The 144,179-nt window shown below is 34.2% G+C and overlaps 7 protein-coding genes and 1 long non-coding RNA gene across 21 annotated transcripts; 5 read left to right on the top strand and 3 right to left on the bottom strand.

Annotated features, from left to right (window-relative positions):
• Positions 1-1,327: 1,327 nt before the first annotated feature.
• Positions 1,328-24,787, bottom strand: LOC105213825 (ras-interacting protein RIP3). 4 transcript variants are annotated; one of them, XM_054231501.1, is made up of 6 exons: positions 24,195-24,787; positions 23,050-23,294; positions 8,275-10,812; positions 7,755-8,007; positions 6,540-7,680; positions 1,328-5,771 (listed from the first exon to the last, which is right to left on the bottom strand). In XM_054231501.1, the coding sequence occupies exons 3-5, from the start codon at positions 10,243-10,245 to the stop codon at positions 7,259-7,261; spliced, it is 2,646 nt and encodes an 881-aa protein (XP_054087476.1). In that variant the 5' UTR covers positions 10,246-10,812; positions 23,050-23,294; positions 24,195-24,787; the 3' UTR covers positions 1,328-5,771; positions 6,540-7,258. The 4 variants fall into 4 exon arrangements, with proteins under 4 accessions (XP_054087476.1, XP_054087477.1, XP_028897192.1 ...); XM_054231502.1 differs by lacking the exons at positions 23,050-23,294; positions 24,195-24,787 and adding an exon at positions 14,856-15,825; XM_029041359.2 differs by lacking the exons at positions 23,050-23,294; positions 24,195-24,787 and adding an exon at positions 11,109-11,307.
• On the top strand, positions 13,587-16,526 carry LOC128922065 (uncharacterized). Its single transcript, XR_008471336.1, has 4 exons — positions 13,587-13,833; positions 15,819-16,075; positions 16,134-16,273; positions 16,386-16,526. It is a non-coding gene; the product is annotated as an uncharacterized LOC128922065 (long non-coding RNA).
• A 2,448-nt stretch (positions 24,788-27,235) lies between the features above and the next one.
• On the top strand, positions 27,236-29,860 carry LOC105213823 (GPI transamidase component PIG-T). The gene is made up of 2 exons (XM_011186908.3): positions 27,236-27,529; positions 27,612-29,860. Exons 1-2 carry the CDS (start codon positions 27,355-27,357, stop codon positions 29,228-29,230), a joined length of 1,794 nt encoding a protein of 597 aa, XP_011185210.2. The 5' UTR covers positions 27,236-27,354; the 3' UTR covers positions 29,231-29,860.
• On the bottom strand, positions 29,522-33,459 carry LOC105213822 (trithorax group protein osa). The gene is made up of 3 exons (XM_011186907.3): positions 32,552-33,459; positions 32,086-32,461; positions 29,522-32,008 (listed from the first exon to the last, which is right to left on the bottom strand). The coding sequence occupies exons 1-3, from the start codon at positions 33,074-33,076 to the stop codon at positions 30,582-30,584; spliced, it is 2,328 nt and encodes a 775-aa protein (XP_011185209.2). The 5' UTR covers positions 33,077-33,459; the 3' UTR covers positions 29,522-30,581.
• Positions 33,460-33,930: 471 nt separating this feature from the next.
• Positions 33,931-37,318, top strand: LOC105213821 (CTD nuclear envelope phosphatase 1 homolog). 5 transcript variants are annotated; one of them, XM_011186904.3, is made up of 6 exons: positions 33,931-34,234; positions 35,141-35,301; positions 35,416-35,673; positions 35,739-35,921; positions 35,990-36,184; positions 36,256-37,318. In XM_011186904.3, the coding sequence occupies exons 2-5, from the start codon at positions 35,203-35,205 to the stop codon at positions 36,179-36,181; spliced, it is 732 nt and encodes a 243-aa protein (XP_011185206.1). In that variant the 5' UTR covers positions 33,931-34,234; positions 35,141-35,202; the 3' UTR covers positions 36,182-36,184; positions 36,256-37,318. The 5 variants fall into 5 exon arrangements, with proteins under 5 accessions (XP_011185206.1, XP_011185205.1, XP_011185207.1 ...); XM_011186903.3 differs by having other exon boundaries at positions 33,932-34,138; XM_011186905.3 differs by lacking the exon at positions 33,931-34,234 and adding an exon at positions 34,516-34,665.
• A 735-nt stretch (positions 37,319-38,053) lies between these two features.
• Set2_0 (probable histone-lysine N-methyltransferase CG1716) lies at positions 38,054-49,771 on the top strand. Of its 2 annotated transcripts, none has more exons than XM_011186902.3 (8): positions 38,054-38,209; positions 38,278-39,531; positions 40,005-47,041; positions 47,108-47,567; positions 47,633-47,730; positions 47,797-48,275; positions 48,340-48,502; positions 49,051-49,771. In XM_011186902.3, the coding sequence occupies exons 2-8, from the start codon at positions 38,679-38,681 to the stop codon at positions 49,234-49,236; spliced, it is 9,276 nt and encodes a 3,091-aa protein (XP_011185204.2). In that variant the 5' UTR covers positions 38,054-38,209; positions 38,278-38,678; the 3' UTR covers positions 49,237-49,771. The 2 variants fall into 2 exon arrangements, with proteins under 2 accessions (XP_011185204.2, XP_028897242.2); XM_029041409.2 differs by having other exon boundaries at positions 38,068-38,209; positions 38,601-39,531.
• Positions 49,772-49,844: 73 nt separating this feature from the next.
• Positions 49,845-52,722, bottom strand: Kars_1 (lysine--tRNA ligase). Of its 2 annotated transcripts, none has more exons than XM_011186900.3 (6): positions 52,562-52,722; positions 51,657-51,968; positions 51,354-51,579; positions 51,143-51,283; positions 50,132-51,079; positions 49,845-50,066 (listed from the first exon to the last, which is right to left on the bottom strand). In XM_011186900.3, exons 1-6 carry the CDS (start codon positions 52,591-52,593, stop codon positions 49,962-49,964), a joined length of 1,764 nt encoding a protein of 587 aa, XP_011185202.2. In that variant the 5' UTR covers positions 52,594-52,722; the 3' UTR covers positions 49,845-49,961. The 2 variants fall into 2 exon arrangements, with proteins under 2 accessions (XP_011185202.2, XP_011185201.2); XM_011186899.3 differs by lacking the exon at positions 52,562-52,722 and adding an exon at positions 52,147-52,465.
• A 261-nt stretch (positions 52,723-52,983) lies between these two features.
• LOC105213818 (E3 ubiquitin-protein ligase HECW2) lies at positions 52,984-85,764 on the top strand. Of its 5 annotated transcripts, XM_011186893.3 has the most exons (8): positions 52,984-54,086; positions 54,149-55,405; positions 55,468-55,953; positions 56,020-56,840; positions 56,903-57,069; positions 82,836-83,024; positions 83,089-83,226; positions 83,301-85,764. In XM_011186893.3, the coding sequence occupies exons 1-8, from the start codon at positions 53,627-53,629 to the stop codon at positions 84,235-84,237; spliced, it is 4,455 nt and encodes a 1,484-aa protein (XP_011185195.1). In that variant the 5' UTR covers positions 52,984-53,626; the 3' UTR covers positions 84,238-85,764. The 5 variants fall into 5 exon arrangements, with proteins under 5 accessions (XP_011185195.1, XP_011185197.1, XP_011185198.1 ...); XM_011186895.3 differs by lacking the exons at positions 52,984-54,086; positions 54,149-55,405; positions 55,468-55,953; positions 56,020-56,840; positions 56,903-57,069 and adding exons at positions 66,593-66,979; positions 70,599-71,204; XM_011186896.3 differs by lacking the exons at positions 52,984-54,086; positions 54,149-55,405; positions 55,468-55,953; positions 56,020-56,840; positions 56,903-57,069 and adding exons at positions 66,593-66,979; positions 70,630-71,204.
• The last annotated feature ends 58,415 nt before the right edge of the window (positions 85,765-144,179 follow it).

Consider the following 144,179-nt stretch of genomic DNA (forward strand, 5'->3'; position numbering starts at 1 on the left):
GCTGAATACTAGACTCTATGAAACAATTGACAATTAAGAAATTTTTAGAAATTTTACCATTAAATTTAGTACACTAATAGTCTGCCGGCTACTCGATTAACGACTGTCGGTTAATTGATCAATTAACTCCTGTACAAAAATGATATAACGCCCATTAATTTAATACTAAAAAATATATATTTTAATATTATAATTTCGTCCGTCTCCCAAAAAGGTCTTCGAGTTCATATTTTTTATAATGATAATCAATTTTTGTGATTTTTTTGAAAAAATAAAATCAATAAAATTTAGAAAAATATATATTTTAAGTTAAATTTTTCTTAATTTCAATCACAAAACAATATTCACAAACAAAATGGTAGTAAATTAGTGAATGTAAAATGTTTATAATAAATTGAGTCTGTATGAACAGCAAATTAATTATTCAATTAACGCTCATCCTCAGCATAGTCCAGTCTGCGTAACTGAAAAGCTCCGAAATTCGTATCTAATAACGCACCACAAAGCTATAAGAATCAACAACCAAACAGCTACAACAACAAAAACTCTCCTCAAACGACTAATTGTCTCAGCTAATTGACCAGTTTGCATTAATGTGAAGCTGTGAGTAGAGATAGTTTAATGAAACATTTGTGTCTGTGTGCCGTTAGTTGTTCATAAAAAGAGAGCGAGCGTGTGTATGAAGAGAACCGAAAAAAAACGCAAAAAGCAAAAATAAAACAACAAATAATTTATTGTAATTTTCGACAATCGTATTTATTGCCCTCAGAAAGTTCACTTTTTATTTATACATTATATACTACTTGAATGTAAGTATGTATGTTTATATGTTATGTATTTATGTATATGCAAGTGTATTACTCTTTATATATGTATATATATATATATATATATATATATATATATTTGTTTTATTATTGCTAATATGTTAGTAGTTTTCGGTATTTTTTACATAAAATTTAAGTTTGTATATATAGATAATAGTGCGAGAACTCCAATTATAATAGTCATACAAACAAATAATAATAATAAATTTATTTATTTGGCGCTAACTTTTAATAAAGTATATATTTTTAATTTAAGGACAAAGCAAAAAAGTGCATATCTCAAAATTGAAATTTTGAATTTAAATTTCACTTTTAGAAAAATTAAGTTCTAAATAATTTTTGAAGAAATCTTAAATCTTATTATGAGCGTTTTTGTTGTGTTGACTCATTTACAATGCACTCCCTTTTCATTTTAATTTCCCCGCTTATCTTGTATTGTATGCCCCAAAAAAATTCTAAATGTATGTATGTGTGTTTGTGTAAACTTTCATTTTCAAGAATTCTTCTTTGCAAATGTTTTTGTATTCATTTTTATTTTTAACTTTTCTTTTCATTCAAATATACTCAAATGTTTAAGGCTTTTCCTTTATTGCTAGAACTTGCTGTAATTTGTTGTTTTGTAATTTGGCTTATCAACTAGTTTCCTTCTCACTTTGACTTTCACTTGATTTTGTTTTTGTTCACTTTTTTTTCTTATTTATTTATGCATTTAATTACATTTAGGTGAGTTCTTGTGTGAATTCACTTGTTACACATTTACGTATGTAATATGTAAATAGTATTTTTTGTTTGTTTTAATTTTCTTATTTTCATTTGTATATTTATATTTCGCTTATTTATTAAAAAATAATTATTTGTTTCATTCATTCTTGGTTGGTATAACGCAGTCTTTACGGCAAAAAAGAAAAGCAAAACTATTTGTTGTATTCCCTTTTCAATTATTTTCTATTATGATTAAACTACTACTATAGTATTGTTGTTGTAAAAATAAACAATTAACTTTACAAAACGAATAAAAATAAATAAAGCTCGATTTTTTTTTTATTTTGAGTGAAAAGAAAGAAGAAACTAAAATTAATTACACTGCAAACAAACAAAAATTTTGTAAATCTTCGCAAAAAAATTTAATTGTATTATACATTTTTACCCAAGAGTGCCAAAATGTATGTATTTGTGTATTACAAATTTTGTAATAATAATTAAAATTTTTCTTTTAATTTTCTCCTCTGTTATAGCTACGTTGTTTTTATTGTTATTTTATTTTTTGTTTGTTCATTTTTTCATTTGTATTTCTATAATATTTTATTCTTTTACATTTTAAGGCAGTTATTTCATTCCTTAATAATCGTTAATTTGATTATGCATACAGTAATTAAATTTGTTTTAATTAATTCATTTACAAATCACTTGGAAAATACGAAATTCCCTCAAAAGTGTGTAAGTGTGTTGAAACCAAGCGCGTGTGAAAGTCGTTAAGGGTTTCAGCCATAGCGAAAATCTAATTTTAGTCAATGATTTGCAATTTGCCATTTTCAAATATTCAATTTCTAAAAGAAGAGTATAAAAAACATAGTACTGTGTGCTGCATTGGCCTTTAATTGATTTATGCCCATTTGTTGCTGTTTTTTTTTCTTTTTTGTTTTTGTTTGCATAACTTTTACTTTACATATTACAAAATAGCTTTTTTTATAATTTTATCACCTTATATATTATTAATTATTTTTATTTTATTTTAATTTTTTGGCATTCTGCTAAAGTTAATTCGGCTTTCGTTTAGGTGGTTGTGTCTAAAATGCCGTTCCACGTTTGTAAGTGTAAAGTCTACTACTGATTGAAATTTTACAGACAGCTTTTTCTCAGCAATTTGTTGCTGTTATAATAATGCCGCTAATGTGCAGGTTTTTTATGCTTATATTCAAGAAATAATGAGCAAAAAATTAAAAATATTTCTTAACAATTTGTTGTTGTTATTTTGCATTTTTAGCAATTTTTTTCTTTTTATTTTATAGAAATAGTGAGCACAAAAATTATTTTTAGGTTATTATCTCATTGCTTTTGCTTGCTTGTTATGCTCAACCAAATTCGATTTTCATAAATAACTGTATTGTTATATATACTCAAATCGTTAAGTTCAGCATTTCAATTTTAGCGCTTTAGATTTTGAACCAATTTTTTGCGTTCTTCTTTATTTTATTGCATTGTACATAATTTTTAGCAAATATTTAATATGAGTTCAATTATTTGCATTATTTATTAGCACTCAAATAGGCTTTGTGTAGAATATATGCTTTGCTGGCAGACTTTCTCATTTTGTTTTGTTCTGTACTCTCCTTTTTTAGTTTTTTTCTTTTGTTGTTGTTGTGATTTACAAATTATGATTGACTTATGCTTTCGCGTTTGCTGCTCTCAACTTACTCGCTACACAATCCGTTTACAATTTTACAAGTCTTTTTGTGTTTAATTTTTAATTATTTAATTTTCTTTTTGTTTTTGCATTTTAATAAATTGTTGCCACTCAAATAATTGCATGTACAAACTAGTCATCATTACATTTATGAATAATTCGAGTAAATTTTTCTTCTTTTTCGTTACATTTTGTTTAAACATTTTCTTTATTTGCTCTAAGGAATTTGGTTTTCATATATATATAATATTTTGTTTGTTTTTTGTATTTATATGTTCATCATTTGTGTTTACAAACTAAATTTTTTAAATATTCATATGTATTTTTAGTATATGTATGTATGTACTTGTTTTTGTTTTTGTTTTTATCTATAATAGTATGTGTCATTCTCATATGTATAAGTTGTTAGTATGTGTATGTATGTGTAAGCGTGTATATGTGTGTGTTTTTTGTATATGATTGTGATAGTTGTATTTTGTTGTTTTACATTAATATGTATACATATATTAGTTTACACATATTGCAATTATTATTAAATTTCTTTGTATTTTGCTTTTTTGTTTTTGCTTTCTAATTTAACGAATACTCAAAATGCTTAAACCGAAAATAGTTCATTGCTCTTCATATTATGTCTAAATAATAAATGTTAGTTAATTCAAAATACATAATGTTGTATGTGTGATATTGGTTTTGGTCGTTTTTTTGCGTTTAATAAACATAATACATACATATCCAATATATATATAGTTGGAAAAAACAAAAAAAAAGATTGCTTTTAATTCCTGCTAATACATTACTCAATTAACTAATTATTTCTTCATTACATTATGCAAGGCATAAACACTTAATTAAATGAAGAGGAACAAAAAAAAATAAAATTAATTTGTTTATGCGCACATAATTGTTTAATTGTTTATTAGTATTTGTTTAGTTACAAGGCATAAATAGCTAGCTAGCATGTGCTGCGACGAGTATTTTGCAAACAGTTTATTTATTATATATACTCAAACTATATACTATATAAGTATGTCGCAAACGCTTGTATTTACTGGCTTCAAAAAAAAAATACATTTTATGCGCAAATAATTGCTTGTAATTTTACAGTTTTGGCTTTATTTATGTGTTAAATGAAACTCGAAATTCGGTGCGACGAAATTACACAGCAATTTCAAAACCCACGCCTAACAGTTTCTAACCTCACTTTGTTGGTATTAATTCAAAACTTGCTTGCATGTCAAACTCATACCAGTACAACAAGTACTAACCGTTTGCGTTTCATTTGCATAGAATTTTTACATTATTTGAAAATTAATTTACTTACTTAACTTAAGTTTAATTTGTTTAGTGATTATGTATGTGTGCTTAGTATATAAATATAACAAATACAATATATGCTTTTAGTTTGTCTATTATATTTTGTTTGTTTGTTTGTAGGTAATTGGTTTGAGTGTGACCAGATAAGTGAAGATATACTCGATTTTTACACATATACATATACCATATTTATGTAAATTAGTGTACCATCTACAAGTACACTTAATTAATTAATTAATTAATTACGTTCTTTTGCAAACAATATGTTAGCATTTTGATTTTTTTAGTTTTTTCTTTCTTTAGTTTATATATAAATTACATGTCTTATTTAAATAGTTTTTTTCGTTTTTCTTGCTATTGTTAGTTATGCCTATGCGGCTATTGGCTGTTAGCATAACAGTGTGTACTGTCTTTGATTGCCATGCTATGAAAGTAATAATGGTTGGTTGGTATATATAAATGATATGATTAAATTAAATACATATACTGTTATATATATAATGACATATATATATATATACTACACATCCAAGCATTCTTTCATTTTAATTGATGCTTCAAAATAATTGAATTAATTAATATAATTAAGAGCAACTCAAATCGATTCGAATAAATAAAATGCTTGTTACTATTACATTGTTCATTCATTAAATAAATCAATTGCAATCAATATTTCTACGCAATACATAATTGTAACATGTAAAAACTCAATGTATGCTGTATGCATGCTAACCCATTAGTTAATAAAGTGTTTTAATAAATTATGCTAGAATTTAATATGCTTCAGTGTGTTTTAAATAAATTGTTTAATTAGTTTTGCGGTGGTTTTTCTTTCACTTATGAACGCAATATATGTATACATACATACATACATACATGCTTATGCATGTAATTGAATACGTGCTAATAGTCCTTGCTTATCTTGTTTAAACTTAACTTAGCTAATCAGTAATAAACTTAAAACTAAATTTTCGACCAAGGATAAGTTGATTAGTATATGCATACTATATACTATATAGTAAAATTCTACAAATATTTTTGTTTTTGTAAACTAACAAATATTGGTTGAATCGTGTTGTTTTTATTTAGTTGTATTCGCCGCATACTCTCGAGCGAAATCATTTAATTTAAATGTTGCTCCGTCTTTTTGTCACAGCTGTTGCAATTACAATCAACGCTGCTAATAACGACGTAACTAAGCAAAGCACACTGGAAGTTAAAAATACCTGTGGAGAGTAAGAAAATACACATATTAATATACATAAAAAAGGGAAAATTGTATTAAAAGAAAATAAATGTTTTATAAAAATATATCATAAAAAAAAATTTATAAAAAAAATAAATGTTTTATAAAAAAATATCAAAAAAAAAATTATAAAAAAAAAATTAATAAAAAAAAATAATATTTAATAAAAAAAATAATATTTAATAAAAAAAAATAAATTTTTATAAACAAAATTATAAAAAATTTAAATTTTTATTAACAAAATGTATCAAAAAAATTAAATTTTATTAAAAAGAAATAAATTTTTATAAAAAATGTGTCAAAAGAATTAAATTTTTATAAAAAAAAAGTTATCAAAAATTTAAATTTAAATTTTTAAATTTTAACAAAATGTATCAAAAAAATTTCATTTTATTAAAAACAAAATTTATCAAAAAATATAAATTTTTATAAAAAATGTATGTAAAGAATTTTAAATTTTTATAAAAAAAAATTATCAAAAAATTTAATTTTTTTATATATTTTTTTTTTAATTTTTATAAAAATTGTATTTATTTTTTTCTAATCTTTTATTTTATTTTTTTTTTTTTAATTTTCATAAAAAAATTAAATTTTTATAATTTTTTATATTTTTATAAAATTTAATTTTTTTTTATAAAATAAAAATTTGTATAAGAAAGCATCCAACTTTCCACACACATACTTTCGCAATGCTTTGCAAATGTCTGCTGCTCATTAGTTGTGCAGCACATAGTAGCTGGGGGCTTACCTTATAAATAGTTGTAGTTATTTGGCTCACAATTCCCATAGTAGAGTAGATCGCAGTTCGCAGACTTCTCAAAACTGTTTCATTGCTTGTGTTGTTCTCATTAAACGTATTTGAACTCGAAACCTTAGCACCATACATTTGGAGTGCACAAATTTACAAATACAAATGTATCTATACATGCTGCTGTTGGTATTGATAATACACGAGTTCTTAAAATATACGCGCGCACACACACACACACACAGAAATATATGTAGTATATATGTAGTTTATGTGCGCGTTCACAAAAAAATTAAAAAGAAATTATGCTTTTATATATTTTTGTTTAACGACAAACTTCAGTTGTTTGATTAGAACTAAGTTGATTTGTTTTGGTTGCTGATGTGTTGGAATATTTGTTTTTTTCTTCTTGTTTTGTATATGTAATTTGTGTGTCGTCAATTAAATTGCTTTCAACTGTCATTATAATTTATATACTATATATATATATATTTTATTTTTGTTCTATACACCATTGCTTCAAAATTTCCTTTGCATTACATTGGCAATTTGTAATAAACTCCGTTTTTCTCTCATTCTTTGTTTATTAATATCTGTATTTGTATAGAAATTTGTTGTTGTGAAACCATAATACGTAATCAAACGACATGAATGTGCTGCCCGAAATCCGCTCTCTCACTCAATAATGCACTAATGCACAAATCTCACACATTTGTTATTTAAAGATCATCCTCATCATCGGGTCCTTCAATTAAATCATCCGGATCGTACATCACAATATTATCATCGGTCACCTTTGCTGTGGGATCATCGATTTCCTCAGCGGCCAACAGCGAACCATCCTCACCGCCGTCAAATTCAATATCACTGCCCATTCTTCGGCGCTTTTGTTTAAAATTATTAAGTGCGCTATTGCTTATACGTCGGCGCTGTACTGTTGTTGGCACTGACGTGTCCGTTTTTGTTTCGACGACAATATCGGTGTTTAGCACCTCCTCGAGTTCGGTAACATCTACTGAAGCGGCACGTTGTTGCTTAATGCGTAACTGTTCCAGCTCCTCGGGTGAACGCTTCTTACGAAACTCATAGACCAGCGGGAATATATGTTCAATGGCAGCCTGTACATTAGCAACACTGGCAGCTATATAGTAGCGTTAGAAGAAAGAAGACCATTAATAAATATGATAACATTGAAAAGAAAGTAATATATCTCACCAGTCACAGTAATACTGCCGGTGGAGAATATTTTCAAGGTGGCCTTGGGATAGCGCAGCTTATATGTGACACCGGGATGCAATTCGGGCTCGTAACTGGCTTCTTTCTTGTACCGTTCTGAGAAATTTAAAATCTTAATAGCCCATGGCATGCTGCAAGTGCCGAGCACATTAACAACACGGAAATTTTGAAAACGCACACGAAAGCCGAGCTTTTCCAGACAACGTGAATAACGACGTGCAGCAATTTTTGCCTGGAAAATGACAATTTTAATTAGTAAAATACATTCTAAATATATTCAACACTATTTCAATGCTTTAGTACTACAAATTTCCTTAAAGAAGCATAACAAACTGTGAAAAATTATTACAATGTGCTTATGAAACAAAAAAAAGTGAGGTTAAGTGAAAGTCTAACTCATAAACATTTAAATTTATCTAATCGCAAAATATACTAAAAGACGTAAAAGGAGTTACTAAAACTAAAAAGATTGCATTTTGAAAATGCTACGCGGCCTCACCTGTTCCTCGGATGTAGCACCCGTACATGTAATACGACCCGATGACCAGATGGACGCAGTCGTATAAGGTCGCCGCAGTTTCATGGTCACCATACCGTTTTCACGACGATACTCCACATTGTAACCCTTAAGTGCGATATCACGCAAATTCAAATGGCAACGTACACTGAACGAACAAACAACATTATTGATGACGATGTCGATTTCGGGCTCGACCTCGGGTTCAGCATTTGCGGCGTCTGTACCAGCAGTGGCTTCTTGAGTTACTGGAGCTGCTGGAGCTGCAGCAACTGAATTTGCAGTTTTGTTAGTTGCGACAGGTGTGGAAGTGTGTGGTTGGGCGGGTATGGTGCGTGAGTGGGCAACTATTTGTTTATGCTCTTGCGCTTGTACAAGTTGTTGCTGAGATTGTAGCTGTTGACTTTGGTTTTGGCTTTGTTGTTTATGTTGTTGTTGTTGTTGCTGTTGTTGCTGATGATTTTGTAACTGCAAGTGTTGTTGATGGTGCTGCTGCAGCTGAATTTGTTGATGTTGTTGTTGTTGTGGAAATACAGCTGCCATGGGCAACGCTTTGGTAACTGTTGCTGGCGTTGTGGCACTTGCAACATTTACATTCTTATTACTATTGTTGCTGGCTATACTATTGTTGTTAGGAACTAAATTTATGCCACCATTGACCATTGTCCCACTCGATGCTGCATTGCGCGTGGCTGCCGCGGTGTTGGCTACCGTTGTTGTTTTTGTAGCAATTGTTGTCACCGAACTGCTACTGTGTACTATTGGCTTGACGAGTTGTATTTTTTGTTGTTGCTGCTGTTGCAGCAATTGTTGTTGTTTGATTTGTTGTAAGGCCGTAATATGATGTCGTTGCGGTTGTTGTTGCAACTTCACAGCTTGAATGGCAGGAATTTGAGAATTATGATTAATTTGTGACTTATTAGCGAGCACAGCATTCGTTATGACCGAAGCCTGTGTCACAGCAATATTCGTCGGTGGTTTATTCAATATTTTGGCATGTTGCAAACGTTGTGTTGTATTGCCAGCAATTATAGTATTATTGGAGCGATTAATAATGATGGTACGATTGCCAGCAGTTTTAGCGGCGACAAGTGTTGACGTTGTAGTTCCAGCTGTAATACTAGATGTCGGCTGTTGTTGATTACTAAATTGCGAAAAGTAACGTGTTGTAGGCACTGTTTGTACTACGCCTGTAGTAGTTGGTTGCTGTGTGTAAACCGTAGTGGTACGGTTATTCGTAGCCGATGATACTACATTATTTGTAGTTGAATGCTGTGCGGCGATTTGCTGTTGAAATTGCTGCTGAAAGCTACTAATATTAGCGTTTGTCGAGCCCATTGTAGTTGTTTGTATGGGTTGCACCGTAGGACTTGCTGTGGCCGCTACCAAAAAGTGTCCTTGTGTGGCCGTGGCACCGTGGCTTCCACCACCTGTATTTGCACTGGTTATCAGGGCTAAACCGCCCCCACTAGTTGTTACAATACTACTAATAGGAAGCGTCACCATTTCGTGAGGCATTAATACTCGTGTACCGGATGCTGCTGCAGTTGTGGTAGCAACCGAGTTTATATGTTGTTGTTGTTGCTGCTGCTGCTGTTGATGCTGCTGTTGCTGCAACAACTGTTGATATTGTTGATAGTTGATTATACTACTAGCACCGGTTGCTCCATTTGTTAGAACAATAGCCTGTCCAGGGGACAGTACCAAATTACCACCTAAACCGCCACTGCCCAGACCACCAATATTTGCAACAGTCGCAACCGTACCGCCGACTTGTGATGTGCCCGCACCAACACCACTCACAATATTACCAACAACTATTCCAGAGTTGTTTCCGTTATTGCCATTGCTGCTGCCATTGCCACCGCCATTGATAAGGGTCTTCATACAAGTAGCCTTGTTCTGTTGCAACAACGTGGCCATACCAATGTTGCTGCTGTTAGTGATATACATTTGCCCAGTCAAACTAGTGAATAGGTTTTTCGTTTTTTTTTTTTGTGTTTTGTTTTTGGTGTAAGTGTATTGTTTTTTCTTCTCTTCTTGTTTATATAACTGCTTATTGTTTCAACACGTATAGGCTAGACTAGGTCACTTAAATGATTCCTTTTGCTCAAATCAAATTATGTACGGTATACAGCGTTTGTTGGATTGATATGCTTGAAGGCTGAATTTCAGCTTGCTGGTCTTATCAATTTATATATGTACATATATGTCAGTGTTATTTTAAGTCTGTAACAGTTTTCGAAACTTTATTATGTCTTTATTCTATGCGAAAACAAAAAAGTTGCTCTGAAGTATTTAATGCTTGCTTTGTTTACTCGCCACTTGCTCAAGTGTGTGCAACGAAAAAGTTGTTGTGGCGTTTCCTGTGATCACTTCTTTTGTTTTCGTAGTAAATCTTACACTTCAATGTAATTTGTTCCAAATACTAGAAAATTTAAGTCTTCCTTTCTTTCTCCTTTTTTGTTGTTGATGTCTCAAATGTTAGTATTTTCTATATTTGTTGTTCCTTTTTGCAGTCTGCAATAAAAAAACACAACAACAGATTTTTAGGTTAGAAACTTATTTATATTTAATTCATGAATATTAATTTCACATTTGATTTATAATTTATAATTAAAATTATATTTTAAAAGCTTTTATACCATAACTAAATCTCAATCTCTTTTATACGTGTATAAACATTAATATAATACTGAAATTAAATGAAAAGGAGAAGAAGCACAACCGCAGCTGATCCCTACCCAACACAAATAAATACTAGACAGGTAAGAAGGATCGAAGAAACTTCGATTTCTAAACAATGTTATCGTTACCTCGATCCTTCTTTGAGCGTTGCCACCTTATTATCATGCTCATTCGTTTTGTTTTTTTAATAATTTTCACGTAAAGAGTGTATCACACAAAAGTAAACATTTTTTATCTGGAAAACTGTTTTCACTACAAAATATAATAAACAAAATGATGCTGGAAAATATGATGTTCTAGTAAATAGCATCGCTAAATTTAAAAATAATTTGACAACAAATATAATATTTTATTTTTGACCATTTATGTATGTGCTGTACAAGTTGTTAATAAAAATTAATTTGTAAACAAAGTTTTCAAAAAGAGAATATGTTTATTTATACATATTTTATCTGTCAAAATTTTTTGTAGGCAACATAAAAATCATCTGAAAAGTAAATACTTTCCAACATTTGAAAAAATTTTTATTTAAAAAACCGTTTAATTTTTAAAGATTTATCTAATTAATTTCAACTGGTTTATCGATTATTTCTTTCAGTGTTGATAAGTTATGGCAAACTTAACGAAGACAATATCGAAATAAATATTTCAGGTATATAAACCTAAAACAGCTGATAAAGATTATCGCTTTAAATAAACAATATAATTAACGAATTAAAATATATTTTAAAATAATTTTTAACAATTTTATCTGCAAGTTTCCTAGAAATTATTAAATTACACATACAATTTATTTACTATAAACAACAAAATATATTATATGTTTTATTATGTACATATATACATACATATTTATACTACATATATATAAATTAAATAAATGTATTTTTGCACGCGTATTGTTCAGCTAACTTTCGTTTAATACACTGCTTCTACAAATCTACAAACTACTGCTATCTCTAACTTAAAGGGCTAAATGTTGAATGAAGCAGCAGTGAAATTTGGTACCCAGGCCGAAAAAAAAAACAAAAGCAAAATAAAATTTTATGTGAAGCAACAGCATCTAAACTGCTTTTCATTAAAAGTACCTATCTAGCTGTATACACATGCGTGTGTGTGTGTGCTACGAAACCAAAAATCATTACAAAATGTGGAAATGTAGTAAAACAAAGCAAGGGAGATCGGAAGTGAGCTATCGTCGTACAAATTAAGAGAGCGCCTTTATGGTGAGAGTTAGAAGAGTGAGAACAACAAAAATAAGAGTTCAATGTAGAAAGAGCGACTTAAACAGCTGCGAAAAGCAAATCTTCACATGCACGTGTTTTCGTGCGATTGCCTCACCACCAAAGCGCTGTCCTCATTTCATAGTTCTCTGGAAAAATGCGCGTCACAACGCCGCCGTTTAACGATCTATCAAGCGTTCGGCATGGAATGAAATAAATAATATTCCTCAAATGCTCTAATAAAGTCACATTTCTATATACATTTGTACATATGCTTCAATTACAATGTGGAATTGTGATATACATAGGTGTGTATGTATGTATCTATGTACATAACAGAGGTTAATAGTAGCTTACATGAATGATAGGCTATGTAGAACACGTGGAGCAATAATTGAGTGGAAATCGTAACTCGATAAATAATCATAACTCTAGGCACACGTGTAGATAATACTTATATGTAGAGATATACAAACATGCAAATAAATACTTATTTACATTAACATTATTTACATTTTACAGAAAAATAAGAATTGTGCAATTGAACCGTATTTCATATTTTGAACTGAATAAATTTTATGCATATTTTATGATCTATTTAATATTTTTTTTTATGTTTTTCAAATGAATTTCAAATTGCCGCAAATTTGCGGACTGCGCAAAATGCTTGCAACTGCTCTGTGTACGCTATTAATTGACTCCGTTTATATATAAATAATTACATATGTACATATGTACATATATACACTCACAAGCATATATTTATTTGTGTGTAACGACTATGATGCATTTATTGCGTCAGCGATTGCAACCGGTCGCATGAAAAGTGTCATTGCAGCTTAGTGCTAGTCAGATGCGCCACACACACACACACACATACAGATTTGCACACTGACATAGCCGACAACTGCGACGCCAACACTGTTCCACTTTATGTTAGCAATGTCGCCCTTGACCCAAAATCGTACACGCGTATATACAAACATAGAAATAAGCTAAATTACATACATATGTAAATTGTATATAAGCATAAATAAATCTATTTCCACGTAGAATTTATTTGAGGAAAAAAATTTGCGAAAAAATTAATGTAAAATGCAATTTTATAAATATGTATGAAGATTTGTATGTACATATATACACATAAGCTACGTAACGATCAAATTGCTGATAAATGGATCGCACAACTTATGTGCATAGCATAGCTTATATTTTTAGATTTCAAGTAGAGATGCATAGTTCTATTTTAAAACAAACGCGCTTGTAGCTTCCTCACCCGACAACAGCATACAAAATACCAGCCCACTTGAAAAATCCTATAATGTACAAATACATAAATAAATAATTATAAAGCGTATTACACAGATAGTAGATAGGGTTCAATTTTACTAAATACACGCCGCATAGCATTAATTTTAGTTCAAATCGGTTTATACTGGTATACAGCTAAATATTTTAGTAGAGTTGAATGCGGCAGTTAATGAGCCATAAGTCACTCATGATTATTTTTAAATATTTTGTTTCAAATTTATAAGAGCTTTTTTTTTTTTAATTTATACATGCTTCATGAATACGCATAATCGTGGTTTGAATGTTGCCTCCACCAAACCAATTAATTACATAGACAAAAGTAAGTACATAAGCATTGTAATTAAAAGTGTAATTGGCTAGCTGCGGAATCGTCGCAATAAGGGCAAGGCAAATGTTAGAACAAAAAATTAAAAAACGAAATAAAAAAACGTATTGTAAATAAGCATACGAAAAAGAGAAGAGTAAATATGCTCACAAAGCACACGGAAATGAGCGCAAGCAACGAGCACTCAGCGAAAAAAAAAAACACTCAAAAAGCTACAAAATATGATTTGTACTAGTAATTATCGGTAGCAACGCACACACACACACAGAGTATTTACAATTACAAAATTGTGTACAAATTGAAGAATCTACAACGGCATATGAATTATGAATTTATTTCAAATACTGCGATATTTGTTATGGAAATGAGGCAATAACTTACACTGCTATATTTAAATAGATGCAGATATTTGTAAGCAATTCAGTACTTTTTCGAGAACAAAAAAAAATTAAATTTCTATTGCATTATAGCGCTGCTTCATTTCGTCATTGTTACCATTTTCAGCTGTTTTGCGTAGTCTTGTGTATTTTGAGTTTCGTTGCTCTCTGTTGTGTGCTATTTTTAAACATCTCTACCTCTAACTCAATGACATTTCGCTGCGCACAACAATTGGAAATAAAATAAAAATGTGGTTTAATCGAAATTTCTGAAATTGTTTACCAGCGTTTGGGAAAAAATGTACGAGTACACTTGTTTATGAATTATCTTACTTGCGCGTCAAGCAACGAATTAATGATGAGCTGCGCGGCTCCCCTGCAAAATATGAACAAATGTGCTGCGACGAAGAAATGCCAAATGCCAAAAAAGGAAACCATATGCTATTCTTAAGCGAAAATACTAAGGCACGTGTTGAGATTCATCATTTAGTTACTACTTAATTTCTTTTATTGCAAGGCACTGAGTTATTGACTTGTTTTCAGCAACGTCAAGCAATGCTGCTCGTAAACATTTATCTATAAGCAGCAACTGCAATATCAGTTGTCTATCAACGAATATGCAAGCAACAACACACTTACGGCAGAGTTAATTGTCAATCTAAGCGATCCAAAGCAGGTTCAAGGTTAAAAGCTACCAAAATTGTTGCAAAGTCGCGCTTTCATTGTGAGCTTTTTGTTATTAAATTAAATATATAGACAGCTGTTTAAAGTCTAGATTTGAGAGCGCCCAATGTGTATGAAATGTTTATTAAGAATTTTTGTAAAATTAATATGCACAAGTCAATGGCGTCTCGGCAGAGTTGACGCCATAAATAAATACATACAGATGTACATATGTAACAGATTATGTACACACCACTTTTATTCATATCTAGCAATGACATGTGTTTCTTAATTTGTCCACAAGTGTGTATGTATGTATGCATGTATGTGTGCGTGCTTATTTGTTTATGTGAGCGCAGAATGCGTCAGATATCGAGACTTTTGCGAGCAACTGAATTGTGATATTTTCTCAATTTTTCGAAAGAGTTCAATAACATTGTCGCACTTGTGCTCTCGCTGTTTTATGTTGATTAGTTAATACATTTTAAAATACAGAATAGCTCTTTAATGGTGCATGCTGTAGAATGGACGGACGGACAGTTTTTGATAAGCGCCTAATGTTTTTTTGAACTAAATATTCTCACTAAATTGATAAATTTAATCTAAATTGTGGAATATGTAGATTACTGGTGAGCACACACAGACGCAAAAGTTAGTGGCACGCGTTTCAATTTTGTCTACTTCAAAGGCGGCAGAATAGTTTATGAATATTAGCGGTTGACATGTGCTTTTTTCCATAAAAAATCAGATTGGCAACCCATTTTAGTGACAGCCACAAACCGTATAACTGTAGAGTGAATATTTTCGGTTTATTTTGATTTAATTTTACATTTATTGAATTTTATTTATTTAATTGTATGCTTAATAAATTTTGTTTATGTATTTTTAGTAGCCGAAGAAGCATTAATAAAATCTCTACTATGAAAAATTTTTTTATAGAAATCGAGCCAGTCTCGAACATGAACTGACTATCATATACTGCAACGCACCCCTAACTAACCAGCGAATGATATTTGTAACTACAACACTAACAATGAAATGTCTAGCTATCAATAACTAAATATCATCAACTGATTCTCACACCAATATGCCAAAAATAACATAAGAAGTCAGTGATTGAAATGCATACACAACAGCTGACTCGTGTCTCATTACCACCACCGAACTTAAAGACACCTTCGAAAACGAAATCCTGCGTACTTTCATTTACACTTAGCGCAGCCAGAACATTCACTTATCTTTTTTCTTACGTAGGAGACAATGGCCAATGACTATCCAGAGGTGCATGGCCCATAAAATGAAAAAAATGGCGTAAAACGAAAAATTGAGTATCTTCAAAAAGTCAAAAGTCGTTGAACTCGTTATTCACTTATTCCCAAACATATATATTATGTGTAAGTATGTGCGCAATATATTTAATTATATGGATATACATATACATACAAACTTATTTATTTATTGTTCATGCATATGCATTCGAACCACTGCGGCAAGCAACTTAAACAGATGTCAACGCCACCTTTGTTGTCCTAGCAGACAGACATTCCCGTAATGAAGAATCACAATTTTTTTCGTATATACAGTAATCTCCGGTCGTGTGTGGCAATGTCAAAAATATTTTATGTTCATGAAATTTAATTTTACAATATTAATTGCACCAAAAATTTGAATGAAAATAGCTGACATCCCCAATAATAATATTATTTTTCCGAAGAATTTGTTAAACACTAACTACACTTTTAAGTGGATTAATTATTTATAATTATGCAAAATGTTCAATCCCATTTAACCAAGGACAACTGTACCCTTAAATACCTACAAACTGGAGCCTGTCTGCACAGGATGTGGACGCATGCATACATATCTACACCGAACGCGTCTACAACGCAATATAAAAGATTTCGAGGTGTGTGCGTAGAAAGTTCATACTTAAGCGAACAACGAATACTTATTAGATATTTTCCAACCGCTCTTTCAAATGAAATAATAAATGGAAGATGATTTGAAACTTCTACACGTCTAATGTATTTGTCTGGCTGGTACGAATAGCTTGAGTGCTGACAGTCGCACAGCGAACGACCTTGAGAAGTGTAAATGTACACACAAAATTCAAGGGGCAATGGCAAATGTTTGTACGACACATGATTTTCAGAAATGTTCCATTATATACGGACATACAAATGAACATATGAATTTGCATAAATTCTATTAATAAATCACGAGTAGGGTAGTATTTAGCAGCAAATTAAGCTACTGCTTGACCAGCGTTTGTTGAAGTTGATAAAAAAAATTTTAAGATGAATGTATTTAAGTATATAAATGTATTATATAAAAAATGTCTGTATGTATGTATCAATTTAGTATGTAATCGCTAAAAAAGCATACTGCACACAGTTTCAACACTTATCGCCAATTATAATGTGCAAATTCTGAGCGAGTTTTAAAATGTAGAGCATCAGTTTTACATGCTTACAACACTTACATAAACATACATAAGTAATATTTACATAATTCGTATTAATTGACATTTGTATGCTAATTGTTGATTATTATTTTCATTAACGATCCTTGAAGATGTTGTAAAACAGAGTGAAACAAATGAAATAAAATTAATTCCCAATTTCTTTGGAATTGGAATCAACGTACATACATACATAAGTGATCAATAGCAAAAATAACAAATTTTTTTTAGAATGTTGCCTGTATAACGGGCTTTTTCTGTAAACTTAACTTAAAATTTTTAATTTTTGAGTTATGTCATACTTTTAGTAAACAACTGGTGACTCTTTTTTGTTAGATTTATTTACTAACTTAATTTGTATATTATTTAGATTTATTAAAAATAAATATTAAATCTTTGTAGAATATCTGAAAAAATCCAGAAATAAGTGCTAATCAGTGTAATTTATGCCATTTTAACTGATTTTTTACGTAATGAGATCGCATCTACCGAAGATACTGCATTCATTGAAAGGCACACAAAACGAAATCGCGTTTGTCAATTAACATATTTACATTGTGCGTATGTATATAATTATGTATCTATGTATGTATGTTTGTATGTATGTAAATCAGTATGTATTGCCTACATACATTCGTGTTGTGCAATAAAGCGTATACTTTTACTTTCAAGTCTTTCTTGTTATTTACCTTCTATTTCTTTCACTGTTCGGACTTCTTTCACCACACACACAACAAAAAAAAAACATAAGCCAACTGCTTTATGGAGGTTAAGTTTTCTATTTTCTTTTTTATCGTCAGTCTAATCTTTATAAACTAAAAATATGCATACAATTTGCCATTCGTGAGTTTCTACGTTGTTAGTGCGCGCTCTTCAAACTTCTTTATATTACGCTTTGCTATCGCTCATTCTTTTATTGCTGATTTTTTGGCTTCTTAATTGGTGATTATCTATGCATGTTTGTATGTATATTGGAGTATATCCAAAAGTGTCTACTAAGTATGTGTTGATGTATGAGTGTGGGCCAATCCGTTATGTGCTCTAGCCAATAACGGTTTTTGTTTATAACTGGCACCTAGAAATGTGGAAGATTACACATACAAGCATAGAGAATAATGTGAATAATTTCTTGTTGTAGACATCTAAAAGTTATAAAAAATATTAGCGATAACTCAAATTTGCTCCTGTTGGCCAATTATAATACAATTATTTGATTAACAATGAGTTGCTGAACATACATACATACATACATACACAGGTGAGAATTAGATTACTTTTCACCATACGTCGTCGGAGTGGTTAGAAAAGGTTGCAATGAACCTTAGAAAATATTTTCAATGGTGTTCTTTTATGAATTGCATAATTTTTCAATTAACGGAACTGACGAACAGATCTTACTGCGAAGCGTTGGTTTGAGACATAAGGGATGTACAAAATCAGGATATCTGCATTTTACATAAATTTTCGAGGGATTTTTTATTTTTGAAATACATATTTATTTACTATTACGTAGCACATGCATAGATATACATATATATAAATATGTGTGAATAAGGTGCATATACACCTAAATCCCTTTCCCTCACTTGCACACATTTATGTATTTGCATCTCCGACCAGATTCACATCATCCAGTGCACAATTTCACCAGCATTAAGAAACCCATTTAAGAAAAGAAAACAGATGCAGTAAAGCAAAGTAGAGGGTAGCAAACTAATACATACATACGCACATATATGCTTGTAATAGTGTGAATTAACACCTGCCCCGAGAACAGCTGTTTTGGTACCTTTCTGACGCTGCTGACGAAAAAAGTGAGCACATTAAGCGTAGCGAAAAATTCATACGTAGGCGCTTGTGTTGCTACGGCGGGTGATATGTCTGAATTTCGTCGATTTGGCTACCGTCGTACCGGAATCGTGTTTGTATACAACAACACACAAAAGATCACCACAACGGATGACCGATTGTATTGTGACGTTGTTGGGTGGTGGTATATTAACGCAAACAGTGCGCTATATTTACATACATACAAACATACATACGCACATTTAAATGAATGTATGTATGTATGTATGTGTATAGATCGCCATATGATCGTGGCCGTAACATTTAATGTTTGCGCTTTGAGTTTTAATACAAATTGCCGCTGAACGCGTTCGCTTTTGACGCGTTATTTACACAGCATTGTCCAATTAATACATTTTGATAAATTCGTACATAATATTGACTTAAATACCGTTGCAGTTTGTAGATTTTGTAGTTTTCAGACTTTTCCATTAAATCAAGTGTAAATAAATTATTTGGCGCTGTCGAGATAATGGACATGTGCGCTCTCAAAATGAGAACGGAAACGATTTAGAGGAATTACAATAAAATGTATCGATCAAATTTTTGGATTCGATATGTAAGCTTAAGAACATTTGATGTATGACTGTGTTGAAATAAATACATATGTACATATAATGAGCCTTGAGACACAAGAAGATAACATGGATTTATTGAAAGAAGTTTTCATAAAATTCCATTTGAAAATAAATTTCAAATCTAAAAATATATGTAGCTTAAAACTCAATTTTGGTTCACTGACTACATCTCACTGTGCATATAAAACTATTTGAATGTTTACATACATACATACATACATATTTACTTAGCTCAAAGTGTGAGTTATTTGTTTATTTCATTCAAAAAAAAAAAATATCAAACTAAAATATTATTTTGATTTTTTTGACGTAAATGTAAATATTTATGTTTTTATAAAAGATGCATGCATTTATCAGTTCTTGAGTATAAATATGTAAATATAAATAAGCTAAATACATACATACATTCGAACTTGGTGAAGTTGAACAGCTGACTGCCTAAGAAAATAAAGTGCAAAGGTACGAAACAGCGTGGAAAACGAAACATTTTTAAAATAACAACAATAAACAAGATGATAATTTAAATTTTAATAATACTTGTCCAAAAGCTACACATTTTTTTTTTTTACTGTAAGCTTGGCGAACACGTGCGTTTGTTAATCCACGTGATAATGAATTGGCTCTTATTGATAAAAATATACACAGCGTGAGTATGTACATACGTATAACTGTATATAAGATAAAATAAAATACATTAGATAAACAAATGTTTACCGAGTATACGAACTTTGATTAGAATATTTACATGTAATTCTTCTTGTAATTCTTTGATTTTTCTACTAAATCGAAAATTTAATTGCATATTTCTTATCTTCCATTTAAATTGCATATAAAATGCACACGCCCTCATAAACTACAATAAAATCGGTATGTGAACTACTTCCTTTTGTAGATAATTACATCACTAGGTTGAATTGGAAATGTCGCTCTTACGCGACACTACTCTTCAGCAGCGCACATTGTAGCAGAAAGAGAGCGAAGCAACTTGCTACTCAATGCAAAAGTACTTTGTAGTAATAAAAAACTAGTTAACTGTAATTTTAATTGGCACAAAATTTAGCGTTAAATCAAGTACAAAAATAAAATAATATAAGTCAAAAATTAAATAAATATGTTATGGCTACGCTACATACAAGTGAGATGACCCTCTGAAAGCCCACAACGTTAAAGTCATATACACACATATATATATATATACAAATTGGTATACATAGCTTATGCTCCCACCACCAGGTAAGCATGCTCTTTGCATTGCAGAAAATGTGGTGCTCTTTAAAAGTTATTGTCGCGCGCTCTCTCGCGTCAACGCAAGCTTTCTAATCGTAATGATTAACCTGAAATAAATGCTATTGTTGTCGAGTTCGTTGCCGAGCCGAAACATTTGCTAGTGCCGATTCATACTCATGGCTGAGTTTCTATTTGAACGTTACGTTTAGTCGTCCGCGGCGTGTGTACACGCAGCGAACAGAGCGCCAAAATCGTTGGAGGGGATGTATTGCGCTTCTTGGTAACACCAAAACGGTGTGGTTGACGTAAAAATTCTTCGTCGTCCTCTCCTACCGAACGCCCTCCCGACCGTGCACAAGCTACAATTGACTGTAGTCGCGTCGCGTCGCTTTAATTATTCCGTTGTATTTTAATGGTGGAAGTGTGCGAATGTTCGAAATGTTCCTTCTGCTATTCGTAAGATACATATATAACATATTTGTTGTTGTTTTTGTTATTCATCTTTATCTTTTTCGGCCTTTGTATATTTACAACACATACCGATTATAGGCAAGAGCATGAAACAATAAGCCAACACAAATATGCGCAGGGGACTTGACTTATGTACATATGTATGTATGTCTACAGTTAATTTTAGAAAAATAAAGAGGAGTATGCTTATGTATTGCGATAACACCGATCAGTGTCAATACAACAATTATTAGAAGCACCAAAATTTTATAATTTAATAAATATGTATTTCCGAAATTCAACCGTATCAGTGGAATCGCTGATAAGACAATGCCTTTGTTTAGCCTATCCACACAAGTCCAAAAAGATACAAAATTTGTTAGATAGTACAAGTGTACTTAGGCAGTTAATGGCATTTGTGATTGATTTACATATAAGTAGACAAAGTAATTGCCTTGTCAAAAGCAATGATAGCGCTTCCTGGGGAAACAAAGAAGTCAAGAATTTATGAGCTTGCTGCTTATGTTTCGCATTTCAGCACTGACATGGTTTTCAGTTTATTTAATTCAATAACATTTTCCGTTTTTGTATTTAATGCATTTTTCTATGTACTACACATCTGCATTTATAAAAATACATGGGAATATGACGAAATCGTCGGTCGTAAATAACCTTAACTAATGTGAAATGCTCTCACATTTTTTCGTGAAAAATCCATCGTAATATTTTCGCCTCATTTCTATACATACTACATAGTATTTATGTTTATGCTCTCTTGTGCTTAAACTCATTTTCTCAAAAGTATGCATGCCAATAAACAGTTAGTGAAAGCGACAAAGCAACAAATCAGCCGATAAGCGACAAACTACTTGCGCAGGGAGAGTATCTGGCGACTGACTACAAGTACAAAGGTATTGTTAAAAAAAAAATACACGCACACACACACACACACCTGTGAAATGTTTCAAAATCGTTAATAGAATATATGAAATTCACTCTTTAGCCATTCGTATTCTGGCTGTATTGCTGTTGGCCAAAAGCGACACAATTTACTACAATTTCATTTTCATTCAGTCGGCGAGTGAGATCTGCTGAGTTTCATACGAAACGACGAGAAGCAAAACAAATTTCTGCCTTTTTTGTGCATCTCACAATTCGTTTATTTTGCGTATTTATATTCTCTAAATGTCAAATTGATAAAAGTCTTGTCCCATTTCCGTTCTTTTTTTTCGTTTACTCAATGCAATGCATATGCATGTTTGTGTGCATGTATGTATGTACGTATGTGGCCTATTGTAAAATGTTAAATAAAAGAATGCAAATTACATTTATTGTTTTTTTTTCTCTGCAATTTTTTGCCTTCAGTAGCAAAACGCAACAAAGAATTTTATTCAGCAACTTTTTCCGATTTTCTGCAATGAATCATCGAGCAATCAACTTACTTTACTAGGTTATACAAAGACAATAATTTCAACTCCAAGCTACGCATATACGTTTAATTTACATGTGTATGTATGTATATAAACAATTTTACGATAGGATATTTATACTTAAATTCAAATTCAAATAAAGTAATAGTTATTTGTAAAAATGAGATTCACTTCACCTCTTTTTAAATCTTTTATTTAACAAATTATGGTAAGGTTGCTTATATTCGCTTGGTCATCGCTTTCAGCTTTCCCTGTGGTTGTTGCGCTGCCACAATGAAACGTTGGGTGTGGGACTTTTCGTTGATTTGTATGCCAGACTCCAACGATACACACCTATTTGCTATTTATTCTTTTTGTATTTTATTTAATTTCGCAGAACCATGGAAATTTCAATATTCATATTTTGTCAAACAACACCTTACTAAACGATAACGAATAACCGTATTTTTAATATATTCTTTTTTTGTTTTTAAACAATAGCGTTTAATATGTAGTGATAATAAAATATTAGTTAACCCGACGTCGCTGTGTCAGCGTCAACAACGAACGTGATGCTTCTTCTTTTACAAAGTATTAACTTTCCGCACATAAACTCATACACGCGCACATTTCATTTTCTCTCGCGCACTATTTCAATTTCATTTCGGAGAAACAAATTTTTTACTCTCTGCAACTCGTAGATCTAGTCTCGTTTGCAGTGTCGCGCTATTGAATCTTTCGATTTTGATTTGTTGCCGTGACTTTTGCACGCCGTGAATGCGGTTACCGCTTGACACTGAGCGCAGTTCGTCGCCGCGCCGCGTCTCGCGGAGCGAACAATTCGAACGCGACTTGAGGAACAGTTGATTTTTGGCTCAGCGACGAGCACGAGAAACCGTCGTCGTCGTTTCACTGCGTAGACCTTCCGTCTTACGAGTAGAAAATTTCTTGTCGTCGCCGTCTTCCGTGAATTTTCTTCAATTTTTTGTGACTTGTACTGTGCCTTATATTTTGTTTTACAAGTTCCTAATTGCGATTTATACAAATTTTAACGACTCACAATACTAAAGTTTAGTGCAATATAACGGAAAATGTTATATATTTGTGTTTAATTATTGTTATAGATATAAAAATGTGGAACTAAATCTCACTTTGATTAGTCATATATAAGTATACATATATGTGTATTCATATATTTTATACGTAATTAGGAAAAACGGTTCAACCGTCCTATTTTTCCGTGGTTTGGTGCAGTGTCTTTGCTTTGGTGAAAATCTGAAAATCGTATTCCCGCTGGAATCGCATAAAATTGTCGAAAAAAATGAAAGCGAAATGTATTTACATAAAAGTATTTTTGTAACTCCGATTATGCATTTGCTGTGTTGTTGTTGTTGTTTAATAACAGTTGACCTTTTAAAATGAACGTGTCTTTAACACTTTCTTATTTTTCTTTTTGTTTTGTTTTGTTTTATTAGAATTAGAGTCTCTTGTTCAATTAATTAAAATATATTGTTAAATATTAATTAAAGTGAAGAGCGAGCGAGCGCACGTACGACACACAACGAGCAACGAACGACGAACGACACAGCCATCGCCGGAGTGTTGTGGCCATTTTGTACTATGCTACAACTCAGCTAACCAGGCTGGCGATTCACATTCGGTCTGTCGTTCGTTTCATTTCTGTCGCGTAGCGTAGCAGGAAAATGGAGCGAACCTTTGGTATCATAGCTGTCATAATTGACAGTCAACCTAATCGGCAACACTGCAACAAAAAATATATATACATATATAAATATATGTGTGACTTCACATGTAACAAACTGATTTCGGTACAAACTAAAAATGTGTTTCATGAAAAGAGAAAACATTCTGAAAACAAGAACTAAAAATATGCATCATCAAGTCAGTGTATTTAAAATAAATAAAAAGTTATCCTGCTTAACGTGGACTTCTTTCATCAACTCTAATTTTTTTCTTATTTGGAGAAAAATACAACTCTGTTTCTCATTATCATTTGTGCAGCAAAGGGAGTGAAAAATTTTTGTTTTGACAGCTCAATAAGCGGATACTGCCAGAAACAGCTGAAAGGAACAGGCGTCAGAAAACGAAACAAAGATGCATTTGAAAATGTGATTGTGATTAATTTCATCACGTGCGATTGATATTTTGACCTACCATTTAATAGATCATTGCGAATTTTTATTGTATTTTTTAAATATTTTATTTAAAAGTAAAACACCAGAAACATTCATTTGCAATATAACTATAACGTTTAATATAAAGAAATTAGTAAGAAGCATTCTTCGTCTCCATACAACACACATATGCAGTCATGTGTGTGCATTTGTATACATATCTGTCATTTAATATGTGCTCATAAAACTTTTTTTATGAAAAGCCATAACTAATAAGTTATGATTTTTTTTTTAATTAAGTAAGCAGAAAGTCAATTGAACGCTAATTTTTTAATTCATAAGAATCTCGTTAAATAATCGATATAAATACAGTACTTTTGGGGAATTCTTCAAGTATGAATCGCTAAATGCACCCACATATGCACATGTATGTAAACATATAAATATGTATGAATATCATTGCTCCTACCGCACGGATTTTATCTTTGCGTTGTGACTCAAGTTAAGCTTATGTGATGATTCCGAGTTCATACGCGTTTTGATGAAATAAACGCATTTGTCAACATACTCATGTATATATACATAAATACTGTTGCTATATAAAGGGATGAAGCGATTTTGCATAGCCATTTAAATAGAACTAGTACAAACTTATTTGTTTAATTTTATTGTTTATATACATACTATACATATTTAAATCTATATTAATAAATAAAATTACTAAACGCTAATTATGTGATTTTATTCTACTTATTTTTAGTACATTACAGGTGGTCAGATTTACAAAGGACAACAAGCCAAAAGGACACGTCACTCTTATTGAAAAATATTTCTAATGCGATTGGTCATGATCAAAGTGCAAAGGATGACGATATCAGCATTTAGTGGACAGAAGAAATAGTAATTTGTGTAACACCGGTTCATATTATTAGTGGATCACGAATGCATTTAAGACTTCCTCGCAAGACCAGAGTGAAACTCGCGAAACTTCATTGAGGATATATAATATTTATCCAGAATAGACCCCGAAATATTAAACATAAAACAAAGTGTCCTGCCTGACAGATAACAATTTCTCCCCCACTGAGGCTGACTGATTCTCTGAATTCCTCTTATATTCAGTCAACTAACAGTCCATTCCTCAACATCACTTTTTCGGGATCCTACGTAGATGAATTCAACTAAATGGAAATTTTGTAAACAAAGCTCAATTAATGACGTATTTTCTGCCAAATGCACTCCGAAACATATAGCGGATGATACTGCAGATTCCTATATTTCCATCCATATATTGCTACGTTTTCGGAAAATCGCGTAATGCATTAAATAGGAAAACAAAAAGGTAACGTATAAATTATTGTAGTTCAAAAAAGTGTTTGTTTACATAAGTATATATGTATATTTATAATTGCTCTTAAGATATGAAAAGCTCATACATTTTCTTATCTATAACAACTATGAAGAATAAATAAATAAATACGATAAAGGAACTTTAAATTGGTGTTATTATTATTAACGGAATGCATCGGAGTTTACAGTTCTTGATCGGATATATATCCGGATCCGTTTCAATTACATAAACCCATAGAGGGAACGGAATATTCTTCAAATGCTGAGGTTTTGTTATTCGATTAAATCATACGATTTTTAAGCTTTCAAGAGTGCGAAGTTGGTTAATGCATTAATTAATGTATAATTGGGTAATATATGTATCTATATTGGCTATACAATATTAACTAATTGTAAACATGGTAAAACAAGGAAATTACAGAAATTATCGATGCATGGAATTTTAACTATGTTAAGCAGATGAGACCGTTATTTAAGAAGTGTTTAAGTATTGTGGTATTATCATAGGCTATTTATAAATAAATTTAAATAGGATGAACGTGAAGATTGGCCACAGTTGGCTATTAATGACACATTACATCCGATTCGCGTTGAAGAAGAAGAGAAGTATATAAATTCTACTACACTTTACAATGTTCTTATTTCATCTATTCCCTATTTGAAACCCAGTGTTGTATTTTTTGTCAACAGACTTTAAAAAAATAAAACATATATATTATTAAAATAATTTTTTAACTATATTCGGTATTCGGTAAAATAATTATTTATTATTTTATGCAAACACAAATTTTTATTTTCTCTTTGTAAAAATTTATTTTAAATGTTCTCGTAATGTCTCATAATAATTACATATAGATTTGATGTGACTCGTAAGCCCTGTTAGCAAGTTTTCAAACCTTTATTTGACATTTGGTTATTGATCAGCCGGCAGTAGTATTAATAAAATTTGTTGGTTGTTCTGCAATGTTTATTGTTGTCATAAACTTTTGTGAATTAATATATTAACATTCTGTGAAAATGGAGCTCGGAATCAGTATTATATTCCTTATTCTGTTATGTGTATCATCTATTGTTGCGGTAAAAGAGTCTAGTGAATTTCACGAGGAACTATACGTACGCCCTTTGACTAATGGGCTAGTCAATACATTTTTTCAGTTCACCACTCGTTGGCATTATGGCGATAGAGAAAATTGTAAGAACAAACACTATTTATGATTTAAAAAAAAATTTTAATTTTTAATTTAAAAATTTTAATAGTGGCATTTACATTTCAGTACACAACACTCAGCTTATTCCTCGTCCAATTGCCGAAACATTATTGCTTTACGATGTTAAGGAATTGCATATCGGGTTAACACAAGGGCTTTGGCGATATGAAACTTATGGTTATCCAGTAATGGACAACGCCCCAGGCGCAGAGGTAAGAGCATGGTTTGCTGGAGAAAATTTAACTTCCACTGACGTCGATGATCAGTGGGTGAAGCTAGCTGGCACATTTTCCGGAATTTTGTGTGCCTCACTGAATTTTATTGACAAAACAAATAGCGTTGAACCAAAGTATAGTTTTCGACCACAATTTGTCTCGGGTAGCAAGTCAAATATACCACAATTTGTACGGTACGCAAGTTTGCCGCGGGAAATTGTTTGCACGGAAAATTTAACACCATGGAAGAAGTTGTTACCCTGCGATAGTAAACAAGGATTTGCTTCATTACTCAACTCTGGCTACGTACACAATACCAATTATCACTCACTGGGCATGAAAATGCGTACAATATGTGAATCATACAATACAAATTGCATTTTGGAATTCACCGAAACTGCAAATATGGTATATGACCCGAAGTTGCTGGGAACCAATGGCGATTTCTCGTTGCGTCGTCTATTCGGGCAGGGCCTCAATGGGCATTGTACATTGGCGAAGAGTAGTAAAATTTATGTTAGTCTGGATGATCAACCATATGATTTAACACCAACACCCTTGTACAACGTTACCTCGAAGCGTGGTGGAAGCACAACAACTTTGGGTGTATATGATATACAACGATTGGAAGAAGATAAACTATTCAATATCGCTTGGATAAACAAGAAGACGAAATCGAACATATTAATTACTCCAACACCACCGCTGTATGCGCATCGTTACATATTAGGGCACGGTCAGGAGAGGGGACAAATACTTACACAAATTACAAACAAACATTATTCTGCACTACCGATCGTTATGCAAGAAAACATACCCTGGTTCGTGCCTTCCTACATGCATACACTGAAGTTAACTGTACAATCGGAAAACGGCGCAGAGTACATTATAAAACCACGCGTCATGCATTACATACCAGGCGTGCAGCGATTACGTCCCTATCATTTAGAATTACTCTTTGAAATACCCGCTTTGAGTACCGTACAAATATCATTCGACTTTGATTATATTTTCCTAAAGTGGCTCGAATACCCGCCTGATGCAAATCATGGCCATTACCTGGGATCTGCCATAATCACAACACAGTTACCAGTTGGACGCAATTACACAGCCATACCAGTTGATAAACACCTTTTTGCCGATTCATTCAATGCCTCGCGTCCCTCATATTTCCTAGAAATTCGTACAGAATCACTAATATTATCGTTGCCAACGCCTGATTTTAGCATGCCGTACAATGTCATTTGTCTCGCTTGTACCGTCGTAGCGTTGGCCTTCGGACCCATACACAGCGTAGCTACCAAACGTATAGTGGTCGAGCAAAAAGACGCACAACCGCAATCGCTTAAGGGTAGATTGATGCAGAAATTGTTCAGACGCAAGCAAAATAAAACCGATACCAACACTGACAAACCAGAAGCGCTTAATGACGATGCTGTAATTGGACATTCACTTGCTGGCATCAAATAATAATAATAATAAAATTTTGCAGTAATAAAATGATAATTTTATAAATTTAAAATTAAGTTTTTCTACTTCATATGTTGCTAGTAAAATTGTAATTATTTGTGTAATACTGTCAGCTGTTTTTTTTTTTTATTTTACCTATACTCTCCCTTAATAAATGAAAATACTTTAATTATTCTATTTTGTATAAATGTGACGAATACACATAGACATATTTATTAGGATAGTAGCGATATCATATCAGCTGTTTTTTTTTTTATTTTACCTATACTCTCCCTTAATAAATGAAAATACTTTAATTATTCTATTTTGTATAAATGTGACGAATACACATAGACATATTTATTAGGATAGTAGCGATATCATATGTGAATAAAAAATTATTTCGCCTGATGGCTTGTCAATCAAACGTAAACTACTTGTTGTATTATATAGTATTGATTAAGTCTAATGTTACATATTTGAATTCATCGCAATAATTTTATGTTGCCGTAATTTGCATTCCGTTCAATATGTTTGCCGTAATCAATATTATATAAAAGGGGAATGCGTACATTGCCATTGATAGGTTACTATTAGTATTAAATATTACATATGTATATTGTTTATTTACTTTGACCTACGCTTTTGTAACATCTTTATACTTATTTTTTATTTTAACAATTTTTAAGTAAATTTGTATAGTTTCCATGAAATTTCTCGATAACGGCGACAAACAGAAGCTAGCAACTTAGTACATATTTTTTTTAATTTCTTTAAATAATAAAAGTCAATTGCATTGTTGTCGGCATATTCAATAACGAAAATTTCTATAAATTGCATGCGTTCACTAATTCACTTTGTGTAGTCCTTCTTTACTTGCGAACTACAATAATACATTTCATCTTCCAAGGCTCTATATTAACACATCGGAAGCATGAAGAATTCAAATAAATGTAAGAATTTTAGTCCAGATATAAAAGTTTCTTTCATTTTCAGTGTCACAAATAACTGGATTCGTTAATACAAACTAGTTGAGTTTGACGAAATATTTTTAGCGAGTTGCATGCATGTTAATATTTGTTCAGCAGAGCCATTTGTGTAGACTTCTATTTGTTTTCGGTTCATTGTGGATGTCAAAATTTTCTATTTTGAGGTCAAGATACCCCCAATGCATGCATGTAAATGTCTCTAAGGATTCCGTTAACTCTCCAATTTGTCCGTTTTTTTTATAAATTTCCAATTAATTGCGATTTGTTTTCTTATTTAACTAGGAATATATATATATCATATATATATTGAAATGAATTTCGCAATAGTATTAAACAGTTGACGTCTGTCTACCTCGTTTTCAATCTTCTTGTCGGGCAAACACTTATTGTGGCGGTTGATTACCGTAGTATGAATATGCATTTGTGGGCGGCCCTTGTGGTGCGCCTGGCGGTGGCATCTGTCCACCAGTGGGTCTATATCCTTGATATCCCTGTGAGGGGGGATATTGTCCTTGTGGCATACCACCGTAGCCGCCCTGCGGTTGATGATAGCCATGGCCCGGATAACCACCACTGGGTGGTGGTGGACCGTAGGCCTGTGGTGGAGGCGCACCGTACGGTTGACCGGCCGGTGGTGGTTGATACTGCTGATTGGGCATCTGGGGAGTACCATTCGGCGGTGCCGTTGTGTTTGGTGGCACCGTAGGCGGTCCATTTGATCCCGGCGGTTGTTGTTGCTGCTGCTGTGTTGGCGCTCCATATGGAGCGGGGCCACCAGTGGGTGCACCTGCTGATGAATATACTGGTTGTTGTTGCTGTGGTGCTGATCCATGTGGTTGTGGCGGTCCACTAGAAACTGGAGGTTGTTGGCTACCATATTGTTGTTGTTGTTGTTGTTGTTGTTGCTGCTGCTGTTGTTGTTGCTGAGTTGATTGTGTTTGTTGGTTTGGTGGACCGCTGTTGACGCCGATATTCCCAGAAGCAGTTGATGGAGAAGTGGATTGCACACTTGCTGGCGGAGCATTAGGCCCATTTGGGTTGGCCGAATTGGGGGTTTGTTGATTTGTTGGAGGTGGCGGTGTTTGACCGGGACTTGGCGAGGAACTATAGCCACCGCTGTTACCCTGTGATGTTTGTTGCTGTTGCGGCGTCTGACCCGGATAGCCACCGGGCGCACCACCCTGCTGGTATGGTGACTGTGGCGGATAGGGCGATTGTGTTGGATTTTGTGGAGGTGGGCCATAACCTCCGGGCAATGCATTCGACGCTTGTCCATAACTACTTGGTGGAGGGCCACCATAACCACCGTATGCCATTGGTGGTGGGGCGTTGTTACCACCTTGCGGTGGACCATATTGATTTGGCGGTGGTGGTGGTCCTTGCCCAGTTGTGGGTGGACCATACATTTGAGAAGGAGGTGGTTGCTGACCTGGTGGAACTTGCTGGTTAGGCGGAGGTGGTGGATAAGCGCCTGGAGGACCTTGCTGGCCACTGGCATTGGCGTAGCCATGTTGCCCTGGTGGACCACCACCTGCTGATGATGTCGGAGGCATACCTGCATGGTGATAACCACCTTGTGCATTTGGCGGCGGTGGACCGTAACCTTGAGCGGGCGGACCATAGGGATAACCGCCTTGAGGTTGGTATGATGGTTGGCTTTGTGGTGGATAGCCAGGATAATGACTGTGTTGTTGTTGATAATTGCCGCGATATTGCGGTTGTGGAGGTGGACCTTGTTGGGGATTGGGGGCCTGTTGTTGTGGCCCTTGACCCGGCTGTTGGCCAGCTTGAACACTTGGTCGTTGTTGATCTAATAAGATCATAAATATTATTATTAATTAATAGTTTTAAAATAATATCTTTATTTATCATAGACTTTACACTTACTCGTTCCAGCATTTGACACAGTTGGTGGTTGTTGATTGCCTGATTGAGGTGTAGTATTCACGCGATAAACACCGCCTTGTTGTGGTTGTTGTTGGCCAGCTTGTTGAGAATTAATTGCTTGTTGGGGAGGACCTTGTTGAGGTTGAGAGTTTGGTGTCATTCCTTGATGCGATTGTGGTGGTTGACCACCATACGGCATTTGAGCTCCTGCTGAAGGTTGCACATTTCCATCTGCATGCGACATTGGTGGCATACCTGCTATTTGTGGTTGGTTTGCACCAGTCGGTGGTCCACCCTGTTGTGGTGGCTGTGGTGCACCCATCATACCATGTGGACCCTGCTGTTGTGCTGCCTGCTGTTGAAGAACATGTGGATGCTAAACGAATCATAAACACACAAACACGAATACATAAATATTTTTAATGCGTACTGCAACCGTCACCGCTTATTAACTAGCAAAACTCACCGGCAATATCTGAGCAATGTTCATAGTTGGATCGGCTAGTTGAGCCAAATAAACGAGATTTCTGTGTAGTGCCATATGATATGTCATGCACTCCTGGGCTTTGCCCATGGTTTGAAAGTCTTGAATTGTTTGTATAAGACCACAATTATCGTCAAGTATTTTTTGTATTTGTGCTGGGCTCGGCGATGGCGGCATACCACCGCGTTGAGATGACGGCGGTGGTGCAACACCGCCCATCATTCCCCCACTACCAACTGAAGATGGAGGCCCTACCGGTCCGCCGCCACTGCCAACCATTGCAGGACCTCGTTGTATTGGACCACCGGAACCCATTGGCACTCCTTGGGGACCACCCATCCCCACTCCTCCAACGCCAACGCCGGCGCCAACACCAACACCCGGTGGTTGCTGCTGCTGTTGTTGTTGTTGTTGCATCGACGTCGGCGTTGGTGGCTGAGGCGGTTGCAGTACAGCACCTGGGGGCGCAGACTGCTGCGGTTGTTGCGGCGAATAAACTGCAGACATTTTACTGGCTGCAGCCTTCTTCTTCCGCTTCGGAGTTTTCTCCTGTTTTTCCACAATTTTAGCGGTTATTATTTAACGGGGGAAGAAAAAATTAAATAGTTTGCTTTTCAAAGTAGTCCAAACTTTTACGATTTTTTTTCTCTCTCTAAATCTTTGGCTTTGTATTTTAACACTTTTTTATAAGTCAATTTGTGCCTAGATTCTTAGGACTTAAACTATTTTAGTTATATAGCGCACTAAATATAAAAAAATTTACATAACTTTAGTAAAACTTAATTTACAATTAAAAAACTAAATTCCACATTTTTCGCGAACAAATGACGCTAGGGATAACTACAAACTCGGTTGACGTTGACTGCACGATTAATTCGCCCAAATGCTTAGAGTTGCTTTTTATGGGCTTTTTTGCAATAAATTTACTCAACACTTTTAAAACAAAAAGTTTTTATGTAGCATGTTTATTAAGATTGAAAAAGATAAATAAATAAATAAATTTTAGTTGCACTTTCTAGTTAGCAATTTAATAACAGAAGTTTATAGCAAAAATGCAAATTAAGTCATGTTTGAGTATACTTGATTTTTCCAATCAGCACAATAAAACGCAACACTTCACGAATCGGAGCTAACTTCGCAATGATATTTTTTCGCCGTGAAATTTGTAAACGGTAGTTGCTAAATGTAAATTTTTTATTATTTTCTTTACAGCTTATCTATTTATGAAATCAGATTTAAATTTGAAAAAGATTTACTAATTTCTTTTAAGTATTTTGTTTTATGAAAATATTTTTAGAGAAAAAATTCAAACGAGCAATTTAGGGTCGGAAAGCAAGGCAGAGTAGTTTAATATTAAATTGATATGGCAACAATTGCGAATGAAAAATTCGCAGATATTTATTCAACAGTGTTTGTGGAGAAGATAGTCGGAGTTAAAGCGGTTGATGAGAAATTGAATCGGGTTTAATTAAAATTTATGTGCAAAGGACTATTTTTCTAAATGTTTGCAAACACTTAACAAAATCTAAGTAAATAGACGGAAAGTTGGTGTTGTAATTGGATAGATAGGTAAAAACCCAGTGATCAAATTGGAAAACGAAGTGGATAACAAAGTATAATAGAAAAATAGAAACCAGTACAAGGCAGAGAGGAAATAAATAATATGTAAGAGCGAAGAAATGAGCCGAGTTGTTGTAAATTGTGAGCAAATATGCGGAAAATGTGCGAAAATATGTTAGAGTTGCCATTTCTTAGAATATTTGTAAAACTTACAACAAATGTAAAAAATATACTGCTCGGCAAAGATTTTTCGCAATTCTGATAATAAATTCCTGTTTCTGAAATATTTTGAGGTGTCTAAAAGTACAATAAATTATATTATATATAGTAGGACCATAAATTTGCTGATATACTTCCGTTGTGGAACTGTAATATTTTTGGCCAAAGGCCAAGGGCGCATTTTCTTTCAATACTTCTTTTACTTTCATTTACATAATATGACGTTCGTAAAAGATATTTAGAATTAGACAAGTTTATTTACTCCTGGCTGATATTCGTATTATGATAGCAGTATTCATATAATTTTTTTTTTAAATGTAAGTTTTAATTCTCGCAACACGGTATTGAAAAATTAATATGTGTTTGTACCCTATATGCTGGTTGTCCACAGTTCGAATCGTTTTCGCATTTATATACCTACATTTAGAGAATTGTGCAAAAGAGAATTGGAAAAAACAAAGCGAAAATTTGTAAAAATCACATAAACAGCGCTGTGTAAATAAAATTATATTTTGTGGTATTATTCTGAGGTACTAGACTATCAAAATCAGGCATCGAAGGTGGAAATTATTTTATTTTACCAAAATTTCAACTACTTGATAAAATAATATAATTATCTGTGTATTCGTTTATTGATTTTGTTGTTGCACATCTTGATGTATCGTTGCCGCGCTTTTCCCCAATCCGATGTTGAAAATACAGGCTCTATTTGATTTGCTATAAAGATAATAATTTTAATCAATTCGTATACAAATATTTTGAAATAGTTAACTTTTGTTCTGAACTTTGTAGCTGCTTCTAAACTTCCTGAGATTGTGTAAAAATTGGTAAGACGCTATCGACGTCGCTTACCAATGTTTTCTTTCGTACAAATGAACTTCAGCGCTTTATCAGTACTACTGTCAAGAGTGTGGACATGCATCTGTTTTATGTTCAACAGACAAGTTCGCTCGGTAAGCACTAAATACTTTTACTTTAGGTTTAAAAAAATAATATATTTTTTTTCCAATTGGAAATCGCCTTTCAAATAGCTCAAATCACTTTTAACTTGTTATAAACTCTTTCAGATTGTACAATATCAACCAGTCAAATATGAACTCTTCCCATTATCGCCGGTGTCAAGACATCGCCTTAGTATAGTGCAACGGAAAACACTTGTTTTAGATCTGGATGAAACGCTCATACATTCACACCACAGCGCAATGTCACGAAATACCGTGAAGCCTGGCACCCCGCATGACTTTACGGTCAAAGTAATTATTGACCATCATCCAGTTCGTTTTTTTGTTCATAAACGACCTCATGTAGACTATTTTTTGGATGTGGTAAGTGGGATTGAAATTAAAAATTGAGCATTCTAAATAGTTGACTAATTTGTTTACGGCTTTAGGTTTCACAATGGTATGACCTAGTTGTATTTACAGCGAGTATGGAGATTTATGGCGCTGCAGTAGCTGATAAACTGGACAACGGACGTAATATTTTGCGTCGGCGTTATTATCGTCAGCATTGCACACCTGATTTCAGTTCTTACACCAAAGATTTATCTGCTATCTGCAGTGACTTGAATAGAGTAATTGAAGAAAATTAAATTTTATATTGCTTTGTTGTATAATTAAATTATAAATATTTCCTTACTAGATATTTATTATTGACAATTCACCTGGCGCATATCGTTGCTTTCCTAACAACGCGATACCCATAAAGAGTTGGTTCTCCGACCCAATGGATGTTGCGCTGCTTTCACTTCTTCCAATGCTGGACGCTTTGAGGTTTACGAAAGACGTGCGTTCAGTTTTGTCAAGAAATTTACATTTGCATCGTTTATGGTAGCAGGTGTGTGTGTGTGCATAAAACAATGATTTAAGGTAAAATGTATTATTCATAATTTTGTTTTTTGTTTACAGTTTTACAGATTAAAAATTTGGTGCTGTGACGCTTAAACGAGTTTTTAGTTTGTTTTATATAATAAGCATTATTAATGAGAAAGGAATCCAATTCAATACACCAACACTAGTTTTGACATACCTACATACAAAAGCATACATAAAGACCTAAAACATATTATCCAACTTTTCCTCTTCTTGATATCTTCCACCCCAGCCTGACTTTCCATATTCGCATTTTAAGCGAAGTTAGGAAAACTGTTTACCACTTGATAAATTCGCTTAATATATATTTAATAAACAAAATATAATTCGTAAATTGTATCTACATATATAATTTGCTAAAGAATTATTTATATTTATGTCTATTGTAATAAATATGTGTTTTGACTAAAAAATTATTTATTGGAAACAAAAAACAAAAAAAAACAAAAATGAATTATTTTAAGTACTAACAAAGTGTTAATTCATAGAACATAGAACATATGGCAGAACGTATTGAAATGAATTGTTTGCTTTGTGTATTATATATGAGCATGAAAATTATATTGTATAATTTGAAGTAGCATTTAATGGCAGCGCAAGCCAATCTATTTAAATTACTGAATATGTTATTCAATTAATTATAAAAAATGAAATATCAAAAGGATCAACAACCACAAACAATACCGATGGCCATGTACCAGTACAATAAACGCATAAAAGTAACATCCACTTAACCATATTGAGAAAAGGTTTGAACGATTTCTCTTGCTTGTTTCCTCTTGATATTATGTTTTCATTGAACAGAATAAAAATGCAAAAAAAAAAAACAACAGCAATGTCTGAAAATTAAAGAAATCTATGATTAAGAACAAACTGACTCAGTTATCATTTAGAATTAACTTTATGTCAACAAAGAAATTAAGAATAGCTTGTAAGTTTGTAGTAAGTTTGAAGTATATATTGAACAGAATAATGGAGCGTTCAACTATCAAGGATAGTCTGTCACCTATGGAAATGTTTTATTTTTATTTTCAATAATGATGTTGTAAATTAAAGTATTTTTGGCCAATTTGCTTTTTTGTGAAATGGTGAAAATTTGCGTTTTGTTATTAATTTCTGTTCACTTTTTGTTCAAAAACGTTAACTTGCCATGGTAAAAACTACATTAAATTGTAACAACCAAACTTCCTCTCTTTCAACGATGGAGTGCTCATTTTTCATACCTTCGATTTCGTTGTTAAAACTTTTGAAACATAGGTTGAGGCTAATACATTAATAATTGTATGTAATTGTAGTTATTCAACCACAAATCCTATGTATTTGTATGAAATGAAAGGTATATTTTTATATAATTTTTTGTATTATTTGTTTAAATTTAAATAAAAATAATTTAAGAGAGGTGTGCTAACTCGTAAAAAGCATTGGCTATATACATATATATATATATTTTTTTATTTTTTTGCAAAATCATTTGACTGAAAAGCAGTTGTCCGTACGTAGAGAATTGTATCATGCTCAAATATTAATATTGGTTTATTAAAGACACCCAAATAAACAAAAATAAAATGAAATTTTCACAAAATTTAAAATAAAATGAAAATAAACAAAATACTTGTGTTTTCTTACTTGTTAAAGATATCAAAATACTTAATATCATTAATTATGTCAGTTAGACACTAAATAAAAATTAAAGTTTTAAAGTTACGAATAAACTTTGCAAAATAAGATTTGCAGTTATCAGTTACTTTTAATATTATAAGTAGTGGTTACCCGGTTGAGTTAGAATTCACAAAAACAAAAAGAATATTCTCGTTTCTCTTTCGTCTCTTCATTCGTAGCGAGAACCACGAAATCAAAATGTGGCAACTCCGCCACGGTTTGTTTTTTCAATTTCTTAACAAATTCAGAAGATTTTTACTGTGGCCGCATGTATATTTAATAGAGCTCAGCATTTGCATGTTATAAATAAGAGATTTTACGGAAAGCAGTGGTAATTATTTGTATTTATATATACGTGCTTTTTATTTTATTACGAATTCGTTATAAAATTTTTGCTAGCTCTTTGCAGTTGAGAAGTGAGTCGGTCAAGGGAGTATCAGTGGGAGGGTGGATAGTGATTGTTTATATAAATCATACATTGTTTTAATGAACGATTATGGAAAAGTTATTGGTGCAGTATGCTGAATAAATTGAAAAAACAAAACTTCGGAGTGTAACATTAAAAACATGTTCATTGAACAACACATATGTTCGGTGGACATTGTTGCAAGGAATTCATATAAACTGAATTTGTGCGTTTGTAGTAAGCACTTCCATATATAGCGCAAACATATAGTGAAGTCGAAACAAAGTGCGAATATAATATATTTACATATATGTAGGTAGCCTGGAATCGCTAGCTACGAAACTGATAAATGTGTATATTTTCAAAAGGTTAGTGTTCATTTAGAGACTTAACAATGAATACCGCCCCATCAACGTCAGAAATGACGCCACAACGAAAGCGTGTTGGAAGGCCACCTAAAGCAGCGCAATTAAAACAAACGACTGACGTTGCCGTGCCATCACAAGCGGAGAGTACCTTAACAACGGATCAAACGATTGATGCAGAAAAGTCTATGGGTCGTGTAGAAAATGACAATATTATGGAAGTTGATGGCGGTATCGTGGCTATATCCCCACCACCGTCCATTGCACAAACAGATACTATAAATCCTCGTATGACTGCTACAGCAACAAACAGCAACGAGTGCAGGCGAAGTTCACGTAAAAAGATCATAAAATTTGACGTAAGAGATTTACTAAATAAACATCGAAAGCCACACAAAATACAAATAGAAGCTCGTATAGATTCAAACGCTCCACAAACAATAAAACCTACAACATCGCCACAAATTACCGCTGGTAGCAGCACAATCAGCACATCTCCAGCTGCAACCGCTGATTTGAGCAGTAAACAAAAAGCATTTATGGAGAAATCGGCAATATTTCGCCGTATGTCAATATCAGAGCAACAGCATAAGATAAACGCGCCAATACTTCCACCACCCTTATCGTCAGTACCTAAAATTGGTGTTCTGGGCAAAAATACAATAAATTTGAAAAGTAATACGGATACAACAATTGATCCAGCGAAAATAGCACAAGCCAGGCGCCTAAGTCGTACTCAGGAAATATTCAATGCCAGCCTGATAAAATCAAAACAGAATTCCAGCTTGATAGTAGCGCAAATTGAAAGTAATAATGCTAGTTCCAGCAGTGGGTTCATGTCGCCAGCAGTTGTGGCCATTCAGCAACAGAAAAAGTCAACAAGTAAGTAAAATACAAATAAACAATATTAAAAAAAAATCGATAAATGTATAAAATCAATATATGAGATCACGTACAGACATACACACATACGTATGAACCAAATATGAGAACCTTCATAACTGTTTGTATAAGTGTATAAATAATGTTTACCACTGTAATAGCCCCAAAAATATTCAGATTATAAATTTAATGGAAAATTATGTACATAAAATACCGTTATTTACAGTTTTTAAGCACACACATGTATATGTGTTTGCCATGGAAAGTGAATGCAATGTGACATTCATTCATACAGTATAGATAAGTGGAGATATCTATGTAAATTATGCTTATCAAAAATAAGCAACTACTCAATATATGAGATATTTGGTGTAATAGACAGAACAAGAGGTCTATACATATTGTACTTATCTTAAAAATTGTTCTTGTTATTGTGTTATTGTTACTATAATAAATTTTTTTGCATTCCACAGATGTATCCAACAAACGAAAGAATGTTTCTAATTCATTCGCTTCGCCATCTACAGTAGCTGATACAAAAAGTTCTCCCAACGAATCAGGTGTACAAAAGCGACGCGGTCGTCCACCGAAAAATAAAATTGCTATAACTCAAAGCACTTTACCGAAATCAAACCTGAAACTGGACTTTCATATTACTGCCGAAGATAAAGAAGAGGAGGACGCGCAGCAGCATCAACTTGTCGAAGGGAAAAGTGAAGCACATAGTGATAACCTTACTTCTCAAAGTGCTACAAACTGGACGGAGTACAAAGCTAATTTAAAATGTGAAACCCCTAATGAAGTGCAAAAGCCAATACCAACCGAGCAGAGCTATGTACAAAGTGAAGATGTCATCTTAGAAATATCATCTACTTCTTCTATATCTGAACATGAATATCAGACTCAGACTCAGACTAAAACAGTACAGGCTACAAAGGATGTACATGAGTCACAACAACGAAATTTCGCCTCCGTCTGCTTTTGGCAAGATAGTCAAAATGTTTGTGAAGCTACATCTGCGCCCGAATTCATTGTTGCCGCTGTTGAGGAGATAACATCGGAAAATGTGCCAGCTGATAAATCGTTACCCGCTGAAACTGTAGGTTCCGTTGAAATATTGTCCGATTGTGATCAAATTATTGCAATTGAGCTGGACGGTAATAAAGAAGTTGTAGGCGAATCGGATTCTCTCTCAGAAATGACATTGGAAATGCCCAGTACCAGTCGCAAATCGAGCGGTTCGGAATCGGAGAGCAGCTCAGATCGCAGTAACAAAAGTTATAAGAAGGGTGATAAGTTGCGTGTTTCTTTGAAACGCTTAACGTTGCCTCAGAACGCTGTTACGTCGGCGATTTCGTTATCATCATCAGCATCTAGCAGTTGTAGTGACGTTATAGCTGGCACCGACAATAATAGCAACAACAACAACAACAACAGCGGCGCAAGTAGCGGTACCACTATAAGCGCTACTGAATTAAATTCCGTAACAGCAAGTAAAAGCCTACCCACAAGGCGATCTCATCGTTTTCCTAAAAAAGTACTTGACACTGAAGTTACAGTGGGAGATCCTAAACCTCTAGCAAAAATAGCTGGCGTGGATGAGGTTGTACTGCCAATGGAGGGCGTTATCACAACGGCACCAAAAACGGATATTTGCTTGGAACACACGAAAGAAGAAAGTGAAAACATCGCAGCAACAACAACAACTGAAAACGTTACTGTGGATTCAATAACACCGCAGCAAGTTGAGACTGCAACCGTTACTGTTGCTACAGTGGAGCCCGCTTCCGAGCAAACAACCGAGATACCGCAATCAACAAGCAACATTGTACCAGAAGCCGCAGCTGAGATGACCATTGAGCAAACAAACAAAATTTATAAAGGAAAAGAGCATAAAGACATTAGCGAAGACTCGCCAACTGTATCGCGCGACACGAAAAAACAAAAACAAATTACTTTACCACTTAAGAAACAGGTGAGCAAGTTTAAAATGTACGAAGCGGCCGTACATAATGTGGTGGCAAATGTCCAGACAAGTACTCTGTTGGATATATTAAATACAGTTAAGCAGAACGACTTAACAATGGGAACGAAATCAACGCAGCAACGGGTTGAGTTGGTGCCCACTGAGATTATAGCACCTAAAGTAAGAGGCGATAATATGCCAACCACTGCAACGGTCGAGAGTAGATTTGAAGCTCTAACTGAAGGTGGTGATCTGTCAGATAAAAGTGTCACGACACTTGATTCGGCAGACAAATTACAAGAAACCGAGCAGGATAGTTCTACCGAGACGAACAAAGAGCCATCGAAATGTGTTCATATCGTTAAAAGTGGAGATGAAGGAGAAAACATTTCACAAGATGAGTCCAACAATCGCATAGACCTACCCACTGAAATATGTGAAATATCAGAAACGGTAACGGAGTGCGATTATACAACACTGCCAGTAGAAGAGATCGTAATACAAACTACTTTCTCTGCTCAATCTTTAGAAGGTATGCAAACTTCGACGAATGAAGAAACTAATATTGTAGAAACAGTGACAGACGGAAGTAAAATTATTTTGTCAACAGAATCCCAAGCACTATCCCCCAGTGTTACAGAGCAAACGGCAGTTAATGTGTTGGATGAAAGTAGTTCGGAGGAGATAATTTCGACAACGGACTCGCAATCTTCACGCGACGAAGTGAATAGAAGTAGTGCTACGAAGACCCCATCCCCGACACTTTCGGAAACTTCCAATGGAAAGTCTGCAAAGAAACCAACTCGCCGCAATGAGAGACGCTCAAAGCGTGGTGATAATTCGGGCCATAAAACATTAGAAGAGACCTTCGCAGAAATAGCTGCAGAGAGTTCAAAGGCTGTCTTGAAGTTAAAGGCGCAGAAAGTCGACGTAGATAATGGAGGCATAACAGAAAGGGTGACTGAACAGGATTTAGCTGAGTCACACATTTCCTCGCAACAAGATGATATTACCAAATCTGTTGAACCAATTAAATTTACAGTCAATGCAACGGAGGATTCTACGAGCGTTGAGTCAAGCCATGTTCCTGTTGGTACAACTGAGCCAAAAAATTTTGACGAAGATGAAGTGCCAAATGTACAAAACACCGTAGAAATTACAACAGAGGAAATAGCAATAGAAGCAAGCAAGGATTCGTCTGCTAAAGGCGATGGCGCTGTGCCAAAAGTAGTATTGCTTCAAGATGATACGGATAATAATTCCAATCATTCATCACCTTCACGACGTGGTCGCAAGGCGAGAAACAAAAAAGCGAGTAATAAACCAGCTACGAACACGCCTCATATTACTGCGGATTCTTTGAGTGGAAATAAATTGGAAGCCACAGGAGAGAATGCGTCTAATGAGCCACTAACTGCCGTTACAAATACGACCGCCGAATGTAATATAGAAATATCACAACCAAATTTGCAGTCAACAATAATGGAAAAGGTCGTTAAAGAACCCGATAATGTTGATCTTATCACTGAAACATTACAAGAAGAGAAGACCAAAGAATTAATCCATGATAAAGTACTGGCACCTGAAGAGAGAGATTCTACAATACTAACGGTAGAACATTCATCTGAGAGTCATCTAGTCGTAAGTACTGCATACGTCGAAAACGTCGAAACAGCAAATATATCCAATGCCACACATTATTTGAGTAGTGATAATATAGAAGAAATTAAAGACAAATCTGAACCATCTACATCAAAAACTCGAAAACCCAAAAAACCTACGAATTTGCCTATACGACAAGCCGAGGACGTCGATCTGGGAGTAGATACTGAAGAGAGGCAAAGAGAGTGTGAGCAAATCGACGCCGTTAAAGCTGAAGAGCGAAATGAAGAAGAAGAAGAAAAGATTATAAAAGCATCCGCGGAGTTGTTTCAAAATGAATCAGAAAATGTTGATAAAAATGGGTCTTCAACCTTAAAAAAGTATTCTAACATTGATTCTAAAGTAGACACTGATATAAATACCGAAATGGTGGCACAAAATGTGGAGCTGCCAGTGCAGCGTGAACAGTCAGTTACACCAATCGATAAACCAAAAAAAGGTAGGAAACGAAAAGGTAATAAGTCCGAAGAGAAATTTAACGAGTTGGAGACTAAAGACCAAAATAAATCAGAAGATTGGGAAAGTGTTGAGACTAAAGAAAAAGGTAGCGATGCAGAAGCCACTGTTGGAAGAACGCGAAAGCCGGAAAAGGAAAAGCCAGTAAACGAAGCGGATAATGATATTCAGAGTGATGTAGCGATCGAAGTGCCAAACACAGCTGAATATATACTAAAGGAATTGGCTAAAGCACCACCTAAGAAACGCCTACTTAAAATGCAGATGGAAATTGAAGAGAAAAATTGTGCTCCCAACTCAGAAATTCCAAGTGCAAGCCTGGCTGGCGCTGAACAAAAACCGTCTACATCAAAGAAACCAGCAAACAATTCTGGTAAATCCAAAGAATCTACACAGAAAAAAACTAAGAAGGAATCGCAATCGTCTGAACAAATAAAAAAACGAGAGAGCCTCGAGAGTCAAATCGAATCTTCACTAGATGAGGAGAGTCGTTCAGCGACATCTACACCTGTGGCCAAACGTTTCAAACAACAAACGGCTTTAGAGAAAACACCCGAGGATAAAACAAAATCAAGCGGCAAAAGAAAGTCCAAGATCGATCAAACAACTAGTAGCAATGAGAAAAGTGAAATTAAAGATAGGGAAAGGAAGTCGTCCGTATCAAAGAAGTCGGAAAAGAAGCAATTTTTGGCCATCGAAGACACTGCAAGTAATGAGTTAGCTAAGAAAATGGAGGAAAGAAGTGCTAAGAAAAAAAGACAAAAGAAATTGAAAGAAGATTTTGAGGCAGCGCTAAAGGATGCGCTTACCAAAACTATAACTCCTCCAGAGCCTACGAAAGAAAGTGTCAACCCTACAGAAAACGTAGGTGCAGTGCTTGAAGAAGACAAAATACAAGAGATAACTGCTCCCAATGATGTTCCTGAAACAAATGTTGTTGAGGACAAGAAGAATACTGCAGAGGAAGTACAAATCGTTAAGACTTCTGAAAGTACCTCAAACAATGAACTTGAAGAAGAACCGGATCCTTTAAAGGATATTGAGAAATTCATCGAAGATGGCGTCAACTTGCTAAAACGTGGCTATAAGATCGATGACGATAGTGTAGATGAAGTTATTTGCCCGAAAACAAATCTTCCAAAAGATGAACAAAAACCGGATGTTACGGAAAATGCAGAAAAACCACCGCCTGCGGTGGTGGAAGGTATGACAACGCCGAGCGAAAGCATAGCGGGCGACATAACGCCAGTTGACAAATCATTCGAAGATGTTTCCAACACACTCACTAAGAATATATATTATGAGACACCGGCTGATACACCAGTGGCCACGCCGACAACAACACCGCCACCAAAAAGTCCAGTTCATGATCCAGCAATTGACGAAATTACGGGCGTTCGACGTTCGCATCGCATCAAGCAAATAACTAAGACACCAAAAGCGCTTGTGGGTCGTGGTTTGGTGCGCGAAAAAGAGCGATTTTCCATAAAAGACGATGTCGAAATGAAAACCCACTATAGTCTGGATGATCATCTGACAGATTTGGCGCAAGTGGAGGCGAAGAATGCTAAATTCCTAAAAGAAATGGAAGAGCGTCTGAGTAACTTCCATGTGATTAAGGATAATGAATACAAATGTGAGCGTGTTGTTAGTAGAGAAGCACGCAAGATGTTGTGTGATTGCTTCTTAACGGCGGAAGAGGAAGAACGTGGTGAGTTGGGCTGTGGTGAAGATTGCTTGAATCGCTTATTGATGATCGAGTGTGGACCCGATTGTAATGTGAAAGATCGCTGTACAAACAAACGTTTTCAGAAGCTGCTATGTTCACCATGTCGTGTCTTCCGTACGGAAAAGAAGGGCTTCGGTATAATGGCTGACATTGAGATATTGCCTGGTGAATTCATTATGGAATATGTCGGTGAGGTAATCGATGGCGATGAGTTCGAGCAACGACGTACTGCATATTCGTTGGACAAAAATCGTCACTATTACTTTATGGCATTACGAAGCGATGCCATAATCGATGCCACTATTAAGGGCAATATTTCACGCTTCATTAATCATTCCTGCGACCCGAATGCGGAGACACAGAAATGGACTGTTAATGGTGAACTACGGATTGGGTTCTTCAGTCGTAAGTCCATTATGCCAGGTGAAGAAATCACATTCGACTACCAGTACCAACGTTACGGCAGAGAGGCACAACGTTGTTATTGCGAGTCGGCTAACTGTCGTGGTTGGATAGGTGAAGAACCCAATTCGGATGAGGGTGAACAAATCGATGACGACAGCGATGCGGATAACTTGGCCGATGCTAGCGATGATGAGGATAGTGATGATAGCACCACTGCAACGGGCAAATCACTAATAGGTGCCGAAGATGGTAAAATAAAATCGGAAAGCAAAGAGAAAAAGAAAAAAGTGGGAGATGATGAGCATAGAGATGCTGATGATGATACGAAGGCTAAGCTGAAAAAGCTAACAGGCAAATCTGCTGACAAAGCACCACGAAAAAAGAAACCCAACAAAGAAAAGAAAGACAAGACACTGCGTAAATCTGCTATTGGTGAGCAAAATAAAACGTCGCGTTACTTGGAAGATCCAGACATCGAAGATGAGGTTAAATTCCTTAGCCGCGGCGGACTTCGGAATCAATCGGACACTTTGCGGTTTTCACGTTTGGTGGTGCGCGCCAAATTACCGCAGACACGCCTCAATCTACTGAAAATTCTACGCAATGCCGATTTGCCATGCCGCCGGCTGTTTTTGGACTATCATGGATTGCGTTTGTTGCATGGCTGGATGAGCGAAGATGGCGGTGATATGGCGATTCGTTTGTCACTGCTAGAGGCGTTGGAGAGTTTGCCCATAGCAAACAAGACTGTGCTCACTGACAGTAAAGTCTATCAGAGTGTACGAAATTGGTGCGGCAATGCGTTGTCCGCGGGCAGTGTCCAGACTGCCAATGCTTCTTCGCCAAGTGACGAGTCTTCCAAGGAAAGCACAAGCAGTAATTCACAGCAGGAGATTGCCGGTATACAGGAGGTACCTTCGGAATTGCAGAAATTAGCTTTGAAATTGACCACCGCATGGAATAGTTTGCCCGAGATATTCCGCATACCGAAACGTGAACGCATCGAACAAATGAAAGAGCACGAACGCGAGGCGGATCGGCAGTTTGCTGAAGCTTCGGTGGATACGAATCGTGCGCTTGTAAGTGATCGTTATCAGCGCGATCGTTTCGGACGCGGTCCTACCACTTCTCGTTACACCAAACCCAGTTTCAGCAAAGATGGGCGTAACAATAATATAACGGTTGTAGGCTCTATGCCCAGCGGAGATCCACGACGACGTTCAGCACACGATAGCAATGAAAGTATGAAGCATTTGTCGAAGGAACAGCGACGCGAGCTGTTTGCAGCCAAGGTGAGTAAAGCATATATTCTGTTTTCAGCTTCAATATATACGAGTACTATCTTTTCCACTCTTTAGGTGGCACGTGACGAAGCTGAAAAGCGATTAGCCGAGGAGCGCAGAGAATTCGAAACAAAATGTCGTTTCTTTGGTTTGGACCCGAAGAAGACACGTTCGCAGGATGTCCCCTTCTGTGTAGATCCTTCAACGGGACAATGGTATTCGGTTGCGCGCCAACCTATACCCACGCCACCATGTTACGCACACGTGCAGGTGCAGCAAAAACCTAAATCTACCGATCCGGAAGATTACAAGCTACCTGCAGTTGTCGCCAACCTACCGCGTCAATGGAAATACGCCATTACAACTTTGGGTCAAATCTATTACTACCATACGAAGCAAAAAATAACGCAGTGGCACCCGCCAACGCTAGAGCAATTGCATGCTGCAGCCGAGGAAGCGGATAGCTCAGACAGCGAGTCCTGTGAAGAAGCTAAACTGGCAAATGAGAGCAGCGAGGAGGATGACGTGCTCATAGGTAGTATTAGAACTCTTATTTGAAATCTTGAAATTTTACTTAACATTTATTTCATGATTTTTAAGGTATGGATGAGGCGCAACTCAAGGCTTTTATCGACAAGAAAGTGGAAAATCGTAGACATAAACGCTACACACGACTGGTAGATCAGCGTCCGATTAGTGTAAGTCTGCACAAATAGATCAACGCTACTGTTTCTAAAATAATCTAAGTGTTCTTGTTTTTACAGCCCCGCAAGGAGGAGGATCGCATTTACAATCAAATCGAGATGCGCAAATACAAAGAGAACAAAGAGAAAATACGCAAACGTAAGGAAGAAATACGTCGTAAGCGTGCTGAAGCGTTAAAAGCCGCAGCAATGGGCGGCGTCGATCCCAACGCTGTTGTGGAAAGTTTAAATAACGAACTGGCGAAATCCAAAAATGCCGAGGACTCCGATGAACCGGATGGCGCAATACCCATACAAGACTATTTGCTATCATCCGATGAGGAGGAGATTATGAAGGAGGAATGCAACAACAGTCCACTGCTGGAGAAAATTGTGCAAGGCGATAAGATTGTCGACGAATTGGATGCGCTCACAACAAAACGCACGCTCAAGCGTACATTACCGCCCCATCGTGATCCGAATGCACCACCAGGCCAGAGTAGTAGCGGTAGTGGTGGCAGTGAGCATAAGCGACGCAAATCTGAGAAGAAAGAGAAAAGGTTTGTTGTTCGTATTTGTTATAGTGAGAAAAAAATTAAATTTTTTGTTGTCATATTTTATTAGCAAAAAGAGCAAGGACTCAGACTCAAAGTATCGCCGCAATAAGGAAAAGTTCCGTTGTGAAATTGCGGGAATAATTGTGCAACACTTAAAGCCATATCGCAAGGAATCCTGTACGCTCGGCCGCATACAGAGTGATGAAGATTTCAATCATCTAGCGCGCAAGGTGCGTATACGATTTTATTTAAAAAATAATAACAAAAAAATATTAAAAATTATTATTAAAAATAAATGTTAAAAAAAAATTATTGAAAAAATATTTAAAATTTTTTTTTAAATTATAAAACAAATATTTAAAAAATAATAATAAAAAATAATAATAGAAATAAATGTTAAAAAAATTTATAAAAAAATAATTATTTAAAAAAAATATATATTAAAAAAATATTAAAAAAAATAAATTATAAAAAAAAAATAAAAAAAAAAATATTTAAAAGAAAATTATAAAAAAAAAAATTATTAAAAAAATTATGTATTAATAAAAATTTACAAAAGAAAAATTATTATAAAAAAATTTATTTAAATAAAATTAAATACTTAAAAAATTTATAAAAAAAATTTAATTAATAATTTAAAAAAATATTTAAAAAAAAAAAATTAAATACTGTAATAATTTTATAAAAAAAAATTTAATTATAAATTTAATTAAAAAAAATATATAAAAAAAAATGTATTTTATTATAATCAATTTTACTAATTTATTTTTTTATGCAGCTGACACACTTTGTTATGGTTAAGGAGCTGAAATACTGCGAGTCTGTCGGTCAGACACTGGTCGTTACCGAATCTGTTAAGAATAAATCCCGCGAATTCATCAAGAAGTACATGGCGAAATATGGCGGCATGTATGTGAAACCCGCCAATGATCCAGAATTTAAGGAGATTCCATTTACTATTTAAACGTATTTATAAGTGCTTTATTATTCGATGGCTACGCATTAGGAAAATACTGCTGGTAAGCGAATTTCTAACTTAAACAAACAGCAATGGAATTTCGCTGACTCCATAATGGAGTGTATTGTTTTTACTTTATATTTCAACAATTGAAGCGTTAAGATTTTTTAGCTGCAAATTTGGTTGTGTCGATATTTGCATTGTAGCATACACATTTGTACATACATACATATATTGTTGACAATTACGTTAATTACCATAATTACTGTTTCAGCGGGCGACTTCGAAATATTTAAATACAATTTTATTATTATTGTAATGCTTAGTATTTTGTTTTAGTTCTTAGTTTTAAACCAATATGTTATGTATTCCCTTTTTACAACGTGTGAACTGAGCTGTATTTTTAGAGAATACGAAAATATTGTTTCTCTGATATATAATTACATTTTATGCGCTAAACTAAATGTATAATTATGTAAAAGTTGCGACACAAATACGCAACTATAACTGTAGTTTCAATAAAAGTGAAATAATCAAAACAAAAAAATGCACCGTTTCATTACTATAATTACTTACCAAATATAAACAACGATATTTGCAAAATGACGCAACAATTATAAAAGAAAATAAATAAATTTATTATTTTTTTTTTGTTTTTGAGAATTATATTTGCGATTCCGTTATACACTTTATTAAACGTTGTTGCCTAGCATTGCAATTACCAAATTGCACTAATTCTTCACATTAGCCTTGTCAGCGATTTGATCGCCTTCACTAGTGGCTGGCTGTGTACGATTAGCTTCCTCTGGTTTCATGGCGGGGAAGAAGAGCACCTCCTAAAATATTAAATATTATTATATAATAAGCATTTAACTCATACAACCAACTCAAATGTGTTTACCTTAATGTTGTTGGTGTCGGTGAGGAACATGGTTAGACGATCGATACCCAGTCCCCAGCCACCTGTTGGTGGCAGACCATATTCTAGTGCTGTGCAGAAGTTCTCATCAATCAGTTGCGCCTCATCATCACCAGCCGCTTTATCGCTGGCTTGTTGCGCAAATCTTTCACGCTGCACCATCGGATCATTCAACTCTGTGTAGGCGTTACACACTTCCTTCTTCATAACAAACAATTCGAAACGTTCCGTTAATCCCGGCTCACTGCGATGGTATTTGGCCAGTGGTGACATGATTTGCGGATGCTCACAGATGAATGTTGGATTTATGCAAGTCTCTTCAATGAATTCTCCGACTAATTTATCAAGCAGACGCGCCGTTGTACGTGGTGCTGGGCATTCGATTTGATGTTTGGCGCAAAGTTGTGAGAGGAATTCAGTTGTATCCTTGCTATTAAACTCTGTTGCTGGTGGAAATTTGACGTTCAACTTTTCTTCCAGAGTTTTTATCATCGAAACTCTTCTAAATGGTGGCGTAAAATCAACTTCCTCCTCGGGACCTTCCGGGCCTTCCGGATGGTATTTAATTTTATAAGTACCGTGAATAGCTTTTACCATTCCGGATATCATTTTCTCCGTTATTTCGATAAGATCATTGAAATCAGCATAAGCCATGTAGAACTCGCATGTGGTGAATTCTGGATTATGCGTTAAATCGATACCTTCATTTCTGAATTGACGCCCGATTTCATATACACGATCTAAACCACCAACAACGAGCATTTTGTGGTACAACTCGGGTGCGACACGCATATACAAATCCATATTCAAATCGTTGTGATGTGTTATAAAGGGTTTTGCCGTTGCACCGCCCGCAATCATGTTCATCATGGGAGTTTCTACTTCTAAGAAACCCATGCGATCGAGAAACTGGCGCACAAAGGAGACAATCTGGCCAATAGAAAGAATGATAGTTTAATTGAATAATAGAATTAGAATTTAAAATAAACTTACATTCGCACGAATTTGGAAGGTTTCTCGCACTTTGGGATTCATGATTAAATCCAAATACCTTTGGCGGTAACGTGTTTCCTTATCCTTGAGACCGTAATGCAAATGTGGCAACATATGCAAACAGGGTGACAACAGCTTTATCTGTAACCAAAAATAAATACGATTAGTAAGAAGTCTCTTAAGAATGTAGCATAATTATGTCGGTATTTACCTCCTTTGGCACCACTGATAGTTCACCCTTTTTGGTTTTACCGGGGTAACCGTTAATACCGATAATGTCACCACGCCTAATTTTTGCAGTATCAGGCTCAAAGGCACTCTCGTTATGATATAACTTAGCATTGGCCATCACCTGCAATTTAACACCCTCACCACGCAAATCGTAGAATATTAACTTAACACCAGATTCTCGTATGGCATGCACGCGACCAGCAACGCTGTGTAGAAAAGGAATTTCAACAATGAATTGTATGTCCTTTCACACATTGTTGTTATGTCTATATATATTACTCACCTCAGGGAGACGTCTTCAAGCATTTCACCTTCTTTCAGATTCTCGTATTTCTTGATGAAATTCTCCAATGATATGCTAACATTGAATTTGTGAGGATAAGGATGAGTTTCTGGTGATTTCTTCAAATCAACAACGGCAGCTGAACGTAGCTTAAAATATTCATTTGGTGAAATTTCTTCTTCTGACGCTGCCGCCGACTTCTTTTTGGGCGCATTGCTGTCAGTATTAGCGCTTGCTACTGCGGCTTTTTGCGCTTCCTTCTCTGCCTTTTCCTTGGCCTTTTGCTCGGCTTTAAGACGTCTCTTTAGCTCACTAAAAACAATTTAATTGTAATGAATTTATTAATAAAATGGGCGAGCATTCGAATTATTCGAAAATTGATTATGTCATGTTATAATAAAAAAATTTTAATCGATATTTATATTTATATTTAAGATATGTATATTTACAAAAATCTATAAATATAGAAGTACCGGAACTATTCCCTTACAGTTTCGTACGCTTGCTTGGTGTTTCAAGGCATATTGTGGTATGAATGTGTCGCGTTGTTACATTCTGGCACCAAATATTAACTTGATTCTGTTGGCAATTCAACTCAATCTGTCGAAATGCAGCATGAAACTGATGCAATTTCAAGAAATTATTTGTTGTTGTATATGGTCTCAGAAATTTGTACATTTTATAACTTTTATCACTTTATACTCAAATGCACATTAAGTAATCAAAACTTTGGGAATTATTACTAAATCTACACTTTATAAGATTTTCTATAATTCACAAACGAAATTGCAACTGAAAGTTTTGCATGTGTTTCAACATAACCACAAATTCGTTGATCCATTTGATGACACCGTATCTGCGATTGCATTAATCCTTTTAGCAATTATATCGAGATTTATACTCACTTTTTGGAAAGCTCACCGGTTGCCTCAGACATTTTTCCCAAAGATTAGGATAACTTTCTTAGTAAATCCGGTACAAAAATAAGAAAACTCTTATTAGAAATATACAAATCGGCGTGAGCCAACAAATGTCAAGAATCGTGGCGAAACAGTGTTGTTTCTTTGCCGAAAATACTGAATGAGACGAAAGGGCCGTATTTAAGTTCTATTATGCTATTTTATGAGTGAAAATATCTTACCTATAATTATTGTGGTAATTTAATTAACTACTACATTTGTTATAAAGTACCGTTATTTTCATGCTTTCTTAATATTTAATATCTAAAATTACGATGAATAGTTTTAAGGTTAATAAAGTACTTTCCCAAAAACCAATAGTATTGTTCATGCTGTGTTTTAGTTTATATTTAATTGATATTGACCAACAACCTTACTATTTTTATGTTATTAAAGAAAGTTTCGGCAATGCTTCAGTGAAAAATAAAAAATGTTACAAGAAAAAGTGTTATTTATTGCAAACCCTATTATATAATTATTAATAAACATTCCATGGAAGCGTTAAAGTGTAATAATTGGTGAAATAATATAGTTTAAAATAAAGAAATAAATAAAATCCATGGCAAATGGTTGAGAAAATTTCAATGCGGAAGTAGTTGTAGAAAGTGTGACATAAAAAGTGAAAACTGCTGAATTGACGACACAAACATAAGTTTAGAACCTCTGCATCATAAATAACATATTGTAATAAAATAAATATGATTTCTTTATACAAGCATAGAAGTTTAATTAAATTAGTCCAACTAGAAAAATCCATAAATTTACATTCTGGACTTGATCGTTGAAACAAAGAAGTGAAGAGGATAGCGGGTGAATATGTGCGGAACAGAACGAGTTTGAAGAGAACAAATAAACTTGTGTGAGAATTATGAGCAGAATAGCGCGAGCAAAACAAATGGCTAAAAAACGTGCCTTTGGAGCGTGTGGAGCAAATATTTATGAGCGGCAAACGTAAATGCAATACCGGCGTGACGAGTGTATAATCCAATAGCAGTCATTGAAGAATAGTACATGTTGGCTGCAGACATGGGATACACAGCGAATGGGGAGGGTGGTAATAGCGGCAAAGGTCGTACTACTAACGGTCGTGGGATGGGAGATGACGACGATGGGGGAGATGAAGAAGAGAGTAACACGTTTTATGAGGCAGTCAGTGAACCGGATCTTTGCTTAGACACTCTTAAAATAACGAATGACGTCACAGCTGTAAACAAAACAATGCAAAGTGCACGAGATGTTGAGGAAGATGCAGAGGAGATCGAGGGTGCACATTGTTTACCGCAGGCGACAGATGTTATTGACACTGAATCTTCAACGCTCTTGGTAGCACAAGCTACGAATGTGATGCGCGATGATGTTCTCATTGACAACAACTGCATATTGCAAGGAGAACAGGAGAGGAAAAAAATCAAAGAAAAAGATCACACTTTACTTGAAGAAAATATTTCAACACGTCCTAATCGAAATAAAAGTAATTTCCGCTATATAATAAATTGATGAAATAATAATTGTTTATATTTAATACCTTTGCAGATCTCAAAGACTTCAATAAAATAAACCATACGATTATGCCTGATGATCAACAACAAAAACAACGTCAGCAGACTTTGCTCACAACCAAATCATGTGAAACGCCTGCAACTGCAACGCTATCGCCAACAAATTCACACAGCGATAGCGGTAGTGTAAGTGGTGGCGCTAGACGCAAGTCGTGGACTCTTTCGCCGCAAAGTAACGATTCTACACCACAAAGTGGCGCCAAGAAGAAAATTAAATCCACAACCCAAAAATCACCAACTGCTGCACCTCTGTCGTCAGCAGCTGGTACAGAAAGTCTCAATTTGTGGGTTGCACGCGAGTGCTATGAAACGGTGCCAGCCGAGACGGTTTATGAAGTCGAGGATGATATACTTGCTGTGGATGATGAAGAGGCAGCAGTCGAAAGTTTACTTGGTGCTGCCGCCGCATTTCAGCCGAATTCCATTAATAAATCAGTGCAACGCAGACAAAAACATCTGCGTCAGCCACAACACAGACCGTTGGAACGTTCGTGGCCGCCTCGGGCAGTGGGAAAAGATTTAAATATGCAAAGCGATGTTTTCAAATTTGATATACTCGATATAGATGAGCGGATTGATAACTTGGGTGGTATTGGGTGTGGCTCAACCGAAGGCTATAGCAGCGCTACAAGTAGTACAAATAATTCTCCTTTATTACTTCTCAACAATGGACCTGCCACATCCACCAGCCCTCAATATGATTTGCCCGCAGGCACAATGAATCAAACGCCAGTAAAATTTAAGCCATTAATTAAGAAAAAGATTGGCCCAGATAGTTACATAAATACGATTACAACAAAAAAGGTGCCTGCTTCGGAAACCTATGAATTTCCAACATTTCCTGTAAAAGATAACTTAAGTTCAAACGCCACTAATGCAACGACCATAAACCAATTTCCACATATACGTCAGCACAGACCACTAACACGCGCCATGTCGAATGGTAAGGGTGCTGTACCATGTAATGCAATTAATTACGAGGATTTAGCAGTTGGTGGCGCACATTCGCCGCGTCTGTTGCTCTCGCCAAAACGCCAACGCAGTCCACCCTCGGGTTGTTCGTCACGCAGTGCTTCGCCATTGGACTTGAATCTAAGCCCCGAAACGAGTTCGCCACCAACTCCACAGTCACAATTTAAATTTAGTGCCGGTTTGGGAAGTGGACCGTCATCGCCTGCTACACATATACGCCCACAACAGCGTTTATTGAAGCGAGTTGGTGGTGGTGTCGGTAAGCCAATTAAAATACTCAGTTTTAAGTGTTTAATTTGTATGTCATTTAATCTACAATAGGCGCAAATCTCGTATGCCCACCCACACCCACACACCATGCTCGTCGCCATCAACGTTTACAATCCAACACGTCCGCGTTGGCAGCGCCAGCTGATAATTCTTTAACCGGTGCAACAGGCAATCAAATGGATTACAACTTGGCGTTAATACCAAAGTCTCCACCGATTGCAATTGCTGCTGGCATTAGTGGGGTGACCGAACATCGTGCTTTAGATGGTAGTTTAGTAGAAGCTGCCGACACAAACGGCACCACAAATGAAGCTTGCAACACGCGTCTGCCATCAATACCGGAGCGTGGTGCTGCTGCAGGTTTTCTGCGTGGTAATGCAGCATTTGGTGAAGGAGAGACTGCCACCGAACCATTACCGCCCGCATGGGAGGCACGTATGGACAGTCATGGACGTATTTTCTATATTGATCATACGACACGTACAACATCGTGGCAGCGACCAGGTACGAATGGCGGCGCAACACTAAATGGTGCTGGTAAGACTTCTACTTTGTCTTTTATTTATGCATTTCTTATTAAAAACTTCCATTTTACATTTACAGGTCGTGAGCACCATCATCGCCAACAGTTGGACAGACGCTATCAGTCCATACGACGCACAATTACCAGCGATAATCGTCTCTCGCATGCCACAGCTACTTTCAGTGCGAACGATAGTTCTGCATGCAACAACACTGCCAATCAATTCCCGAATTCCATACACAGTGGCTTACAAAATGCGGGAAATAGTAATAATTTAGCTAATCCACAAAATCACAGTCTTTCTGTGCACCCAGCTGTTGTGATGCTCTGTCGCCCCGACTTCTATTCTATGTTGCACACAAATGAGGATGCATTATCGATATATAATCGCAATCCTGCACTCAAACACATGATTATACGTATACGCCGCGATCCGCAGTGCTTTCAACGTTATCAATATAATAAGGACCTCGTGGCGTTGGTAAATACATTTGCACAGCTTAATCGCGATCTGCCCTCATGCTGGGAGACTAAACTCGATCAATCGGGTAAACAATTTTTCATCGATCACAATAATCGTAAAACCTCATTCATGGATCCACGCTTGCCCATGGAAAGCGCACGTGTCGTACGTCAAAGGCATCAGTTGCTTGCCCATCAATCGCCACAACTTTCAGCACATTTTCCACATGCTCATCACACACACCAGCCGTCACAGCATCATCATAATTTCCAATACGATGCGCTCGATGGAAATTGTATGTCGGGTGTACCGCCACTGCCACCGCCCAGACCGCCAAGCACTTTACGTAGCGGTCCAAATGGCACGTTGCGTGGTGCCACTGGCGGCGCTAGCAATTATGAGCAATACAACGACGTGCCTGTTGCATACAATGAAAAGGTAAATTGATTTAATTTAATGGAAAAATTGGAGAAAATTTCGATATTTTTTATTTACCTCAGGTGATCGCCTTTTTGCGTCAACCAAATATTTTGGAAATCTTGCGTGAAAGACATGGTCAGCATACCGTTTCACGTTCGTTACGTGAAAAGATTAACATCTTACGTGTAGAAGGTGTACCAGCCTTGGAGCGTTTAGGTCACGATTTGCAGTTGACTATTTTATTAAGGTGAGTTAACTGTCAAGTATTCATAGTATTGTTTCGAATGTATTGTTAAATGAAGTTCAGACCGTTGTTTGAAAAATTGATTTATTTTGCCATTAAACGTAATGGAAGAAAAACCCTTTGTAGAAGGGAAACTTCTATCTGTAGTAAAAATCATTATTTTTAGTATAAAATATACAAAAACTTTTATTGCTGTAGGATACCCAAAATTTTTGAGGTTAATTAGAGCTATCAGACATCATTTTCACAATATAATCTTTAAGAGAGGTAAACAGTGGAGATAACGTTATATCTATAAAAAATCTAAAACTTACCAATCCAAACTCAGTTACATCGAAATATAATAACTAAAATTTTCTATTTTTTTATTTTCTCTGAAGTCATTCTTGAGGCCAATATCCAATTTTTTTTTACAAAAATTTTATAATTTTTATTTTTTCTTTATAATTAAATTTTTTTTTATTTTTTATTTTTTTATTTTTATTTTATTTATATTTTTTTTATTTTCTTTTTATTTTATTTATATTTTTTTATTTTCTTTTTATTTTATTTTATTTTATTTTATTTTATTTTATTTTATTTTATTTTATTTTATTTTTATTTTAATTTTAATTTTAATTTTAATTTTAATTTTAATTTTAATTTTAATTTTAATTTTAATTTTATTTTATTTTATTTTTATTTTTATTTTATTTTATTCTATTTTATTTTATTTTATTTTATTTTATTTTATTTTATTTTATTTTATTTAATTTTATTTTATTTTATTTTATTTTATTTTTATTTTTATTTTTATTTTATTTTATTTTATTTTATTTTTATTTTTATTTAATTTTTATTTTTATTTTTATTTTATTTTATATTTTTTTATTTTTTTTTATATTTTTTATATATTTTTTATTTATTTAAAATTTTTTTTGCACACTACGTAGTTATCCGTTCGCCCTCATAAGCACTCTAGTTAAATTTAAGCTCTCAGCTTTGAGTTCCATCATTTTCAACCCCCTCTGCTACACATAAGAAGTTCAGAAGTGCACTACTAATTTGTATGATTTATGTAACTCACTTAATAACCAATCTAAATCTATTATTTCCCACGCTTTTATTTATCGAAATGTCACAGCAATAGTTTTTATTTAAATCAATTACAAGATACTGTCAACTTCACTCCAATGCCCCCAACTATAAGCATTTCATTTTTTCCGCTCAATTAATTCGTTTAACCGCATTAATATAACAATCCGATAACTTACAAATGCACATTTAGTAATTCTTACCACAAAACAAGGCTGTGCGCTTTGGTTGCTTGAACTTCCTGTTCGTCACAATTAGCATAGCTTTCTGATATTCGTCGACGTTCAAGATCAAAGCCCGGCTGTTGGTGTATTTGTCTGCACCGCAGCTTTTTCGCTTTTGTACGCGAGTTAAACAGTTGCGTATAATTAAGCGCTCGTCCTGCATGAATGACTTCGCTTTTAAGTGTGTTATGGCTAAGCTCAAGTGGCAAGGTTGTCTATTCGCCTAACAAGGTTCAGTGAAAATTTTCACTAAATGCCAAATATAGTTAGTCATTTGCGGCTAATATTTGCAATTGCACGACTTTCCATTATTATTGCACTCATTAGGTAATTGTACATATATATTTGTACATTCGTAAGATCTAGAATATGGGGTTGGTTCAGAAAAGACAATGCACTTTCTGTTGTAATGGTATTATAAGGTTAAATGAGTTTATACCGGTGTTTTATTTATTTCACCTAGGATTTACATCCTAAACTTATCAACTAACCATGGCTAAGTGTTAATGGAATCTGCCGTGAAATTTAGTTTTTTACGACGAACATTTTACAGAAACCATCAACGGTCCGTCATTGTTGGAGCAGCAAAAAGCAATCGGGGAAATAATTTCTGGAATAGAGACGAATCGATAGCCCTTGTTTATTTATAAATCCTAGTTTTTTTCCGCTTATTTATACCCAACTGTCGTGGGAATGGCCCTAGGAACGCGAGTGATTGCGATATTCCGTTTTACCGCAAAAGCCTTTTCGATTTTACTGATCGTTTCTTGAGAAATATCAATGCCCTTTAAATTGGTAGTGTACATCGTCAAAAAAATCGCTAAAAGTTCTCAAAAATCGATCTTTCGATACTTGGTACATCAAAGTATTATGTTGAGTTATATATATTATTCGAAACAATTTATATACCGCAGCCAATGTTTACACAAGAGTACTACTGAGTACTTACCATACGACTAACAATAGATCATTGTTTGAAAAGGAGTTTTCAGTAGAAATTTGGTCCACAGCTCCAAATTTAGAACTCTCACTCTTTCGTCTGATCCACAGATGATTTTTCAGGTAAGCTCATTTTATGTCTCGAAATTCTCTGAGAACCATCTGTTCTGTGTCCTGCGTTTTCAGGTAAGATCATTTTATGTCTCGAAATTTTCTGAGAACCAAATTGAGGGGCAATAATGGACTGTTCTGTGTCTTGGGTTGCTGGCAAAATTGGGCCTTACTTAGCAATATTCGTTAATAGAGGTTATTGGAATTAATGAGAACCTATTTTAGTACTATATAAGAAATATCCAGGAATTCCCATTACCTCCCGAGAGACTTTTTTATTATTTAATACATTTTTTGGATGCAGTGGTCGAACCAAGGTACACAAGGTGTGATAGGTTAGGTTAGGTTATAGGGAAGAGTTCCCACTTGGACAGCTTTAGTCAGTCCTGCGACATGATAATGTGAATGTAAAGTAAATGGTTGAAAAAGTAAACACGTTCTTGTTAAAATGTTAAAATTCCCATTCAAGAAATTGCTGAAACTAACAAAGAATCGAAGTTAAGTAGTCCACATGTCCTTCTATATCGGTGGTTTTGATAATTCAAGCGCACATACAGGTGCATTCATATGACTATTACTTAAAATTTCAGCGAAAATTATGATCGAGTCTAGAAAAATAATGAATCATAATGAATAATGAAATTCCAGAGCATGGAAATTCAACTGAATATTCATTAGAGCTCCCAAGTGTCGTCACAATTGATCTACTAAAACTAATTTGTTTATAATTGCCAATAGAATTTTCAGAACTATATCAGATGCGCTGAGTATAGGTGGCGCTCACCTATAAGTTTATTGCTTGATATCAATTAAAAAGCTCTGTATAATCACTGCACCCATTTTCATAAGCTGTAATTCAATTTGCGTCACACATAACTCTTTTTATGTGTGTTTGTATTTCAGTTTGAAGAAATGCATGACTGTGAAATCGGTTGATGGCATCACACTAACTGATTGTTTACCTGGTATATGCCTTTAACCGCTATAAAACAATTAGCATATCGACATTAAAATGTATAAATCATCAAAATATACTCGTAAAGTGATGTCTATGTCCTACTCGTATGTATTGCAATTCAATTTGTTTGGGGTTATTTTATTGGCGTTTTTACAATTTCACTAATTCGTTCTTAATTGTTGTAATTATTTGCGGTTATTGAACTGCAACTACAAAGTGATTTGATTCGTATATACATAGGTAAATACAAATCTAAATATGATTTAATTTTTTGATTTGCAATTATATATAGACATATACACGCACAGACTTATACTACTATGAGGGTGTGTAATTAGGCTGCTAGTTAATTATACTATTCATGAATGCCGTTATAAAGCCACATATTCACCTATGCCATTAAACAGGTGTTTGTTTATAATATATACGTGTTTAATTTCGCTTTAACTTGCTCACCCGCGGGTGAGCTAATAAACTCATCAACCAATAATTGTCAATAGTTTGCTCATTTGCTTTAATATTGTTTCTCAAAATTATGAAATAATACATGCGCCTATATTTGCGATTATTCATCTCTTAAATGATAACTGCAATTTGATTACACATTTACATATGTATGCATCGCACCTAGTTGGTCACCTGTAAGCATCTAAATTTATCGATGAAGTTGAAGTAATCAGAAGCGAGTTTCTATGGAATTGCCTTGTTATATATGTAGGAATTTTTAAAATTTATATTGAAGAATAAATTGTGGTTTAAGGGTTGAGTTGGATATAAACTCTCGTATGAGAGAGCGTTACTAGAATGAAACGTTATAGATTTCATCGCTGGTGTGAAACTGTTTCATGAGATATGGTAATGAAGCATGTTCAAAAAATTACGGGAATAATGAGAAAATGTCAATTGGTCTTTCCAAACCTGCGAAATTTGAAAATTTTCGTTATTTTTGGAATACACCTCGTATAAAGAATCATAAAAAAGTTGAATTTGAAAAACAAAAACTGCTGGCGATCAAGATAAACGTCGTTCTAAAGGTTTCTGTCGGACGTACCATCCGTAAATCTTTGATACTTGAAAACTGTATTCAAAGCGAGTGAAGCGGGTGCTCACAATCGACCGATTAGTTGAATATAATTAGAATAAGTAAGGAAGGGCAAAGTTCGGCTGTGACCGAAGATTTTATACTCTCGCAAATTTATTTATTTAATTTTATTAAGATAACACTCAATTTGACCCACATATTCGGCATATATTATATAAGACATAAAGTTCATTGAAAGTTGGAAATCCTAATATTAGGTATATGGGAGCTAGGTGAAGTTATGACCCGACTTCAACCATTTTTGGCACGGAGACATATTATTAGAAGAAAAAAATCTCTACCATTTTTTTCAAAATATCTGAGAGACTTACCTATATTTTCTGTAAAAAAGGATTAGAAGCAATGAGGTCCTCATGTTCGATAGATGGGGAATTGAAAACCTGTGGTCCGATTTCGGTGATTTTTAGAATGGGGATACCACACTATAAATGCAGTATTTATAAAGTAAACTATTCAGATCGATTTAAAATTTCTGGTATATAGGAAGTAGGCGTGGTTGGGATCCGACTTGTCCTATTTTCACACCATATCATTGGGAAGCAAGAGTATAAAAATTAGAATCAAACAAGAAAAAACGTTAACTTCGGCTGTACCGAAGCTAATATACCCTTCACAGGTGCATTTAAGCAAATCTAAAGACGTAAGAAAAAGTAAGTAAAACAAAGAAAACATTTTACTAATACTTTTTAGCCGGGTTGTTGGCTAGAAACATTAAGGTTATATAGTTAACAGATCTGAACAATTTCTTCGGAGATTATATTATTACCTTAAGCAGTAATCCATGTCAAATGTCGTGAAGATACCACGTCAATTTTCCGTACAAGCCATTGATTCCGATCGTTCGGTTTGTATGGCAGCTATATGCTATAGTTAACCGATCTGAACAATTTCTTCGGAGATTAAGTTATTTCTATGAACAATAACTCACACCAAATTTCGTGAAGATATGTAGTAAAATGCGGAAGTTTTCCATACAAGTCCTTGATTCGGATCGTTCAGTTTGTATGGCAGCTATTTGCTATAGTGAACCGATCTGAACAATTTTTTCGGAGATTAAATTATTTTTATGAACAATAACTCACACTAAATTCGGGAAGATATGTAGCAAAAAAGTCCTTGATTCCGATCGTTCAGTTTGTATGGCAGCTATATGATATAGTGGTCCGATATCGGCAGTTCCGACAAATGAGCAGCATCGTGAAGAGAAAATAACATCTGCAAAATTTCAAAACGGTATCTTAAAAACTGAAGGACTAGTTCGTATATATACAGACAGTCGGACATGGCTAAATCGACTCAGTTCAACATACTGATCATTTATATATATACTTTATAGGGCCTCCGACGCTTCCTTCTGGGTGTTACAAACTTTGTGACAAACTTAATATACCCTGTTCGGGGTATAAAAATGTTAGATAATAAATAGTTTTCTCAAAGCTTGAAAAGGAAGATGGAAGCAATGTTTAACAAGGACAGTCTCTCATGGTAAAATTGATTGAAACTGACGGAAAATTGCATGAAGTCAATCTCGAGTTGCTACCGTATTCTCCGGTTCTAGTCTCAACAATTTTTTCAGCTTCTCAGAACTCAAGGGATTGCTCCCTGCTTCCTGTGGCGATGGGAATGTATATAAGAAGCAAAAGACAAATAGATTAAAAGACAAAAATGGTATCGGAAGATAGCTAAAATCGGTGTATTGCCCCGAAAAATCCAATATTTTCCCAGAGATGTATTTTTCGTAAAAACTCACCTGCTTTTCCGCCTAACTGGCATTGGCACTGGCACATACACCATTGGCTCTATGATCCAATGGAATAAAATCAAAAACCTGAGTATATCTCTATTAAAATATTCGACGTTTTCGCCATAATTAACGGATAAAAGAAATTTTGCATTATAAACAAGAAAGACGTAGGAAGTGTTATGAATGCGAAATTAATTGTCTATCAACAGGTGTGAAGCAGATGCAACTACGTTATCGTTTTAACGCTTTTATGGATTCAATTAACTATGTTTGCATATACATATATATTTACGCATAGACACGTCCGTGCATTGTTTGGCATAAAGAATTCAAGTGATGCGCATATCATCGAGAGTAAAATAAAAGTACGTATCTGCATATAGAGATATATTTGACAATTGTTTGACGGTTATGGATTATTCCTTTTAATCTTGCTAAAATATAAAAGCAAATTGCAATTTGAATAATTTAAGATTAGAGTGAATATTTTTTTGTACCAGCTCTTTCCTTGATAAAAACTTATTTTCAGGTCCAAACTTCAAATTTAGTCTTTTCGTCAAATATAACAAATTGAATTCCGCTCTAAATACTATACTCATCATAGATAATGAACAATTTGATAACGGTGTAACATCATCTCGATCCACACCAAATCGTCTATTTATGTTCGTTTACGCATGTCTGTTCAAGAAATATGTCACTAACTCAAATACTATGTGTACATAAGTAAATACATTCTACTGTCCGCTGCAAATTATGGGTGGATATACTGTTGTGAATAGTTAATTGTCTTTTATTTGCCAACTTTCAAAGGGTGTGTGTGAGATATGAGATGCGGCTTGAGTAAATATACTCGTATGTTGTGTCAAACATACGTTGTCAAAATTTGATACAAATTATACAAAAGTATATCTGTATATGCTTAAGAGCAGCTATTTGCTACGTACAATGATGTACATAAACTTGGGGATAGTTCGAAAAATTGTTTTCAGTGATTATTTTCTTGTTGTCTGAGTTGTACTGGCTTCCAGGTCAAGAGAATACGATAGAAATCAGCAGCAAAGCAGCAGCCTCCAAATTCGCCAGACGTGTCTCTGTGTGACTTTTCTATTTCAAAAAACGACGGTGGGAAGAAGCGCTGGCACAAGTGCATAATATCGAATGGGAACTACTTTAGAGACGACAACATTAATGTAGAATGCATTTATTTTTTTTATGAAAATTCGGAAAGTTAGGTCTAACCATGCTTATGGATTTCATCCCCATGACTCCTGTTCATACAAATTTTCGGTCAGTCTGTGCAAGATTTACTTGAAACTAATAAAGCTTCGTTCAAAATCAAGTTTCGTCGCTTTTTTACTTTTTGAAGGAAAGTCATTGTTCATATTCAGGGATATTCAGGGTAGTTTAATGGAATATTGATAATAAATGTGATAAATAAATTTCCATTCCTATTTGCATAACCATCACTGTATGTCCACAAAAAAAATATACACATTTGTATTTGAGTAAATATTTAGGTACTTTTTTACTTGTAGTAGGTCACTTTGACTATGTTAAGCTTTATTCAAGGAATATAATGGTATTCACTACTTGAAATTTTAAAACAAATACAAATATTGTGTATATTTTAGTATTCTACATAAATTTTCAGAAAATTTATTTTTTTTTTAAGTATTACGTCTCTTGAGGATTTAGTGTTCTTCTGATGCCTTAAGCTCTTCAAATACTGTCAATTATAGAAAACATGTTCTTTGGAAAACTTTTACGTCTCAAGGGATCTCAACCTTCATAAAGTAATGGAGCACACATGTCGTGGTTATTCTAAGTTAGTGGTCAAGTTAAGTTATTGACTTCTTTATTATGAGTTGTGACTCTGAAATTGTCGAAAAAATTTTAAAATTTTTTTACTCCGATTGTATTACTAACATGAAAGTGATTTTAATAGAAAATATATCTTGCTTTCGAAGGGAGATAAAACTTATAGGTTACATTACTGGAAAAAGAAGCTCGGTCCAACAGCTACTATGCAGTCAGTTTTTTTAAGTAAACACCATGTTGAAGTTTATCTTCTTTCTGAAATTCTCTTACTTTTTTATTTACGAGTATAATGCTCATTGAGACATTTGTATCAGAGTTGAGCGTTCTTTTGGCACTCGCTTGCAAAATTATTAGCTCTGATGTAGTTAAAAACGGAGTTATTGTTATCTCAGTGGTCTCGAGAAGCATTTATCTCAAGCGCACAAATCTCAGTACTGCATAAGTGTCTCAAGGGTCACTGAAAGAACTGAAACGGGCTGCTATGTTTTGCATTTTAGAATGTAATTGCAACTCTGTAATTTCCTCTTAGCTTGAATATAAATGCGATAAAGAAAGTATTTTCTAATAGCTGCAATCATTTGCAAGTATATTCCGCAGTAATTACCTATAAATTTATGTTTTTTTATTTATTTGCTTATGTTTTTAATAAAACTAATTGCGGAATGATTATACCATTATACTCCTATGACTTTTTTTGCTGCTTCGATGACTACATTGCAACAAAAAAAAAATAACTCTAATCACAATTTACATTTAACTGTACAATACTTATAATTTGTGAACATACATATGTATGTATTTATAACCGATTGTGTGGTTATGTGTATACATAAGTATATACCCATATTGAAAACTAAGTGTTGTAAAAATGACTCAGAATTTTTGGTGTATCGAGCATTTTTCGAATTGCTCATGCAATGTGTGTTTATTTGTATATATGTATGTTGTATGAGTATGCCTGCACTTGTTTCTTGAGCTTGAACACAAGCTGTGTATTGTTATTAATTTGCAGATTGACTGAGGAACACTTTGAGGCAATCGATCGCGACATATTCATATACATACATACATACTTATGTATATTTGTATGACTACGCGCAGATGCAAAGCGTTTGCTGATCAACTATACATACCTACGTATGTACCAAGTAAACGCTTCATTTTGTTTTGCTTATTAGCTCATTTTGGCTATGAAAAAAGCAAAAAAAAACTAAGCAAAAGCCAAGTCAACTTGCCGCACTAAAGCAATTAAATAATAAGCCTTTCTAACTGGCGTTTATCACCAGCGACGCGCGTACAGTAGCACTCATTCACCAGCTTTTTGTTTTGTTTTTTTCTTCTTTCCTCATTTATTTATTTATTTATTTACGAGCGTTATTTGTAGAGCTTGGTGTTCGTGAAATACCCCAAGCATGTATGGGTGTTTGAGTTTGGGAGGCGCGTACGCTACTCCACGCTTGCCGACAAGAGTCATTCCACAATGGCTTGGGCATGGGCATGGCAATGGGCATGGGCAGCGAATGCCACACGCCAGAGCACCGCATACAGCACAGTGCAAGCACATGAACACCCATACACCCGTAAATATTTACGAGCGCTTGCATATCGATCGCCGGCTGTGTTCTACCGCCTGCCGATTTAAAATTTGAATTGGATTCGCGCGCGCACACTCCCAACTAACTGTTCGCCCGATAACGTTCGCTGCGCATTGTTCTATTGTACTGCGTTTAGACATTCTTGAGGCCTCGTCGGCGTTAGGTTTTGCTTCATTGTTACTACTGTTGTTGCGTCGCGTTGTGAAAAGCAAATGAAAATCATATGGATATTTGTTCAGAACAGTTAAATTACAATAGCGCTTATCATAATTTCTGAGTGCAATTAAAGGAAATCTTTGTAGACTTGTGTCGTGTGGTGTGCAGAAGTGTTGACCCGTGTGAACAGTGCGTAATTTTTGTCAACAAAAATTTCAAATAAATTGAAAATAATTTTTAAGAGTATGTGTCGAGTAATATTTTTTTAAGCAGATGAGGCAAGCTTTCTGAACTATTTATTGTGGTGAAATTTTTTTGTTTATTTTAATATTATTTCGACTGAAGGGCTTACAATATTAATATAAATATATGGTTAATTAAAAAAAAAAAACAATAAGTGGTATGAGTAGTGAAGGATGCAACTCGGTCATAAAATAGCAGAACAGTTAAGAATGAACGATAATCCTAGCAGTCGAATAATATGAAGTTCTTCAGTTCACTTCTGTTGTTTTAATGCGCATTGGGCGCAGGATTAGTTTCAAATTCTGATTTATTTATATTTTTATAGGAAATCCTTTAAATTCAATTTTTTTTTAATTTTAACTGTAAATTTTGCACAAATTCTGTGTCGATACTTTATGATATTACCGGAAAATATGGGCATTGAACGCTTAAGTGGTAAATCGAATTTTTTTTCCAGAATAATATAATGATAGGGCAATTCCTTTAGTTTTGGGAACGGTTTCTTTAGATTTTTATTAAACTAACCTTATTATTTCATGTTTCTAAAAACTCGGTTCAAAATAATTAGCTTCATAAACATTTTGTTGTGCATACGAGGTGTGTTCAAAAAATAACGGGAATTTTCGATTTTTCAAAACATGTCTACATTAATGTCGACGCATTCAAAATAGTCCCCATTCGATATTGTGCACTTATGCCATCGTCGAAACGCTTCACAAACCCTACTCGGTTATTTGTATATATCTCGCAAACCAATAAAGCTATATAAACCAAACTTTCTGCAGTCGGTTCTCTTACGTACCCCACTACACACCATGAAATTAGTTGAAATCGGCCACCACCTCCCATACAAAGGTTAGGTTGATAATTACTAAAAGTGGGTTAACTAACTAACGAAAAACGTCAGAAACACTAAACTTTGCAGAAGAAATAGCAGAAGGGAGCTGCACTCAGATTTTTTTACAAAATGGAAAATGGGCGTGGCATCGCCCACTTATGGATCAAAAACCATTTCTCAGGAAGTATTCGACAGATTTCAATGAAATTCGGTATATAATATTTTCTTGACACCCTGATGACACGTGTGGAAAATGGATGAAATCGGTTCACAACCACGACAACTTCCCATGTAACTCAATTTTGAACTCCATCTTATTTCTTCATTTTATAATATATATATAAGGAACATATGAAAATAGCGAAATAAAACTTTACACAAATACTGTGGCATCACTTGTGAAAAAATTGTCGAAATCGGACTTTTCAAAGCCCCGAATATCGAATATGAAGAATTCAGTGCCCCATGGTAATTTTTCACCGAAAATTTCGGTAAATCTCTCAGGTATCTTAATTTAATTCAGAGGAAATATTTTTCTTCTAATAGTGTAACTTCCCTTAGCTCTCATATATCTAATTATAGGATTTTCAAATTGGGTCAAATTGTGTTTATCTTAATCAAAATATATCAATAAATTGCAAGAACTTAGCCTTTCCTTACTTGTTGGTATACCCTTCTGTTTATTTTTGGAAACAGGAAAGGGTAACAAGGAGTCATGTCGGGCGAATATGGATGCTAAGGCATCGTACAATTCCTTTATTGGTTACTTTTTGAACACATTATGAAGATATAAAAGTATTTGGTTACATTTCTCAACAGAAGTGTTTGAAATTATTTAAAAAATCTGAGATATAAATTTCCATAAAATATTCAAGTAAGACTAAATGAAATGTGAATATTTATAAATATTTACTTTAAACAATTTTTAAGTGTTTCCAAGTGTTGTGATCGCGCATATTTCACTTTTAATTGAGCGCCTCAAGTGTTCTGTTTTATGTGTGACAAACAAGCGGCAAGTCTGTTGAGTCCATGTGTATCAAATTACGATAATAAAATCGAAGTCAGCTGAGTTTCGAAATAATGATGTTTGTATTAAAATATAGTCATTTGTACAAATCAAAAATACAAAAATTTCGTTTGAAGAAAATTAAATAAAATTAGAATTTTTGACCTTTGTCCTTTGACTCTTTGACTTTGACTTTTATGGTTTTGAGAGAGTATTACATAATTTTAGTTAATAGTTTCAAGAGCGTAACCTGAGCTTTGAGCTTCACTTTAAAAAATGTATAACAATTGAAATTTTAGGAAAAGGTTTTTACTTTTAGAGTTGTGAAAAAGAAGTCAATTAATATCCAGAAATAAAACTTATTCGCTCTCAAATTCACTTTGATCTGTAGTGAATAAGCCAAAAAATATTACTTTCTTTAATATTAATATTAAATGAGTTATATAAACAAGTCTTAGAGGAAATGGTTTAAGTTTTCCATAAACAAATGACATTTTATGGAATAGGAAGTTAAAAAAATTGAAAAACTATACCACATTAGTTACCTTTATCGATTTCAATTCATGTATAAATAACATATCCACACACATATTTACAATTATATGGAGGTACCAAAGTGCGTTCGGACGCCTATCAGGTTCGCCGATAATTGAATTGTTTGAATAAATATTATTATTGGTTGTTGGTTTTAAAATAGCAAAATGCGATTTCCACAGGAAGGAGGTTTGTTTTTTGCTTTATAAATAGCTTATCAGTTATTATGAGATATACAACTGTACGAGTATATGCAATAGATATTTGTAAATATTTTTTTTTATTTCTGATTCGGCTTGAGTGTTGTGTAAAACTGAAGGCTGAAAAGTTAAATGAACTTGTGATAAGAGCAGACCAAAGCATGTAATGAGCCAGTAAGCTACAATATATCTGCCATTTAACTAGCTATGTAAATGGTTAGCACATGTGTACATATGTTTTTGCGCCCATAGTTGACATTTACATATATGTATCGTCACTTATTAATATGTAAAATGCCAGTGACATAGCGACGTGCGACTTAACAAGTTCAGAAATACGCTTTCAGGGACTTGAGCGAATTTGTGCAAAAACAAAATAATAAATAAAATAAAATAAAATAAAATAAAATAAAATAAAATAAAATAAAATAAAATAAAATAAAATAAAATAAAATAAAATAAAATAAAATAAAATAAAATAAAATAAAATAAAATAAAATAAAATAAAATAAAATAAAATAAAATAAAATAAAATAAAATAAAATAAAATAAAATAAAATAAAATAAAATAAAATAAAATAAAATAAAATAAAATAAAATAAAATAAAATAAAATAAAATAAAATAAAATAAAATAAAATAAAATAAAATAAAATAAAAATACGTAATTGACATAAGCAAATTTTTATACAATGAAGTGTGGCTTTCCATAACACACCTATCTACCTACCTAAACTTGTGTAAATATTTGAAGGACACTGGCACTCACATAAACTTCCTTATCTAAATGTGTATGTAGTCAAAAAAAGCTGCTAATTAAAATTGTTCTAAATGTAAAAAAGCCCGCTGTTTAATTACTCGCCTCATACTCTAAAATAAATATGGAAATAGTGTTATGAATATTATCGACTCGCCGGCTTTACTTTTACATACTTACTTATGCATAAACATATGGTTTTTTCTCTACTATTATTATTAATAACAATAGCAATTACGCACGATTTATTTATTTATAATAGAGAAAACAATTAAACGCGAGGAAATAGAAGTGGAAATCGAACAATTTACAAACATAAATACTTACTTTATAAGTGGTGGTGAAATGTTAAAAAAAGAGTCTCGTGATAAAAAAGGGTGCAAGTGCAAGTGAACTTACACAACAAAAGAACAATTAATAGCAATAATAATAACAATAACAATAATAATAAATATAAAAAAAGTACATTGTAGAGATAAAAATTAATAATATTCGCCGAAAAGCACCGCACACATTGTGATAACAGCAACAAAGGCTGTCCGCAGCGCCGATAAGCGCTTGCATTTCGTTGTTTGTTGTTGTATTGTGATATCGCGCACGAGCCGCTGCCTATAGCTATAGCGCCCATCTAAGCTCGCGCTGGTTCAAGAATTGCATTGCTGCTGCTTTTGCCTCGGATTTGTTTGTACGCTGCCGTTGTGGTCGCTTAGATATCTGCTATATATGTGCATAGAAACGGGCGCATCCGGTGTATATATATAATTTTGAAGTACTTTCCCGTTAAAAAGCGTTAAAAATGGGATTCCTTTCGAAGGCGGCATACATTGTGTGGGCTGTGTAAGTGTTCATAAAAAAGTATTTTTTGTTTATAAAATTTTTTTTAATTATTTTATGTATAAAAGTAGCAGATTTGGCAACCCTAAGCTTAAAAACGCGCCAACAAAAAATATAAAACATGATATTTATTTTTTCCATTTGTTAAACTTCGAAAAACCTAGTCTATTCCAAAATAACAAGAAATACATAAAACATGATATATTTTTTTTAATTTTTTCTCCATATTTTTATTATCTTAATGCAAGTCTGAAAAACATTTTCATTTTAACTTTCAAAACTTAGTTGGCAACTCTATTCCAAAATATGTCTACTCTATTCCAAAATATATTAAATGTTCTCGAGTATTTTCTGATTTTTTTCTTTGATATAGAATATAACACTATTATTATTAATTTATAGTTAATACCAATTATCATATACATAAGTTATACAGGGTTACCTATTCCGATCCGATGAGAGTTATTTTAATTTTAAACACATCGTTAAGATCTAGCCGTGACGAGGTTTGACATTAGTCAGCTGAGTTTTCTGCATTATAATTATAGTATGTTGTGGAGTTCGGACCCTATTTCAATTTTTTTTTACTTTTTACTTATATCTTTTTCGTTTTCTTTGCAAATATTTCTCAAATTATGTATACGCGTTTTTGACTGCTTTAAAAATCACGTCGAAATATCTTAATTTCTGCTTGATCTTCGTATGCTGCAAAAGTTTTGGAACGGGAGCTGTTGTTAATGAACTTCACGATCACATTCGTGTTCTGTTCGGCTTAGTCTAGCAGAGGTCTTTTTATAGGATCAGAAAATAATTTTTTGAACAGGTTTTACTTAGAACAGAATCCAGAACTCAGAGCTAAGGTTGGATAAGCCAGTTTCGAAACTTACTAGTCATCATTATTGAACCTGATCGTTTCCGGAACAAATCTCTTTTCAAATTCCTTAAGTTTCGGCATTTCGATGTTCCTTTATCGAAAAAATAGTATTCTTGACACCTTTCCAAAGATTATGTAATAGAACCTCGGTTAAAAACAAAAACTTACAAGCGAACTCATACATAAATAAATGTACATTTCGTGCCGAGAATTGCTTAAAATTCCACGTGTTTATAATTAACCATATGGATAGACTCAAATTAAAATTAATTACAATTTATTAAAAATATATAATTTATCTTCGTAGAATTTCAAAGGTTCTAAAATCACCTTCTTCTTCTTAACTGGCGTAGAAACCGCTTACGCGGTTATAGCCGAGTCCACAACAGTGCGCCACGCATCTCTCCTTTTGGCGGTTTGGCGCCAATTGGTAATACCAAGTGAAGACAGGTCCTTCTCCACCTGGTCCTTCCACCGGAGTGGAGGTCTCCCTCTTCCTCGGCTTCCACCAGCGGGTACTGCATCGAAAACTTTCAGAGCTGGGGCACTTTCATCCATTCGAACAACATGACCCAGCCAGCGTAGCCGCTGTCTTTTTATTCGCTGGACTATGTCTATGTCGTCGAACAACACATACAGCTCATCATTCCATCTTCTGCGGTATTCGCCGTTGCCAATGTTTAAGGGACCGTAAATCTTCCGCAAAACCTTTCTCTCGAAAACTCCTAGTGCCGTCTCATCGGATGTTGACACCGTCCACGCTTCTGCACCATAAAGTAGGACGGGAATGATGAGGGACTTGTAGAGTTTAGTTTTTGTTCGTCGAGAGAGGACTTTACTTTTCAATTGCCTACTCAGTCCATAGTAGCACCTGTTGGCAAGAGTGATTCTGCGTTGGATTTCAAGGCTGACATTATTATCGGTGTTAATGTTGGTTCCTAGGTATACGAAATTATCTACAACTTCAAAGTTATGACTGTCAACAGTGACGTGGGAGCCAAGACGCGAATGCGCTGACTGTTTGTTTGATGACAGGAGATATTTCGCCTTGTCCTCGTTCACCACCAGACCCATTCGCTTCGCTTCCTTATCCAGGCGGGAAAAAGCAGAACTAACGGCGCGGGTGTTGTTTCCGATGATATCAATATCATCGGCGTACGCCAGGAGCTGTACACTCTTGTAGAAGATTGTACCTTCTCTATTTAGCTCTGCAGCTCTTATAATTTTCTCCAGCATCAAGTTAAAGAAGTCGCACGATAGCGAGTCACCTTGTCTGAAACCTCGTTTGGTATCGAACGGCTCGGAGAGGTCCTTCCCGATCCTGACGGAGCTTTTGGTGTTGCTCAACGTCAACTTACACAGCCGTATTAGTTTTGCGGGGATACCAAATTCAGACATCGCGGCATAAAGGCAGCTCCTTTTCGTGCTGTCGAAAGCAGCTTTAAAGTCGACAAATAGATGGTGTGTGTCGATCCTTTTTTCACGGGTCTTCTCCAAGATTTGGCGCATGGTGAATATCTGGTCAATTGTTGATTTTCCAGGTCTAAAGCCACACTGATAAGGTCCAATCAGTTTGTTGACGGTGGGCTTTAGTCTTTCACACAGTACGCTCGATAGAACCTTATAAGCGATGTTAAGGAGGCTTATCCCACGATAGTTGGCGCAGATTGTGGGGTCTCCCTTTTTGTGGATTGGGCAGAGTACACTGAGATTCCAATCGTCGGGCATGCTTTCTTCCGACCATATTTCGCAAAGAAGCTGATGCATGCACCTTATCAGCTCTTCGCCGCCGTATTTGAATAGCTCGGCCGGCAATCCATCGGCCCCCGCCGCCTTGTTGTTCTTCAAGCGGGTAATTGCTATTCTAATTTCTTCACGGTCGGGCAATGGAACATCTGTTCCATCGTCGTCGATTGGGGAATCGGGTTCGCCATCTCCTGGTGTTGTACTTTCACTGCCATTCAGCAGGCTGGAGAAGTGTTCCCTCCACAAACACAGTATACTCTGGTCATCAACCACTAGATCACCGCTGGGGGTCCTACAGGAGTGTGCTCCGGTCTTGAAACCTTCAGTTAGTCGCCGGATCTTTTCGTAAAATTTTCGAGCATTACCCCTGTCGGCCAGCTTGTCAAGCTCTTCATACTCACGCATTTCTGCCTCTTTCTTTCTTTTTCTGCAAATGCGTCTCGCTTCCCTCTTCAGCTCTCGGTATCTTTCCCATCCCGCTCGTGTTGCGGTCGATCGCAACATTGCGAGGTAGGCAGTCTGTTTTCTCTCCACTGCGAGACGACAATCCTCATCATACCAGCTGTTTTTTTGGCTTTTCCGAAAGCCAATGGTTTCGGTTGCAGCTGTACGTAAGGAGTTTGATATGCCGTCCCACAGCTCCCTTATACCGAGATGCTGATGAGTGCTCTCAGAGAGCAGGAGTGCAAGTCGAGTAGAAAATCGTTCGGCTGTCGGTTGTGATTGCAGCTTCTCGATGTCGAACCTTCCTTGTGTTTGTTGACGTGTGCGCTTTTCTACACAGAGGCGGGTGCGTATCTTAGCTGCTACAAGATAGTGGTCTGAGTCGATGTTGGGACCACGAAGCGTACGCACATCAAAAACACTGGAGACATGTCGTCCATCTATCACAACATGATCGATCTGGTTGCGAGTGATTCGATCCGGGGACAGCCAAGTAGCTTGATGGATTTTCTTATGCTGGAATCTAGTGCTACAGATGACCATATTTCGGGCCCCGGCGAAGTCGATCAGCCTCAGACCGTTTGGTGATGTTTCGTCATGGAGGCTGAATTTTCCGACTGTTGTGCCAAAGACACCTTCTTTACCCACCCTAGCGTTGAAATCGCCAAGCACGATTTTGACATCGTGGCGGGGGCAGCGCTCATAGGTACGTTCTAGGCGCTCATAGAAGGTATCTTTGGTCACTTCGTCCTTCTCTTCCGTCGGGGCGTGGGCGCAAATCAGCGATATGTTGAAGAACCTCGCTTTGATGCGGATTGTGGCTAGACGTTCATCCACCGGGGTGAATGCCAGGACTCGACGACGGAGTCTCTCTCCCACCACGAATCCCACACCGAATTTGCGCTCCTTTATATGGCCGCTGTAGTAGATGTCACAAGGACCCACCTTCTTCCGTCCTTGTCCCGTCCATCGCATTTCTTGGATTGCGGTGATGTCAGCCTTTACTCTTACGAGGACATCAACCAGCTGGGCAGAGGCACCTTCCCAATTAAGGGTCCGGACATTCCAGGTGCATGCCCTTAAATCATAGTCCTTTATACGTTTGCCGTGGTCGTCATCAAAAGGGGGGTTTCTCATCCGAGGCCTGTGTTTCTTATTCACTGGTTATTCGTTTTTATGTGGTGGGTCCCAAGCCCTACGCACAACCGCATAAGCGGGATTCGCCTTCTCACTTTAGCTCGCTTCTAGACGGATGTCTGTTGGCTACCCAGAGGATACTTGGTCTAAGACCGGAAGTTGTGAGCTGCTTGAGCCACATGTAAAAGAATCGTTCCTGGCCACTCCCAAGTGAATGGCAGTCAGAAACTTTCCTCACTTACGTGAACTTCTACATATGACTCCATCCTCCAACTTCTACATATGACTCCATCCTCCCTAAAAAAATCTAAAATCACCTGCCTACAAAAAAAATGAAACGCAAATAAAATAAATTATATAAAATTAGGAACAATCAGACTTTTACTTGACCTTCATTTTCAGAACAGTTAATTTTTCAGAATTCTAAATTATGTTGGATCTGATGCAATTTGCGCCTTTTGCGATTAGCACAGCCACAAAATCAACATGCCAATAAACAAACAAACATACAAACCAACAAAAATATGAATATTATAGATTTGAAGTGAAAAAACGGAAATAATTATAATAAATACTTTCAATTCGAATCAAATTAGACACCAAAGGGGCGAAAAACTCCAAGCGCGCTAATTTGTTATTGTTTTTTGGTGTTGGCCCGAAAAATTTTCATAAACCAATTAAGTTGGCACTAACTAATATTGGTAAAACTGATCACTTAGTCAGCGGCGGCATCAGTTACTCGCATACATATGCACATAGAGACATACCTACACGAGTGAGGCTCGTGCTAATATATTTCTAAAATTCCGCTACCGTTGCGGTATATTTGTTTGTATGTACGTGTATATAGTGCGCTTTATTTCTCTACGTGATCTTATTCGCTTAAATAGGTTAAAAAAAAAAACATTATTAAAATTATATGGAAAAATATGAATTTCAAACGTTTTGTTGTAAATTCTTTATTTACATTACTTTTTCTTTGAAAATTGTAACGATGGTCTGTAATATGTTTTTTCGTGGGCGATGCTTTATCGGTAGGGTTTTCCTTTTTAAATTCTTCTTAAACTTGTATCGTCATCATTCAAGATCTATTAAATTCGTAAATCCAAACATCCGACAACATATTATTTTCAGTATTGCTACAAAAATGAACTCGATAAAAGCTCGAATTTTCAGGATCTTTTGCCCTCGTATATCCAAAAATTTAAAGTAAAATCGCTTGTTTTTATGACTATTCTTGTATTTTGAAAGGGAACATGCTCCGAAGATTGTATTATAGTGGATAGATTTTGAATTCTAAAAAACTGTTTCACGTTACCCTAAAATCATAAAAAAATCATTATAAGTATTGAAAAATTCTTCTATGGAAATACACTTAAATTACTTAAACTACCTCAGCCACATCCTCTAATGATATCGCATATTTGATTGAGAAGTAAAATTGTGATAGATCCCTGACACATGACCCTTATGAAACATTACATAACGTCGGAAGCCATGGCCACTTAAACGGCAAGTTTTGGACCTGTGCCCTTTACCATTTATAAGTGATAGATTTCCTCTAGACAAAACTCCGTATGACTTTTTCTATTTCCTATTTCCGAAAATAGAGAAAACCTTTACAAGCAATTGAGAAATCGCTGAAAGAGACAAAGGCTATCCCAAAAAATCGAATTTGAGAAGTGTTTTGACGATTGGAAGCAGCGCTGGCATAAGTGCATTATGCCGAATTGGGACTATTTTGAAGGCGACAACATTAATGTAGACGAATGAATTAATTATTTTTTTTTTTTCAAAAAGAAATTGCCGTAATTTTTTGAACAATCTTTGAATGTAGTTTGATACCAAAAACAAACGAAAATTCGGTTTATAAATTCATCTAACACCCATATGTATGTATGTATGTGATTGGCGTTCAACCGTTTAGCCGGTTATAGCCGAATCGATGAGGGCGCGCCACTCTTCTCTTTCCTTCGCAGTTCGGCGCCAGTTGGAGATCCCAAGTGTAACCAGGTCGCTCTCCACCTGGTCCCTCCAACGGAGTGGAGGCCTTCCCCTTCCTCGGCTTCCTCCGGCGGGTACTGCATCGAACACTTTCAGGGCTGGAGTGTTTTCGTCCATTCGGACAACATGGCCTAGCCAGCGTAGCCGCTGTCTTTTTATTCGCTGAACTATGTCAATGTCGTCGTATAACTCGTACAGCTCATCGTCTGCGGTATTCGCCGTTGCCAATGTTCTGAGGTCCGTAAATCTTGCGCAAAATTTTCCTTTCGAAAACTCCTACTGTCGTCTCATCTGATGTTGACATCGTTCAAGCTTCTGCACCATAAAGCAGGATGGGAATGATAAGCGACTTGTAGAGCTTGATTTTGGTTCGTCGAGAGAGGACTTTACTGTTCAATTGCCTACTCAGTCCAAAGTAGCACCTGTTGGAAGGATTATTCTGCGCTGGATTTCGAGGCTGACATTGTTGGTGTTGTTGATACTGGTTCCCAGGTATACGAAATTATCTACAACTTCGAAGTTATGACTGTCAATAGTGACGTGGGAGCCAAGACGCGAGTGCGCCGACTGTTTGCTTGATGACAGGAGATATTTCATCTTGTCCTCATTCACTTCCAGACCCATTCGCTTCGCCTCCTTATCCATGCGGGAAAAAGCAGAGAAAACGGCGTGGTTGTTGCTTCCGATGATATCAATATCATCGGCGTACGCCAGGAGCTGTACACTCTTGTAGAAGATTGTACCTTCTCTATTTAGCTCTGCAGCTCGTATTATTTTTTCCAACATCAAATTAAAGAAGTCGCACGATAGTGAGTCACCTTGTCTGAAACCTCGTTTGGTATCGAACGGCTCGGAGAGGTCCTTTCCAATCATGACGGAGCTTTTGGTGTTGCGCAACGTCAGCTAACACAGCCGTATTAGTTTTGCGGGGATACCAAATTCAGACATCGTGGCATAAAGGCAGCTCCTTTTCGTGCTGTCGAAAGCAGCTTTGAAATCGACAAAAAGGTGGTGTGTGTTGATCCTCTTTTCACGGGTCTTCTTCAAGATTTGGCGCATGGTGAATATCTGGTCCATGGTAGATTTTCCAGGCCTAAAGCCACACTGATAAGGTCCAATCAGTTTGTTGACGGTGGGCTTAAGTCTTTCACACAGTACGCTCGATAGAACCTTATAGGCGATATTTAGGAGGCTTATCCCACGGTAATTGGCACAGTTTGTGGGATCTCCCTTTGTATGGATTGGGCAGAGCACACTGAGATTCCAATCGTCAGGCATGCTTTCTTCCGACGTCCGTAAATATCTGCCAGTATTAGATAAATCTTATTTATAAATTTTAAATTATTATATTAGTAGTGATTGAGATGGGGTATCAAAAAAGGAGGAAATCGGTCAATATTTTCCCTTATTCTAAATTGAATTTATACTGTTTGATTATTAAGATAATAATAAAGTATTGAAATCTCATTATATATTGAGTCTTTTGGAACCACAATCGACATGATCGGTTCAAGATATCGTCTTATGACTAATATCAATATTTTTCTAACTAATCGCGTGAGTATTCAATAGTGAATCTAATTCGAATAATTATACTATTTATTTTTAACAACACCAATTTTCTACAACAAAAATCCTCATGCATACATGCGCTTCTATTTTGAAACCCATTGGATCATCAGATCACTTGATCGCCAGTTAACGCCGATAACTTATTAAGAAAGCATATTTGCTGCGTTCAATTAATTGACTTTGACTCAAAACAAATGCGAAAATGATTCGTAGCATAGCAAAACAAAACAGCAAAACGAATAGCAAAACAAAAACATAAATAAATGAAAGTGAAAAACACCGAAAGCTGACTGATCCACACACATGCTCCCTCGAAGTCAACGACGCTTGCGACGGAGAGCAGCGTATAAAATGCAATTATTTCATTAAGACTTATTTCGAGCACAATTAACTCATTGGCGTATAGTTAGTCATGTGCATGACATTTTAAATACGAAATTTTTCCGAAACTTTATTATTTTTTGTTTTTGTTTTTGTAAATATGTATCGATGAATGGGTTAAGTTAGAAGTTATTTCAGTTGGGTGCTACGTGCTGCGTGGCTGAGTGTGCCCGGCCGCTTGTGATTGAGGCCGGTGGCGATGATGACATTTACACCACTCCTAAGTCAAGTGGTTTATAGGTATGTTTGTATGTCATTTGATATGTGTGTGCGCGGCGTTGGCTCATGCACAGTCGTGTTCGATGGCTAAGCATTTGCCGTGACCGCTGAGTGACGGTCTACCGGCAGATGGTGTGCCTTTTTTCCCCGGCTTACATGCGATGGTGTAATTCGAACGGCGGTTACTTGTGCTCGCATTAGAAATTTAAGTGTCGCATTTGTTTACCTTTTTCACCCGCATATACACATATGTTTATTATATACATACATACATACATACATATATATGTACATGTGTAAACACACGGTAATCTATATAATGTCGTGTAAATTTGACGCTCGCATAAATTAATATTGCTTTTTATTTACTCATTTTTTGTTTGTTTGCTAATTTGGTGGTTTGCCGAATTTTGTCTATCCACTTTTTGCAATTACAGTAGTTCAAGGGCAATTAATGCAAATTAATTTTTTTCTACGCTCACCTGCCATATTATCGGCGTGCCAAAAGAAAATAATGGTAGTTGGTGCCGAAATTTAATGAACATACATAAAATTTAATTGGGTTAACTTAAGCAAAAAAAATCGTATTTTAGCAGGGATGTGAATTATGTCGCCATTATCAGTCAAACGGGGGCAAAAAAAAACAAAAAAAATCTTGGTTTTTTAGTGGTGTTATAATTCACTTAATTTAGGTGAGTTTCAGTATAGGAGAGACTCTCATTGTATCTAAGGGTGAATTTAGGAGTTTAGAAGGATGCATCTATCAGGCACACAGGATGTAAATAAACTTAATCGACTTATAAACTATATGAAAGGAAAGTAGTTCTCATAATTTCAAGCATTGCGCATACTTTTGATAACCTCTAGAAGGCTCATTTCATTTTTTTATATCACCAACTGGTACAGATCTAAATGCATTCAATAGCTTGAGAGTCGGCATCCATTAAAGCGTGATTTACAGGCTAACGCAGCGAATGATTAATCATTAAAATTACTGAACTTTTTTGTTGTTTTGTAGCCACAGAAACCATTCCCTAAAATGCCGCGTTGACATTTCTTGGCGGGATACAAATCTGGATCCACTGCGCATACTTAGACTCGACTTTTGTGGGAATGTTCTGAACTTTGTGTCGAGTTACCGCTCCGAACAGGTTCAGATCGTCGGAATAACAGCCCTTAGCCGTATAAAATTCGGGTCAAGTCCGGTACCGCAGAACTTTGTTCTAGTTGTTCCGTTGAGCTTTTTGGGGGTTTTGGTGTAGCTGATATGAAATTCTATCGTTCGTTTCGTTCCTCATTTTATATACGATAATACGATTCGCTTTCCATTTCGGCTACTTAGGTACGAAAGATCGGCAGATGGATCTTATATCCTAGCTGTCTTTTCTTACGATGTACCTCTCCACTTTCCAGCGTACCATTTATTTTTTTCAGATTCGCTGATACATATTTATTTGCTATTTCAGTGTTGATCAGTAATGAATGAGAAATACCAACTTGCTGCTAAGTTTTCTTAAAGAGCAGAAACTAGAATCGAACTGTGACTCCATTCGCTATCTGTGGTGACTTTAGCAAAATTATGATCTGAAACCACAATCCCTGTTATTTCTGATTGATTTTTGCCTTAGTCTTCGATCGATCATCCGTAGTCCGTTGACAATAGTTCCAGACTCCACTATTTACATTCGCTTTTCATTTCGGAAGTTGGCTCGATCTTCAGATGGTCTTATATAATTAGGTACTATTCTTTTCTTACACTGTAGCACACCACTCTCCATTTATTTTTTCAAATTCGCTGTAATTTATTTGCATCTTCTTGGTCAGTAAGTTTCCTCAGAGAGCTGAAACTAGTATCGAACTATGAATCCAGTCGCTATCTGTGGCGATTAGAGCTTTTTACTGACGAGTTTTCCTTGTGTTTAAAAGTCCATATCTTTGATTAGTTAGAGCACGGCAATATTATGATCTAAAACCATGATTTCTGTTATTTCTGATAGATTTGAGTCGTAGTCTTCGATCTTATATATTTATTTATGTTGAAAATTGGAGCTACAAATAGTTCTGAAAAGATCTATCAGTCGCAGTCCGTTCCAGACTCCGTTACATACAGGAAAAGTCACAGTATGATATGGATTGCATGCCAAAGGAGCTCGAACTTATTGTGGGAGTCGTGGGGTCGCTGCCTTTACTAGTAGAGGTTTGAATTTGAGGTTTATCAGTCCATGCAATTTCAATTATTATAAATATTTTATTTCCAAGTACCATTTTTAGTATTTACTGCAGTATAGTTCAACTTGGTAGCACCAAGCACTAACTCGTTATTCATTTTAATGCGTTTATTTATGGTACCGCTATTTGTCCACGTTGTTGCAACTTGTAACTAATTGATATGCTGTCGACTTAAATTTTAATCCTATTAAATTACACGCGAGTCAATAATATAAATAATTGTACGGCACTCCACTGGAGACTTGTGTACTCTGAACATATTGAATACAGCATAATTTGCAAATAATTGAAGAGCGTCGCTATAAACAATAGCATACGAGTATGTGATATGTGCATTATGAATATTGTTTCATTAACGCATTGTATGAGCTTATGGAGGAGTGCATGAGTGCTCGGTTTTATTCCCCGAGGGATGTGGCAACACGATTTGCCAACGGGTATGAACGTCATACAAACTACTACAATTTTAATTTATCAGTTTAAAGAGAGGACCTTTGATTGATGGTAAACTGTAAAACTGTTCTCTGTTGTTCTTTCTATTGGACCAAACCAATTTTTTAACCCTGGACGGTCATCCTTTTTTTTTGTACATTAACGTCATCCTTCGTCAATATGACGACGACTTATTTCAAATCTATTTTCAGTAGGGTGTGAGTCGAAATAATGAACGCGTTTTTTTTTTATTTATTTATTTCATTATTAATAAATACAAGTCAAAAATAAAAAGGAAAACTTATATACTTTTAACGGAGCGGAGATCAACACGAACAATTAAAAACAACTTACAGTGAAAATAAAATAGTTCGTAGTCATTTTGACGAAGGATGACCGTCTAGGGTTAAAGAGATTGAGTCATAAGTAAAAACGTAATTTCTCCGTTTTTCGAAAGTTATATTTCAAAATCGAAATATTTATGTTCGAATTTCGAAATAGAGCTAACTGAAAACTACAAAAAAAAAATTTGCATAGAACCCTAATTCGGATGAAATTCAAGTTTTTTATAATATTTTATTTTTGTCTCTTTCCAGCCTGTTCGAACAGGAGATTATGAGCTATGTTCCTATTGAAGAACGCAGTCCACAGGGTTCGCCAGTGCTCAATTCGCGCATGCCACAGCGCGCACCGCCACCCTTCCGACGCGATTTCGAGGCGAAGCTGCGTGGCTTCTATCGCAAATTGGAATCGAAAGGCTACGGACAGGGTCCACACAAATTAAAGTAAGAAACTCGAATATTTGAGATTATAATTATTATTTTAATTAATATTAATAATCCCTCGCAGATTGCATATACGTCGCACACATTTGCTAGAAGATGCCTTCCGGCGCATAATGTCGGCCAACAAGAAAGATCTGCAGCGTGGACGTCTCGCTGTGCTTTGGGACACTGAAGAAGGCTTGGATTATGGCGGTCCATCAAGGTAAATGACACCTCATATTTATTAATAACATTTATATTTGATTTTCATATTTGCTGCTACCTCGTTTGTTACAGAGAATTCTTCTTTCTGCTCTCACGCGAGCTATTCAACCCCTACTACGGGCTGTTTGAGTACTCCGCCAACGACACATATACCGTACAAGTCTCACCGTTGTCAGCATTTGTGGACAATTGCCACGATTGGTTCCGGTTCGGCGGTCGTGTGTTGGGCTTGGCACTCGTACATCAATACCTATTGGATGCCTTCTTTACACGCCCATTTTACAAGGCGTTGTTGCGTTTGCCCGTCGCGCTGAGTGATCTGGAATCGCTGGATAATGAGTTTCATCAATCGTTGCAATGGATACGCGACAATGACATCGGCACCGGCATTGATCTTGGTCTAACATTTTGCGTCACCGAAGAGCTGTTGGGACATGTGGTCGAGCGTGAATTAAAGCCGGGCGGTAAGAATATAATTGTGAATGAGAAAAACAAAAAAGAATATTTGGAGCGTATGATTAAATGGCGTTTGGAGCGTGGCGTACAAGAGCAGACGGAATCACTGGTGCGTGGTTTTTACGAAGTGGTCGATGCGCGGCTTGTTTCCGTATTCGATGCACGTGAATTGGAATTGGTTATTGCGGGTACGGCGGAGATCGATATCAACGATTGGCGTCTAAACACCGAATACCGTTCGGGTTATCATGACAACCATCAGGTGATCATTTGGTTTTGGCAAGTTATCGAGAAATTCACAAACGAACAACGTTTACGATTGCTACAATTCGTGACCGGCACCTCTAGCATACCGTATGAGGGCTTCTCAGCGCTGCGCGGCTCAACTGGTCCGCGCCGGTTTTGTATCGAAAAGTGGGGCAAACCGAATGCTTTGCCACGTGCGCACACCTGCTTCAATCGCTTAGATTTACCGCCTTATCCGACGCCCGAGTTGCTCTATGAGAAATTACTGTTAGCCGTGGAAGAAACCAATACTTTCGGCATAGAATAGACGTGCGTAGCGATTGTGCATGCTTAGTCAAAGCGTTTAGTAGTTTACGCATCAGTCGCAAGTTCATCTTAATGAATTAAGTTAATTTATTATTATAGTATCGTTAGTATAAACGAAAGAAAAGTGATATTTTTTATTACGATTATTTATTTATTTCCGTATTTACGCATTTACATATTTACACAAGTTACATATATTTGTAATATTTATTGTGAACGGGTTCACATTTTTTGTATGTAAAATGCCGCAAACAAACCGCTTAATTTATTGGCATTGTGTATTTAAGATATTTATTCTATTGCGCAAATGAGTGTTTAATTGGCAATCATTTTAATATTTCATTTAAATTAGTGTGTGACTTTGTACAATTTTTTTATCGTTAAAGTGCTTTGTTTATTTATAATTTTTAATCAGCGGTCGATATAAAAAAAAAAACACTTGAAATGATAAATATCAGTCAATGCGTCATGTGATTAATAATTGTGGCATAGGTTATACGTAAATAAATTTAATTATCGCGGAATGCTTCCCCAAGTGCTAGATATTCTATAATGAAATTATGTATATTTTTTGGAAGGTCTAAATTTTTTTTAAATCTATATACGAGGATATACAGACATATTTCGGAAATTTGGAAGTTCTCTGTTGGTTTAAAAAAAATATCTGCCATTTGTTAAAAATTTGAAAGAAAAAAAATTGATAAGATAGGGAAGACTTAGTTATAAACATTTGTCACTTGTCAATTTCGATTTAAAAAAATTTCTAGAATAGTGAAAACTTAGTTCAGAATTAAAAGATAATTTTGAAGTGAATTGTCTTCTTTAAAAATTTCATAAAACTTACCTAGAAAAGTAGTTTTAACGGAAGAGTCACTCCTAATTCTGATTGGAAGTTAAAATATAATTATATCGAAAATTTCAATTAAATCATTTTAAGGGGCCTGCTACACCTTCAATATGTATCGTGATATTTGGATCGCGATCTATATTGAATATTGATGGATTACTTCGCGACTACTAGACTTTCAATATATATTATGTCAATATTTATACGATCATAAAATTTCGGAAGAAAACCTAAGAAAATCAGGTTTGGCTATTGTGATGTCAATAGAGAATGAAAAAAATCAAAAAAATATGCGGGCTGTTAGAGCAGGCTTTCACATGACTCTTCCTTCAATATTTCCACTTCTGATCATTTCTTTCAGATCAGTTGTGTCGCATATACGAGTACTAAACAAGAATTTATAGCCTACATTTCGGCGCATTGATAAAAAAGTGAGTTCAAAGAGGAGACTCAAATGAGTTTAAAGAAGAGACAAAACTATACATAAAAACTAACAAAGACACTTATGGTCACAGCTGAATTTTATTTATTTAGTTGAAATTATTGCCAATGCTGGCTTAATCTGCTTAAATCTGAAGCCTATACCAACTAATTTTAACAAATGTGCTAAAATTTACTAAATGAATTTAAGTGCATATAAGTAGCATACAACATTCCAAATACTAGTTTTTACAAATTGAATTTTATTTTATAAAATTAATTTTTTTTTATAGAATTATGTTTTTTCGTAAAATATTTTTTTTTTAAATAATTTTTTTTTCATAAAATCAATTTTTTTTATAAAATTGATATTTCTTATGTAAAATTAATTTTTGTTTTATAAATTTTTTTTTTATAAAATGGAAATTCGAAAATCCGTTGATTTATTTTTCACGGCCTTAAAAAGATCAACGAATATGGGTAAAATAATAATTTATTAAGTGCGTTTGTATTAATAAAGAAAAATTTATTATGTACAACATTTAATTTTAAAACTTAGATAAACATAACTATTTAATTTGAAAACTCTACCTCTTTTAACTATTAAAAAAACATAAAAAACCATTTGCTCTCTCACTGTGTGACATTAGTTTTAAGCCTAATAAGTAGTATATAAATTATTATTATATAAAAAAAATTAAATTATTAATAAACCGTTAATGTAGCTATTCAAATATGTACTTGTATGCGTGTTAACCCGTCCATTTCTATATAAAGCTTTTGTCGATGCAAAGTCGAGTTATTACTTTATTAGAAATGCAGTAAAAGAAAAGTAAAATAATTATAATAAATTGATTAATAAATATTAAATTATTAATAAAATGTTCAACAGCTACGTTTATAGTAGCGCGATACGTAAAATCTTGGAAAAAAAAATATAAATCGTTATTGATTGCTTTCAAATGTATTTGGTGAAGTTATTGAGGAGGTACAATTAAAAATTAACAAGAAAAAAAGAAAAATAAAAAATGAAATCGGATAATTTGACTGAAATTATGCACCATAAATACGACGAGAAATAATATATAGATATTCGAATAAGCGAAATCTTAAAAGCCGAAAATGCGCATGTTTTTCGAAAATCGTAGTAATGAGTTTTAAAAAAAGTTTAGCTAAAAAATGTAGCAACTAGTTATTTGAGAAAATAGAAGCTATGAAAATTTTGATAATAGATAAACAATTGATTCAAAGTTAAAATTTATTGCAAAAACGGATAAAGCGAATGAGTAAGACTTAAATGTTTTTAAATTTATTATTATTTTTTAAACAAATGTGCTTAAAATTTGTTGCAGCATTGTATTTGTATTCATAACGAAAAATTTAAAGAGAAAATCAAATTTTTTGTATTTTATTTTATAATTATCTTTTGATTCATAAAAACGCGTATAAAAAAATATAAAACTCACGCGAAATACATGCCTGTATGACTTCAAAATATGCAAAAAAATAAAATGCACTTAACGATTCCATGTTACCTGACAATGAAGATTCCTTTATACATAACAGAAAAAAGTGGAATTGCACGCTGCAAATGTATTTTCTATAAATATTTCCGCATACAATAAAATAAAGCTCGATTTCGCAAACAAAACTTCTACGGCACATCACAAAATATACACGCACTGCCCTTTATTTGAATGTATGTGACTAAAAGGCTGTCGATTTGCAGCGCAAATGTACAGCATACATACATACGTAGCCTATTCCAGTGTATTTATATACATACGTACATACATACATATACGTAGTATGTTTAACTTAAAATGTTGTAGTACTTAGCTATTTTTAGTGCTAAAACTAAATTAATTTATTATTTAAGCGTTAAGTGAAATTGTATCCATGCCGCATGATTTATAAAAATATAAAAATAAAAAAAATTATTTACTTCCAACTCTATGGCGGCCAAAATGTCATTTAGATTAGAGAAAAAGAATTGTATTCAATTTTGGGTACCGCATTGCCGCTTGAAATTGCATTGAAAATTAATGTATTTTGAAAAAAATAAAAATAAATATGTTTAAAAATAATTGAAAAACATAACTCAGTTATTAAGGCTTTACAGTGCCGATTTTTTAAGCGAGTGGCAAAAGAATAATCGCTCAAAAAGAAACTGCATATAAAACATTTTTTTATTTATTTTTTTTTGCCATTGGAACTAGTTAATATAATACAAACTACCATGGTGCATTGACAGATTAATGACTTATATTTTAATAATGCAATGTGAGAAGAAATATTACGGGATTTGAAAAGTATCAGAGTCGAAGTCTCTGAAAACTCCAATCACAAACAAATTGGAAATATGTTTGAATTTGGAGATGCTACAAGTTTTACCAAAAATGCCTTTGGAGAGTTTTTATACAAGTTGTGCATTCTTTTGTCACTTGATTACAAAAATTCAGCCTAATAAAAGTTTACTTTATATAGATTGTCAAAATAATATAAAATACATATGTTGTGGACGAAAAAAAATATAAAATATATAATGCATCAAAAAAGTTATAATAAATTACTTAAAATTTAAAAAAAAATTTTTTTTTCAATATTTTTTGTTTTAATATTTTTTAGAATATTTTTATTAATACTTAATTTTTTTCTTTATCTTTTTTGATGCTTTTTTTTTAGTATTTCTTTTTTTAACTTTTATTAAAAAAAAAGTTAAATTGTTATAAAATTATCTTGTTTTTTTCATAAAATATTTATTATAATACACCAAAAAAATTATAATAATTGATTTATTTGTAAATAACTCATAATGCTAAATTCTATTAAGGGGCACACCTAATGTGAATTTTCAAAAAAATCGATTTCAAATCGATATCTCAAATAGTTTTTGAGTTATAGCAATTTAAAGAGCAGCTAGAGAGTCTCATTAGCTACGAGACGTACCTGAGGTATTGCTCAGAGTCTATTGTCCCTTTCAGCCGCTATAACACGATTCCGGTTTCTATTGTTGGCTCTCAGGTATACTAAAATATATCATTATAATTATAATTTCTAGAAATTATTCACTATCCACTTATAACAGTGAAAACGATCATTTTATCTTTAAACGCGTTTTTCTCGAAACAGCATTTTCCGAATTTGCTGCAGTGATTACTCAAAAACAAATGATCCGATCACTATCGAATTTTATTACATGTTCTATTTATATATAGTTCTCTGTACAATGACCTATAGATTTTTGATCTGATCAAAAAATCGAATTTTGGCAGGCCCAAAACGAACAAAATTTTGGGTAAAATTCGACTATTTTTTTAAAACGCCGCCATATTGTCAATTTTTTTTTTATCGTAGGTCATTGTACAGACAATAATATCTAGCTTAACGAGAATTTAGTTTTTTTGATTTCATCCACGGGGAAGGATTCACTGTATATTCTTGAAACATGTATAAGATATTAAATATAATAAATTTTGAAATAATTGATAAAGTATTTTTTTTATAAAAATTCTCAAAAATCACCTTTTTTCAGGCCATTACACTAGGTGTGCCCCTTAAACTTTAAAAATAATTATAAAATAAAATAAAAATAATTGTCTTTTAATTTATTTCATATTCTTAAATTTTTGTTTGTTTTATTTTGTGTTAATATGTTATTCAGTATTATTTTTTATATTACTAATTTTTATTTTTTTATTTTAATTATTATTATTTTTTTATGTTTAATTTTTATAAATTGTTTTTAAAAGTATTTTTTAATTGTACTTACTATTTATTTTTTATTACATTTGGTTGTATTTTCTTGTTTTAATATTTTTTTAGTTTTGTTTTTTATTACTCCATTTTTATTTTATTTTACTTTTTTTTTCAAAAATTATTTTTAATTTTTTTCTTTTATTTTTTTATATATATATATATATATGTATATCTATAGATTGTTTTCAAATATATTTTTTAATTATATTTTATATTTTTTGTAATTTCAGTGTTATACTGAGATGTTTGTCTTTTCGATTACTGTAATTATTAAAATTTGAATCAAATACTAATACAGCTTGCATAAATGTTTGTAATTATGTGTGAGCCTTTGTAAGTGGTCATGGATACAATTATTAATCATAAACAATTTGGACCTATATTTTTATATATAATATAATAAACTTGCGAGTATATGTGTTATTTATTTATTGCAAATATATATGTATATGTATTTATTTATTTATTCAATGTTATGTCTTAATAATAACAATATAAAGCGAAGCAAATATATATATTTAAATAAAAAACGAAAGACAGCCTCAAAAATACCAAGCTCTATATGTATTACAAATGTAGTTAAATAAAAGACAGCAATCTTTTGCTTTCCTAACTTTAAAACGCATGCGTACGTTCTGAATAAAAATCAAATAATAAAGTGAATAAAACGAAATGAAAGCTAAGCTAAAAGTGTTATTTAATTAACAAACAAAAGCGGCTGAATTAAAATATGATTTTATTGATACAACACAGTTGTCAATTTACAACAACATAAAGTCGCGTTCTTATACTCGCCTACAAGTGTGGCGCTGACAGCTATTTGAAGTTGCAAAGACAATGGCGGCTGTAACAACAACAAAGAGGTGTTTGCCACAAAACAAAAATGAAAAAAGAAATTTTATTTTCATATTTCGCTCTTTGAGAAAGGATTACAGCGTCGCATATAAAGTGTGGTTTGTGAAGGAGCCAAGAAAAGTACCGCAAGTCGCATGTGCCATTTACACACACCCTTTCATAATTGTCGTCGCTGTGCTACATACCAACGAGAGCGCTTAATTGCTTACTTCACCAACACCATCTGGTGCCTGCCCACCGGACCGTTAAGTATAAAGTGTGTACAGTTGACATAAGCCACAATCCCATAGTTGCATATATCTTTGACTACGATTGTTCTTGAGCGCAAAAGCGGATAAATGCCATAACAAATTGGTTGCTTGTTTTATGAGCATTTCCCTATTTTTTGTGGGGAGTTTCTCCATTTATCCACACCTTTTACTATTTAAAATGTTGTAAGGAGGGCTTTGTTCGATTATTACAGAATATGTTAGACCAATTTTTAATACCTAAAGGATTATTTGTTATTAAATGGCGTTCTATGGAAAGAATGCGTGGTCGTCATCCATTTTTTAATGTGAAATTGCTGTAAGTTAGTGGATTGGAACGAAATAACGAGTAGTTGCCCATCTAAAAATCGACGAAATCGGACTATAACTTTTCAAGGACCCAGATATCGAACATAAGGACCTCAGTAGTTGTGGCAAATTTTTATCGGAAAATTTTTAAAAAATTCTAAAGAAATTAAAAGGAGATGTGTTTCTTATAATAGCGTGTCTTTGTGCCGAAAATGAATAAAATCAGGTCAATGCTTCCTCTAGTCCTCATAGACCCCATATACGGATTTTCAAAACTCCGGTGGATTTTATACCGTATATATCGGTTAATATGTGAGATATCTTAGCAACATTAAGTGAACGTAAAAATTTGGATATAGTGTAGCTTGGTGGAAAAAATTGTTGAAATCGATCCAGGAATTACTCTAGCTTCCATATACTATATATAATGATTTTCGTTATTCTAGTGAACTTAATGCCAAATATATCGGTCAAATTGTAACTGTAATTGCGAGATTATAACATATTCGGTTACACCCGAATTTCGCTCTTCCTTTCATGTTTATATTTGAAACTGTGCAAAGTTAGTGGTTTATGGCGAAATTTGGTTGAAATCTCTTGAGTAGTTGGCTAACGAGATGATTTATAAAACTTTTAAGACAGCAATGTTACGTCCATTTTAAAGTTTTGATTTCAGAAACAAAGAATAATACATATTTTTAGTAAATATTGCAGGCAAATATAGATAGTGAGTAAGCCTCCAAGCATCAGCATACGAAGCTAAGCACTTATATTCCAAATAAAGACATTTTTTTAGGATATCTTCTGGATTGGTCGTACGAGGGCTGCTATATATACATATTTCTGGCCTAATAATGAAAATAGGAATATTTATCAACGAAAATGGTTTTATTGTTTTTCAAAATATTCTCCATCAAGATTTATACACTTTTGCATGCGCTCAAACCAATTTTCGGAGCACTTTTTTGAGCCTTTTTTTGAGCGATTGTCAAATTGTGCGGGATCCAACGAGAACAAACCTTTTTTACGGCCAGGTGTTCATGCAATATCGAATGTATGCTGGTGGGAGAAATGCATAGGCATGGCTCTATATGAAGGTATGTTACATGACGGTCTTGCATTATCAGTTCACGTACGGCGTCGCTGTTTTCTGGCACAACGGCTGTTTTTGGACGGCCTTCACCGAATACGTCTTTCAGCGAGCGTCGGCCACGATTGAATTCGTTGTACTAGTTTTTCACAGTGCTATAGGATGGTGCTTCATAGCCATACAAAGATTTTAGTTCATCGATGCACTCTTGTCGCCATAATCCATGTCGAAAGTTGTGAAAAATGTTCGCACGAAAATGTTCCCGAGTTAATTTCATTTTTTGGCCGAGATGAATTATTTAATTCGCTGTAAATAAAACAATTCACTATTAAATGACAAAACGTTCTGAGTGATGTTATGCTAAAAAATGTCAGATTGCACCTGGCAACACTTAGTGTTGCCTAGGCCAGAAATACATATACCAGCCCTTGTACTTATAAAATTGTCATAAATGTTCTGCTTTAATAGCTATTCATATAGAAAAACATATATCTCCAAAGAGCACCCTATATATGAGTACATAGATATGGAGCTGTCAACACCAAAAGTTTTGAAGGGTTCTAGAGAAAAACTCTACAGTAGGCTTATGAACTTTTTAATATTGATTGAAATAACAAAGACTAGATGAGCGCGATGAACACATGGAGTCCAATTATTTCTGTTCTAAAACTTTTAATTGGCAATATTTGTAGAAAGTACATGACTTCAGTGGGATTTCGAGTATACAAGATAGATAAAGTAGAATTTGTATATTTGCTTCAAATATCATAGAAAATTAGCTAATTATACTTCCAAGTAATTTAATGCAAATCAGCCTTAAGCACTTCAATTTCGAGAATTACTTCCCTTTATGTTCATTTGCGAAATGCCTTATTAAATTTCTTGAGCTGTTTGAAGATTAAAAAGCTTATAAAAATATGCTCTTTAAATACTCAATATTTCATTAATGATATCTTCCTTATTGGTTTTATATTTTCTCTTCCGCCTTTGTGTATGCTAATTTGCAATCGAGTTCAGATAATGACATTTTCGTAAAATTTAATGAAAGGTCGAAAAGAGTGATTTTTTTTTTTACTTTTTCTCGGCACGTGCATCAACTTGCGCATACTTTATTGACCAAAGGCAAGTTTTTAAGCAATAATATGTATGTGCAAGTATGTCCATCACTAAAGTATGTGCATACATTAGAACAAGCATAAAACTGTAATGAAATACATGCCAGATATTAGGCATGAGGAGCGAAACTTTTAAGCCACTGGCGAAGCCATTTCGTAAGAACAAAAAATAAACTCGTGCAAAGAGCAATAGCAACAAAAGTAAAAGAGCCATTAAAAAGGACATTTTCAGTTATAAACAAAGCTGAAGATTTTTGGCAAGAAGTTTGCCACTAGCCATTGCGGCAGCACCAATCAAGCGTCAACCATTTACGGTTGACCCAATATTGTTGCCTTTATGAGGGTACACGATTGCCAAAATATTAAATTAGCACGCAATTTTCCGGAAGTCATAAATGCTTTTATTTATAAATAGTTCTTCGCTTTTCGATTGACCCAGTAAAAGCTTTTTCTGGCCGAGTTTTAATGACGTGCCAATCGTGTTGCAGTCATTGCGACGTACTCAGTGACGCCAAGTCTAAGCAATTCAGAGTGGGATTTTTCTCATTTCCTTTAAATTTTTCTTATGAAAGTGCAGTTGGCGTATTCTTCTTCTGTGCTTGAGAATGCAATTTATCATGTCGAGATGATTTCCGGAATGGAATTCAATATAATACTATTTAAGTACCTCCCTTCACTAAGTTTGGATAAGTATTTTAGGCTTTGGTGACTATCTTTAAGCTATTAGAATGTCTGATAGATTTCAAGAGCAGTTTTTTTCTGGTCATAAATACACCCAAAACTGCAAGCTTAGTCCATGGATTGGTGACTGAGTGAGAAATATTTTTTTCGATCGGCAACTGGGGTCAAATATTGGTTCTAGGATCAACAGAGCCTTTAAGAGATTATGAAATAAACTTTTCTGTCGGAAATTTTGGTCAAATATTGACCTAACATTTAAGGGATTAATAAATGAACATTTCGGTGGGTTCGGGTGGGTGGGTGGTTAGGTTGTAGGATCAACAGACCCTTTATGTGACTCGGAAACTGAGGTCAAATATAGGCCCTAGGATCAACAGGGCCTTTAAGTGATTAAGAAATAAATTTTTCGATCGGAAACTTGGGTTAAAAATTGATCCTAGGATCAATAGACCCTTTGAGGGATTAAGATATAACCTTTTCGGTCGGAAACTGCTGACAAATAGTGGTCCTATATTGTGGGTTGGTATATTGTTATGATGGTGGACTACTATTTTCTTCCCCATATGAGGCTGTTCGTCGTCAAATCGGTAAAAAAATTCGGTATAGTTTGGCTCTTCGTTCGTTTTGTTCTTGTATGTAATTAATAACTGTAATTGGTAGCTGATGAGTTGAGGAGTTAAATGCTTCAAAATTAAGTGGTTGGTTCTTAGCTCGAAACCCGACTGGAACAATATGTAGTGTTATGGAAAATTATTTGAAACCTGAAAAGGTTTCTTCCTTCGCTTGATAATATCAAAAAGCACTTCATTTAAACTTAGTGGCCTTCTAGAATTCTGAAATTGTGGTCGTAGTTGTAATTTGTAATCTGTTTTGCAGCAATCTAATTAAAAAGTGCGAACATTGACTTTTGCACAACTTTAAATTAGTTTTAGAAAGCAAAAAAAAAAAAAAATAAAATACAAAAAACAAAAACAAGTAAAGAAATCGCGCAGCAATAAACACATAGAACAGATATGAACAAGTGCTTCCAAATAAGTAAGTAATAAAAGGCGCATTTAAAATATCATTTGTTAATTTGTGCGCCAAAGCAACGGCGAAGGCTTTGCGTTGCCATTAGCAAAAGTTTAGAACCATTTATAAGCGCATAACTTGCAATGGCATTTACTTTGCCATAAAATGATTACGAACTGCGTACCTAATGTGCTGCCAGGCGTGTTGGACATTTATTTCTTCTTCTTCTTCTGCCTTCATTTTTGCCTTTCTAACGGCATAACCATTTTATGCGTCGCCGGGAAATATTTGTATTTTATATTACATAATTACTGTCATAAAAATTCCTAACGTTAACCACAATAATTCAAACTGTGGAACGGAAGTGATGATGTGCCCATACATGTATAGTACATATAAGTATGGGAGTTCGGAAGTTGGTAAGTGGATTAAATTTAATTTGAAATGAATTAGAGCAATTAAAGTGAGTAAATTGGCATTAAAATTATGCACTCATCAAAGTTTAAATTTGTTGTGAGTAATTTAATTTTTTTTTTCAAGAATATTCAAGCATTACAGATTGTGTAGAGTGAAAGGCTGATCACCATCATAGATCTACCAACGAGATAGGAAGATTTCATTATCACCGAATCTGGAAAAAAATTATAACAGTTTAATCCTGTTACTACTCGACCAATTGCAACGAAATTCGGTTCATAACATTATTTTGAGACCCCAATGCTTATAGTTTGAAAATTATATAAATCGGTTCACAACCACTTGGCTAATTTTTTGCCGAAAATATCGGTTAATATCTCAGATACTCTCGAGAATTTCAGAAGAATTGATTTTCTTACAATAATGTGCTTTTGTGCCAAAAATAGGGAAAATTAGGTGAATACTACCTCTCTCTAGTCCCGAAATATCTCATATACGGATTGTCAAACTACTGGTGGACTTTATACCGTATATATCGGTTAATATGTGAGATATCTTAGCAACATTAAGTGAACTTAAAAGTTTGGATATAATGTAGCTTGATGACAAAAATAGTTGAAATCAGTCCAGGAATTACCACAGCTCCCATATACTATATATAATGATTTTCGTTATTTCAGTGAACTTTATTCCGAATAGTGTTTTATCTTAATTAATTTAAATAAATAAATTTGCGAAAGTATGAAATGTTCGGTTACACACGAACTTAGCCCTTCCGTTCTTTTTATACTCTCGCAACAAAAGTTGCTAAAGTTTTGTTCGCATAACGGTTGTTTGTAACACCCAAAACTAAACGAGTTAGATATAGGGTTATATATACCAAAGTGATCAGGATGACGAGTAGATTTGAAATCTTGACGAAACTTGGCACAAATATTCCTTGGCACCATAAGAAGATCAAGTTCGAAGATGGGCAGAATCGGATCATTGCCACGCCCACAAAATGGCGAAAACCAAAAACACAAAGTGTCATAACTAAGCCATAAATGAAGATATAAAAGTAAAACTTGGAACAAAGGATCGCACTAGGAGGGGGCATATTTGGATGTAATTTTTTTGGGGAAGTGGGCGTGGCCCCGCCCACAAATCGGTTATTTGTATTTAACTCGCAAACTAATAAAGCTATATAAACCAAACTTTCTGCAGGCGGTTCTCTTACATACCCCACCACACACCATGAAAATAGTTGAAATCAGATAATAACCACGCCCACCTCCCATACAAAGGTTAGGTTGAAAATGACTAAAAGTTAGTTAACTAACTAACGAAAAACGTCAGAAACACTAAATTTTGCAGAAGAAATAGCAGAAGGGAGCTGTACTCAGATTTTTTTACGAAATGGAAAATGGGCGTGGCATCGCCCATTTATGGGTCAAAAACCATATCTCAGGAACTACTCGACCGATTCAAATGAAATTCCTTGTATAATATTTTCTTGACACCCTGATAACACGGACAAAAAATGGGCGAAATCGGTTCACAACCACTACTACTTTCCTTATAACTCAATTTTGAAATCCATCTTATTCCTTCACTTTATAATGTAAACATAAGGAACCAATGAAGATAACGGAATAAAACTTTACACAATTAGTGCATATCATCTCTGGCTTCACTTGTGAAAAAATTGTCGAAAACAGACCATAACTTTTCAAGGCCCCAGATATCGAACATGTTGAACTCAGCACCTAAGGATAAATTTTAACCGAAAATATGGGTAAATCTCTCAGATATCTCAATTTAATTCAGAGGAAATTGTTTTCTTCTAATAGTGTTTCTCTGTTCCAAAAATTATTAAAATCGGGTCATAACATTTCCATATACCTCATTGTAGGTTTTTCAAAAGTATCTTCTCCTAGCTCCCATATACCTAATTATAGGTTTTTCAAAAATACCGTGGGCTTTATTCCACATATATGTATTGGTTAAATTTCTTCAATAAATTGCGAGAGTATAAAATGTTCGGTTGCACCCGATCTTAGCCTTTCCTTACTTGTTATTTTAATTTTTGATTGAATTTTTTATTTCTAAGTTTCGTTTATTTAACTTGAGGTGATTCATGCGGTTTTCATTTAATTCAAAAGATCACGAAAAACTCCGTACCACAGTCAGATCGCAAAACCGTGTACCAACTTTATGATGCCGATAAATTTTTTCGCGCCATTGCAACCATAAAAATGTTATTCCTGCCAATTTTTTTTTGAGCATTCATCATACGCCAGCGGCGCGAGGCATTGGCACTTTCAAGAGAAAAACTTATTTATATCTTTGCTTATGCTTTCTTTTTCCCGGTTTGTTTGCCAATCTCAGAAGTGAGACAATTATGTTGAGCAGCCACATCTTGGTTTGCCAACAGTTGAGCAGTGTAAGCACGATGTGCTAATTGCCGTTTACTTAATGCAAAACAAACAAATTTTTACCAAAAATAAGTAAGTTCTTCTTACTCCATCTCTCAACTCAACATCGACTTGTTCCTTGCATGCTCATACTCTGTTAACACACAAATTAATACAGCAGCAGTTTTTGTACAGTTTCATGTAATTAATTATTTGCACAACTCATGCCAGCCATCACATTTATGAGTATTTAGTATGCATGAGACATGCCCAACAGAGAACTTGACTATACACATCAGGGGAATGTATTAATAATGGTCCTTAATGATGAGTAAGATTCGTAAGTTATAGAAATTTAAAGCTTTTTTCTCCGTTAGTTAACTCGGTGTCATTCCTTAAAATTATTTGTAATAGGTGTTTCGTCTAGACTAGATAATTAGTAGATAATTAGTATCAGCTGTTCAGTGTATCAGAGTCAGCTGTTCATCCTGTAAGATGCAAGCACTATATTTATATTGAGATGTTACCACTGATTTCTTTACTGGGTTCTTATCTTTTACTGTGTATCGGTTATGGTTTGCATGTGGTTTCCTGTAAAATTTACGTCTGATTGCATGTTTACAAGTGAATTTATTAAAAAGGCCAGCATTTCATTGGTGAATATGCACATTCATTGCTACATGCGTTCATTTTTTCGAGAAGCCAAACCACTGAAGCATTGATTTATTTATGGCGATTATTCGCTGCAATTTATTACGCGTTTAATTTAATTTGTTTCAATGTAAATCAATTAAGAATTTATTTGAGGTTTGTGGCTTTAAAGCTCTGAAGAAGCAAGAATTTGTAGTTGAAGTATACTATTGAAGGACTTTTCAAGTAGTGAAAACGGAATGTAGTGAAATGGATGTTTGTAGCTTTCGATTGAGCTTCTGGAAGCTTTCAAGTGGTGTATACGGAATGTAGTGAAACGGATGTTTGTAGCTTTCGATTGAGCTTCTGGAAGCTTTTTAACTTTCTCTTGATTTTTGCTTCCTAGCTTTCATTTAATCGTTTAAAATACTTACTAGTTTAATAGTGATTTAGTGGTAACAATTGAAGACAAATGTCGGCAAAATGAAGCTTCTGTTTCCATTCTAATTAGTGCTTTTAGTAATGTACCTGTTTCTGTCTGTATTTTTTGCTATTCCTCAAAAATTTTATTGAGATTTTGAGGGTTTGAAAAATGGTGAAAGCTCCAGTCAGCTTTCATCAAATTTTCACTTGAAGTGAAAGCGATTGATATCGATATTTGTGCTTAACAGTAGGAAGAGAGAGTATCATCAAGCAAATTTTGACTCTTCGAATTCTGGATTGAGCCCAAATATGGACATTATAACAGATTTATGAACAAAAACTGTTTTGTGCTCAAGCTTTCACCCAATTCTTACACGTAAATCAGAGTACAACACAAATATTATTAGTTTAGGTAAAATCTTCATAGTACCACGTTCAAACCGAGATTTAGTAGGGTACACGGTATACATATATAGGTCTATCTGATAAATTATAATATAATAGCAATCATGATCTTTCTCGGATTCATTCAAATACAAATTTTTAATTAACCTCAGCTGAAGCTTAATCAAAAACATAACCTTTTTATGCTGTGAGGGCTGAGAGCAAGACCATCTCCCAATCTTAAATTGGACTCACTCACCTATAACCTTTTTATAACACACTTCTGTTGTGCTCGAATTTTACTTTTGTTTTCAGAATTTACAAAATTACCCGTGTAACATTGTTCGCAGCTTGCTTGCATGCAACATTATTCGCACATCTCTGCGTTTGGCTGCCGCTTGGCAAAAGCGGATGTAAGTCGCGCAAAATTTCTACACAATTTAACTCGGCAACACACTTTGTATGCAAAAAGGGGGAAATGTATGCATTTAATTTTACGACGCAGCAGACATCAAATAGACTGCGCGTCTGGGCTTTCACTACTTCGGGAAAGTCGTCAACGCACCGAAAGTGAAGTAAACGATAATGGAACAAGTTAAATGGAAGGTGAGAGTTTATACTCACTCCTCGGGTGTTTGCGATGCTACATTTAATGGTGCTACAATGCTGCTACTAGCTTTTCTGTATAACTAGTCTGGGTGTATTAAGCTATTTAGCATCGAAGCTTGCATTTTCATTAAATTTTTATTAGGCGTAAAAACGATAGCAGCTGAGTAGGTGGCAATATAAAATGTATATGAAGGCGTCATAAGGAACTATTGGCATTCATGCAATTTGCATTATTATTATTATTTTCTACATCGGCTTTCCGATTATCTGCGTTTTTGATTCTCTTATAGAATGATTGAACTACAATATCTGTTTATTTGTTGGGATAATTGATAAAATTTAAAAAACTTGCTACTCTGTTTCGGATAATTTTTCATTTTGAGAAACTCTTTAGAATACAGCATTAACAAGTAAGGAAAGGCTAAGTTCGGGTGCAACCGAACATTTTATACTCTCGCAATTTATTGAAGAAACATACAAACATACAAAATTTACCCATAAATTCGGCATAAAGTTTAATAGAATAACGAAAATCGTAATATATACTATATGAGGGCTGAGGGAATTATTTCATTTTCACCAGCAGGGTACACTATATCCAAGACTATACGCTCACTTTATTTTGCTAAGATATCTCACATATTAACCAATACATATATGCGGAATAAAGCCCACCGTATTTTTGAAAACCTATAATTAGGTATATGGGAGCTAGGAGATGTTGTGACCCGATTTTAATAATTTTTGGAACAGAGACACACTATTGGAAGAAAACAATTTACTCTGAATAACATTAAATTATCTGAGAGATTTACCCATATTTTCGGTTAAAATTTAACCTTAGGCGCTGAGTTCAACATGTTCGATATCTGGGGCCTTGAAAAGTTATAGTCCGTTTTCGACAATTTTTTCACAAGTGATGCCACAGATCATATACAGTATTTGTGTAAAGTTTTATTTCGCTATCATCAGCGGTTCCTTATGTATATATTATAAAGTGAAGAAATCAGATGGAATTCAAAATTGAGTTATAAGGGAAGTAGTCGTGGTTGTGAACCGATTTCGCTCATTTTTTAATCGTGTTGTCACGGTGTCAAGTCAATATTATATACCGGATTTCTTTGAAATCTGTCGAATAGTTCCTGAGATATGGTTTTTGACCCATAATTGGGCGATGCCACACCCATTTTTTATTTTGTAAAAACATCTGAGTGCAGCTTCCTTCTACTATTATTTCTGTGAAATTTAGTGTTTCTGTCGTTTTTCGTTAGTGAGTTAACCCACTTTTAATAATTTTCAACCTAACCGTTGTATAGGAAGTGGCCGTGGTTATTATCCGATTTCTTTCATTTTTGGACTGTATTAAGAAGTGGCTAAAAAAAAATAGAAAGTTTGGTTGGTTGGTTGGTCACGGTTGGAAAGTTCAATGTTGGATTCTTGTTTCCAAAAGCTTCTTGGTTGCCTCTATTGATTTGTTAAGAAGATTCGAGGAATTGCCTTACTTTTTCTTCATAAATCTAGAGATTTTTCGGCTAATTACGTTAAAGTGCACTTTAATTAAACTTTTCTCAAACATACTCAATAAAAATATAACTCAGAAACACTGTAAGTAAATAAAAGCAAGCATTCAAATAAACCAACCAAGCACAATTAAGTGAATTGCTTACATAAAATGAGCAGCACAAGAACCATTTAAGCATTAAGACAGGCAATCAGAATAGCATCAGTAGTATCTTTACTTATCTCTGCGTTCAGCGACGAGTTTATTGGCTAAGCGTAGTCGTAATTGGCCTCGCAAAAGAAGTGAATTTCTGCATTTTGTTTTTCTCAAAATAACTTATTTCTCACTTGCTTTTGCCTGACCTTCGTTGCAGCGTCTGCAAAATATGCTTTTTTATTAGCAGTTTTACTGTTCAAAGTGATATTTTCATCGGTATGCATTTCAAATGAAACGAGTGGGTTAAAAGTTTTCACGATTTTTGTGAGAAAATGACGCCATTTTTGGCTTTTTTACCGCCATTGTACACAAATACTTGCGGAGTTTGTAAGTTTTTGCATCGCTTTAAGTGCTACGCTTGCATTAGATTTGTCAACAAAAAAGTTGCAGCAAAATAGAAATTTTCGACGTCACTTCTTTGGAAATAAACTTTATTTTTTAATCTTCCTATACTCGTATTCGATTAAAATCTTTGCTTAGCTCATTTGCGTTTGTATAGATTTAGCAAATTTAAATGTATTCATGCTTGTGTGGGTGTTTTATTTAAGTTTTTCTTATTTTTAATTTGTGTGTCAGTTTTCGCAGTCGTAATTTTACTTAATATGCATTTGCAATTTGCAAGCGTCACTTAATTAAATTCAAAAAGACATGCCACGCGTTCGTGGTTTGAGCCGGCGAAATATTTGCTGCGATTCTTGTTTTATTTTTATTTATTGGCGCTTTCATAATTAAATTATTATATATTTCATATTGGTTTTTTTTCGATTGGACATATATTCTTTTTGCTATCGCCTGCACCGTTTTCTAACACTTGTGAAAATGAAAACACGAGAAAACGCGCTTTAAAGTCTGCCTGAACATTCGCACCTGCACGACGCTCGGCCACTAAAACTGCTCTAGCTTCGAAAATATGTCGAATTGGCCTCTGGAATTTTAAAGACATATTCTTGGATAGTTTTGGAAGAGATTTAAAACAAAACAAAAAAATCGATTTGTTGAAGCCTGTAAAGCAGACTTTTAACCTTGCCTTAACTTAACAATCCAATAGTAATTAAATTGCCAATAAATTGCTCTAAAATCTGCAATATAACCCTATTCTGAGCTAAATTGAGTTAATTAAAAACTTAATTGCCTCAGTTAACGGATGTACATTTTCATTTAACCAATTTCCCCACAAACAAAGTAAAAGTATGCTTAGACAAATGCAAAACAATTATTATGTGAGCTAGATTGAGTCAATTACCGACTTAATTGCCTCAGTTAATTGTTTTACATTTGAATTAAACCGATTTGCTCTAAAAAAGTAAAAACATGCCTAGACAAATGCGAAACAATAATTATGTGAATTAAATTGAGTCAATTAACAATAAATTACAACCGCTAATCGAACTGTTTAACTATTCAATATTTTCGAAAAAATTACTGCATAGCTGACAAGTAAGAAAAGTGTGGGAGAATCAGTTTCATTCTACTTTTCTTGCCATCTTTGTATCTCTTGTCTTAAAGAACTCTAATTTGAATTTTCTATGGAAAATTTTTTCCGGTGCACTTAATATATTAATTATACAGCCCTTTAATTTGCTGTGTAGTGCATCAAAATATGAAGAAACATGCCAAATATTTAAAGATTTTCCTCTTATATCAGGCTTTATTAAACATATTACTTATATATATTTCCGGGTTATTTCCGCATACAACAACATAAACAATAAAATTCGTGTCAAACATTAACCTATAAATCTATTAACCCCACTTACGTCACATTATGGTTATTACGATGTGTATGCAGAAAACTCGTAAAAATATATTTTGGGTTAGTCCAACTTGTTGTGGTGCTTTTCATATAAAATGTAGTATATACTATGTACAGGCATATGAAATCACATGGTGCCATAATGTCTAGTGTGCTAGATAAATGCTATATAAGTAGAGAGAAATATATACATATTTTGTTATCTGTGTATTGTTGTGTGAAAGCTGCGCTGCAAATCATTAAGTATGTACATAATATATTCATGGCAAATGTAATAAAGCTAAATGGCGATAAAAGATAGTGTGCTTGGCTTGATGAAATGAGCACAACATAATCAGACTATGCTTTATTAGTGCTAAAAAGTAGATATTTTGGCACATTTAAAACGTTATGCACATAGAATTTTAATGAAATGATGAATAATGCATGTGGTGCTACGGTGCGTATGAGTGATTTTTAGAAAGCTTTAATTATCTTTGTTGGGGATGAGCTTGCGTAATTTAATTTTTAATTAGTTAATTCTTTGATGAGTTTTTATATATTTGATTCTCAGTATTTACTTAAATATTTAATTTAATATAAGCAATTATGTACACGCAATTGCACGGCCTGCAGTGCGTATGAGTGATTTTTATACGAAACCGAAAAATGTGAATTAACAAAATTTTGATAATAGTATTTAATTTTCATAATTCAAAATAATAATTTTTAATTTTTCTTTTTATAAATTTCAAAATTTTTGGAATCTATAAAAAGCAATAACTAAATAAAAAAATATTTTATTTAATTTTTTTTCAAAAATATTTTTTTGAAATTACAATTAAAATTAAAAAAAATTAAATTTAAATAATTTCATAAATTCGCAATAAATAACTTGCCTTAAATAATTTTGCACAATTTTAGGTATATATTTTCATAACTTATGATTTGTTTAGTAACTGCATTATATATATATTTGTATATATATATAATGCAAAAGTATATCAAAATTAATATCAGCTTGCTTATGCCCGTAATGAATAAATTTAATTGCGCTATAATTTTACTACGCTACACACATAAATATGTACGTATAAAGGCAATCTCAGTGCGAATCATTCACAGGCCCTTAGGCTAGCTTAGAATGTAAATACAAAATACAGGGTGTTTCTGATGAATATTTAATAAAAAAAAATAAAAAAATAAAAAAATAAGAGTAAAATTACTGGAAATATATATTTTTTAGAAAAAAAATCAGCGCAATTTTAGTTTTTTACTCTAAAAGAAAAATATATACTGACTGAAAATTAAAAAAAAATTAGTATTGAAATGTGAAAAAATAAAATTATTAGTTTTATGAAACAAGATTTTAAAGAAATGAAAAAGAAACTGAAAAGGATCGTTGTGATCAGTTTATTCTAACTATCTAAACTGATTTACTTGATAAAGAATTCATGTGCCTCTGCACACTGCGATCCTTTGCTATTTTTTATGAATTAATTTTTCTAAATATTGATCTCTAATTTGTCATTAATATCCTATTCGCTTGTTCAAGAAATATTTGAAAAAATTAAGATTAAAAAAAATATTAAATTTGATTAATATTTATTTTTTTCTCATTTTCCAACATACAACACCCTTTATGCCATTCTGTCAACCGAACAAAGCAATTACAGCCGTTTGTTTATCGTCCACAACACCTATTTGCCTAACGGCAGTGATACACCGCTCATCTAGCGAGCGCTATACGGCAAATTGTGCAAATAAGGAAGTACCGCAACGGAAGTGTGCAATTGCCTGGACCAGTTACGTGCTCAGTAACAGCTGATAGCTGCCACAGATGCCCAGTTACCTGTACGCCACTAAATGATTTATTTGCGCAGCTCACGCCATGGGGCACGTCCACGGCAATGCTACACACAAATGCTACACTACATTCACGCCGTTACAAACGCCGACAACGTTTGTCTTTGGTGTAGGCGACGTGACTTATTGTCACAAGTGTCACAAACAACAACCAAATAAGGCTAACGGAAATGCCTGGGATGCGTGAGCTACGCGCATCGAGGATGTATAATAACGTGTACTTAGTTAAACACCGGCAGCGGCAACCGGCAAGGCTGAGTTATGCCAATTTATGTCGATGGACCAAGTTGAGAATGTCGAGTATTGTTCTTAAATGTGCCACTTGATTTTCACGGCATTAAATTACCTAAATTGTGTTGCATGCCACGTCGTCGTGTTTGTTTTGTTTTGGATATTGCTTGTTCAAAACAAAGTATCAAACATGACGGGGTAACAATTGGCTGAATGCCTTGAAATAAATTATTGAATATAAAATTGTAAATAACAACAACCAAAGTGCGTAGTAACTAAGGGAAAGGGGTCGAATGTTGATGATTTGCGCAGCTTTGACAGTCAGTGAGATTAAAGCTTATAAATAAGCGACAATGAAGTTCAAAGTGAACATTTAGTTTTGTTAGACGCCATTATTTTGGATAATTAATTCAGAAAGGGAGCTAATCTGAATTTAGTGGAAGCGTTTGTCATGGTGATAACAAGACGCCCTTCAAAAATTTTATATATAACTTAATTTTTCTTATTGGATTGTCGTGTTTTTAACTTAGGAACTCTTGACTCCTGTACAGAATTCCCTTGAATTCGCTAGACTTCCAACCTCACATAACCCATTGCTTAATCTTAGGGTCACATGGGGTCAGGTTTGTGTACATTTTATGGGTTCATGTATAAATAGGTATTTGTATATTTTGGAAGATAAGGCGACTATGGGTTTTATTGTCATTTTGGAAGTAACGTTAGGTTTAAAGGATTAAAAGGTAAGGTAAGGATTAAAATTTAAGATATCTTAATGAAACTTGGAACACATTTTCCTTGGCACCCTGAGGAGGTTGCTTTCGAAAAATCGGTCCTCTGGCACCCCCACAAAATGGCGGAAACCGAAAACCTATACAGTGTCATAACTAAGCCATAAATAAAGTTATGAAAATTTGGAACATAGGATCGCATTAGGGAGGGGCACATTTGGATGTAATTGTTTTTGAAAAGTGGGCGTGACCCCGCCCCCAAATAGGTTTTTTGTATATAACTCGCAAACCAATAAAGCTATATAAACCAAAGTTTTAGCAGTCGTTTCTTCTAGCCATTTCCTTATACAGTCCAAAAATTAAAGAAATCGAATAATAACCACACCCACCTCCCATACGAAAGTTAGGTTGAAAATTACTAAAAGTGGGTTAACTCACTAACTAAAAACGTCAGATACACTAAAATTTACAGAAGAAATAGCAGAAGGAAGCTTCACTCAGATTTTTTTTACAAAATGAAAAATGGGCGTGGCATCGCCCACTTATGGGTCAAAAAGCATATCTCAGGAACTACTCGACAGATTTCATGAAAATCGGTATATAAAATTTTCTTGACACCCTGACAACACTGTTATAAAGTTAGCGAAGTCGGTTCACAACCACGACTACTTTCCTTATAACTCAATTTTGAATTCCATCTGAATCCTTCACTCTATAATATATACTTTAGGAACCATTAAAGATAGCGAAATAAAACTTTACACAAATACTGTATATGATCTGTGGCATCACTTGTGAAAAAATTGTCGAACACGGACTATAACTTTTCAAGGCCCCAGATATCGAACATGCTGAACTCAGGGCCTAAGGTTAAATTTTAACTGAAAATATGGGTAAATCTCTCAGATAATTTAATGTAATTCAGAAGGAATTATTTTCTTCCAATAGTGTGTCTCTGTTCCAAAAATTATTAAAATCGGGTCATAACATCTCCTAGCTCCCATATACCTAATTATAGGTTTTCAAAAATACGGTGGGCTTTATTCCGCATATATGTATTGGTTAATATGTGATATATCTTAGCAAAATTAAGTGAGCGTATAGTATTGGATATAGTGTACCTTGCTGGTGAAATTGAATAAAATCGGTTCAGGAATTACCTCAGCCCTCAATCTATATATGACGATTTTCGTTATTCTATTAAACTTTATGCCAAATTTATGGGTAAATTTGTGCGTTATCTTAATAAAATTTCTTCAATAAATTGCGAGAGTATAAAATGTTTGGTTACACCCGAACTTAGTCTTTCCTAACTTGTCGTTTATGTTTTGAAGTGTCAGGAGATTTAAGGTGTCTTAACATATTGAGTTGTCCTGTTTGTTTATATGTTGAATGGTCCCGTAGGACCATGTTTGTCGATATTTTACGGGTTCATGTCAAGTCAATTTTGCTTACATTTTGAAGATCAGTTTGATTTACATTTTGAGTACTCAAGTGATATCAGGTTTGTTTCCATTATTATTGTAAATTTAAAAATCAGATTCGTAAAATAGAATCGTAAAATTTAAAATTATGAGGAAAGTATACATAGTTATATAGTTCGATTTCGAAATATTATATAAGGATGTTATAGTAATTGGCGCGCACACCGTTCATTTATAAAACAATTTATAAAATAAATACTAGATTCTAAAGCTTTTGCTTTTATTATTTCATATTAAATTCCAACTAACTATTAATATGGATTATATAAGTTTATAGCTACCAGGGAAGCAGTGAACAACTTTTACCAGCAAAGAGGTGGACGAGTGAAAGAGTGTGCATTTATGAATTTTCTACCCACTAAGAGTGACTTGCTGTGTACTCGTATGTATGTCAACGAGTATGCTAAGTGCTAATTAATGTGGCAGCGTTGTGTACAACCTCAAGCATGCTTAAGATGCCATTTTAATTATAATAATTTCATAAGTGCTTGCTATATATACACCATACACAGACATAAATATGAATTGGAATGGTTAAGAAAATGTGAAGAAGATGTGAAATTAATACTTATTCCCAACGGGTTTATGTTGTGAGTAGCGTACGTTTGTTGTGTTTTTTTTCTGTGGCAATGATAAATGAATGAAAAGTGTGTCAACGCGTCTAGTGCAGACAATTCAGGATGCTTAATTAAGAATTTGCGCTGTTGACATTTGTGCAGGGTTGCATTTCAATGGTGGAAATTCCGGTAATGAGTTAAATGTGGAATGTTGTTAGTAGAGGAAGAGAGAAAAAAAATATAAGTAACGGTTTTTTTTTATTGGTATAGCTTTTGCTAGTAAGATAGAAATTAGCTGTAAAAATTTGAAATTTATATTCAGTACCGTTAAATATTCTTTCACAAAAAATTGGTTCTAGATTGAACCGATATGATATGTAGAATTCGTAATATGCCGCTATTAAGGTAAAGGGTGCTTTTTGGTGGTATAACTTTTGCTAGAAAGATCGCTGTCAAACTAGCTGTCAAAATTTGACATTTATATTCAGTGCCATCCACAAAAAGTGGTTTGAAGTTGGATTGACATGATAAATATGCTCCGTAATATATATGAAAGACTAAAGCCCACCGTCAACAAACTGATTGGACCTCCTTAGTGTGGCTTTAGGCTTGGAAAATCTACATCTCACCTGATCTTCACCATGCGCCAAATCTTGGAGAAGACCCGTGAAAAGAGGATCAACACACACCATCTCTTTGTCGATTTTAAAGCTGCTTTCGACAGCACGAAAAGAGTTGTCTCTATGCCGCTATGTCTGAATTTGGTATCCCCGCAAAACTAATACGGCTGTGATAGCTGACGTTGAGCAACACCAAAAGCTCCGTCAGGATCGGGAAGGATCTCTCCGAGCCGTTCGATACCAAACGAGGTTTCAGACAAGGTGACTCACTCTCGTGTGATTTCTTTAACCTAATGCTGGAGAAAATAATACGAGCTGCAGAGCTAAATAGAGAAGGTACAATCTTCTATAAGAGTGTACAGCTACTGGCGTACGCCGATGATATCGATATCATCGGAAGCAACAACCGCGCCGTTTGTTCTGCTTTTTCCCGCATGGATAAGGAGGCGAAGCGAATGGGTATGGAGGTGAATGAGGACAAGACGAAATATCTGCTGTCGTCAAACAAACAGTCAGCGCATTCGCGTCTTGGCTCCCACGTCACTGACAGTCATAACTCCACTCCGATGGAAGGACCAGGTGGAGAGGGACCTGGCTTCGCTTGGTATAACCAATTGGCGCCAAACTGCCAGAAGGAGAGATGCGTGGCGCGCTGTTGTGGACTCGGCTATAACCGCATAAGCGGTGTCTACGCCAGTCAAGAAGAAGAAGAAGAATATACCGTTATTGGGATCTTATAGATAAAACTGGAAGAATTTTATAAATTTCATAAATGCTTCTGTGTTTTATTTGAGACCAAATTTCTTTCCTTCATCAAAATCATTCAGCATATTAAAATATCAGACGTTTTTCATAAATATTTATACAATTTTATGTATTTTTTTTTAGTCCACAGAGTACACAAATAATTACATTTAAATTTCATGCACAAGCATAACGCCCACTCTGTCAATATTTCACGAAATTTCAATGTCTAACCATATTGAGAGCTCATTTACTTGAGCAACAAGCAAATATTCGATACCCAAATGAATTGAATTAATACCGTTAGGCAGACTGCGTAGCACATTTGCGCATTTGCGCTACCACACATACTTAGATATACTGCCTCATTGACATGTAATTAACAATCAATTTGATGTGATTAATTTGCTGTTATGCCTTTCATTAACGCGAAAGTCAGAGATACACAACGCCACGCACATGGTACGGTACTAACTCAAGTCTCAGAGGACCAGCAATGAATGGCAGTGAGTTGCCAACGCTGAGCGTATAATATTCCAACATGAAAACACATACAATTCTACCGAAATGTGCTGGTGCCTACGCGCATTTTTAAGAGTGGGTGAGCATCAAACAACATTCATTCACAACAACAACTTGTCGGTGTTGCTAAGTTCGGCCTAAACGACGCTGAGCAGCCTGAGGTGCACCACCATTCCTAAAATTAATTGAATGTACCGTTGTTTTGTATGCCTGTTCGTATTACTGCTAACAAGCATTGACACTTGTGTTGTGACATTGTGACCAGGGCAAAACCCCTTGAGATATGCTACACATTTGGCATGTGTTCGTTGAGTAACTGCATATTGAGGTCGTTACTCAGTCGAATGCTAATTGGTTCATTGGCGTTCACAGCAGTTTGACACATTTCTTTCGCAAAAGAATGCAACAAAAACGAAGTGAGACAGGTGAACTCGACGTGATGCTGAATTTTTTGTTTTTGTTTTCTAGCAATTTCGTTGTGGTAGGTTTGCACTGCTTGATTAATCTTTCTGTGAGTAAAATTTAAGCTTTAAAGGTATCTGTACACATACTATCTAATGTACATATATAACAACACCTCTTCAATAAAGCCGCAAGAATTTAATTTGAAAATTGGTAAACTTGAGTTGAATAGTGGCATAAATGCAATCCTGATTGTTGCTGCTAATCCATGCCCGGAAAAGCAAGAAGAATAATTCGTAGAAAAATAATTGAAATGTCATATTTTGTCTGTCACATGACACGTGCAAGTCAGTGTAACAAAAAGAAAACGAAAATGAAATATTTGTGGTCGCTCACGAGAAAAACGATTGCGGCAAAAAATCTGGTGAACATAAAAAGTTCAACGGCGCAAAGTCAGCGCACGCAACAAGTCGATGACTCGTAACAATTCAATGACTTGCAAAATGCGCATAATCCGTTGCAAGTATAGGTGAGATTCCTCTCAGACTTTAAGTACTCTTTGGGAAAACTCATTGTAAAAATGCACAATTTAAGGGAGTTTGAAATGGATGGGATTTATTTAACAATCGTATTAAAAATTTAATACTTTTGTGAGGCACTGCACAGACACCATTCTTATGCTCAAAGCTGAATCAGTTGAAGCGGAGGAAGATCGCTTACCAGTAATTTTTGTTTATAATAATTTTTTTTTAGAAATATTATTTAAGATTAATTAAGATAAATTGTATAGATATTTTTGAATTCTTGCTTTTATTTATATTTTTTCTATTAATGAATACTGCTGCTGTGCTGTGAGACTTTCATAGAATAAATTAAGGCAGTAGCCTGCTTTAAAAGCCGAAAAAAAGCGTTTGTTTAGCGTTTGTTTTTTTGAAAGGGAAGGAAATGATTTCGGTAAACGGAATTTTAAGACGATAGTGTACTATATTTAAGGCTTAAAAAACAATATTTATTATTAAAAAATATTGAAAGTTTTTCAATGTTGTAAGTATTTTTCTGGAGCGCCTGGAGTCTGTACTGGTAAATCGATGCCGGTGATGGAGGTCGTGCGATGCATCTGAAACAGTGAACCATATTTTTTTAATTTTTATAAGTTTATTGTCTTTATGAACTAAAAAAATACCGAAGAAGTTATAAAATTCCAAATTTATTCGAAGTTTGAAAATAAAATTCTCTTTTTTAAGAAAAAAATTGACTTTAAATTGCAAAACAAGTAGTTTAAATAATACTTTTGTCCAACTTTTTTATTTTAAATAGAAGATAATTTAATACTGAAGCTAGTTCACTTTGGTTTTCGATCGTTTTCTAACACTTGTGAAAGTGAAAAGTCGAGAAAACGCGCTTTAAAGGTCTGCCTGAGTATTCGCACCTGCTCGACGCTCGGCCACTAAAACTGCCCTAGCTTCGAAAATATGTCGAATTGGCCTCTGGAATTTTAGAGACCTATTCTTGGATAGTTTTGGAAGAGATTTAAAACAAAACAAAAAAATCGATTTTATGAAGCCTGTAAAGTAGACTGCCTTAAGTTGTAAAACGCTTAGTTGAAATCGATTCCTCCAAAATCTGGCAGACGGAATTCATTACTTCAAGTTCCAGTTTAGGATTACGGATGTGGTCATATGTCAATAGTTTCTAACCTTATAATTAAATTTGTTAGTAATATTTTATTTATATTTCATAAAATTCTCTTCCCATTTGTGTAGATCGTTCTATCGGATTTTGAAACAATTCAGTCATACTTATAAAGCAGGAAGATATATAAGTATTGAAACTTCTTACATCATTAGCAGAAAGAAACAGAGCTTCAAATGCCTATAAAGAATATTAAATTTAGGGAGTTTAAAAAATTTGTCACATAATGAACAGATGAACTATTGTATTGTACGATCGAAGAATGGGGACATATAAAAGGTATGTTAAAAAAATAATGTTATTTTATAATAGCTTTTTGAAAAAATATTTATTCATTCGTCCACATTCATGTTGTCGCCTTTAAAATAGTCCATTCGAAATTATGCACCTTTGCTAGCATATCTTTCAATCGTCGAAACACTTCTCAAACTCGTTTTTTGGTATAGCCTTTGATTCTTTCATCGATTTCTATTAAGCTTGTAAAACGACGGCCCTTTAAGGTTACCTTTGATTTTGGAAATAGAAAAAATCACACGGAGCAATGTTTGTCGAATATGGATGCTGGGGCATCATTGTAGTACTGTTTTTGATCAAGAATTCACAAAGTGTGAGCTTTTATCAAACGAAATTCGCCATACTCATAAAAATACGTCCAGCATTAGCGACTGCTACAGACAAAGTAAACCATGAATCCAGCTCAAAATTTTATCGTCCTTCAGGGTACAATTTTGGCAATGGGACTCTCCAAACCCGTGAAATTTAAAATTTTACAAATACACATTTTTTTTTTTGAATACGCGACGTTTAAGCTCAACCCGTGTTGTCTTATTGGAAGATCCAAAAATGGGAACACATATGTTTATTCTCGGAGCAAAGATCTCAATTGAGAGAGGAAATTGTATATGATCTAAAATGAATCCACTTGACTTCGATGTTCTTCAGTGATAGTAAGGTTGTGTTCTTTTGATAGCTCTTAATTAATGAGTGCTCTTTTCATAGCACTAAAAATTTAAAAGAGAATCAGATATAGTCTCATATGGACTTTTTTAAGTGAAAAGAGCCTTAAAGGTGTTAATTCCGGTAAATAAAGCTATTTATATTATAATCTTCAGGAATAGGTCTCTAAAGGTCATCGCAGCCAAGACATCTATGTTGTGGATATTGTAAGAGCCTTGAGTTATTAATCTAACTTAATCCTTAGAAACATAACTTAACATAAACTTAAATGAAAAATAATTATTATCAAGAAATTTAGAAAATTGAGTTGCAAGATTCAAAAAAACAAGTTTTTTTTACTACAGCCACACTTCTACTCTGCTCAGATTTTCCAATCCTGTGGGGGCAATGTCATATTTTATGCCATGCATACACCTTCTCAAATCAACCAACCAACCAAGCAGATACATACATACATACAAATAAACGGTACATATGCATTTCTACATTGAGTAATTTGTACTCGTATCGGCAATTTTGCACGGTCACACAGGTTGAACTTGCAGGTGAAGCAGAATTTAAATGCGAAAACCTAAAAAGCCACTCACAGACATGCATGTGTCACAAATACCTAAAATATAAACATATTAAAGTACATATGGAGTACATATATATTTAAGAATATATATATATACATGTGCCTTTGAATTTATGCATTCATTTTCATAAATATTTGAATTTCTCGTCTCGCTTTCATTTGCACTGCACACGTTTTGAGTGCGAGTGTCTGTAGGTGCGGCAGGTTAAAGGCCACCAAAAGGTGAAAAGCTGAAAATATTGCACGACCGCCAAATATTGCCACAGCAATAAAATGTCAGTTTATAATTCTTATTTTCTTCACGCTTCGCAGGCGTGCGGTTAAATTGTGCGCTAAACAGTTGCGGTTCCATGCCTGTTTGTGAGTGTTTGTGTGTAGTATAAGCATTTTACATTTTAGGCTTGCGTGCGGGAGTAGGTATTATTTGGTGGAATTTAAAAAATGTTGACATTAAATAAATGTATGCAAGCGTGTAATAAAATTCGAAGAAAGGCGTAAATATCCGCTTGGCTGCGAATGGCTTCGTAAACATCTGATCATAAAGCGCATTTAACATTCGCCATTCTTTTTCGGTTGCCATGTCTATGCATGTTCAAATATACATATGTCTGTGTTGCAGTCAAAAATAATTTGGGTGAAATTAACCTTTAATCGCCTCATGGAATATGCCATGCAAACTGACAGAAGCCTTTCACGGCATTCATTTGATTCGTGGAGTGGAAAATCTTTGAAGTTTCAGACTCTTCTAATATACATATGTATGTAGTTAGTTAAATTTATACGCTTAGAGGGTTGTAAAAGGTCAATGAGCTTAAGGAAGAGTTGTTGTCTTAGTTTGTTTACCTAGTAAATAAATATGTAAAACAACATCAAAGCTAACGAAGTGGTTATGGTCATAGTTTTCCTTTGATGTAATTGGAAGTAGTTGAAGATCAATGAACTATGTAACAATATTGGATTTCAGAGTTTTGATAAAAATACGGATAAGTAAACAAAAAATTTAACTGTTAAAAAATTTGAATAATTAAAGAACTACTACCGTGACTTATAGAGGGTCACTTCTTTTGATTTTGAGTTTGTCCTTTCGACAGCTGTTAGTTAGTTTATATTCAATTTGAACAAATTGTATTGCGGACATATGACCAAAACTGCTGTAAAGTGTGTTCAAATTGATCCTCTCGGTTGAAATTAACCCTTATCTTTAAAATAAAGGTAAATTCTTCGTCATAACGTTAAATCGTGTGCGTGTTATTTCTACTGGAAACCACTGATATCTGAACCCATTCGTACTAACAATAGCTTATTATATTACATTTATGAAAAATAGGGAAAGATAGACCCTGACCTTATACAATCTTTATTCCTTTTTTGAGGTTCTTACAAACGATAAAGTTTAAGGGGGGGTAATAAGAATTGACAATTTTTTTTTTCATTTTTTTTTTCTGAACCATCAATATCTCAAGAATATTGTGTTAAAGTTTTAGGTCATTCGGGGAAAAACTAACGAAGATACAGCAAGTTGAATAACGGTATCTCCAGCTACCTGCGCTGAGTGTACAAAACTTTGAATCGATTTTCCCAAATATGTCATTTTTAAAGTCGGTGACCAGCCTACAGGAAAAACTACTTAATCGATCGTTTTGAAATTTTGAATAAATATTCTACGTATATATAGCTCTCGAATGACGTCGAGTTTTTCCAAAAATTTTAATTACTAACAATTTTACAATAACAAATAGGTCGATTTTTTCGTCTAAAATCGTAATTTTGGCTTGAAAATGGTACCAAAAATTGAAAAATTTAAAAAATTAAAAGAAACTCGACGTCAATTGAAAGATAAACTAATAAACTAAAGAAAGCATTTTGAATTTTTGGTTTCGGATGATCCAGCGATGCTGTAGGCTGGTCACCGCACAAACTCTTTTTAAGTATCCTTCAAATGTTGTACTTTTATATAAACCTATAGCAATAATTTTTTCTAAAAAAATTCGAAACAAACAAAATAAATGACGAAAGTCATCTCTTTGAAAGATTTTTTAAAGAAAGTATTCGGTCGAATGTTTCGAAGTTTTTTGGACATAATAAGGTTTACTTTCAACTATATTTTAAGATTTTTATTTAACAAAAATTTTGAAAAATAAAGGAGTTATGGGTTGTCTTGGGGTGCCAAAAGAATAGTTCCCCAACGGCTGACATGATTCCCGCCGAATGAGTAACTGGAATACAAAAATTTAAAAAGGTTATTAAAGTTGAATAGATTCCCTATACAATGACCTACGATTATTGAAAAATATCAAACGTTAACAAAATGGCGTAGTTCTGAAAAAAATGGTAGTTTTTTAAATGCCAAATTGACAATTTTCAACAAATCAAAAAGATCGTAGGTCATTGTATAGTAAATATATTCAAGAACATTCAGTTTAAATTTGAAGTTGATCGGTCAATATCTCGTTGAGTTATGAAATCATGTCAGCATTTTTGTGAAAAGTCGGTTCGAAAAGAAAACGCGTTTAAAGTTTCGACTATAGCGGCTTATACCTGTGAGCGATTGCTTTTTAGAACGCTGCCATTCAAAAACAATTCAGGATACGACCTTACCGCTTTCCCAGGATATTTTTGAAATTACAAACTATCGAATAAGCAAATAATAAAAAATCGATTTTTTGAAAATGTCACACCGGTATACCCCCTTAAAGGAAAAAAGCTATATTGCTGATTGCTGATTCGCTTTGAGAAAACGCGAATAACTTATTTATCAACATATATCTAATAAAAATAATTTATTTAGTTTTGAATATTAATTAAATGAATAAACAACTTCATATCTACATATGAACTGAGTTGTTTCCTTACTTTGTGATGTTATTTGTCTTTGTTTTTATTTTGTAAAGCTGTTGATGAAAGAATCGGTATCAGCATCGGCCGATTCTTTGCCAACTGGCCGATTAATCGGCATCGGCATCGGCCAAATTTTTGGTATCGGTCGGACACTAAAGGTAAGTAAGCATGGTTGTAGCTCAATTGTGGAGTGTTCTATCCATGCTACTTTTGTGAGACTAAATATGGGTGAAATATATTGATAAGTTTCTAATATTTTGAAATACATATGTGGGCGGTACTTGTGGTCCAGTTTTTAACTATTGAACATGTAAGACTAATATATCTTTGACACTGTCTAAGCTTAGATTTCTGGTGTTATTCTTTCTTTATTATTATTTTTCTTAAGAACGTAGTTTTTTTTACCATTATATATATATATATATGAAGTAGGCGTGATTCACATCTCAATTAGAAACCGACCGATTAAGCGGCCTTGGTATCGGCATCGGCCAGTATCGGCCACAAAATTCAGCATCGGCATCGGCCATATTTGGCCGATTCTTAGCCGATTCTTTCAGCTTCTTTCGGATTACACTAAAATACATTTTTTTTTACTTTTTTTATTTCCTTAAAGCATAAAATTTGAATTCCTCTGTATACCATATAAAACACAGTGATTTACATTTGACTAAACTAATAAATAACCACGATGATAATTTAAGTCTAGTATAAAGAAATTAAATTGCATTATATTGAAAGTTTTATTTAGCACTGCTAAAAAGATTCGATTTATGTCAAATATTCACAGTTTTGTTTAACAACTTGGTGGGATTTTGAAGATAATGTCATAAAGCCACTATTATAGAAGCATTCGTAACTAGGAGAGTCTATTTTTAAAAGTTCGGCATAGACAGGATCACTTAATAATCACTAGGTGCTGTCCTGAACTATAAGGTGCATGCAAAAGAACCTCCCAAACAAGCTTCCAAAGTTTCTATCGAGTCACTATCACTAAGTGACGCCTTTGAGAATGCGAGATATAAATGACATTTCTTTGAAAATAACAGATAAAAAAAATAGTATTATAAATAGATAATCCTGGGCTTGATCAAAGCTTTTTTTTCAAAAATTAACAAATTGGCTGCCTCAGGAAATTTTTTTCTAGATTTTCGGGAAAAAATCAACAGTTAAAAAATCGAAATTAAAAAAAAAATCCTTCGATCAGGCCTGAATTTATTATGTGTTCTTAATTCACAAATTTCATTAAAATCTGAGAGGTTTTCACAGTTGTCACCAGTTCAAAAAACATAGTTGTGAGAAAAAAGCATTTAAAGTTTCACACTAGCGTATTGGAGTGCCAGAGAGCTCTTTGTCTTATCTGATCAACTTCAAATTTTCAGAGAATATTTTTAAGATATTACACGTAACGAAAATGAAAAAAACAAAAAAATGATTTTTTGAAAATCCTGACGACCCCTAACCCCTAAAGCTAACTAGGACATTAACTTCTTCTCCCGTTCGATGACAGATGCTCATCTTATCAAGAGACCTACATATGTTTCAGGCTTTTTAGTATACTGTATCGAAAGAATTGAAAGACGCAGAGAAATATTTAGCTATTGCACTAAGTACTACCTTTTCTTCAACATTTTTTAGTGAGTTACTTACCAAAACGTTCCAAACCACTTTTATGTAATAAAATCACTCATAATTATTTTAAGAACTGAGAACCATGTTCTACCTGAAATTCTGCTATCAATATAAAGAATAGGATCAACCCAGTAGCATTAGTGGAATTGTATCTTTTAGTGAAAATGTAACTGAAATAGAAATTCTAGCATACTTATATGCGCAACTGTAGTATACTTATATGCGCCATTGTAAATACACTCGTGTCTACAAAAAAATAGACACTCATTGACAACAACTAGTATGTAGCAAAACTTCGGTTCGACGAATTCAATGCAGCAAAGAGCACCCATTAATTTGCACTAGTTAACCGAACGCGCTTTGAACTTGTTCTGCAATTGCGCGACATCCGCCACCGAATGTGCACATAAAAGTAGATAAAAATTTACAAAGTAATTTAATGAACTGCCAAAGCAAGGAAAGTGGGAACGACATGAGAATTCTGCGCTTTCAGACGTCGACCCTCGGACGCTTGTTGCGGTCTGCGTCTGCGGTGGGGGCAAGGCGCTATGCGAGTTCAGAAAGTTCATGCCGCTCGTTGGTGTCATTGATTCTTCCATTGCCTTTTCACTTTCAGCTGCGCTGCTGATGTTGAGCCGAAGGACAGCCGCAACTTGTGTAATGTGTAATACACTTGGCGGACGCATACCTTTTCAGATTTTATTGGCTACTCTTCACTGTGTTTAAATAGTACTTTTTATGCGAATTTTAATTAGGAAAACTTTCACAAAACAACAAACAAAATAATTGAAACAGTGAAATTAACATTTTGGCATTTGCGAATGGCAGCAGCAGCACCAGCAGGAGCGAGTGGATTGTATCAATGTGGTTGAAATAACTAATTCAGTTCATGTTTAGTGTCAATGCGCGTTGACTTTTCACTCACACAAATAAACTCACACACTCACACACACACTATGATACTGTTATTTGAGTACGTTTGAAACGCAGTTCCATCCGCTGGGGCTGAAAGTGATACCACAAAGGTCCATTGGGCCACATCAATGCCACAAGGATTTGTTAGTTTTCGGTGAATAAATGAATATTGAATAAAAAAAATATTTGGAATTAATTTGTAGTCAATTTGTAATGAAAACTTTCCAGTGTCTAAATGGGAGGGTACGCGGAAGCAAAAACTTCGCTGTGGTGCTGGGCGTATGGAGGGAATACTGTCAAGCTTAACGTCAAATATGAGTTGATAACAAGTTGAGGGTTTCATTTGGCACAAAGCTGCGTTAATTTTGTGTTGAGGTTGTGTATGAGTTTTGATTTCCCGTAGGTAGGAGTTGGCGTACCCTTCAACTGTGATGCTATTGTCTCCGCAGTTGCTTCGTCGAGCCTCTTAACCAATCTGTGACATGTCGTCGGTATTTGTCGGCAGTGGTTAGTACGAGCCTTTACAAGGTTGTGAAAATATTTACTTTGAATGAAATCTCACGAACTGCTTAATAAACTTAAAGATTTTGATACATGTTCTTAGAACAAAAAAAATTATCAAGAAGGCAAGGTAACCAACATTAAGTATAGACCTTTGAAGGCGAAGATCTTGAGTGACATCTTGTAGTTAAATGCTTTTCAAACCAACGGTTATTAAGAGCGTTCCAAGCTGGGAAAGATTTGGATACATGTTCTTAGAACATAAAAAATACCTTTTCAGTTGAGGTTACCAACCTTAAGCAAGAACCTTTGAAGACAATGATTTTGAGATTATAGAAACATTAGCGCGTTTGCGTTCCGGAGATCTTAGCATATTAAACTTTTTCTCATTTCCGATATATCAATCTTATGAATAACATATGTGGATCCACATGTGAAGACCTCATTATATCGAAGCAGCTCGATCTTGGACTGTTGGACTGTTGGCTCTTTTATGACTTCATCTAGGGAGTTTTATTTACGAATTTAATCTCGACCTTCCACTTCGCTAACACTGTTGGAGTTGGTTAATGGAAAAATGTCTCAGTACTTCATTCTTCGGGGACAAACGGACAATTCTAGAAAGGTTGTTGTGAAAAGATTGTCTATTAGATATAATATGGAAGGATGCTAGAGATGATGGCGAGTATTAAAGTATCTCACAAAGTTGATACTCCTAAAACTAAGTAAACGTCTCCTTGTGAATTTAATAAATTTAAGAAATCTACTAAATTTTAATATTTATGATAACTTGACAACAAGTGCACGAAGATAAGAACACATTTCATGGAATAGACACATCAAATCACTGATGAAGTTAATCGATTTCTTCACCCTAGAAGACACTTCTAGTATTCTCACATATATCCTATATATGTATTTACAAACAAAAATACATATGCACATAGTGCCAAGCAAACAACTTCTGGCTGTTGTGCGCACAAATTTCGGTAATGATTTGCAAATTACAGTGTCAACGCCGCTGCTTGACACTGCGTCTTGACTTTCGATTTTGTCTGCACTCAATACTATTTCACCAACTCGAGTATCTACAAATACTTGTATGAGTATATAGCACATATACATATGTACGAGTATATTATGAGCACAAAGAAATTGTAACATCTACTTAAGAGGAAGGAAGATGTCTTTTATTTACAACATGGCATACTCTTACATGTGTGCAGTGTATTATTATTAATATTAATATTTCACACGTCACCAAGTATACTCTTCCTTCGAGTGTAACTTCTTGGTAACAATTCAAATATGATTGATGACAATGTATTGTATGTATGTGTGTGTGTGTGTGTGTGTGTGTGTGTTTGGAGACAATTGTCAGGAAACTTTTGACATGCAAATGGAATTTATATTGACATATTTGTGTATGAGTGCAGTTATCTTAAGAGACATTTTTTGTTATGTCAGCATTTGATGCTTGAAAAGATCTTTTCCACCAAAACAAGTAAAAATAACTTTATTTACACTCTCAACTGCAGCTTATAAACGACAAAAGCGATACTCATTTGAAAAAATGATCAAAAGATGATTTATTGAGGTTATCAATGGGATAGGGATGAGATCAGTTGTGTTAATTTTACTTATTTTTCAAAGATTTAAAGAAACTCCTTGGCTCTTTCAAGCCTACTTTTGCTCCCGAACACTTCACCTATCTGAAAAGCTTTTCATTATTGTTACGATAAGTTTTCGACTTTGATAAAGCATAACCGAAATGTTTTTTAATTTACAATGCTCCTAAATGTAGGCAACAATTTTTGAATAATGAGATATTTTCTTCTCTACCGCAGTTGAAATTAAAAAAAAAATAATTTCAATAAATACTCACTGTTATTGCCTCATTACATATTCAATAAAAATGTTATTGTATAGTCTGAAAAAATACATTTCTGCCTGAGTATTTCTTAACTTAAACAAAAAATCTGCATTTCAAGCCTACACTTACACTCCGCATCGAAACCAGGTGGAGGAGCTCCTTTTGTTTGTATGAAATCAACTACAAGTTTTATTTATTTTCATGGATTTTATCGAAAACAATAGGCAACCTAACAAATGGTCTGTCAAACTGACTGTGTCTGTGTGATTTGCATAACGCCAGCGTTCAATGAAACAATATTCAAGCAATTTGTTTTGACTTTATTGAACTTTGGTAAACTCTCAAACTGCCCAAGGGCAATATTACAATTTATTAGAATTTCATATTTATTTTGGCATATCAAAATATAAACACAACTATTTTTAATCAAATTGCGACATTTGCAAATATTTTTTCAAATACTGCTCGAATGCAAATCATTTATTGTGATTGCAGGAGGTGGTATCTTACAGCCTCAATCTGACAGCAACAGGGTTGACAGTTGTTGTATTGATTATCATGAACATGAACATTTACATAATTTTTTGTTTTTACTTCTTGAAACTTTTTTCATTTAACATTTAAATTTGTTGGCCTTTTCGCAAGAAATTCAAAAGTAGTCAAAGGAAATTTAAGGGAAGAGGAGGGCGTAAGTCTTTCAGTGGAAAATATGTTATGCAATGAGTGTTAAAACAGTGAAAAAAATCATTGGCAACTTTATAATATGGTTTCGAGGAATTTATATTAGGTCTACAAATGAGGCTGACATATTGAGGGCTAGAGTGGAGTTAAAGCTTACAAGCGGCTAAGAAATTTTATTTTTTAATTTTCTTACCAGATGATATGATATGGAAGGTAAATTAGTAATATATACTATATATTCCATTCCATATAAAATTGAGCATGATGAAAGATGATGTTTCTATTCTCATTAAACAGACACGTGTCGTGTATTTCTGATTAATTGTAGTATCAATAGTTGTGTTGGTTTTTGTATACATATGTATATGCATTGTATATTAAATGACCTCCATGTATCACAATTCAGTTATAAATTTCTTTCCCGTGTCAGCTGCCAGCTTTGCATGCCTGTCAATCAAAATCTATTTTACTGTCAATTCAATTGCATGAGATATAGTTTACCTGATAAAGCTACTCCATTGGTTATACATACGGTTATATATAAAATGAAGATAACAGTATATCTATTTGTAAAATAAGTTTGAATCTCAAATTTTCTATAAATTTAATTTAACTGTTTTTCCTCAGAAATGCACCAAAATAAGCCACAACTAAAAATCGATTTACATTCTGAGAAGGATGATTTTGTAGACGTGTGAAACCGTACTAAAAGTGTGATAAATCTACAAAGCCTTACGAAAAAAATGATAATTATAATTGCCTCCGCCCACTTTATGTAGCAATATCCAACTTGAATCCAATGTAACTTCTAATATATTCGGTGCGTCCTTTTTTATCTGAAATTGTTGAAATAGGTGTAGATGGAAATCGACAGTCCTTTGTCAATCCAAAATTACCGCCATGATTAGGTATTAAGGTTCGACAAAGTTCCCTGACTCTACAGCAAATCTGCAGAGATTCCCCCTCCATGCAACTTCTACAGCTAACGTTGATTCCGATGGGACAATGGCCAGTTAGAACCGACTAAGGTGAATTTTGCTAAGGACAGAAGAATCTTGCGACTGTGCAGAAAATCTGCTTATGGATAATTTTTTTTGCAGAAAATATTGGCAAATCTCTCACATATTTTCGAGAAATTTGGCGATAATAATTTCCGTATAATAGTGAGCAACGTTGAAAAAAATGTGTAAAATTGAGTCATTATATCTCCAGGCTTCCATATAAGATTCTTTAGACATTCAGTGGACTTCATACTGTATATATCGGTTAATATGTGAAATATCTTAGCTAAATTAAGTGAACGTTTAATCTTGGATATGATGTAGTTTGGTGCAGTGAAATCGTCGGGAAGTCCAAAGATTACCCCAGCATCCATATATTATAGGTAATGATTTGCATTAATATAGTAGACTTTATGCTCGATATATGGGTGTTATCTTAAAAAAGATTAAATAAACAAATTACGAGAGTATAAAATGTTCGGCTGCAACCGAACTTAAATATTCCTTACTAAGTTGAATTGCTTTTGGATTAAAAAAATTCCACAAGATTGTCTGTTTAACTAATACATACATATACAACTATACACGGCTTTAAATGATATGTCAGGATTTCAGGTTACGTATACGCCCCGCTGGTTTGAGTACTATGAAACAATTGTACGCTAGTTAAATTTTATTTTGTTTATTTGCTGCTTAATGAAGAGTGAAATATCAATTTGTATATTTTATTATAATCTCAGCACATACAAATGTACATACATATATATATATAAATTATTATATATCTCTATATTCAGCTATCAGATGCCCAAGCAGCATGTTAAAACAAAGCAAAACCAAAAGTTCGAAATACATGAATATTTCAATAAGGGATTATAAGTAAGAAGAATTTACAACCCATTGACTGCCAATGCCAATCCGTATCAAAGTCAGTCTAACTGTCTGTCTGTTGAAATTTCACTGCATATTTTCGCTGTCTGATTTGCTTTTTATTAAACACACGCATTTGGCAGACAACGAAGCTCATACATATACATACATATGTGTGTACATAAGAGTGAATATATGTCTGCTTGAGTCGATGCATAAAAACACTATTTTATGGATAACTTCCGCCATCAATAAAAAATATACTTAGCATGTACATTTGTGCAAGTTTTTTAAGTGAAATTGGAACTTTGTAGCACAGAAGTGAAGAAAGCAAATGCAAATACAATAAAAACAAGCATGACAAAGCTGCTATTATGCGTATGTTGGCTGTTGAGAACGAATGTGAGCCAATTGTACAATAACAACAATATAGAAACAGTTGTGTTATGCACACATATGGGTGCTTGAGTGTGTTTACTTAAGGTACAAGCTTGTCAATAATACAAAGAAAGAAGTTTTGTTTTGGAGGAAACTTTTACTTTTACAAAAGTTGTCTCATACATAACGAAAGTTAAAACTCGTTGCCGTTGCTTAGATACTTAAATACTACACGGCAAAGATATATGTATTTATACATACTGAAGACGGTTAAGGCATGACCCACAGCGGCTGAAGTTCATGTTAACTAAACTGTCTAAAAGCAAACTTTAAGTATCGATTTTACTTATTATTTATTATTTTAATATGAAACTGAATCCCAGTGTGGCCTTCAAGCCTTAATGCTCGAAAGCTTGTGAGTTCACCCATTGTCTTCTTATAATCTAAGAACCACCCTAATGCTTACCAATCGCTCTTCATAGTTGAATAAACGAAATATTGCTCTTATAATATTTTCACTATTTATTTTTGTTGTCCATTTTTCAAAAAACACTCTCCTCTCTCTCTTTGTTTCAACAAGCATTTACTTTCTCAAACAGCTACTAGTTGGACAGTTATGACAGGTATCCTTTGGCAAAATGTAGTGTTTTCGATAACAACTACAGAAACGGCACGAGCATAACATAACTGGCAAACTAAAGTTGGCACTTAAGGTCAATGACAGGGAGAAGCAAAATATAAGTTTATAAATAGTGAACATGGGCAGCATATGATATATGAGAAGTTTGAAAGCCTCTGGCTGCCAATAAAATATTTATTATTAAATGATAATTAGTTTAGACTCCGACATCATTACTGTTACATACTGCTTAACCAAATATGAATTATCAATTTAACAGCAAATTCGACTAATTATCCGAAAATTTCCGTCAAGTGGTGGTATAAATTTTTTTTGACAGGAAAACATCTGTTTATTGCTCAAGAACAATTCGGATAAAGGAATTATAATTTTAGGAAAGATGGAACTTGAAGAGGCTCTGATTCAATGAATATCAATTGCACCAACAAATTTGCCGTTTTATTTGAAGAATATTCTGTTTCTTCCCCGTATTGTGTTTTCAATGGTGTTTAATGATTTGGACGGCTCGTCCTTGAAACATTTGTATTTTTTCATCGAAAATTCAATATGAGAAAAATGGAAAGATAAAGAAATATTGTTTAAAAAACTAAATAATTCTTGTTGAGGGTTGCCACCTATTTAAAAATTGAATTTAAAACAATTGGTAAGATCGATACATCAGCATAATATGGGTATCAAATTAAATACATTTAAAAAAGTTTTGACTGAAAAATTTTACACTCTCGCAACAAAGTTGCTAAAGAGAGTATTATAGTTTTGTTCATATAACGGTTGTTTGTAACACCCAAAACTAAACGAGTTAGATATAGGGTTATATATACCAAAGTGATCAGGGTGAAGAGTGCAGTTCAAATCCGAATGTCTGTCCGTCCGTCCGTCCGTCTGTGCAAGCTGTAACTTGAGGAAAAATTGAGATATCTTGATGAAATTTGGAACACGTGTTCCTTGGCACCATAGGACGGTTGCTTTCGAAAATGAGCAAAATCGGACCACTGCCACGCCCACAAAATGGCGGAAACCGCAAACACATAAAGTGCCATAACTAAGCCATAAATAAATCTATGGAAATAAAATTTGATATGAAGGATCGCACTATGAAGGGGCATATTTGGATGTAATTTTTTTGGGGAAGTGGGCGTGGCTCCGCCCCCATATAGGTTTTTTGTACATATCTCGCAACCCAATAGAGCTATATATAGCAAACTTTCTGCAGTCGTTTTTTTAGCCACTTCCTAATGCAGTCCAAAAATGAAAGAAATCGGATCATAACCACGCCCACCTCCCATACAAAAGTTAGGTTGAAAATTACTAAAAGTGGGTTAACTCACCAACCAAAAACGTCAGAAACACTAAATTTCACATAAGAAATTGCAGATGGAAGCTGCACTCAGATTTTTTTACGAAATGGAAAATAGGCGTGGCGTCGCCCACGTGTGGGTCAAAAACCATATCTCAGGAACTACTGGACCAATTTCAATGAAACTTGGTTTGTAATAGTTTCCTTACGTCCCAATGATATGTTGTGAAAATAGGCCAAATCGCTTCACAACCACGAATACTTCCTATATACCAGAACTTTGAAGACAATCTGAATCGTTTACTTTACAATATATAAAGTAAGCACTAGTGAAGATATCGTAAGTTTTTAAGGCCCCATATATCGAACACGAGGACTAACACGGTGCTTCTAACCTAATAACTATTATGGTTTCTAACTTTCAATGGACTTTATACAATATATATGACGAATATGTGGGTCAAATTGTGTATTATATAATATAAATAAAGTTAAATAAATAAATTGCGAGAGTATAAAATGTTCGGATACACCCGAACTTAGCCCTTCCTTACTTGTTTATTTTAATTTAATTAAAAAAAAAACGATTTAATTATTACCATGTGGCTTCTTTGTGGTTTAATACAAATTTTATGGTAGAAATGCCACCGATTTGAAATTTTTAGTTTTAAGAAATCCATAAAAAACCGCTATTATGATATTGATATCAAATAAAATAATTTAAGGAATCTTTGATGTAAATAGACGATGTCAAAAAATAACGGGAATTTTAAATTTTCGAATTGTCCAAAAAACAAATGTCCAAAAGTCCAATTGTTAAATTATTTGTTGTTATGGAGGCTATAGACATGAATGACGAATAAATAAATATTTTTTCAATAAACGAAAATTCCCGCATGAATAATAGAAATTCGATTACAATGTCTAAAAAAGTTCCGTAATACCTATGTGTATGTAGTTTTGTTAAAAAAAAATTGTGCAGCTTCATCAATTGCAATATAAAATTTCAACTTTTGTCCTTGTGATTTATGATATTTAAGAAGACATGCCAACTGTTCTTACATTTGCATGCAACTCACTTCTGCTACCTATTGTTCAGTTCATGTACATAATAGACAAAGTTCCAGTTTATATGGCTTGTTTGCTTTTTTTTTGTTGTTGCTTGACAAATGTTAACCTTCTAATAACAACAACTTTATTTTAATCATAATCAAATACAATATGTTGTCAAAGTAAACTTCTCAAAATGAGTGAAAGGAACACTTTGCAAAAGCATTATGGCAGATTATACCGGCTTAAACAAATATGTGTCAACAAAGACATCAACTAGGACCAAGTTGTTTATTGTTTATGCCCCACAACAGACCACTTTTGTTGTTGTCTCGCCCAAGCAAAGCAAAGCAGCGCAAAGCCGTAAAGGAAGAAAAGTAAATACGGGAAATCCTTAATCCTTCACACAATTTATGCATTCCCACTCTCTCTCTCTCTATGTGTGTGAGTGTGCTAATGTCACACACATACATATATTTATCGTATATTTGTATGTGTGTGTGATATTTACGTTGAAGCAAGTGCTTAAGATTAAGTGCGGCCTGGGGGGGTAGTGTAAGCAGCTGAAAGCATTTGTTCGCCATAAGTCACCTTGTGGTTGCTTACGGTTCCACATTCTTTCATTGCTATGTAAGGGCTTTTGAAGCTTTTATTACCGTATTAAGGTATATTGGCCTACTGATGTTGGAAGTTTAAAATAAATGATTTAAAAGGCAATATTTGTTCGCAGACATATTTATTATTAAAATATTGAAATTATTAAAAATATTTCTCAAGTAAGGGAATTCTCTCAGCATTGTTTATTTTTCATTAATTAAAATTAAATTAATTTTTAAAATTATATTAAATTTTTTTTTTTAAATATTAATAATGGGTTTAAAAAGATTTTTTAATAAATTTTTAATTTACAATTTGTCTCTCAAAAATTTTACCCTGAAATAGTACTCTGCTTACCATTAAAAGTGCGTGTATTATTCCTAGCGGCCAAATACTTGAATAGCTCTAGTAGCTTCACACTATTATATTTATTTCCCGTTATATTTACATATCTAGACATGCGAGTCCACATGCCTATACAATATATATGAGTATTTGTTTGCTCAGCAGCGGTGGATTACCATATATATGCATATAATTGACCTAAGTGTTGCCACATGCCATTGCCATTGCCATTGCCACAATGGGCACCATTGAAATTTGAGCCTTTTACTAGAAGAAAGCGGAAGAGAAAATCGTTTGGGAGCAATAAGTAGCAGAAGCACTTTCATGCATCATTACAACAATAACCTGCTAAGCCTTCAAAGGTCACGTTTACTTACTTATGAATCACATAGACAATATGAATTTATGTTGCTAAGGCACCCGGTAGGAATATTTGCACGTGGAGGAGGTTAATTATTTGTATTTTTTTAATTTAATTTTTATTTATTTACTTATATTATTTTAAATATTTTTCTTTGGATATCAATATTATATAACAATATATATAAATTTTGTAGACATTATAATTTTCAATCAGGTGGCAACCTTTTGAAATTTTTTTCTTGCATTTTTTTATTGTTGTATTTATAATTTTATATATACTTTTTTAAGAATTTTGTGATATAGAAATTTTAAACATGTGGCAACCCTACCTATGAGTATATGTATATTTACGAAAAATGAAATTATTAAATGATAATTTAATTATCTTTAATCCATATTATAAAATTATACGATAAATTTGCTGATTTTATTACTTTTCAATCAGGTGGCAACCCTTTGAAAATTTTATTTCTTGAAATTCGTTATTGTTGTACTGACAATCATATATATAATTTGTTTTAACAATATAAGGATTTGTTTTAACAATTTAAGTGTATTGAAATATGGAATATATGTCAACACTTCGAAGAATTATTGCTGCACATCCTATTTAAATTCGAAATAAATTAAAATTATATTTTTTTTAGTTTTTTTTCAGCTTCTAAATCTGTTACCCACCAAGTCCATTTAGTTTCAATAAATCTTTGTTTGCTAAAATTAAAAAAAAGTATGGCAACACTATTTTTTTTTTTATTATTTAATAAAGGCAAATATTTCATCATTAAAAATAAATTAAAATTAAAAAAAAAAATAATTTTTTTTCATAATCTCTTCTCCCACATTATCCCTACAGGGCGTGTACCAAACTTCCTACACATATTTAAATGCAGCAATTTCAGCTCGCTGTGACGACGTAGAGTGAGAGCAATTAGATATGTGCGCGTGCAGCCCATTTATGCGGTAAATAAAACAAAATAAAAAGGAAGCCATTTGAATAGCTTATAAATTATGATAAAACTGCTTTTTATGAAGCTATTCCAAATAACCTCGTATTAGGCAAGAGAGAGCGCAGACAAAATGCGAATAAAAAGGCAAAAGTTTTGACAGTCTCAAACTACCAAACTTTCCGAATACCGAATACCTTCAAAGCATGTTTACGTGTAATCTGCATGCATTGAAGAGCCACCGCAGCTAACTATTTCCCAAGCAACACACTGCGTCAAGGACTACCGAAATAAATAGAAGCTTGTAAATTGCGAACGATTTCGGATAGTTAAGCTATAGAATTTCAAAAGGAATGTGCGCAGCGTGGTACACAAGTTGTTGATGGCCATCATTATTGTTTGGAATTAAGAATTTTTTTATATTTTTTTTACATAGCATAATCATGTTAAGCCAAAAAATGTTATTTAACTATCATTAAATTTTAGAAAAAAAAATCTCAAAATTTATTCAGCAAAATTTAATGATTGTAAAGCATACTTCCCATTAAAAGTCACCGCTAATTATTTGCGCAGAATTTTTTTAAATCGGCATGTGCAATGAAGTGTGAACAATCCAAATGAATGAAATGTGAAAAATTCCGTTTGGCTGGTATTTCAACAGGCGCCACAGCACAAATTACAACAAAAAAAGTGAAGAAGAAAATGCTTTTAATATTTCTGCTTAGTCCTCTCATTCCATTTCATTTTGCATATCTGTTGACATTTTGAAATCATTTACAAACACACATACAGAGGCGAGAGTTCAATGGCTGTTAGAAATGCGCTCAAATTCATGAGAAGTGGCGAAATGCAAAAGAAACGAATAATTCGGCAGAGAGTCCTTGTCACTGATTTGCATATTCATTCGACTTATGGGTGGTTGGGAACGCTGTACATATATCTACATATAGTATGAAAACCACATAGCTTGTATCTGTAATGCTGGAAAATTAGGGTGGGTCTTATGTCGCCAAAAAAAATAGAATTGTTTGAGAAAAAAATTGTGACGAATTTATAGTAAAATTTACTGAGACGATTCGTTCTATCAATTAATTCTAGCTGACTGCAAATGTGAGACAAAAGTTCTTTCAATCTTCGTCTTTCGACAACTCGATGGACGTGAAGAAAGTGGTGAGACGGACAAATTTGACAATTGGCTTCACAAATAATTTGTCATTGCACCACATGGATGATCGTAGAACACTGACCGGATCAAATCTCTAAATGAATCTTGCTGAGAGGAAGCAATTCAGTGGACATCTTGCGATCTTATCTTTGCCAGAATCATTCTGTGCAGACAATCAATAAACTGGTTGATTAGAGCTCTGATAGCATAAGGTATGTTCCATCAGCTTTACAGTGGTCCATGATGCCGCTATGAGTAGGCAACCATACAGGTATTGTCTATCAGCAATTTGATTCAAGTAATAATGAAGCTTAGCACTTCCTGACGTATATGTAGAGTACAGTCAGCTAACTCTAGGACGGTAGTGTAGCTTTGATGTCGGGGTCGCTACAATGATCTAGAAACCAGATTGTCTACAGGATATATCCGATATTTTTTTTCAGCACTGCACAGATCGGTAATAGAAAGGGACCAACCTTAGATTATATTGTGTCTATCATTCAAATGGATTTTCAGTAGCCTTTTTTTAATGAGTCCATATTGTACTGAACTAGAGAGACATCTAGATTATTGGAAAACTTACTTTTGAGCGACTGATCCGTTCGATATTTGTTTAAATTCTATTGTCCGTCCGAAATAAAAACTAAATCTCTCTCTGGAAAATTAAGTGAGTTTTTAGAAAAAATCCAAATTTCATTTAGTTGATTATTTTTATTCAGTGCCACCCTAAATGTGAAAATGTATATATGCAAGTGTGGGTGCAGACCTACATATGTGTCAATATGGATTTATTCAAGTTAAAATGGAATATTTAAATTTCTTTAAAGTTTTGAAGATGCGAAGCAGTTTTTACAGGAGAGAGCATTTTTAAGCACGTATACGAGGTAATAGAATATTGAAGTAAGGAAATATATACTCGTATAGAGAGGTCGGTTTGGCAAAAAATGTTATGTTGGAATAATGAAATAAAGAAAATTGGTTATCAACCCGTCTAACTTTCACATATTTTTTTAATGCAAATAGATTAAGCATTTGAATAAGATGTTTGATGCACTGAGGGAAGTTAATAAGAAATTAAATAGTTTCCAAAAAGTATTAGGTCTACCACTTTGCTTCCGCCGTCATTTTGTAAATTTAATTTTTACAATTGTCGATATTACAATTGCCGCACTTTTCTTGGAATAAAAAAGAAAAGCAAAATATTATGCAATTTTCGAGAATTCGGCTCAAAATGTGACATTTTCAGTTGAGAAGAAGTTTGGGATGCAAACAGATCTCCACAAATATTATGTTGGGTTAATGTTGACACAAATGTCCAAGATCGATATAAAACGATTTGATCGATTTAATCGACCAGTGCTTGACCCTAGAGACATCTATTGGAAAACGGCGGAAGCAAAGTTGTAGACCTATGACCTATGTAGACTCTATGCTGACAAACTAGTTAGTCTAGAAAACCAATATTAGCGAGTTGTTGGTTAGTTGGCTATGTTGGAAAAAGAAATTGAAAGCGCAGTGTGGCTTTCACAAGCTTCTCCTCACCATTAAATGTCGAACTTGTAGGCCGAAAATATTGGTAGTTTCATGCTTTTTATTTGCATTAAAAGTTCTATATGTTACATTTATGTATATAGTTCTTAGTCGACAAAAATTGCAAAACCTAAGCAACCTAATACCATTTGATGCAAAAATATCACTTTAACGAACCATTTTATGCTGAAGAGTTCTTAAAAACAAGCCATTTCCTAGAAAAATTGTAAACATCACACCCATGTAAGGATATATATAGGTGTGTGGATATGGTTAAGGATATACACATACATACATACACATAAAGAAAGTAAATATGAAAAGTTGTTCATCTAAGCCAAAAATAGTACCGTGGATACTCAGCCCGATTTCATTAGTATTCGCTTACTTATTAATAAGAGCCTTATTGAATTTACTCTCCGCCCCTGCATACACTCCACAAATTATGCTCACTTCCTGAAAGCGCAACTTGGCAACAAATTGTAAAATACACATCCGAAGCTGGAAAGAGATGGAGAGCGAGTGAGCGACTTGTGCATTTAAACAAAAAGTATCATTGAAAAAATATCAAAAATATCAAAGAAGCAAAATGTAGGCGAAATTCATTGCAACATTGGGGCGGATGTGAAAATTTGCCTTTATCGATACAAAGTGCCGTGTGTATTGAAGTGTGCGCTCTCGAATGCTAATGGATATGAAAAGCGAGCGCGCGCGCGAATTGCTGCAAGCTTATTATTGTCACTGGCGTTGGGCGATTCGAAAAAGGAACAATAAAATTGTGACCGGAAGTGAAAATTGTGTGGCATTCAAGTGTAGCAACACACACACACACAGATACGCAAGGACTCGAATTTTACAAGTTAAAAGAAATAAAAAACACTCAAAGGGCACTCAGCAACAAAATTACAATGAATTGTAATATCAATTCAGCTGCCGGCTCTCATGAACACGCGTGTGTACTCTTCACAATTTCATATTGTCTTTAACTGCTTGCGGTGTTGGCCTAAAGCGGCTTATCTGCATTTTAACGAAAAGGATATGGAAATGTTCGCACATTTTTCAGAGGAACCTGTGATGCAGTGGATGTGAGCTTTTGCTATTTATTTGCGAATTATTAAGTGTAAATTGGGTCATTTGTGCGATTGTCATATAGTTTATTGAATTTTTTACTTCTTAATGCCTTTAACAACAGAACAATGGACAACAGAAATTTTGACATAAAAATATCTGAAATGAATACCAGTGGCTGTCAATAAGCTCATACCTTGAGAACCAGTTTCATCCAAATGCTTTTGAAACGGGTTAGTTTACGGGGTTCTCACTAGCGAAATTATCTTCTTTTAACTTCTTTAAGTCAAATTAGAGTCGAGTAAGAAGGCCATCTGTAGTTTACTTTTCAAAACTGTACGTGACCCCGCCCTCCAACTTCCAAACTATATAAACTAGACTTTGGAAAATAATTTCATTCTGATATTTCTTAATGTAGAGTGAAATCGATTAGTAGCCACGCCCACTTCCCATACAATCCGTTAATTGTATAACAAAGAATAAAGTCAGAAGCATTAAATTTAACTCTAAGATAACATTAAGGATATTACACAAAGTTTGCTTAGGAATCGGTGTAAAATTTGGCAAATGGTCGTGGCACTGCCCACTTTTAGATGAAATATGATACTAACCGACCAACTTTAACCAAACTGAGTATATAACATTGCAGTTTGAAAATGGACGACATCGTACGACGTTTATTATGTATTACTATATATAATCTCATCGGACTATTTCACTTTATAAAGAACAAATTATGTAATGAAGAAATTGAAATAAAACTTTGCACATATAGTGTCTTCAACTCTCATCTGAAAATGAACGAAATCGGGCTATACTTTTCAAGCCACCATATACCGGATAGGAACCTTCGTGCCTATGTCTAACTTTAGACCGAAAATATCGCTCCATCAGTAAGATGTCTTAATGAGGTTGAATTATAATCTTTTTCGAATAACAATTAATTTCTTGACCTTCAGTTTGATAGTAAATATTTATAAATCTTTTGAAACTTCCGGTTGACTGTTCCGGAAAGTAAACTTTTCTGTTAAAATCTTGCTTCTAAAGTATTTATTAGTACCCAAAATATCCTTAATTTAACGAAACTGCCCATAAATATACCAAATCACCCACAAATTTCCAAAATAAATTTAAAATTTTGGTTTGAAATTCAATTTGCAGTTTATCATTCCTGATTGACATCATAAACGCCTAAGTGATTTTCAATTCACTGCAACGGCAAAGGGTCAAAATGAGTGAATAAATAAAGTGAGATAGGCTAGTATTACGTCAAAGGACACAAGCACAAAAAAAAAACACACACCAAAACGCATTAATCGTAATTTATGTAAATAACTTAATTTTGGTTGTTTTCAAATTGGAGCGCTTCGAGTTGCTCTCATGCTCTCACTTACAACAAATAGCCATGCGCTGTTTACCCAAAATTTTGCTTTTCTTAGTACTGTGTATTGGGAGCTGCCCAGTCTCATGTTAAATTGTCGGATTTTTCTTTACACACAGTTATCTTTGCTTTGTGTCCAACTTGCTTCCGTTCCGTTAACTTGCTCATCACTAACGGTATCATACATTTCAATATTTCTGCTAATTCATACTATCAAATTGTGAGCGCAAACAAGCTGCACGTGATTGCTGCTTCCGATTTTGTTGTTGTTGTTGCTGGCATGCAAAACTTTGTCCTTCAGCCGTTGCCACTTGAACGCCCACACGGCGCAGGTATCTAATTTGTACCAAGAAATTGACCAGCACTCATCAAGTTGAAACTTGTCTTCATGCCTATCTGCCTATCTTTGGATGCGTCCGATCTGAGGATGTAATCTTCTCTGCTGTTGATGTGCACGTGTTTTGGGGGGTGATGTGTTGTTTAAAATTACTAAATTTATTTCATGTTTTGGGGGGTGATGTGTTGTTTAAAATTACTAAATTTATTTCATGTTATGGGGGTGTGAGTATGTAAGCGTTATGAAGACGATGCGACGATTTTATGTGTATTCATATCGCACTAGGTTGGTACATATTGTTTGATCATCTCGTTTTTACGACAAATTAAGATCTTGGAAATAGATAAGTCAGCACAAACTTGGCGCTCACAGAAATATGGAGACCAGATATCTTTTGGGTAGCCAACAAAAAGCCGTTTCGAGGCGACCTAAAGTGAGAAGGCAAAGTTCGCTTTTGTAGTTGTGCGTAGGGCTTGGGACCCACCATATAAAAAAAAATCACCCAATGAAACCATTGGCAACGGCGAATATCGCAGACGATGAAACGATGAGCTGTATGAGTTATACGACGACATTGACATAGTTTAGCGTATAAAAAGACAGTGGCTACGCTGGATAGGCAATACCTGTCGGTGGAAGCTGAAGAAGAGCTCCACTCCGTTGGAAAGATTAAGTGAATAGCGACCAGGTTTCCCTTGGGATTTCCAACTGGCGCCGAATTGCGAGGAAAAGAAATTTATATACGAGGTGTGTCCACAAAATAAAGGGAATTTTAGATTTAGCGATGTGCTAATGCAATGTTGATATATGCAAATGCCTCTGAGGAACAATTAAATTTTCAGCTGTATTCGTTGCTTATTTTGTCTGTAGCAGCCTCTCGCCTACCCTTGTTTTTATAAGCTTGGTGATTTTTGTTTGTTAAAAGTTCTCACATCGTTGCTTGTTCGGGAGTTTTTGACCAAAAACAATACTGTAACGATGGCACAGCTTGCATATTCACCAGATATGGTTCCGTGTACACTTTTTCTTATTTTCTAAAATAAAGAAAACCTGAAAGTGTCCTGGTTTTCCAAACATACGAGAAATCGCTGAAAGAGCCAAAGACTATCCGAAAAATTTTGTTTGTATTGAGTTTTCGATGATTGGAAGAACATTGGCATAAGAGCGTAATATCGAATGGGGACTATTTTGAAGACGACAACATTATTGTAGACGAATCAATTAAAAAAACGAAAATTTCCTTTATTTGAATACACCTCATAAAAAAGGAAATCTAGAATCACCATCGCCTGTAGAACCACCATCGCAGTAGCTGTTATTTTGTATCAAAGCTTAAAATAGTCTTTAAAGTAAGCAATCGAACACGTTTTACTAGTCGTTCAATCAAAGTGGCAGTTTTTGCGGTCCAAACTTGCTCCTCTGACGCATGCTGAGGAGTATAACTTTTTGGTAACCACATTTAACCAGTTAACTCCTTTTTGCTTTTCTATTTACTTTTTTGGAAAGAGAGCAGAGCAAAAGCAGAGAGCAGAGCCGAATCGATTGACAGTTTGTTTTCCTTTGCTTAATTGCTTAAATTTCATCAAATAAATTGTACGCAATTGAATATGTTTTGAATATCTTTGTATTGGCATGTAGCAATTTCTTCAAGTACCGGCTATGACTTATTAAACTACCCTAATGTGCGCATTAATTTATACATAAAGATTTATTTTACACTTATATTGCTTAAACTTTATTTTCTTCTTCTGTTTCCTATCGCGATTCGTGAAGCGTAGATAAAAAATTATAAAAAGTTTTGCCTGGATATATGTATACCTTTGAGATATTAATAGCGAAGTTGCTCACATAATTTCTACTTTATATTTTGTCTCGCACTTTGAACTTAAAATTAGCACTTGAAAGTTTGTTTGATAAATTACATAAAATATTATTAATACAAACGATGATTACATTAGACCCATATGTGTGTATATACAAAGCTAATACCAAGAAATATTGCCAAACATCGCTTGCATGCGGGCAAAATAAATTGACGACATATTGTGCCGGACACACAGAGAAGATATAGACTTGTATGTGTAAAAATATATATGTTTACACGCGTTTTATTTATGCGCTCGAGATGCAATGACAAATTCGAGATTTAGCACGTCGTTAACAGTCCAATAAAACACACCTCACACACGCACTCGCAATAATCGCCTGCAAACGATCCTTTTTTTGTTAGCAAAGCGACTGTTTTTGTGCGAGTTAGCGCCAAATGGACAAGAGATTAGCAGTTGGCGAGTTCATGCGAGTCCACACATATGACGCTTGTTTTGCTGCGAGCAGTGTATGCAACACTGCGTTTAAATAATCCCAACAGTCGAATTTGCGTCGTTGATTTATGTATTGTTGTTTCGTTGTTGGTGTGAATGGATTTAGCTCTTAGACTAAAAATCAGCGTTTTGTATTTGTTTGTGAATTTAATAGTTTGTGATTTCAGGAGTTTCAGTACATTCTTCGTTTGTTTTTTGGTGTTTATAAATTCTTAAATTTTTTTTAGAGTTTTCTAGCGGGATTTCGGTTATATTTCTGACAAGAAAAAACGCTTTCGTAATATTATTGCAACGATACTCTAACTTCACTATGCCATAGTTGTAGTCACAGGTCTGAAACAGACGCGAGATTACCTTTCATTTTGTCTACATTTCAAGGCAGCAATTATAATTTTGAGATCTGTTAACAAGTTGTTTAAGAAGAGATCCGGAAATTATGTTAGATATGGAAACACTTTAAAGCTCAAAACACGTAATGACACCGATAATTGGCTACATTTTCTTTGCTGATTTTGGTCGATTGTGAACTAGTACTGGACTACTTTGCATTGACCCTCTGACATACCCAAATATACATTAACGATACTTTAGTGTCTTTATAGTAGAGTAGCAGATATCTCGATCAACTTCATGTTATCGTTACCCAAAGTCATTTTATTAGGAGATCTCTCGACATGAATTAAAAAAAATTAAAGAAAGCTTTTTGTATAAATTGACCGTGGTGCCATCTAGCTGCGTTAAAGTACACTCTCATGGTTTCCATAAATCTAACTTGAAATTGTAATAAAAATCGGTTCAGTGGTTCTGGAGCTTATTGGTGAGTTGATTTTTTCACAAAATTAGCCAGCTTGGGGAAATATTGCTTCCGAGAATATTGCATGAAAATATAAAAAAAGTTCCTTTAACACCAAATTAGCTTTCAATTGGCAAATTTCCCAAACAATAAGCCATTAAAGAGCAACAATTTTTTTTTATGAATTTCACCACGAAGGGAGGAAACCATAAAATGTCTACACTTCAGCTCATTTTGTGGCAAGAAAAATTGCACCAACGTGAATTAGCGGCATTAAATGTTGGAAAAGTGCAAATGTTCGTGTTTTAGTGGTTGTTTATTGGACAAATTGGCTTATTAAAAATGACGGAAAACACGAACATTAAAAATGGCATAAAAACGCAAAGCGGTCACATATACCCCTACTATGTACTCACTTACTTAGTTACAGCTTTTATAATTTCTTCTTCTTGGTAACAGTTCGTAATATTGCAGCTTGAGTCATAAGATACATCTTTTGTAATATACTTTATTGTGTAAATATATAAGTGAAATGCATTATATATACTATATACTATATACAAGGAATGTGCAACCACCTGTGTAACTACATAATCGCCATGCAATCTGCTTGACATTTACGATACATGAAGATTATATATACATAGTACAGAGCAACATTCATAGAGTTGCTTGCCGGCAGGCATTCCTGTCACATGTGTTCAATGGATTTACCTCGCTGCAAAATATGCGTAACATTTGGAAGCAATGAACCGTAACTTTTCCCGGAATTTACACCGTAAATAAAACTATTTTCATGCATAAAATAAAAATATCTATATACAAGTTTAACATATTCAGTTCAAGGTTTGCTGCAATAATTCACAGCTTTTCCCGCTGGTAACATTTCCTCACCTCGTTATGGATAAATATTTCTCCATTTGCTATGCATACTGCCAGCGCGAAATGTGTTTAAACAACTGAGGGGTTACTTAGTGAAATTGTTGAAAATGTTTGCGTGAGTAATCGAGGTCTTACATATAGTCTACCACACGAATGTACCGCCATATGGAGTTGTCAACATTTTTGTAATTCGCTGCTATAAATATAGTTAAGTCTCCACCGGAAATCCGTAGCATATTGCAGTAAAAAGTTTGAAAGAGGACAAGGTAAGAAAGCATGAAAAAGAGTATGAAAACAGGAAATTCACATACGGCTCGACATCGGGAAAATTCATTGGTTCAAAAATGATTTATTTAAGTTTACAAAGTTTTTGAAGAAAACACAACTTTATTTTATGCTTTTTCATAACCTTAAAAATTAAATATATTTTCATAGTTATTTTTAGCTTGTCCATGTCTAACCCTTCTTTATTTATTGCTTACCCGAAAAAAAAAACATAAAATTCTATGAGTCTCTACTAACCCGTTTGTATTTCGATTACACTTTTTTGTGCTATTCCGTAACCAAACACCCTAACGACATGTTGAGTTGCGTGTGGGCTCAGTAAGCCAATAAAAGCGAGAAAGAATTCAAAAATAATTGTAGATATGTGCAATAACAGTTAAGTGGAAAAGAAATTGCTTCCTGTGAAAAACACACTCTCCTACAAAACAATATGCACACATTTCCGAACGAATAGCTGAGGAAACAAACATGAAAAAAGTAGAAAGTGAAATAGGTTTAAAGAAGCTCCGTCTGTGTTGTATCAACTAAATCTTATAACACTTTAAAATTTAATTTTGTCGCTACTAGCAGTTTTTATATTTTATTGAAGTTGGTTTAGGGATGACTTTTTCATGCTTTTTTCCTCTCTCTCTCTCTCTTTTAGAGTTGAAAAAATACTGCCGTCGCAGTACTTTCTTACATTTTTGTAAGAATTTTTAATAAAGCTGTGTAAATGTGTAAATTCTTTTATGTTTTTGTAATTGTTGTTGTAATTTTGTTTCGTTTTAGATAGTCTGTAGATACAAAATTACAACAACAATTACAAAAACATAAAAGAATTCAATCTAATTGCAAATGGTTCACAGTTTTACTAGAGAGTCCATAGTAGATATTGAAGAAACACACAGCACAGCAAAACACTCTTATTCTTCCTAAAATTAAGACAACCTCTTATTTCCAAGTCCAAAGGTGATGGAAGTTATTAGAACTCATCTTACGTAAATTGCGAAAGCTGAGGAGCTGATAGTTAATATCAGAAAGTAATCAAATATCTTTTCTAGTGCGTTGTTTCTGACATAATCTTGAGATGCTTTAAGAACAACCTTTGGAATCTTAACAATGCTCTCATATGCTTGAAGCATTACTGGGGTAATAGCAGGGTAGGTGGTTTCGTTTAATAGAGACCCCATTTTTATACCCTGAACAGGATATATTAAGTTTGTCACGAAGTTTGTAACACCCAGAAGGAAGCGTCGGAGACCCTATAATGTATATATATAAATGATCAGTATGTTGAACTGAGTCGATTTAGCCATGTCCGTCTGTCTGTCTGCATATATACGAACTAGTCCTTCAGTTTTTAAGATATAAGATTTATTAATTTTGCAGATGCTATTTTCACTTCAAGAAGTTGCTCATATGTCGGAACTGCTGATATTGGACCACTATATCATATAGCTGCCATACAAACTGAACGATCGGAATCAAAGGCTTGTATGGAAAATTTTCGCATTTGACTTGGTATCTTCACGAAATTTGACATGGATTACTGCTTAAGGTAATAATATAATCTCCGAAGAATCTTCAGATCTGTTAACTATAGCATATAGCTGCCGTAGAAACTGAAAGATCGAAATCAAATGCTTGCATGACAAACTTTCTCATTTCTAAATAATCTCAATGGTTCAAGCAAACAACCCGGCTAAAAAGAATTACTAAAATGTTTTCTTTTTTTTACTTACTTTTTCTTACGTCTTTAGATTTGCTTAAACACATAGTTACTAAAAGAAATGCACCTGTGAAGGGTATATTAGCTTCGGTACAGCCGAAGCTGTATTTTATGCTGTGTTTATTTACCAGAATTTATCAGTCTCATAACTTAAATATAACTTTTATTTCGCTGTATATAATAATATCTTTTTGTATATTCTACTCCAAATCACAATATCATAACGGTACTTTAGATTTCTGGTTCAGAAGCACTTCATTTAAAATAAATTATGAGATCATTTTCGAAAGAGAAATTTTTCATTTTTTTTATTATTTATTTTCAAAATTTAAAAATACAAATATTTTTTCAAAGAATAAGATTGTTATACATTCTTCTTTAAAGCCTTCTTTACTCAATAGAGCAAGTAAATCAATTATTTTAGAGCTCTATGCGGTGGTAAATTTCTCACTATTCACTAAGCAAATTGCCTCACTAATCTATTATCCGCTTATAAACATACTGTTTCGCATGCGAAATTAGCATATTTTAGCGATTGGAAATTGAAATAAAGCCAAGTCGACAACAGGCAAGTTGGTAAATTGCTTAAATTGGCAGAAGTCCAACCATATGTCCGGGCTTTCCCCTATGTCATGCTATGTGTTGCATTATATTCTTAACTTTGTTTGCATTTCAAGTGACTGCAACTTTACCCTTTCACCGCAAATGTGTGTGTGTGAATATTCACATGAGCCATATAAAAATATATGTATGTGCTATACATATGTACTTGTGACCAGTGAAAGTGCTGAAATTTCTGCTTCCGGTCGCCTGAATTTAATGTGTGCACTTTGTTGTAATAAAATGGTCACATAAACACCTGGACCATTAAAGTTGAGTGTCATTAAACTTAAGGCGCAGCATTTAAGTGCCACAAAGTGCTTTCAATGGTGTACACATATATATGTACATGGAAGAGCAGCGAATTAAAGTGTGCTAAAAATACGCTGAATTTTTCTACAATTTCTTCGGAAAACCCTTGAGCGCCTACACAGCTACTTATCTGCAGAACACAACTTTAACGCATAGTGTTATTAGGTGTTTCGATGGTAAACGCGAAGATTTTGCGAATTTTAATTTTGTTTACGATTTTTTCGCTCTTGGCATAAAAAGCTGTTCTGCGAAATAAAATTCATTAAACGTAAAATAATATTTTTAATAATTTCAAAATAATGTTGACATAACGGAAAATGAAGAGTTTATCGAACATCCACTCAAAGCCTTGTTAGTGCCATTCAGCATTTTTAGCGAGTATACGTATTTACAGCCATCTAAAAGTGTTTTTAATTGATTCTAGAATATGAGAGGTATTAAAAATGGCGCATTCAATTCTCAGAGACCCATTCGACATGGGATTTGTTGCTACTCAATCATTTGTTTGATTCTCAAAATATAATGTTAGAGAGACTTTCACTGTACATGTAAACTATGAACTCTCAGAGATCCATTTCGAACTGTTACATAAGAGAGAGTTACTGCAATTAATACGATATCACACTTTTATCAAATGAAAGACGCAGAAGAGAGCAGTCTAATTCGCTTTGATAGAAGGCAAAAATTGTTTACACAACAGTCTTTTGACTTCGTCAAGTTTTGAAACTTACAGGGGTGGCAGTTCGTAATATAGTTCGGGCCATTTATTCTTCAATTTAGAGGTCCAATCGGCCCCTATGATCATTTTGACCTTCTCCAGGTACTCAATGTAGATTATATCTTTCTGGTCGATAGGACAGTCTCCGCCTTCTTCGTAGGTTCGGCAGTAAAATTTACTTTTTCGACTGATTGAACGTCGCGGATATTTCTTTGTTCTACTTCAAACACTTCTAATGCAGCCTTCTCAGTGTTACGCTTTTTAACTAAGAACTCTCAGAGATCGTTGTCAAAACGGTGTGCGAGACCACTTACATCACTGCACTTAAAATATTTGCAATTAAGAGGATATTAGATTTTTACTTGACGGTAATTAAGCCAGAAGAGAGCAGAGACAAACATAATTAACTCAAATAGTTTACTCAACATTCTGTTGATTCAAACAATTGAGAGAAGAATAATTTTGTTACATATTTCAAGTTATTCAATGCGACGGAAGTAAGTGAGTCTGCGACTGACGCTAGAATATATATGTTCATCAACAGTCAAGCAGCTACCAAGACGATTAATGCTGTGATAATTAACTTGGCATCTCCGCTGCACAGATGCAAAGTCAAAACAAATGAAATTTGCATCATTACACCATTCATCAGCTGTAAGTTGCTGAGAGACCATGAAAAGGAAGGAAATGATGTTGCATATATTTACTGTACACCCAGCTCTCTTAGAACAATGGTGTACCGTAAGGTGCAAGGCATGTTGCACCAACTGCGTGTCAGACAGTCAAAGCTATTCTCTTCTTGCTGACACAATAATTCAACTTCATACTGGAGCTGCTTACGGATTGATTGTACGATAGGTATGCTCAGAGAGTTCTAGTTGTATGATAATTTCCTGCACTAAATACCGCTAATTTCAACTATCACTTCATAAATTAATTGTGTGTTAATGAGAACGGTCGTTGGCGATTGATGAGATAAAATAGAAGCAAATCAGGGTTGCATTAGGAGAATCCGATATTGTACGAAACTACCACATAGAATAATGTCAGAATCGTAAAAAAGGACGAAATTGAGTTCACATGAGTATTGATTAAAAAATTGGAATGTAGGCGTGGCACCGCCCATTTTCAGTTAAAAATTCGACCTATTTGAGTAGTTTTTATTATTGTTGGAACACCAAATTCCCGTAATAAGTTCCTTCGGTGGATTTTATGCCGACGTTTATTGGTTAATATTTGTATAAAATATACAAAAAATTGGAAATTGTTCTCAGTTGTATCCTAATTTTGGATTTTATATTCCCGTAAAGGTGGCAACTCCGGCTGTAGCAAATCGGACTATTAGCTTAAGTGGTTTCTATTCACACACGTGTATTTGTAGTAATCCACAAACTATTTGACTTATTCACATATGGGTTTCAATATAGTAGGCTCATTTAGGTCAATGTTTGTCTGCTATGCACACACAGAAAGCTTGTGGTGAAGCGACAGAAATGGCTGCTGGAGTAACCGTTTAAACCGCTTACAGAGAACTGGAAACATATATACAAACATAATATACGGCTTATTTGCTTTGATTGTTTGCCATATATGCTTCTTTGAAAATATAATGAAACGCTGGAATATTAGTCCTCATCATCATCAGCTCCACAACCCAGTGCGGGTCTTCGCGTGTTGCATATTAATTGAAGATTTTATATACGTTTTCTAAACTGTTAAATATTTTTTCTATGACTAAATTAATTGTTTATAGACCCTTTTAATGGTCATTAGTCATATTATTAATTCGTTTCAATTCACTTTCGTCACTCACACGCACCGCACACTTCAAACAAACCTAATGCTCACTGTGCTCTAAATACCTTTAGACGCCATTTGAAGTTCGACTAAGTGTT

This window comes from Zeugodacus cucurbitae, chromosome 5 (genome assembly GCF_028554725.1).
Source record: "Zeugodacus cucurbitae isolate PBARC_wt_2022May chromosome 5, idZeuCucr1.2, whole genome shotgun sequence".
Classification (NCBI taxonomy): domain Eukaryota; kingdom Metazoa; phylum Arthropoda; class Insecta; order Diptera; family Tephritidae; genus Zeugodacus; species Zeugodacus cucurbitae.

Bases quoted from the DNA above. Each gene is read 5' to 3' on its own strand.
- LOC105213825 (XM_054231501.1), bottom strand. From the start codon at position 10,245: ATGTATATCACTAACAGCAGCAACATTGGTATGGCCACGTTGTTGCAA. The intron at 8,008-8,274 runs GTGAGGCCGCGT...GTCATTTTCCAG, and splicing joins GTGCTACATCCGAGGAACAG to GCAAAAATTGCTGCACGTCG. The intron at 7,681-7,754 runs GTGAGATATATT...GCTACTATATAG, and splicing joins CGGCAGTATTACTGTGACTG to CTGCCAGTGTTGCTAATGTA.
- LOC105213823 (XM_011186908.3), top strand. From the start codon at position 27,355: ATGGAGCTCGGAATCAGTATTATATTCCTTATTCTGTTATGTGTATCA. The intron at 27,530-27,611 runs GTAAGAACAAAC...TTTACATTTCAG, and splicing joins TTATGGCGATAGAGAAAATT to TACACAACACTCAGCTTATT.
- LOC105213821 (XM_011186904.3), top strand. From the start codon at position 35,203: ATGTTTTCTTTCGTACAAATGAACTTCAGCGCTTTATCAGTACTACTG. The intron at 35,674-35,738 runs GTAAGTGGGATT...TTACGGCTTTAG, and splicing joins TAGACTATTTTTTGGATGTG to GTTTCACAATGGTATGACCT. The intron at 35,922-35,989 runs GTAATTGAAGAA...TTTCCTTACTAG, and splicing joins TCTGCAGTGACTTGAATAGA to ATATTTATTATTGACAATTC.
- Set2_0 (XM_011186902.3), top strand. From the start codon at position 38,679: ATGAATACCGCCCCATCAACGTCAGAAATGACGCCACAACGAAAGCGT. The intron at 47,568-47,632 runs GTAGTATTAGAA...ATGATTTTTAAG, and splicing joins GGAGGATGACGTGCTCATAG to GTATGGATGAGGCGCAACTC. The intron at 47,731-47,796 runs GTAAGTCTGCAC...TTGTTTTTACAG, and splicing joins TAGATCAGCGTCCGATTAGT to CCCCGCAAGGAGGAGGATCG.
- Kars_1 (XM_011186899.3), bottom strand. From the start codon at position 52,334: ATGTACAAATTTCTGAGACCATATACAACAACAAATAATTTCTTGAAA. The intron at 51,969-52,146 runs GTAAGGGAATAG...AATTGTTTTTAG, and splicing joins CCAAGCAAGCGTACGAAACT to TGAGCTAAAGAGACGTCTTA. The intron at 51,580-51,656 runs GTGAGTAATATA...TTTTCTACACAG, and splicing joins CTTGAAGACGTCTCCCTGAG to CGTTGCTGGTCGCGTGCATG.
- LOC105213822 (XM_011186907.3), bottom strand. From the start codon at position 33,076: ATGTCTGCAGTTTATTCGCCGCAACAACCGCAGCAGTCTGCGCCCCCA. The intron at 32,462-32,551 runs GTGAGTTTTGCT...TGATTCGTTTAG, and splicing joins ACATTGCTCAGATATTGCCG to CATCCACATGTTCTTCAACA. The intron at 32,009-32,085 runs GTAAGTGTAAAG...TGATCTTATTAG, and splicing joins TGTGTCAAATGCTGGAACGA to ATCAACAACGACCAAGTGTT.
- LOC105213818 (XM_011186893.3), top strand. From the start codon at position 53,627: ATGTTGGCTGCAGACATGGGATACACAGCGAATGGGGAGGGTGGTAAT. The intron at 54,087-54,148 runs GTAATTTCCGCT...ATACCTTTGCAG, and splicing joins ACGTCCTAATCGAAATAAAA to ATCTCAAAGACTTCAATAAA. The intron at 83,025-83,088 runs GTAAGAAACTCG...AATCCCTCGCAG, and splicing joins CAGGGTCCACACAAATTAAA to ATTGCATATACGTCGCACAC.